Below are 129,708 nucleotides of genomic sequence, written 5' to 3'. Positions count from 1 at the left end.
TGACAGCTTTGCACACTCTTGGCATTCTCTCAACCAGCTTCACCTGGAATGCTTTTCCAACAGTCACATATGCTGAGTACTTGTTGGCTGCTTTTCCTTCACTCTGAGTTCCAACTCATCCTAAACATCTATATTGGGTTGGTGTCGGGTGATTGTGGAGGCCAGGTCATCTGATGCAGCACTCCATCACTCTCCTTCGTCAAATAGCCCTTACACAGCCTGGAGGTGTGTTAGGTCATTATCATGTTGAAAAACAAATGATAGTCCCACAAAGCGCAAACCAGATGGGATGGAGCAAACCAGATGGGATGGACAGTCCATGGAGAATAAGAGCACCTCTTCCCAGCTGCCCACTGCACAGAGGCTAGGAAACACTGTCACCACCGATAAATCCACGAATTTCAATAAGCATTTCTCTACGACTGGCCGTGCTTTCCACCTGGCCACCCCAACCCTGGCCAACAGCTCTGCACCCCCCGCAGCAAACTGGCCCAAGTCTCTCTCCCCCCCCCCCCCCCCCCCCCGCTTCTCCTTCACCCAAATCCAGACAGCTGATGTTCTGATAGAGCTGCAAAATCTGGATCCCTACAAATCAACGGGACTAGACAATCTGGACTCTCTTCCTAAAATGATCCGCCGCCATTGTTGCAACCCCGATTACCAATCTGGTCAACCTCTCTTTCGTATCGTCTGAGATTCCTAAAGATTGGAAAGCAGCCGTGGTCATCCCCCTCTTCAAAGGGGGAGACACTCCAGACCCAAACTGTTACAGACCTATATCTTTCCTGCCCTGTCTTTCTAAAATCTTCGAAAGCCAAGTGAACAAACAGATCACAGACCATTACGAATCCCACCGTACCTTCTCAGCTATGCAATCCGGTTTCCAAGCTGGTCACGGATGCACCTCAGCCACTCTCAAGGTCCTAAACGATATCATAACCGCCATCGATAAAAGACAGTACTGTGCAGCCGTCTTCATCGACCTGGCCAAGGCTTTTGACTCTGTCAATCACCGTATTCTTATCGGCAGACTCAACAGCCTTGGTTTGTCTAATGACTGCCCTCGCCTGGTTCACTAACTACTTCTCAGATAGAGTTCAGTGTGTCAAATCGGAGGGCCTGTTGTCTGGACCTCTGGCAGTCTCTATGGGGGTGCCACAGGGTTCAATTCTCGGGCCAACTCTTTTCTCTGTATATATCAATGATGTCGCTCTTGCTGTGGGTGATTCTTTGATCCACCTCTATGCAGACGACACCATTCTGTATACATCTGGCCCTTCTTTGGACACTGTGTTAACAAACCCCCAAATGAGCTTCAATGCCATACAACAGTCCTTCCATGGCCTCCAACTGCTCTTAAATGCTAGTAAAATGAAATGCATGCTCTTCAACCGATCGCTGCCCGCACCCGCCCCCCCGACTAGCATCACTACTCTGGAAGGCTCTGACTTAGAATATGTGGACAACTATAAATATCTAGGTGTCTGGCTAAACTGAAACTCTCCTTCCAGACTCATATTAAGCATCTCCAATCCAAAATTGTATCTAGAATCGGCTACCTATTTCACAACAAAGCCTTCTTCACTCATGCTGCCAAACATACCCTCGTAAAACTGACTATCCTACCGATCCTTGACTTCGGCGATGTCAGCTACAAAATAGCCTCCAACACTCTACTCAGCAAATTGGATGCAGTCTATCCCAGTGCCATCCGTTTTGTCACCAAAGCCCCATATACTACCCACCACTGCGACCTGTATGCTCTCGTTGGGCTGGTCCTTGCTACATATTCATCGCCAAACCCACTGGCTCCAGGTCATCTATAAGTCTTTGCTAGGTAAAGCTCCACCTTATCCCAGCTCACTGGTCACCATAGCAACACCCACCTGTAGCACACGCTCCAGCAGGTATATTTCACTGGTCATCCCCAAAGCCATTCCTTCCAGTTCTCTGCTCCCAATGACTGGAACGAATTGCAAAAATCACTGAAGTTGGAGACTTATATTTCCCTCACTAACTTTAAGCATCAGCTGTCAGAGGAGCTTACCGATCGCTGAAGCTGTACATAGCCCATCCAAACAACTACCTACCTCATCCCTTATTTGTTTTAGTTTTTCTGCTCTTTTGCACACCAGTATTTCTACTTGCACATCCTCATCTGCACGTCTATCACTCCAGTGTTAATTGCTTAATTGTAATTACTCTTTTCTTCATTTGCACACACTATACAGATTTTTCTATTTTGTTATTGACTGGACGTTTGTTTATCCCATGTGTAACTGTATTGTTTGTGTCACACTGCTTTTGCTTTATCTTGGCCAGGTCTCAGTTGTAAATGAGAACTTGTTCTCAACTGGCCTATCTGGTGAAATAAATTGTTTTTTTTTTAAATGGCGTATGGCTGCAGAATGCTGTGGTAGCCATGCTGGTTAAGTGTGCCTTGAATTCTAAATTAATCACTGACTGTCACCAGCAAAGCACCCCACACCATCACACATCCTCCTCCATGCTTCCAGGTGGGAACCACACATGCAGAGATCATCCGTTCACCTACTCTGCGTCTCACAAAGACACGGCGGTTGGAACCAAAAATCTAAAATTTGGACTGATCAGATCAAATGACAGATTTCCACCAGTCTAATGTCCATTGCTCATGTTTCTTGGTCCAAGCAGGTCTTTTCTTCTTATTGGTGTCCTTTTGTAGTGGTTTCAACCATGAAGGCCTGATTCACGCAGTCTCTTCTAAACAGTTGATGTTGAGATGTGTCTGTTACTTGAACTCTAATGAACTTATCCTCTGCAGCAGAGGTAATTCTGTGTCCTTTCCTGTGGTGGTCCTCATGAGTGCCAGCTTCATCATAGCGCTTGATGGTTTTTGCGACTGCACTTGAAGAAACTTTCAAAGTTTTGACTGACCATGTCTTAAAGTAATGTTGGACTGTCATTTCTCTTTGCTTATTTGAGCTGTTCTTGCCATAATATGGAGTTGGTCTTTTACCAAATAGGGCTATCTTCTGTATACCACCCCTACCTTGTCACAACACAACTAATTGGCTCAAATTAATTAAGAAAGAAATTCCACAAGGCACACCTGTTAATTGAAATGCATTCCAGGTGACTACTTCATGAAGCTGGTTGAGAGATTGCCAAGAGTATGCAAAACTGTCATCAAGGACAAGGGTGACTCCTTTGAAAGATCAGAGAGTTATGAAAGCTGTCATCTGTCGAGACCCTTCAGCCATAAAGCCTTGGTGATAGGCTTTTCCTTGGTCCAGAACTGAAAACCAGCTGTATCCTCCCAGGGTGTCTGTGAGAGTTTGAATGGGTGGTAGAGGATGGCTGTCTGGCACGGTCTTGTGATTGAGTAGCCTGTAGTCGATACACAACCTGAGTGTTCCATCCTTTTTCAGGACACACACTACCGGTGTGGAGCAAGGTGATTTCGACTTCACTATCCATCCCTTAGCGAGCAGGTCTTATACATAGTCTTTAACCTCCTTGTAAAAGGGCTTTGGACTGGGATATCATCCTATAAGTTGAATGCCATCTGGAGGCTGGGGATGCATCCTATATCAGTATTGTCGCGGGAGAGTGCACATGATTCTTAACATGGCATCTGCTTGACAATCCTTTGTTACTCTTCATCAAGATGACTAACATTAAATGAGAATGTGTTCTCAATCAACTTACCTGGTAAAATAAGGGTTAAATAAATACATTTAAAAAGCGGTGGGTGCCAGAATGTTGCTGTCTCATCTCTGTCACCTTTAGGGTTGGATGATGAGCCAAGGCTGTATAACTTCAATGACAGTTTGCTCGAGGTAGCTCAGTTGGTCTGTCTGCACATTTTTTGCTACTGGCTGGATGTTGCCTAGAGCTTTTCTACTACAGTAGGTAGAGTCACGTCATGTTTGGTATGATTCCCTATTGGCACTTCAACGTAAGGTCTTTCTGTCTGGCAGATCTCCATTAGTCCCTCGCCAATGTCAAACTTCTCCAATTACAAGTTCTCTTCAATCGGTTCGCATAACACCACTGGATTGGAGGCGTCAAAGCTATAGCTGGCACCTTACACTTGCTGCAGGCAACTTGACCAGAGCGAATGACAACATCTTGTAGACCTACTTTCACCATGGCATACTCGCAGTGGTGGAAAAAAAAGCCCAAATTGTCATACTTGAGTAAAAGTTAAGATGCCTTAATAGAAAATGACTTAAGTAAAAGTGAAAGTCATCCAGTAAAATATTACTTGAGTAAAATTGTACAAGTATTTGATTTTAAATATACTTAAGTATTATAATTAAATGTAATTTATCAAATATACTTAAGTATCAAAAGTAAAAGTATAAATCATTTCAAAATCCTTATATTAATCAAACCATATCAAACAATTTTCTTGTTTTTATATTTACTAATAGCCAGTTAGCCTACAATTAGTGAATGTGTATTTGTATTTTTGTCACAACTTCCGCTGAAGTCGGTCCCTCTCCTTGTTCGGGCAGCGTTCGGCGGTCGACGTCACCAGTCTTCTAACCATCGCCGATCCACTTTTCATTTTCCATTTGTTTTGTCTTTGTTTTCTACACACCTGGTTTCTATTCCCCAATTACATGTTCATTATTTAGCCCTCTGTTTCCCACATGGTAGTGTGCATGTTTATTGATTGTTCATGTCGGTACTTGTTGGCTGGTTATGTTTGCCGGGTTATGTATTTACGCCCGTTATTTTCGAGTGACCGGTATTTCTCCGCACCTTGAGTATTGTCTCTATACTGGTGCTGTCGTGGAATTAAATACCTTGTACACTCATTTCTGCTCTCCTGCGCCTGATCCACTGCACCAGTTACTCACCACCTGACAATTTTAAGTAGCCTAGTAATAGGGGATTTTTTATATTTTCATAATTAATTGGGCAACACATTACCTTCAGCTATACAGAATATCTTACCACCATGTGTTTCCATCTCCTCGTCTCTACTTTTTCTATGGCATATTGTCAATTGCACTAATTAATGTGCATCCTGCCACCGACAGTGCGGGATGGAAACAGTATTCCAAAAACTTAACGACAAAAAAACTACCAAACCACTAAAAATAAATAAATAACTTTTCTGTAAAATAATAAAACAGCTCTGATCCCTACACATGTTCAACTCGAACCTAGGAGGGCAGGTCTTCCAGCGCCAGTACCGCTTTCAAGTCTTCAGATGTAAAATCCTTAAGTCCCAAAAACTTTTCTGCCGCAGCCACAATAATGTCCAGTTTCTTAGACTTCTTTGAGACTTGTGTCGTACAGTTTGTAACTGGCAATGAGTGTCACAAAATCCACCTTTTTAACACACATTGTATCTTTTGACTGGCAGCAAACATTTACTGTTGGCTGTGGTGCATCCACTACCACGTTAGCTAGTATCACTTGTTTTCTCAATACTTTTAAATTGCCTTCGCATAGGAGATTCGATTGACCGCTCTAATTTTTGCCACCTTAATCTCCTTCACCCTTACAGGGCACTCCAGGAACTCCGGATCATGAACCCCACCACAATTACAACACCATTGTCCTTCCACACACCGTTCTTCAGTATACTCTGTCCATCTGCACACACTTACAATTGGTTTGAGGATGAAAGCTCTTACAGCGTATCTTACATAACCAAGCTTCATATGCGTAGGTATTTGCTCTTTATAAAAAAACAACAGGACCAACAGACTTTCTTCTTCTTTTCCACCCAGTGGATCAAACGCCAGGCACCAACCACACCAGGAATTCTCCTCAGGTATTCATCCTGAACATTCGTAGTCATCCCTGAGATGACTCCTTTGACGGGTGCTCTACTCCGAAATTCAAAACACAAAACTTCTGTTGTCCGGATTCTTTTGAGGCTTACTGCAATCTTCCTCTGTTCTTCAGAAATACAATTAATGAAAATAAGACCAATCCTGGTCACTCTGACAGACTCCACTTTTCCCAGCTCATATTTTCAACACCTCAAACGGGTCTCCCACATATGTATCCTCACGCAACAAACACATCCCAACAAGAAGCGATTCATTATCATTCATACACGTATCCTCCACTTCAATTTTAGACAATTTCATTGCTGTTGCAGTTCTTCGATACTACTGTTGTCCATTCAGAACATTTGCCTTTACCAACTTTGAATGATGCGCTGCTTGATTCAAACTCAGCATCCACTTCCACCATATTTCTTCCATCTCCTCCTTTCTCTCCTTTATTTCCTTCTCGAGTGCGCAGACGGGCTGTCAACAGTTTAGTGAAATATGTTTTGTTGCGAAAACATTTTACTATGGATGTTCCCGGACAGATTTCACTTGGTTTCCCAAATTAAGCACTGGGTAGCTGCAGGAAAAGTTTGGACAGCCCATGGCATACAGAGTTTGGGCGCAATATCACCTGTCGGGCAGCAAGAGCATGCTCCTCAAACAGTGGTTGATGCATGGAGTGAAATAAGTGTTCTTATATTTATTTCTCAGCTGCTCATAATAAGCACATGCTCCACTATAAAACCGAAGTAGCCTACAGAATGGACAGGCGGGAAAGTGCAGAGCCACCATTCCCTATTCGAGTGGTAGTGGGGCACACATCTTTCTTGTGTTATTATATAAAACAAAGGTAGTTGAAGTGTACAGCTACATTTCAGATGCATTTTTGTAGACTTGAACAGCAGTAGGAACAATCTACCTTGTTTTATTAGGGCTCTAAAGAAATACTATTACTGATAAAAAAATATAAAACGCAACATGTAAAGTGGTGTTCCCCTGTTTCATTAGCTGAAATAAAGATCCCAGAAATTTTCCAGACACACAAAAATACTCTTTAACTCTTTAACTCTTTTTTGCACAAATTTGTTTACATTCCTGTTAGTGAGCATTTCTCCTTTGTAAAGAAAATCCATCCACCTGACAGGTGTGGCAAATCAAGAAGCTGATTAAACAGCATGATCATTACACAGGTACTTAGTGATGTGTACACACGAAGAACTTGAAACTTTTGACCTTCTCCACTGCAGCCCCATCGATGTGGATGGGGGCGTGCTCTCTCTGCTGTCTCCTGTAGTCCACGATCAGCACCTCCGTTTTGTTGAAGTTGAGATTATATTACTGCCACCACTCTTACAGTCCTCTCCCCTCCTCCCTGTAGGCAGTCTTGCCGTTGTTAGTAATCAGGCCTACCTTTGTTATGTCGTCAGCAAACTTTTGAGTTGGAGACATGCATGACCATGCAGTCATGGGTGAACCGGGAGTGCAGGAGAGGGCTGAGCACGCACCCCTGTGGGGCCCCCGTGTTAAGGATCAGCGTGGCAGAGGTGATGTTGCCTACCTTCACCACCTGGGTGCCTGTCAGGAAGTCTAGGACCCAGTTGCACAAATCTAGGTCCCAGTTGCACAATCCTGGATCCAATTAAACAGGTGACCCCGCACTCCAGCATCATGCAGCCTCAGCAGCAGTCCCCAGTTCCAGAGCATGTCGTATGCCTTTTTAATGTCCAGTAATAACGCCACCAGTTCCTCCTTGTTGGCCATTGCCTTCTTTATATCACAGTCCAGTGCTAGCACTGAGTCCATGGTTAATCCGCTCTGGTACAGAGAAAAGGGACCTACACTCTCACACATATGTACTAATTTGTCTGTGACCATTCTTTCCATTACTTTACACAGTACAGAGGTCAACTCTATGGGTCGGTATGAGCCCGGGTGGGATGCTTTTATTCCCGGTTTCACGATTGGAACTATGGCATGTTTCCACGCTGCTGGTAACGTCCCCTCCTTCCATACTGTATTCAATATTCCAATACCTCCTCCAGTTCCAAATCATCCAGGTGTTTAAGTTGTTCATAGCATAGCCCATCCTTAACCGGAGCCGTGTTTTCTTCTCTTGCATCGCCCGGCGCAGATCAGTCATTGCTCGGGTCAATATTATCATAGTTAGGCTCAAGCTCATCCTCTCTGTTTGACATCATTACTGTCTGTGTCTTAATTCCCTCCTCCTTTTCATACTTGAGTAAAAGTAAAAGATACCTTAAAAGAAAATGACTCAAGTAAAATTGAAAGTCACCCAGTAAAATACCACTTGAGTAAAAGTCTAAAAAGTATTTGGTTTTAAATGTACTTAAGTATCAAAAGTACAAGTATAAATAATTTAGCATTTCTTATTAAGCAAACCAGACAATACAATGTTCTTGTTTTTTTAATTTACGGATAGCCAGGGGCACAGTTCAACACAATCACAAACTAAGCATTTGTGTTTAGTGAGTCTGCCAGATCAGAGGTAGTAGGGATGACCAGGGATGTTCTCTTGATAACTGCGTGAATTAGACAATTTTCCTGTCCTGCTAAGCATTCAAAATGTAACAAGTACTTTTGGGTGTCAGGGAAAATGTATGGAGTAAAAAGTACATTATTTTCTTTAGGAATGTAGTGGAGTAAAAGTAAAAGTTGTCAAAAATATAAATAGTAAATTCAAGTACAGATACCCCAAAAAACGACTTAAGTAGTACTTAAAAGTATTTTTACTTAAGTACTTTACACTACTGGTGGATAGCCTGCAACGTTTTGACACATACAAGTAAGTCATCTTTATCTTTATAATTTACAGTGATCTCTTCTCCATCCTCCAACACCGGCATACCCAACCGTCTGCAACTTCCCGACATTCGCCAATCACCGCCCACACTTCCCCCACTGGTGTATCTGCCCCCAATTTCCCGCAATATTTCTCCAACACTCCCACTTAGCTCCCTTAGCTTTAATACTCCACCGCTTTAATACTCCACCGCTGAACCTTCCAATGGCGTGAGGAGGAAGGCAATAAATAGGCCATAGTAGCGAAGTAATTACAATTTAGCAGATTAACACTGGGGTGATAAATGAGCAGATGATGATGTGCAAGTAGAGATACTGGTGTGGACAAGGGCAGAAAAGTAAATAAAAACAATATGGGGAAGAGGTAGGTAGATTGGGTGGGCTATTTACAGATGGACTATGTACAGCTGCAGCGATCAGTTAGCAGCTCAGATAGCTGATGTTTCAAGTTAGTGAGGGAAATATAAGTCTCCAGCTTCAGCAATTTTTGCATTTCGTTCCAGTCACTGGCAGCAGAGAACTGGAAGGAAAGGCGGCCAAAGGGGGTGTTGGCTTTGGGGATGACCAGTGAGACATACCTACTGGAGCGCGTGCTACGGGTGGGTGTTGTAATTGTGACCAGTGAGCTGAGATAAGGCAGAGCTTTATCTAGCACAAACTTATAGATGACCTGGAGCCAGTGGGTTTGGCGACGGATATGTAGTGAGGGCCAGCCAACGAGAGCATACAGGTCGCAGTGGTGGGTAGTATATGGGGCTTTGGTGATAAAACGGATGGCACTGGGATAGACTGCATCCAGTTTGCTGAGTAGAGTATTGGAAGCTATTTTGTAGCTGACATCGCCAAAGTCGAGGATCGGTAGGATAGTCAGTTTTACTAGGGTAAGTTTAGCGGCGTGAGTGAAGGAGGCTTTGTTGCAAAATAGGAAGCCGATTCAAGATTCAATTTTGGATTGGAGATGCTTAATATGAGTCTGGAAGGAGAGTTTACAGTCTAGCCAGACACCTAGGTATTTGTAGTTGTCCACATATTCTAAGTCAAAACCATCCAGAGTAGTGATGCTGGACGGGCAGGCAGGTGCGGGCAGTGATCGGTTGAAGAGCATGCATTTAGTTTTACTTGCATTTAAGAGCAGTTGGAGGCTGAGTGTTGGAGTGAGATTTGAAAAAACTATTTGAAAATTGAATTTTATTCAACAGCAAATACGTGCCAAATTGCATTTTGAAACTTGTGTTAGGCTAATGAAGTGTTTGGTGTCATACAAAAACAGTCTGTCTGACTTGTGGCAGGGTGTGTTCGTGTGCGCCTGCTTTATGATCTTTACGGTTGCTATTCCAGACTCATTTTTTTCCTTGGGAGGAAGCAGCGGAAAGTCTGGGAACCCAAGCACATCAGCGTCTACAGTCATGGCTGAGCGCCGCGCATTCGCCCAAAAAATCAGCAGGTAAGGGCGTTACTTCCAATTTTAACACTGATAGAACTGAGTCCCTCGTTCAAGCTACGCTGTTTTCAATATTTAAAAAAACTCTCGTCCTCTGCCCTCCGTTTCAAGGCAAAGCCATCCCCAAATAAGGCCCTGCCAGCTAGCTAGTTATCGTTAGCCATATCAAAGATGCCCCAGTGCCAGTCATAGACCCGCCATATAGTACAGCGCTGCCTGTTTCTCAATGTTATTTTTGTGTATCGTGCCGTTGCATGCATACGGGGTTGACATTTAGCTACGTTTGACATCTATCAAACCCAACCACTATCTGTCTTTACAAGGATTTTGGTACGCATTTAGTTGGCCTGACTAGAAAATCCGTTGTAGACAGTTGCGGTAACTTGTTGGCTACGGCTGGGTAGCACTGACACATCGACGAGAGAAAGCAACACAGTAGCTATGATGCCAGTTGAGCGGCGACTAATGTTGGCGAAATCTACTGTAGGTGCTGATTTCAGTTCCCAAAGAATAGCCCGCAATTACGCAGAACAATGACTTGTGTAATTGCGGGCTATTCTTTGGGTGCTGAAATCAGTAGTTTATGATAAATAATTGTTTGTTTTATGTGATGGAGCTCCAGTTTGCCTAAACTGAGTCGCCGCCCTCAAACCTAAATCGTGGAGTTGAGTTTAATCGGCTATACGGTGATGTTAACTAACATTGTCATGGACAGTGGTAGTTTACCAGCAAAAGACCTAACATTCAAAGTTATGTCAACCACAGTTAAAGGTAATGCATTCAGATCTAATGCGTCTATTGAAACGAACAAAACCAGAAGCGATGTGTCAATTTCAGGTGCTTGCTGTTCATGCCAGTGGAATTAAAGCTGGATGTAAAACAATGCATTGCATTGTTGTGAAGAAATTGCTCATATGTGACTCGCCACCTGGATTCGGTCTTATGTAGCAACAATTGAAATATATATATACATTGGTTAAAAGTAGACTCAGAGCTGCAAAATGGTATATCATTTTTGAGGAACAATGGGAAAGTAATTCTGCTTTGAAAGTTGATGAACTTGTGAACTCACTTTTGAGAAAAGGGCCTTTGAATGTTTTGGTACCTACTTGAGAGCTCTCCTTTGTCTACACCCATTTAGCATAGTTCACACCCTCTTAGGCCAGCCCCTCCCATGTCTTTAAGGATTCACATGTGAGGTCATGCGCTAAACAGTGAGTAGAGTAGTAAAGATTAAGACTAAAAGTGGTAGTAGCCTACAATAAGGAAAAATTCCAGCTAAACAGAAAGTGTCCAGATGTAAAGATACCTTATTAGAAAATTACTGAAGTAAAACTGTCACCCAGTAAAAAAGTATGTGGTTTTAAAAATACTTAAGTATGTAATTAAGTATCAAAAGTAAAAGTATAAATCATTTCAAATTCCTTAACCTCTTACATCTAGACGTTCCGCTAGCGGAACACCTGCTCCATTATCCAATGATGGGCGTGGCGCGAAATACAAACTCCTCTAAAATACAAAAACTTCCATTTTTCAAACATATGACTATTTCACAGCATTTTAAAGGTAAGGCTCTCCTTTAACTAACCACACTGTCCGATTTCAAAAAGGCTTTACAACGAAAGCAAAACATTAGATTATGTCAGCAGAGTACCAAGCCAGAAATAATCAGACACCCATTTTTCAAGCTAGCATATAATGTCACAAAAACCTAGAAGACAGCTAAATGCAACACTAACCTTTGATGATCTTCATCAGATGACAACCCTAGGACATTATGTTATACAATACATGCATGTTTTGTTCAATCAAGTTCATATTTATATCAAAAACCAGCTTTTTACATTAGCATGTGACGTTCAGAACTAGCATACCCCCCGGGAATTCGCTAACATTTTACTAAATTACTCACGATAAACGTTCACAAAAAGCATAATTATTTTAAGAATTATAGATACAGACCTCCTCTATGCACTCGATATGTCCGATTTTAAAATAGCTTTTTGGTGAAAGCACATTTTGCAATATTCTAAGTACATAGCCCAGGCATCACGGGCTAGCTATTTAGACACCCGGCAAGTTTAGCACTCACCAATATCAGCTTTACTATTATAAAAGTTTCATTACCTTTTGTTGTCTTCGTCAGAATGCACTCCCAGGACTGCTACTTCAATAACAAATGTTGGTTTGGTCCAAAATAATCCATCGTTATATCCGAATAGCGGCGTTTTGTTCGTGCGTCCCAGACACTATCTGAAATGGTAAATCAGGGTCGTGCGCATGGCGCAATTCGTGACAAAAAAATCTAAATATTCCATTACCGTACTTCGAAGCATGTCAACCGCTGTTTAAAATCCATTTTTATGCCATTTTTCTCGTAAAAAAGCGATAATATTCCGACCAGGAATCTCCTTTTAGCTAAACTGAGGAAAGTAAACAAAGCTTTCGGTCGACGCGGGCACGAGCCTGAGTCTCACAGTACTGTAACCAGCCACTACCCAAACGCGCTACTTTGTTTCAGCCAGAGCCTGCAAAGCCACGATTCAGCTTTTTACCGCCTTCTGAGACCCTATGGCAGCCGTAGGAAGTGTCACGGGACAGCTAAGATCCTCACTCTTCAATAAACAGAGACAAGAAGAACGACACCTTGTCAGACAGGCCACTTCCTGCCTGAAACCTTGTCAGGTTTTTGCCTGCCAAATGAGTTCTGGTATACTCACAGACACCATTCAAACAGTTTTAGAAACTTTGGAGTGTTTTCTATCCATATGTAATAAGTATATGCATATTCTAGTTACTGGGTAGGAGTGGTAACCAGATTAAATCGGGTATGTTTTTTATCCAGCTGTGAAAATACTGCCCCCTAGCCATAACAGGTTAAACCAGACGGCCCTATTTTTTAAAATTATTGACAGATAGCCAGGGGCACACTCCAACACTCAGACATAATTTACAAACGAAGCATTTGTGTTTAGTGAGTCTGTGTGGTATGTCACAATCATGTTACGACCACACATGTCAATATTAATTTTATATATCAATATTTTACTAAGTCTTGCTAAGTGGATGGGTCTCTACAGAAGGTGTAAACGGTACAGCCAAAGGTTACTTGCATAGTAGCAATATCAGAAATAGATGGTGTCAATATAAATAAAATATACAGTATGTTCACCAACAATATCAATAACGATAGTTATAGACGAGGTAGTTGTATGCATACAATCAGGGGTAAAGTGGCTGAGCAGCAGGAAAAAATATAATAGTAGCAGCAACGTATGGCATGTGTGTGTTAGGTGAGAGTCATTTGAGTAGAGGCACTGCAGATGGTGCTGATGACGGGTCCGTCCGAACCACGCATGAGCAAGGGAATCTACAGTTGAAGTCGGAAGTTTACATACACTTAGGTTGGAGTCATTAAAACTCGTTTTTCAACCACTCAACAAATTTCTTGTTAACAAGCTATAGTTTTGGCAAGTCGGTTAGGACATCTACTTTGTGCATGACACAAGTAATTTTTTCAACAATTGTTTACTGACAAGTTATTTCACTTATAATTCACTGTATCACAATTCCAGTGGGTCAGAAGTTTACGTTCACTGAGTTGACTGTGCCATTAAACAGCTTGGAAAATTCCAGAAAATGATGTCATGACTTTAAATGCTTCTGATAGGCTAATTGACATAATTTGAGTCAATGTAGGTGTACCTGTGGATGAATTTCAAGGCCTACCTTGAAATCAGCCAAGACCTCAGGAAAAAAAATTGTAGACCTCCACAAGTCTGGTTCATCCTTGGGAACAATTTCCAAACGCCTGAAGGTACCACATTCATCTGTACAAACAATAGTACGCAGGTATAAACACCATGGGACCACGCAGCTGTCATGCATCTCAGGAAGGTGATGCGTTCTGTATCCTAGAGATGAACGTACTTTAGTGCGGAAAAGTGCAAATCAAAACCAGAACAGCAAAGGACCTTGTGAAGATGCTGGATGAAACAGGTACAAAAGTATTTGTATCCACAGTAAAACGAGTCCTATATCGACATAACCTGAAAGGCTGCTCAGCAAGGAAGAAGCCACTGCTACAAAACCGCCATAAAAAAGCCAGACTACGGTTTGCAACTACACATGGGGACAAAGATCGTGCTTTTTGGAGAAATGTCCTCTGGTCTGATGAAACAAAAATAGAACTGTTTGGCCATAATGACCATCGTTATGTTTGGAGGAAAAAGGGGGAGGCTTGCAAGCTGAAGAATACCATCCCAACCGTGAAGCACGGGGGTGGCAGCATCATGTTGTGGGGGTGCTTTGCTGCAGGAGGGACTGGTGCACTTCACAAAATAGATGGCATCATGAGAGAGGAAAATTATGTGGATATATTGAAGCAACATCTCAAGACATCAGTCAGGACGTTAAAGCTTGGTTGCAAATGGGTCTTCCAAATGGACAATGATCCCAAGCATACTTCCAGAGTTGTGGCAAAATGGCTTAAGGACAACAAAGTCAAGGTATTGGAGTGGCCATCACAAAGCCCTGACCTCAATCCTATAGAAAATGTGTGGGCAGAACTGATTAAGCGTGTGCGAGCAAGGAGGCCTACAAACCTGACTCCCTTACACCAGCTCTGTCAGGAGGAATGGGCCAAAATTCACCCAACTTATTCTGGGAAGCTTGTGGAAGGCTACCCAAAACGTTTGACCCAAGTTAAACAATTTAAAGGCAATGCTACCAAATACTAATTGAGTGTATGTAAACTTCTGACCCACTGGGAATGTGATGAAATAAATAAAAGCTGAAATAAATCATTCTCTCTACTATTATTCTGACATTTCACAATCTAAAATAAAGTGGTGATCCTAACTGACCTAAGACAGGGAATTTTTACTTGGAATAAATGTCAGGAAATGTGAAACTGAGTTTAAATGTATTTGGCTAAGGTGTATGTGAACTTCCAACTTTAACTGTATATAATGTAGGTAGATGACATAATCACTGAGGCGAAGGTTCACCTTCTAACAGGACAACAACCTTAAGCACACAGCCAAGACATCGCAGGATTGGCTTCGGAACAAGTCTCTGAATGTCCTTGATTTGCCCGGACTTGAACCCGATCGAACATCTCTGGAGAAACTAGAAAATCGCTATGCAGCGACGCTCCCCATCCAACCTGACAGCTTGAGACGATCTGCAGAGAAGAATGGGAGAAAATGCCCAAATGCAGGTGTGCCAAGCTTGTAGCAACATACCCAAGAAGACTCGAGGCTATAATCGCAGCCAAAGGGTCTGAATAATTATGGAAATGTGATATTACTTAACTATATATATTTTTATTTCTTTATTTGCCATTATGGGGTATTGTGTGTAGATTGATAGGGGGAAGCAATTTAATCAATTTCAGAATAAGGCTGTAACGTAACAAAATGTGGAAAAAGTCTGAATACTTTCTGAATGCACTATGTGCATAATGGATTATGGTCATTGTAGTAAAATACCATATTTTATGTGCTAAACTGTAGATTATTGGCCTGTTGGAAACTACAACTCCCTACTACATCACACAGTTCAGGCTGAATCTGATTTATCTCTAGAGAAACTGTAATGTGCGCATTGAGTTCACTGAAAAAACACAAACAAAATGGAATTCAAATAACTGAACCGACAGGTCAATTAGTTGTTTGAAAACCGAAAAATAACCGACATTTCTGTTAATCAGTTAGCGCTAGTATTGACTCGGGTGTGAATAATTATGTAAATGAGATTTCTGTATTTTATTTTCAGTAAATTTGCAAAAATGTGAAACACTTTGTCATTATGGGGTGTTGCGTGTAGATGAGACATTTTTTATATTTAATCCATTTTGAATTTAGGCTGAAACACAACCAAATGAGGAATCAGTCAATGGGTATGAGTACTTTCTGAAGGCACTGTAGGTATTACAGACGGTTAGGTAGAGGTTGAAAATGTCAGTGAAGACACTTGCCAGCTGATCAGCGTATGCTCCGAGATGGCGCTGCAGTAGATAGTGGCCATTCTACGCTGATCTTAATTTCTTTTGTACATAATATTTCCTTTGACCGAAAACGGCTTCTGGACATCAGAACAGCGATCACTAACTTTGATTTGGATGAATATTTCTACTTCAACGATTCGGCAGCTCTAGACGTTCTGCTTACTCCGGACTAGGCCCAGTCTGGCCAGGGACCAGGCCACAGCAGGGACCATAATGGTGTCAGAGGGAACCGTAAGGCCTCCAGCTTGGTCATGGCCAGGAAGAGCGAGTCCTCAGGGACCATAATAGTAATGTTTGGCCCACAACAGAACTGCTTCCCTATTTTATTTTTTTTCTGTTGTGTGATATACAGCAGTGTCAGAGGGAACCGTAAGGCCACCACCAGGGTCAGGGAGAGAGAGCCCTCAGTCCACAGCATTTTCATTATTTTTATTTAACTACAGTGAGGGGAAAAAAGTATTTGATCCCCTGCTGATTTTGTACGTTTGCCCACTGACAAAGAAAGGATCAGTCTATCATTTTAATGGTAGGTTTATTTGAACAGTGAGAGACAGAATAACAACAACAAATTATAAATTGATTTGCATTTTAATGAGGGAAATAAGTATTTGACCCCCTCTCAATCAGAAAGATTTCTGGCTCCCAGGTGTCTTTTATACAGGTAACAAGCTTAGATTAGGAGCACACTCTTAAAGGGAGTGCTCCTAATCTCTGCTTGTTACCTGTATAAAAGACACCTGTCCACAGAAGCATTCAATCAATCAGATTCCAAACTCTCCACCATGGTCAAGAATAAAGAGCTCTCCAAGGATGTCAGGGACAAGATTGTAGACCTACACAAGGCTGGAATGGGCTACAAGACAATCGCCAAGCAGCTTGGTGAGAAGGTGACAACAGTTGGTGCGATTATTCGCAAACGGAAGAAACACAAAAGAACTGTCAATCTTCCTCGGCCTGGGGCTCCATGCAAGATCTCACCTCGTGGAGTTGCAATGATCATGAGAACGGTGAGGAATCAGCCCAGAACTACACGGGAGGATCTTGTCAATGATCTCAAGGCAGCTGGGACCATAGTCACCAAGAAAACAATTGGTAACACACTACGCCGTGAAGGACTGAAATCCTGCAGCGCCCGCAAGGTCCCCCTGCTCAAGAAAGCACATATACATGCCCGTTTGAAGTTTGCCAATGAATATCTGAATGATTCAGAGGACAACTGGTGAAAGTGTTGTGGTCAGATGAGACCAAAATGGAGCTCTTTGGCATCAACTCAACTCGCACTTTGGAGGAGGAGGAATGCTGCCTATGACCCCAAGATCACCATCCCCACCGTCAAACATGGAGGTGGAAACATTATGCTTTGGGGGTGTTGGACAGGGCCATGTACCGTCAAATCTTGGGTGAGAACCTCCTTCCCTCAGCCAGGGCATTGAAAATGGGTCGTGGATGGGTATTCCAGCATGACAATGACCCAAAACACACGGCCAAGGCAACAAAGGAGTTGCTCAAGAAGAAGCAGATTAAGGTCCTAGAGTGGCCTAGACAGTCTCCAGACCTTAATCCCATAGAAAATCTGTGGAGGGAGCTGAAGGTTCGAGTTGCCAAACGTCAGCCTCAACCTTAATGACTTGGAGAAGATCTGCAAAGAGGAGTGGGACAAAATCCCTCCTGAGATGTGTGCAAACCTGGTGGCCAACTACAAGAAACATCTGACCTCTGTGATTGCCAACAAGGGTTTTGCCACCAAGTACTAAGTCATGTTTTGCAGAGGGGTCAAATACTTATTTCCCTCATTAAAATGCAAATCAATTTATAACATTTTTGACATGTGTTTTTCTGGATTTTTTGTTGTTATTCTGTCTCTCACTGTTCAAATAAACATACCATTAAAATTATAGACTGATCATTTCTTTGTCAGTGGGCAAACGTACAAAATCAGCAGGGGATCAAATCATTTTTTCCCTCACTGTAGGAAAGCCAGTTGGAAACACTGGGCGAATTGTGCCCTACCCTATGGGATTCCCAATCATGGCCGGTTGTTATAGCCAGGAAACGAACCAGGGTGTCTTGTGACGCTGCTAGCACTGAGATGCAGTGCCTTAGACCGCTGCGCCACTCGGGAGCCCTTATAGCAAGGACCATAATATATAATAATGTTTTGCCCACTACAGAACACCTACCCTTGACTATACTGTACCTGTCCTTCAGAGTGACCAGACTACTGCTGTAAATGAACTGGCCTTATCTGTTAAGTTATTATGCCTTCCCTGCCATTTTCCACTTTTCCAACGTGTGTGTGTGTGTGTGTGTGTGTGTGTGTGTGTGTGTGTGTGTGTGTGACATCTTTGACTGTAAGCAACTATATAATATTTATTTTGGGAAAGAAGTATGTTCAATAGGAAACCGATTTTAGCAGGTCCGCAACTTCATCATGGCACGCAAAGACACAGATTTCCAAGTGTGTCATCATACAAAAACGTATGTCTTATTAGTTTTTGAAGTTACAAGCGTGAAACCTTGAACATAGACTGCGGACACCCTGTGGAAGCCATATTAATTGCATCCAGGGAGCTATTTTACAATGTGCTTTCTCTTGCATTTTCTAAGAGGATGGTCTCTATCTCCAAAAAAAAAAAAGTTGGTTTTTCTTTGGATTTTCTCCTACCATATCTATTGTGTTATATTCTCCTACATTATTTGAACATTTCTACAAACTTCAAAGTGTTTTCTTTCCAATGGTACCAATTATATGCATATCCTGGCTTCAGGGCCTGAGCTACAGGCAGTTTACTTTGGGCACGTCATTCAGGCGGAAATGGCGAAAAAAGGGGCCTAGCCCTAAGAAGTTGTTTAATGGTTTGATATTCACTGCTAAGCTTCTCTCTCCTCACCTCCCTGCAGGACTGTAGCAGCTGAGGTGAGAAAGCAGATTGCTGGTCAGTATGGGGGCTCCCCACAGCTCCTCAAGAACCTCAACGTGAGTGCCGCCGCAAGCAACACCGTAGGCTTCTAACCACAATGCATCTTGGTGTTTTTGCAGAGGGAGAGGTAGAGGTACATGGACAGAGGGGGAAGGGTTTGAGTGTATCAGCTAACAATTAACAGGTCCATTCTTCACATCCTCTCACCCCTACGGTGTGGTCAGTGATAGCACTGCCTTGCTCCACTCACCAGTAATGAATGAGTAGGTGTGTCTAATCTCTTGACCTATACATGCATACATACAGCTAGCTAGCTGGTTGAGAGAATACCAAGAGTGTGCAAAGCTGTCATCAAGGCAAAGTGTGGTTACTTAAAATATTTATTTTAATACTTTGTTGGTTACTACATGGTTCCATATGTGTTATTTCAAAGTTTTGATGTCTTCACAATTATTCTACAATGTATGACTGCTAAATATATGACTGCTAAATGAATGACTGCTACTCTACACACATGGCGGCACGTGTACAACACGAGGCTCGGCGTCTACCCAGATTTAGCAAATTAGCAGTAATTTACTTAACCTGTTAGGGCTAGGGGGCAGTATTGACACGGCTGGATAAAAAACGTACCCGATTTAATCTGGTTACTACTCCTGCCCAGTAACTAGAATATGCATATAATTATTGGCTTTGGATAGAAAACACTCCAAAGTTTCTAAAACTGTTTGAATGGTGTCTGTGAGTATAACAGAATTCAAATGGCAGGTCAAAACCTGAGAAGATTCTGTACAGGAAGTACCCTGTCTGACCATTTCTTGGCCTTCTTTGCCATCTCTATCCATTACAAAGGATCTCTGCTGTTACGTGACACTTCCTACGGCTCACATGGGCTCTCAGAAGGCAGCAAAAAGCTGAATCGTGGCTTTGCAGGCTCTGGCTGAAAAAAAGTAGCGCGTTTGGTTAGTGGCTGGTTACAGTACTGTGAGACTCAGGCTCGTGCCCGCGTCGACAGAATGCTTTGTTTTCTTTCCTCTGTTTACCTAAAAGGAGATTCCCGGTTGGAATATTATCGCTTTTTTTACGAGAAAAATGGCATAAAAATGGATTTTAAACAGCGGTTGACATGCTTCGAAGTACGGTAATGGAATATTTAGAATTTTTTTGTCACGAATTGCGCCATGCTCGCGACCCTGATTTACCATTTCGGATAGTGTCTGGAACGCACGAACAAAACGCCACTATTCGGATATAACGATGGATTATTTTGGACCAAACCAACATTTGTTATTGAAGTAGCAGTCCTGGGAGTGCATTCTGATGAAGACAACAAAGGGAATCAAACTTTTGTTATAGTAAATTGGAGTTTGGTCAGGGCTAAACTTGGTCGGTGTCTAAATGGCTAGCCGTGATGGCTGGGCTATCTACTGAGAATATTGCTTTCACCGAAAAGCTATTTTAAAATCGGACACCTCGATTGCACAAAGGAGTTCTGTATCTATAATTCTTAAAATAATTATGTTTTTTGTGAACGTTTATCGTGAGTAATTTTGTAAATTCATCGGAGGTTTGCGGGGGTATGCTAGTTCTGAACGTCACATGCTAATGTAAAAAAGCTGTTTTTTGATATAAATATGAACTTGATTGAACAAAACATGCATGTATTGTATAACATAATGTCCTAGGGTTGTCATCTGATGAGGATCATCAAAGGTTAGTGCTGCATTTAGCTGTCTTCTGGGTTTTTGTGACATTATATGCTAGCTTGAAAAATGGGTGTCTGATTATTTCTGGCTGGGTACTCTGCTGACATAATCTAATGTTTTGCTTTCGTTGTAAAGCCTTTTTGAAATCGGACAGTGTGGTTAGATTAACGAGAGTCTTGTCTTTAAAATGCTGTAAAATAGTCATATGTTTGAGAAATTGAAGTAATAGCATTTCTAAGGTATTTGAAAATCGCGCCACTGGATTAGACTGGCTGTTGCGTAGGTGGGACGAATTCGTCCCGCCTAGCCCAGAGAGGTTAATTACATTTACATGATTAGTTGAATCACGTAATAATAATTACAGAGAATTGATTTGATAAAATAAGTCTTCAATTTATTGATGCCAAAGACACGACACCGACAAAGCTATTGGGCTAGAGGGGCGCGACGTCTTCAGGGCTGATCGTACTGCAGAAGACTCTGGTAAGACCAGAGGAGGTGGTCTGTGCATTTATGTAAACAAAGCATGGTGTACAGACAGTAACATAACCGGGAGTCACTGCTCAACCAGTCTAGAGTACCTGATGATTAGGTGTAGACCTTTCTACTTGCCTCGGGAGCTTACATCCATTGTTGTTACTGCAGCCTATATACCTCCGGATGCTAATGTTAAACTAGCAATGAAAGACCTGCAGGTTGCTATTAGCAAACAGAAAACTACACATCCTGATGGTGCTTTTATTGTTGCAGGGGATTTTAACCACTCAAATCTGAACTGTTTTTTTCCCCCAAATTCCACCAAAATGTCTCCTGGCCCACTAGAGACAATACAGTAGACCACATGTATACAAACATTCCGGAGGCTTACAAAGGCATTCCCTTCCCCCACCTGGGACTGTCTGATCACCTTTCACTGTTCCTACTTCCCAAGTATTTACCCCTCATTAAACCTGTGAAACCATCAGTCGGGACAGTCAAAGTGTTGCCAGAGGTGTCAGACCCATTACTACAGCACCAGTTTCAACACACAGACTGGAGATTGTTTGCCACTCAGCCCACCCTTGACTCCCATACAGACAATGAAACATGTGTTTCTTCCATTGTTGATGCGGATGTAATCCAGAATGTCACCACCCATAAACTAAGAAAGACCTTCCCCAACCAGAAGCTTTGGATGAACAGAGAGGTCTGACTACTGCTAAAGGCACGCGACGCTGCTTTCACATCCGGCGAAGTCCTGTCTTAGACAACTTCACCTCCTCAACCCTGAACCTGAACACCGGTGTGCCACAGGGCTGCTTGCTGAGCCCCCTCCTGTACTCTTCACCTACGACTGTGTTCCTGTTCACTGTTCCAACACCATCGTCAAGTTCGCAGATGACACCACAGTGGTAGGCCTGATCAGTGACAATGACGAGTCAGCCTACAGGAAGGAGGTCAAGCACCTGGATGCATGGTGTGCTGACAACAACTTGGTCTTCAATGCAAAGGTAACCAAGGAGCTCATTGTGGATTTACCGGAAGTCTAAAAGCTGCAGCCACGCCCCAGTTCTCAGTGATGGCACTGAGGTGGAGCGTGTGCCCAGCTTCAAATTCTTGGGTGTCTACATCTCCGAGGACCTTTCCTGGACCCTCAACACCTTCAACCCTGGTCAAAAAGGCGCCGCAGCGCCTGTACTTTTTGAGGAGGCTGAAGAATGCCCGCCTGTCTCCCAAGATCCTGGTGAAGTTTTACCGCTGCGCGGTCGAGAGCATTCTGACTAACTGCGCCACAATGTGGTTTGGCGGATGCTCCGTGGCTGACCGGAAGGCCTTGCAATGGGTGGTGAAAACTGCCCAGCACATCACTGGTGCCCAGCTCCCTGCCATTGTAGACCTCCAGCGCAAGCGGTGTCTGCGTAGGGCACCCAGCATCATCAGGGACCCTTCACATCCATGCTACAAGCTGTGTGCCCTCCACCATCAGGCAGGTGGCACAGGTCTCTACGTTCCCGCACTAGCAGGCTTAAGAACAGTTTCGTTCCAGCTACTGTAACCCTGCTGAACTTTGACACGGTACTAGCCATGTCCACCCGCCCACCGCTTAGTACTGCCTCTCAGGGACCTTGTTGCACTACTCTCTTTGCACTCTTCTCTTTATTATCCCCCCCCCCCCCCCCCCCCCCAATTGGAGTAAACTAATGGACAATATCACTTAGGCTTCTACTTCCAGCTTTTACGGACATGGTATATTTTACATAAGTTATCTTTTGTTTGTTTTTAGTCCCATCCTTCAGCTACCCTCAACCCCTCCCATCTATCTACGACGACCATCCAGTTTAATTTCTATTTGCCATATATTTCAACTGTGTTGTTTCACAAAAGTTCTGAACCTATATGCATTTTACAGACACCGTGTATTTATCTTGTTTTTTTTGTTATTTTTAGTCCCACCCTTCAGCTCCCCTCAACCCCTCCCATCTATCGCTGAACACCATCCAGTTGATTTCTATTTGCCATATATTTTTCAATTGTGCTATGATGTTTCACAGAAGGTCTGAAGCTTTCGATTCTCATAGTTTTTACAAATTGTAAATAAAGAAACATTTTTTAAGTATTATTGATCGACTGACTCTGACTTTTCAAATCACCCAGCAGTGCTATATGCACAGTTAACTCCAGGTAAATGTTGCAATTCTTCATCCATTCCTGAACCTATGTCAAAAATCAATCTGCAAAGCTTGGATTGTTGTATCTCCCATATATTTAACATTCTGTTGGTTGAAAGAATTTTGTATAATAATTTTAATTGAAAAACTCAGTTTTGAATCTGGTGTCGTTTTGTGTATCAGTATATAAACCATGTTCAATGGAAACGGTACATCGAAATCTCTTCCCGACTACACCGAACAAAAATATTAATGCAACACGTAAAGTGTTAGTCCCATCTTTCATGAGCTGAAATAAAAATCCCAGAAATTGTCCGTACACACAACTAATTTCTCTCAAATTTTAACCTTCCTGTTAGTGAGCATTTCTCCTTTTCCAAGAAAATCCATCCCCCTGACAGGTGTGGCATATCAATAAGCTGATTAAACCGCATGATCATGGGTGACATCTGCTGATGTAAAAAGGGCATTATTAATACATTTGATTTGATTACACAGGTGCACCTTGTGCTGGGGACAATTTAAAGACCACTTTTAAAATGTGCAGTTTTGTCACACAACACAAGGCCACAGATGTCTCAGGCTTTGAGGCTTGCATGCAATTGGCACACTGACTGCCTGAATGTCCACCAGAGCTGTTGCCAGATAATTGAATGTTAATTTCTCAACCATAAGCTGCCGCCAACGTCACTTTAGAGAATTTGGCAGTACGTCCAACCGACCTTAAAAACGCAGACCACATGTAACCACACCAGCCCAGGACCTCCACATCCGGCCCAAAAATCGACCCCTGTGGTACACCTTTTACACATACTGAACAAAAATATAAACGCAACATGGAACAATTTTAAAAGATTTTATTAAGTTACAGTTCATATTTCAGGAAATCAGTCAATTGAAATACATTCATTAGGCCCTAATCTATGGATTTGACATGACTGGGAATACAGATATGCATCTGTTGGTAACGGATACCTTAAAAAATAAAATAGGGCATTGATCAGAAAACCAGTCGGTATCTTATATGACCACCATTTGCCTCATGAAGCGCGACACATCTCCTTTGCATAGAGTTGATCAGGTTGTTGATTGTGGCCAGTGGAATGTTCTCCCACTCCTCTTCAATGGCTGTGACACAACTGAACATTTTAGTTGCCTTTTATTTTCCACAGTACAAGGTGCACCTGTGTAATGATCATGCTGTTTAATCAGCTTCTTGATATGCGACACCTGTCAGGTGGATGGATTATTTTGGTGAATGAGGAATGCTCAGTTACGGGGATATAAACAAATGTGTTTACAAAATTTGAGAGAAACCTTTTGTGTGTATGGAACATATCTGGTATCTTTTATTTCAGCTCATGAAACATGGGACCAACACTTTACATGTTGCGTTTCTATTTTTGTTCAGTATATTTTGCAATCTGTATGGCACAGCTGTCAATTATTTTTGTCCTTAAATGAAACTGGTAGACTTTTTCATTTATCACAATTTTCTTTAACCAATTTTGGTCTTTAATGCAGCGCTGACAGACAAGTTCCTAACTTTCTCCCCCTTCCACTCCTTTTTTAAGATACTTGGTTATAATTTTGCATAGAGCAGATATGTCCATATATTTCTGTTAGCTGCATGTGGGATAACTCCACCAGTCCTATTTCTGATATAATTTAAGGTTATACAGTTTTCCAAATTTGTTTTTATCAACTAGTATATTTGAGTTGAACCATTATTTGTTGTAATATTTGTTCTGCCTTGTTGTGGATTAAACTGAAATTGCAACAGACTTTCTGTGGCTTGTTTTAAAATAGTGATATTTAGAAAATGTCATTTAAAAAAGAGAGGTTGTAATCGAAATAAAGTTTTTAAAAAAGCCATTCTTGAACAGGTGCTATACATTTATTAAATAAAAAGCTTACCTTGACTTGGAAGAGTTTTTGAATGTTGGATAACCATAGCCAGCTAGCTGACAATAGCATCCCTCTCTGTGTGAGCTGGGTTTGAGTGGACTATACTAGCAAACTAGCTAAGCTAGTTAAGTAAGTAAAAATTGAAAGTTATTAAAAAACAATACTACGAAATAAAGCTAGCTCGCTCTCCTCTCTCGCTTCTCCTTAATTTTTGAAGAAATTTCTTGAATGGTTCAACTTTTTTGGGGATGATTTCTGGCGGCTAACCCAGTTAGGTAGGCCTTCGGGTAGGCCTTTTTCAGATATATTCTCAGATTTTTTTGTATTCACTCTAACAAAGCCTCTCCTCTCTGTTTCCAGGTGCTTCTCACAGAGGCAGTGGAGCCAGTGGATTTTGAGGAGTACCTCCGCACTCACCCACCTATCATCGAGTCGGGCCCCCTGAGGGACCTGATCGAGTTCCCCCCAGACGACATCGAGGTGGTCTGCACCCCCAGAGAGTGTCGCACAGTGGGACAGGCCGTGCCTGAGGAAGGGTAGGTGCTGGACTGGGACAATACTGACTGGCTGGGTTAGAGTTGGTCCTGAGGAACTCAATCAATACAACTTAATTTCAAGCCTTTTTTATATCAAGTTATCAAAAAGGGCTTTACCGTAGACCCCCCCCCCAAAAAAAGCCCCAAACAGTAGGAGCTGAGTCTGTATTATCAGCTGAGACATTATCAGATTCCTCTAGGCCTACATCAGGTCTAACTCAGTTGCAGCAAACAGGATGCATCTCCTCATTTTAACACAATTGCACCAATTGATTTACCAAATGAATAAAGCAAATAACTGTTCTGGTTTTGACGTCCGGTAAATCTATTTTTGGTTGCAAGCACCCTTTTTAATGGGTTACAGAAGAAAATGTAGAGTTAAGAACGTACTCGTCCTTTACCGACCTTAATGGGTATTGCCTCCCCACTTTTTAAAGTGATCGGTTGTTTTCAGACACCAGCTGTTGCCATTCCTGGATTTCGTGAAGGGTCCGATGAGGGCCACCCCTAACATTTAAATTGTTAGGGAGAAGATTTAGGTTATTCTTACTCATATCTGTGTCATACAGTATGCAGATTTTAATATTTGTAAAGATACTGACACACACACACACATTCTATAATATTGAACTTTTCTTTGGTCAAATAAAGCAACCATTACAAAACAACTTATCAGGGCAAAATTTGAGTTGGGACACTTACCGATCATGTGCCATGGTGAAACAACTTTGATGGGCTTCAGCTCCGGCGCCACAGTCTTCGCCCTCTCAAACTTCTGGCATGCTAGACAGGGTACTGAGCTTTTAAGCAAAAAGTGACATTCATTAAAATTATAATAATTTCAGATATAATAGAACGTGATTGATAAACAAAAGGTTATTTCACTTGCCCAGCTGTCCTTCACCTTGACAATTCCCCGTCAGAAGAAGAGAACAGTAGGTTGATTTTGGCAATCATGCGTTTCACTCCGAAATGGCCAGCATACATCTTGGTCAGCACGGCCTCCTTCTGCTCCTTAGTAAAAAAATCCCCCTCCTGTGTGGCTGGCCATCCTTCCCCTTTAGGTACATATGATTGCCTAACAAGTTGGATGAGAAGAGTTGTTGAAATACTCGAGTCTAAGTACATTTGCACTGCTGTCTTTCTCTCTCTGTTTCTCTCTCCATCACTGTCTTCCTCTCTCACTTTCATCCTTTCTCACATTCTTCTGTCTGTCTGGCGAAGACACCTAGTTAAGGGCATTTGGAATTACCATTACTTTTTGACAGGGGGGACACTTTTTGTCATGACAGGGCCTCTAAAATGTTCTCTAAACGGGCCGATCTCGCCACCTGCCACGCCCACCACCTAAGCCCCTTTTTGAACTAGAAACCCCCCAGAAATATCTAATCAGTAATAGCTCTATTAACTACGCTTCCCTCTGCAACATATGAACGTTAAAGCTCACTGAACACATCTGGTGTTGAGGATGAGACTTTGACTGTAACGTGCGGTATCTCTTTGCCTTCCAGGCACAATGACGCCCACGTCAGAGACTGTGTCAGGTCCTACACTGAGGACTGGGCCGTTGTCAACAGAAGGTAAGGCTCCTCTCTTATTATTTAGGGAGTGTGTCCTTTGTATAAAACCTATTCATTACATCTTAACACCCACATTTTAACCCTTATTTTACACATTTTTACAATTACACCTGGCAGCTAGTTATTTATTACACCTCAACACTCGCATTCTGGTCTACTTATTTCAACAGATACCATAAGCTTGGTACTGGGTTTAACCCTAACACCCTGGACAAGCAGAAGGAGAGGCAGAAAGGCCTGCCCAAACAGGTGTTTGAGGCTGATGAGATGCCAGACGTTAGCGCTTATCAGGACGACCAGGTAACCCATAGCAATGGGGCAGTCGACTAGGTAACCCATAGCAACAGGGCGGTCATCTTACGCTTTCAATATTTTTATAGTGTGTGTGTATATAGGCCCTCTCTAACCTGTGTGTTTGTCCTATCCCAGGATGACCTGAAGCGTAGGTCCATATCCATAGACGACACTCCGCGTGGCAGCTGGGCCTGCAGTATCTTTGACCTGAAGAACTCTGTCCCCGACGCCCTCCTGCCCCATTTGCTGGACCGAGCCCCCAACGAGGAGATCGACCGCCACAATGAGGAGCACCGCAAGTCCAACCGCCATCGCGAGCTCTTCGCCCTGCATCCCGCCCTCGAAGAGGTTAGGACAGAGGCGTACACACACTGCTGCATTTCTCCATAGAGACTGGAGTGCCTTTTGACGTGTCTGGCCAGCGTTTGCTTCGCCAGGATCTTGTGCATGTCTGTCTCCTCACATTAATGTGTATCGTCAGCCATGATCAGGGTTGCCATGTCCTGCCGTTTTCCCGCAAATTGGGATAATTTGAAAATGATGTGGCAGGTGAAAATGTATTGGTTGCGTGTTTTTGGGCAACTTTTAAATTCCAGTGTGGCCTCCTTGGCAATTTAAAAAATATATATATTTCACTGTGACCTGCTGCTAACTATCAGGCAGTGAGGCAGCGTGTTGCTGAGTGAGTGAGGTGTGGAAGTAAAGGGCCAGAGCGGTGTCTGTGTGTTGACACTGCGCGCTGCAAGCAGACAGCTGAGTCACGTGAGTGAGAGGAGACAGAGCAGCAGGTGTCCACGTCGTGATAACTTTTTACCAGTTGTGGGTAGGCTATTTAGATTATCATTATGGAGACACACCTATTTCCAACCCTTTTCCCATAAAACATATTAACGCGTTAGAACGGATGCGCGTCAAGAATTAACGGCCATTAGACTTTAGGCGCTGTAGAGCGCATTAGATAAATTCGCTTGAAGGTGGTTTAAACTGCATTATAAACTGGGTGGTTCGAGCCCTGATTGCTGATTGGCTGACAGCCATGGTATATCAGACCGTATACCAAGGGTATGACGTAACATTTATTTTTACTGCTAATTATGTTGGTAACCAGCTTATAATAGCAATAAGGCACCTCGGGGGTTTGTGGTATATGGCCAATATACCACAGCTAAGTGCTGTGTCAAGACACTCCGCGATGCGTCGTGTGTAAGAACAGCTCTTAGCCGTGGTATATTGGCCATATACCACACCCCCTCATGCCTTATTGCTTAATGCGAGTGGGAATTTCAAATGGAAGTTATAGAACTAACTCGCGGTCTTCTGTTATGGACAGAAGATTAGCCATCTATCTTTTGGCCATTAATTAGCCTATTAATTTCTATGCCTATGTAGGCTACTGTAGTCTGCTGTTTTATACAATAAATATCACTGGAGTCATTGCAAATGAATTTGTGTCACTTGTGTAGCCTTCCTGGAGCTGTCAAATGGATTTATTAACTGTTGGAAAAAGTAGGGTACCAATGTCATACTTGAGTAAAAGTGAAAGTCACCCATTAAAAAAGAAAGTGAAAGTCACCCATTAAAATACTACTTGAGTAAAATTATTTGGTTTTAAATATACTTAAGTATCAAAAGTAAAAGTGTATATACAATTTCAAATTCCTTATATTAAGCAAATCGGATGGCACCATTTATTGTATTTATTTATGCATAGCCAGGGTTTATCTCCAACACTCAGACATAATTTACAAATGAAGTGTGTATGTTTAGTGAGTCCACCAGGTCAGAGGCAGTAGGGATGACCAGGGATGTTCTGTTGATAATTGTGTGAATTGGACCATTTTCCTGTCCTGCTAAACATTCCAAATATAACAAGTACTTTTGGGTGTCAGGGAAAATGTATGGAGTAAAAAGCACATTACATTCCTAAAGAAAATAGTAAAGTAAAAATATAATCAGTAAAGTACAGATACCCCCCCAACAACTACTTCAGTATTTTTACTTAAGTACTTTAAACCGCTGGATTTAATAAATAGGCTATATTATAACTGTGTGTTGTAGCCTTGTGTTATAATGCAATTATTAATGGCCATGTTTAGTTAATGAAATTAGAAGTTAGAACTGTGACCATGATCACAAATGATATCGCAATTGCTGATCAGCTGTTTAAAAAAAAATGGATAGTGGATCCATGCATGTGAAGCCCCTAAATAAGATTTGGTGTAACCAATTACCTTCAGAAGTCACATAGTTAGATTGCACACAGGTGGATTTTAAGTGTCACATGATCTGTCACATGATCTCAGTATATATACACCTGTTCTGAAAGGCCCCAGAGTCTGCAACACCACCAAGCAAGCGGCACCATGAAGACCAAGGAGCTCTCCAAACAAGTCAGGGAGAAGTACAGATCAGGGTTGGGTTGTAAAAAAAATATATCTGAAACTTTGAACATCCCACAAAGCACCATTTAAATCCATTATTAAAAAATGTTAAGAATATGGCACCACAACAAACCTGCCAAGAGAGGGTTGCTCACCAAAACTCACGGACCAGGCAAGGAGGGCATTAATCAGAGAGGCAACAAAGAGACCAAAGATAACCCTGAAGGAGCTGCAAAGCTCCACAGCGGAGATTGGAGTATCAGTCCATAGGACCACTTTAAGCCATACACTCCACAGAGCTGAGCTTTACGGAAGAGTGGCCAGAAAAAAGCCATTGCTTAAAGAAAAAATAAGCGAACACGTCTGGTGTTTGCCAAAAGGCACATGGGAGACTCCCCAAATATATGGAAGAAGGTACTCTGGTCAGATGAGACTAAAATGGAGCTTTCTGGCCATCAAGGAAAACGCTATGTCTGGCGCAAACCCAACACCTCTCATCAACCCGAGAACACCATCCCCATGTTTTTCATCAGCAGGGACTGGGTAACTGGTCAGAATTTAAGGAATGATGGATGGCGTGAAATACAGGGAAATTCTTGAAGGAAACCTGTTTGTCTTCCAGAGATTTGAGACTGGGACGGAGGTCCACCTTCCAGCAGGACAATGACCCTAAGCATACTGCCGAAGCAACACTCGAGTGGTTTAATGGGAAACATATAAATGTCTTGGAATGATCTAGTCAAAGCCCAGACATCAATCCAATTGAGAATCTGTGGTAGGACTTAGATTGCTGTACACCTGCGTAACCCATCCAACTTGAAGGAGCTGGAGCAGTTTTGCCTTGAAGAAAATCCCAGTGGCTAGATGTGCCAAGCTTATAGAGACACCCCAAGAAACTTGCAGCTGTAATTGCTGCAAAAGGTGGCTCTGCAAAGTATTGACTTTGGGGGGGGGGGGGGGGGGGTTTAACAATAAAAAAATATATTTTGCATCTTCAAAGTGGTAGGCATGTTGTGTAAATGAAATGATACAAACCCCCCCAAAATCCATTTTAATTCCAGTTTGTAAGACAACAAAATAGGAAAAATGCCGAAGGGTGAATACATTAGCAAGCCACTGTATCAGGGGCTATAGCTTGCATCTAGCTATCCAAACCATGGCAAAGTTTAATTACAATCATGAACTCAGATTTTTGTCAGTAGGCCTAGCCTAATTCTATTGATTGACAAGTAAATCTAATTGGCCATAATAACGGCACAATTGCCAGAAAATAATTTAACAGCAAATTATAATTTCTCTTGCTACATATTAAAATTATTTTATTAGTTCACAATAATTATTTTGATGGAAAACCACATTTTTCTTAGGTCATTAGAAGTTAAGTCGATATTCCTTAATTCGCTCAAAAACGTTAAACTACACTCTCGCCGCTGAAAAAAAATGGGGTAGTTTTCAGGCCTTGTGGGCAGGTTTTGAGTAGTCATTGGCCTAGAAATTTTAGCTAGACCTGGCAACCCTGTCTGCTAACGCTGTCACATCACCTGGCTTTTTAAAGCGACGAAAATTCACGGAGTAGACGCTACTGGTTTCACACAAGTGTGAAACTACGTTTCCTCAGATAGTGTTTATACACCGCATATTCCAATACATAATGTACCATACAAAAACGTATGTTCATGTTTTTCTTCTTCTTATTATTATATATTCTCTGCGTCCTCAGGAGGAACCCATAGAGCGCCACTGTGTGCCTGACGTCCCTAAGGAGCACTTTGGCCAGAGGTTACTCGTCAAGTGCTTGTCCTTGAAGTAAGTGGGGGAACACACCGACAGAACTTTTAAAAAGCATTTTAGCTGCACTCTTTTTAACTGCCTTCTGCTTTCTACTGACCCAATCCTTTTTCCCCTTCAAGGTTTGAGATCGAAATCGAGCCCATATTCGCCAGTTTGGCCTTATACGATGTCAAGGAAAAGAAAAAGGTAAGCTGTTATGTTTTCCTCAATGCCACTCGGCCTTGAGTTGTTGGGTCAGTCTCTGAGAAATCATTAAAAGTGGTTGGAGTCCAACATGAACAAGATGACTGGGCTATAAAAGTTTACATATGAGACCTGTTATCATTGTATGAATGCTCTTTAAGTCATACCATGTATCTGTATGAGTAACACTCAATCGTTGCTCATACGCATCAAACGTTAGAGCTAAGCGGTAACCAATTTAAAATAAAGTACCTCCAAGCCCCTCTTCCATGCTCAGTCAATTTACAGTGAACAAATATTTCAGAGTTTTTAGAAACTTCAATGTTGTCAGATTAAGTATTGGTAATGGATTGAGAAATACGTTGCACTAACCGATATCAATATCAGACTAGTGTCCTGTCTTTTTACACTGTTTATTCCATTCAAAATATCATGTCTCTCTCCCTCATCAGATATCAGAGAACTTCTTATTCGACCTGAACTCGGAGCAGACTAAAGGGATGCTGCGCTCCCACAACCAGACAGCAGCCATCTCCACCCTGGCCCGCTCAGCCATCTTCTCCATCACATACCCCTCCCAGGACGTCTTCCTCGTCATACAGGTCAGCGTCACGCACATTTCTAGAGTTGCAAAATTCCCTAAATGTAAAAAAAAAAAATCAGAAGGGAATAAGATGTAAGTAAATCATCCGACAGGGATTTCTGAAAAACCAGGGAATTTTTGCAATGTAAACTTAATCACTTCCTGTACATTGGATCTGCCGATCTGTATGTGAGTAGTGACTGATAACTTCCTTCATGTGTGTTGGCTGTCACCAGCTGGAGAAGGTGTTGCAGCAGGGAGATATAGGAGAGTGTGCAGAGCCCTACGTGGTCTTCAAAGAGTCCGACACAGCCAAGGTAAGAGCGTTCTTAAAAAAAAAAAAAAAAACATTCAAATAAGCAACAGACTCAAAGTGATGGTAATCTTTTCATAGATTAGGTAAGTTATGATGTTTATGGGTAGATTCAGTGGTGTAGATCACCGAACAGATGGAGGAAATGTATTGATTGTTTCTCCTTCCATATATAGAACAAAGAGAAGTTGGACAAGTTGCGTAGCCAGTCGGAGCAGTTCTGCACACGTCTGGGTCGGTACCGAATGCCCTTCGCCTGGACAGCCATCCACCTGATGAACATTGTGAACAGCGCTGGTAGCCTGGAGAGAGAGACTGAGCTAGAGATGGGACTTCCAGGTCAGAACGCAATAAAGTTGTACAGAGTTGAATTGATTACCACAGAGGATGGCCAGTTCTTCCTGGATGTCAGTGTCAGCTGAGAACAGAACAGGGCCGTGCAGATTGTCTATATGAGTCATCGGGTGGACATTAGTCATACTGGGGGTAAGGTTGCTGATGGAGAGGTTTCATACTGGGGGTGGGGACTCAGGGAACACATCTAGGCCGCTTTTCATCAATTGTTAACTTTATTATCATATGAAATTAAACATATCATTGAATATAGAGAGTAGAGGCTGGTCTATATGAATACCTTTGACCTTGTGATGTAATGATGATTCTGTAACTCTGACTACCCTGGCTGTGGCTTTCTGTTGCCCCCCCCAGAGAGGAAAGGGTCATGGTCAGAGAGGAGGAACTCGAGCATTGCGGGCCGGCGCTCCCTGGAGAGGACCACCAGTGGAGACGAGTCATGTAGCCTGAGCAGCTTCAGACCTGCTACCCTCACCGTCACCAACTTCTTTAAACAGGAGGGGGACAGGTTGAGTGATGAGGACCTGTATAAGTTTTTAGCTGACATGAGGAGGCCGTCTTCTGTACTGAGGAGACTGAGACCCATCACAGGTACAGTAACACCACCACCATCAGCACTACTCACTGCGTCAATAAACACAATCTTTTGAATTAAATCACCATATTAATCCATTAACTAGAAAAGGACCTTTACTGAAGTAAATGTGGTGTGCTTGCTAGTCTAGAGGTATTTATGGTTGTGAAATAGTATTACTCGTGGTAGTGACAGCAGTAGTAATGGTAGTATTGATGTCACTTGTTAAATAGACTTCAATCAGTGTAGATGAAGAGGAGGAAGGTTTTTTTTAAGCCTTGAGACAATTGAGACATGGATTGTGTGCCATTGAGGGTGAATGTGCAAGACAAAAGATGAAGTGCCTTTGAACGTGGGTATGGTAGTAAGTGCCAGGCGCACCGGTTTGAGTGTGTCAAGAACTGAAATGCAGCTGGGTTTTTCACGCTCAACAGTATCCAGTGTGTATCAAGAATGTTCCACCACCCAAAGGACATCCAGCCAACTTGACACAACTGTGGGAAGCATTGGAGTCAACATGGGCCAGCATCCCCTCGAACACACTACCCTGGCGTTACAAGCGTCATGCTCTACCAACTGAGCTACAACCAGTTTAAAAGCTGTGGCAAATCCAAATACTTCCCCTTCAAGCGTTGGAGAATTTATTTACATTTACAAATGGCACAGTTCTAAGCAATGTTGTATCTTTCCCATTTCATGCCAACCCGTGTCTATTTTATATAGAGGGTTATCTACTGATCATAGCATGTTTGTGTTGGAAACCGATCTGAAAACCCACAGCTGTGGCCTTGGACTGTTTCATGTAAATGTTGAAAATGGATCTTCTTGTAATTCTGGCTTCTCAAACCAACACAGACATTTTAGATAATAATTGAGACTTAGTTTTTAAAAATTGTGCCAGACTCTGATGTCTGAATGGATCCAATGTTTACAGAGCTGGAAGAGGTCGGGGTGTAGCGATATTCATAAAGAACATCTTGAAATTTGCTGTGTGTATTACCACCTCTGTCCCCAAACGATTTGAATGTCTTGTCCTAAATGTGGGCCTTTAATAATTCCCAACTAACGTTAGTGAGAGTTTATCGCCCTCCCAATTGCTCTTAGACAGCAAGACAGATAATTTGCTAACTGCTAATCTGAATTATTAATATTGGGTGATCTTAACCTGGATTGGTTGATGCCGGTATCAGATGGACTGAAAGATATTTGTACTGTGCTAAACTTAACTGATAACTAAACCAACCCGCCCCAACTTAAAACACCTTGAAAAATCAACTATTTTAGATATCATTCTGACCAACACCCTTTGTAAGTATACAGCCAATGGAATTTTTGCTAACAAGCTCAGTGACCGTTGTCCCATTGCCTACATGTGACATATCAAGCTACTTAAATAACGTTCACGCATTATTACAAAGATACATTTTAGAACTTTCACTTATCAACATTTCCTGTATGTCCTGGACGTTGTATGATTGGGTGGGTGGGTCCTCTCTCTGATTCAGATCAGGCCCTTAAATGTTTTCTCTCTCTGTTTAACTCTGTTGCAGATAAGCATGCCCCATATACACTGCTCAAAAAAATAAAGGGAACACTTAAACAACACAATGTAACTCCAAGTCAATCACACTTCTGTGAAATCAAACTGTCCACTTAGGAAGCAACACTGATTGACAATAAATTTCACATGCTGTTGTGCAAATGGGATAGACAACAGATGGAAATTATAGGCAATTAGCAAGACACCCCCAATAAAGGAATGGTTCTGCTTCCTATGCTTCCTGGCTGATGTTTTGGTCACTTTTGAATGCTGGTGGTGCTTTCACTCTAGTGGTAGCATGAGACGGAGTCTACCACCCACACAAGTGGCTCAGGTAGTGCAGCTCATCCAGGATGGCACATCAATGCGAGCTGTGGCAAGAAGGTTTGCTGTGTCTGTCAGCGTAGTGTCCAGAGCATGGAGGCGCTACCAGGAGACAGGCCAGTACATCAGGAGACGTGGAGGAGGCCGTAGGAGGGCAACAACCCAGCAGCAGGACCGCTACCTCCGCCTTTGTGCAAGGAGGAGCACTGCCAGAGCCCTGCAAAATGACCTCCAGCAGGCCACAAATGTGCATGTGTCTGCTCAAACGGTCAGAAACAGACTCCATGAGGGTGGTATGAGGGCCCGACGTCCACAGGTGGGGGTTGTGCTTACAGCCCAACACCGTGCAGGACGTTTGGCATTTGCCAGAGAACACCAAGATTGGCAAATTCGCCACTGGCGCCCTGTGCTCTTCACAGATGAAAGCAGGTTCACACTGAGCACGTGACAGACGTGACAGAGTCTGGAGACGCCGTGGAGAACGTTCTGCTGCCTGCAACATCCTCCAGCATGACCGGTTTGGTGGTGGGTCAGTCATGGTGTGGGGTGGCATTTCTTTGGGGGACCGCACAGCCCTCCATGTGCTCGCCAGAGGTAGCCTGACTGCCATTAGGTACCGAGATGAGATCCTCAGACCCCTTGTGAGACCATATCCTGGTGGGGTTGGCCCTGGGTTCCTGCAAGAGGAAGGCATTGATGCTATGGACTGGCCCGCCCGTTCCCCAGACCTGAATCCAATTGAGCACATCTGGGACATGATGTCTCGTTCCATCCACCAACGCCACGTTGCACCACAGACTGTCCAGGAGTTGGCGGATGCTTTAGGCCAGGTCTGGGAGGAGATCCATCAGGAGACCATCCGCCACCTCATCAGGAGCATGCCCAGGCGTTGTAGGGAGGTCATACAGGCACGTGGAGGCCACACACACTGCTGAGCCTCATTTTGACTTGTTTTAAGGACATTACATCAAAGTTGGATCAGCCTGTAGTGTGGTTTTCCACTTTAATTTTGAGTGTGACTCCAAATCCAGCCCTCCATGGGTTGATAAATTGGATTTCCATTGATTTATTTTTGTGATTTTGTTGTCAGCACATTCAACTATGTAAAGAAAATAGTATTTAATAAGATTATTTCATTCATTCAGATCTAGGATGTGTTATTTTAGTGTTCCCTTTATTTTTTTGAGCAGTGTACATGATTAAGGGTAAAGTAAAGATCTAACCCATGGTTCATGTATGAATTGTCCCCAAAAAATTGGATTGGGTGGTCTCCAGATTTTCATAGTTTCTTTACCGTAGCGGGTTATATGGCATGACCGGAAGTGCACACAAGGTGTCGCAATTTTAACAACAAAGAAATAGAAACAATAATATTTATTTTATTACATTTTTACGTACAAAGTAATTTATGCAACAGGGATCTTGATGCAGGAGGTGATTGAATGTCTCTGCTGTAACCAAGAAGCTTGATCTTGACATCTAACCACTTAGCTAGCAAGTTAGCAAACCAAATGCATAGCTAGAGCTGAATTTAATTTGACACATCTTAGATTTCTTATTGTTATACTTAGTTAGTTATAAGCAGTAGTGTCGCATGCACCCCCCAAAACAATATTCATTATTTGTAGTGGTGAGAATCCAACAAAATGTCACGTAGGGCCCCCAAAAGTCTAGTGCCGGCTTTATATGGATGTGGGTACGCTGACCCGCGTGCCACTGTGGCCCATCATGATGAGTTCAGGTTTTGTGTGGCCCCCACCCCCATCAAGGGGCGGCAGGGTAGCCTAGTGGTTAGAGCGTTGGGCCAGTAACCAAAAGGTTGCTAGATCGAATCCTCGAGCTGACAAGGTAAAAATCTGTCGTTCTGCCCCTGAACAAGGCAGTTAACCCACTGTTCCTAGTCCGTCATTGTAAATAAGAATTTGTTCTTAATTTACTTGCCTAGTTAAATAAAGGTAAAAAAATAAATAATAATAATTCTAAGTTACACATCCCTGCTCTAGAGGGAGTCCTTTATTCACCTCTAAACAGATAGCAAATCCACAATAGATGATTCACTTGATAATTTTTTACTGTAGCTTTCTGCCTCCCTCATTGTAGAACCATTTTTTAAAATTTAAATACATTTTACAACCAAGGCATGAGGTCGATTCAATTATACTTAGAGCTCCGAGACAGGATTGTGTCGAGTCACAGATCTGGGGAAGGGTACCAAAAAATGTCTGCAGCATTGAAGGTCCCCAATAACACACATACCTTTGACTATTGGATGTTCTAATAGGTACTTTAGTATTGCCAGCCTAATCTCGGGAGTTGATAGGCTTGAAGTCCTAAACAGCGCAATGCTTGAAGCATTGCGAAGAGCTGCTGGCAAACGCAGTAAAGTGCTGTTTGAATGAATGCTTACGAGCCTGCTGCTGCCTCCCGCCGCTCAGTCAGACTGCTCTATCAAATATCAAATCATAGACTTAATTATAATATAATAAACACACAGAAATACGAGCCTTAGGTCATCAATATGGTCAAATCCGGACACTATCATTTCGAAAACAAAATGTTTATTCATTCAGTGAAATACGGAACCGTTCCGTAATTTATCTAACGGGTGGCATCCCTAAGTCTAAATATTGCTGTTACATTGCACAACCTTCAATGTTATGTCATAATTACGTAAAATTCTAGCAAATTAGTTCGCAACGAGCCAGGCGGCCCGAACTCCTGCATATACCCTGACTCTGTTCCACAGAACGCAAGAGAAGTGACACAATTTTCCTAGTTAAAAGAAATTCATGTTAGCAGGAAATATTAACTAAATATGCCTAATTTTTCAGAATAAAAGCCTGAAACAATGTCTAAAGACTTCACATCTAGTGGAAGCCATAGGGAACGCAATCTGGGTCATGTCCCTTTATATGGTGGATAGGCTTTCAATGGAAAAACACCCATTTCAAAATAATGGCACTTCCTGGATGGATTTTCCTCAGGTTTTCGCCTGCCATATCAGTTCTGTTATACTCACAGACATTATTTTAACAGTTTGGAAACTTTAGAGTGTTTTCTATCCATATCTACCATATATGCATATCCTAGCTTCTGGGCCTGAGTAAAAGGCAGTTTACTTTGGGCACGATTTTCATCCGGATGTCAAAATACTGCCCCCTAGCCCAAAGAGGTTAAAATAAATTCATGTTAGCAGGCAATATTGACTAAATATGCAGGTTTAAAAGTATATAGTTGTGTATTGATTTTAAGAAAGGCGTTGATGTTTATGGTTAGGTACACATTGGTGCAACGACAGTGGTTTCTTTCGCGAATGTGCTTGTTAAATCACCCGTTTGGCGAGGTAGGCTGTGATTCAATGATAAATTAACAGGCACCGCATCGATTATATGCAACGCAGGACAAGCTAGATAAACTAGTAATATCATCAACCATGTGTAGTTAACTAGTGATTATGATAGATTGATTGTTTTTTATAAGATACGTTTAATGCTAGCTAGCACCTAACCTTGGCTCCTTGCTGCACTCGCATAACAGGTAGTCGGCCTGCCACGCAGTCTCCTCGTGGAGTGCAATGTAATCGGCCATGATCGGTATCCAAAAATGCCGATTTACCGATTGTTATGAAAACTTGAAATCGTCCCTAATTAATCGGCCATTCCAATTAATCGGTTGACCTCTCGTTTTAACGCCCCACCCACGTTTGGAATCATTTACAATCCTCATTACGTCTTGAATCACTGGTGCCAATAGGGCCGTTTGGAACGCTGATAAGGAATGAATTCACTGAGTGTTCTGGTTGATTGTAATCATTTATTTGTGTTGTAATGTATCTAGGAGTATTTTGTGTTGTTGCTGTTTTATTGCATTATAATGTTGAATTGTTTGTTCTCATTGCACCATTTGAGAATGAGACACTGGTCTCAATTGGGTTCCCCTGAATAAATAGAAGTTAAATAAAAAAATACAAGTTATAATTTAAATGGTATCAAAAAGCTGTATGCAACCTATTCCAGACTGCGCTTGAAATTTTGAATGGTGTTTCTATCTTAAACGGTGGAAGACTGGTTACGACCGGAATGTTTCCTGTCGAAGTCTATGGCCATTGAAATGCATTGGGATTTATGAAAATATGGTTGTAGTGTGAAAAGTGTAAGTAGTATCAAAAAGCATTCTGACCAGTGCCAATCTGCAATTTTTTTTGTTATTTTGGTGTTGGTAGCTTTTACAGTTTTTACAGTTTTAGTGCTAGAGTTTCCAGCGCAATAATGATGATAATATTAACCGTTTTTAAAGTTGTTCTTTGCTTTCAGCAAGCACATCTAATTACTTACATCAGGCTTTTTCAGAGTCTGATACAGTGGGCCTCCCGTCAGAGAAAATCAGGAAAAATATATTCTATTAATTTCTCAAATACAGTAGTTTCAATACAACTTTTGGAGAACAACTTTTTATTTATGGACACTGTCCTGATTGAAGGCATTAATCCTGAGACCCCAGAAAAAAGTAGCTTTTTATTTATCTGACTTTCCAGTCTTTATATTTAGCCTCACAATTAAGTGTTTTACCATTTTATTTTCAGGACAGCCAGGTCTACAAGCGGAACACAAAACAATTTGACATAAAAAGTTACATGAGTTTTATTGACAAATGTCAAATGATATGTTTTTCCAAAGCAAAAACCTGATAATGAATTTATGTGTACAGAAATGTTTACTTACAGATATTGTTTGCTCAGTGGAAATTAATATCCAACTAGTCAGTGACAACTGTTTGGTGTTTGACAGCAACTATGTGAGCTTATTACAGTATTATAGACCCCGCCCCTGGCCCCTTTGTGATTTGCCCTTGTCTCACAAACACTGCTCTAGCTCAGCCCCCATTAATCACAGACTAATGGTTGTATCAATGGATGCAGAACAAATAGACAAATCCAATGGCACAACACAGAAGTCTGTGTTTTTAAAGGGGTTAGAAGTCCAGAACACGCTGGCGTCACAGTGGGCTTGTTGGAGTTAAACCATGCTCTGCACAACTTCATGAACATGCAACTGACCTATTAAAAACGAAATCAATAAAAGTGCTTTCAGGATATCCAAGTAATTTATTATTTAATCTGAAAATAATATTTTGGTTTCTGTTACAAAGTATGTCTGGCATTTTTAAAATGCCGCTGCCCCTTTAAGAGTTTGATTGTGCCTAAACCATGCTACAAACTGGTTGTATATGCGTTTTTTTTATGATGCCATGTGCACAATTCTAGGAGTTGAGAAGTAAATGTGGTATCACTGGAAAGCTTGACACCCTCTTTTAAAAAAAAATGTATGCATCAAATCTGCTTTAAAAGGTGTGTTTTCCCTGCGATGTTATTCGAGAAGAGAATACAGTTTGACTTTCCTTTCACACCTCCACTAAAACTCTCTGGCGCCCCACACTTTGAAAACCTCTGACTTACATATAACTTCCAGTGAGAGAGCACCACTGCCATATCAGTCCATTAGGCTTAGATATTCGTTGAGGTCTAGAGCTCTGTGTGTGATGTTGTTTACCCTGTCTTGTTCCCTCCAGCCCAGCTGAAGATTGACATCTCGCCGGCCCCAGAGAACCCCCACTACTGCTTGACCCCTGACCTCCAGCAGGTCAAGCCCTACCCAGACAGCAGGGTCCGCCCCACCAGGGAGATACTGGAGTTCCCACCCAAGGACGTCTACGTACCAAACACCACCTACAGGTAATGAAACAATACCACTTACTGTACATTACTTAGCTAGCATTACCCAACACCACCTACAGGTAATGAAACAATACCACTTACAGTGCATTCGGAAAGTATTTATTTTCTACTTTTTTCCCACATTTTGTTACGTTATAGCCTTATTCTAAAATGGATTAACAAAATGTTTTTGCTCGTTAATCTCCACACAATACCCCGTAATGACAAAGCAAAAACGTGTATTTAAAATGAAAAACAAACTTTATTTACATAATGAATACTTATGTAAATGTTATTTCATTTTTAGTTTTTTTTATACATTTTGAAAAAGTTCTTTACCTGTTTTTGCTTTGACATTATGGTGTAGTGTGTCTGTGTAGATGAGTAAAAAAACAACAACAATTTAATCAATTTTAGAATACGGCTGTAACGTAACATATGTGGAAAAAGTGAAGGGGTCTGAATACTCTTCGAATGCACTGTACATTACTTAGCCTTACGTGTAATGATACACTCTACCAACCAGCAGGCAACATAACAAGATGACATGCATGGATATTTATTTAACCTTTATTTTAGCAGGGAAATCCCATTGAGACCAAGGCCTCTCTTTCAAGAGAGCCCTGCATACAAATACAGCATTTTACAAATGCAATGCAATAAAAACATACAGTACTTGCAAGCAATTAATGAAAAGCAATCACATTCCTCAACAGTTCAACGGGACTTATAGAGTTTGCCATCCCTGTGATCGGGTCTGGTAAGTCTGTAGTTTAAAAATGAAGTAAGGTACGGCGGAAGTTTGTGCTAGATGGCTTGAATTTGTAATACAATACCATCCTGAAACTTACAATCTAATACCACCAACAGGGCATTCCTGACACGTTGATGTCATTCCTAGTCGTCAAGGGGAATGTGACACACATGAAGTCCTTCCTGTTTTTGAGACTGTGTTTTTCCATCTAACTGTTCTGATCAAACACACTGGAGCCTGGAGGACACAGACGAACCAAACGGTCTTTCTCCCTTCCACTCTGTGTCTCGCTTTCATCTGAGCCATGGGGGTAACACTACTGTAACAGAGCAGCACAACACACAACCTACAGGCCTTCCTGTTGATATTAAGCTTTCCTCCTAGGCGTGGCGCATCGGGTTCAACATGTAACAATCTGTAACGGCACCCCATGTCCCGTGTGACTGCCAGATCGACTGACTAACTGCACACAGCCTTGTGTTGAGTGACCTTCTGAGCCCTGCTGCTATTTTAGTCAAGGTCAGAGAGTGAGGGAGAGGGGACTTTTATCAGACGCTGTGTTGACATGGCGAGAGAGAAAGAGGGAGATGAAGGGAGGGAGAGAGGGCTCTTATCAGACACTGTGGTGGCATGGAGGGAATGAGAGAGGGATAGAGCGAAAGAAGGAAAGAAAGAAAGAGCGAGAGGACCCTTATCACAGGTTGTGTTGACATGGTCACTTCAACTGCCCTGAGGCCTTGTTTGGCTCCTGATAGCAGTCAGGGCCTTCCTAGATTGAGCTCCTGCCAGCTTTAGTATCTCTGCTTTAGTTGCTCTGCATACTTCCTGGTTAAGGAGATTGATGTGGTAGAAACTATTACATTACTAGGAGGGATATATCATAAACCCAGAATGGTTTGGTAATGGCAGCCATTTTGGTCAGGGAGAAATCCAAACCATTCTAATTGGAATAAATGGCAGTAGAGGCATACTGTAGGTGATGCATTTCCTGCTTTTACGTATGCAGGAAAATAGAAGTAAAATGGGAGATATCAGAAATCCTGTCATTAGGGATGCACGATATTTTTATTTTATTTTACCTTTATTTAACCTCCTGAAACAGATTATATTGTTTTGCTATGTTTTTGGGGAAGAACATTGTTTGCATCCATAAGCTAGCTGCTTTTTTATGACCTGCACTGTAGGAGTGCGAGACAATGTTACCAGCATCATAGTATACGTATCGATGAATCGTTGTGACATGAAATACGAGTGATAGTGTAATCAATGTGTAATAACTACATAAAAAATGTATGAATGCGTTAAATTATGTGACGTGCAGTCATATTCGGGTCCTGATTGGTCAACAAGCTTATTTGACACGTCAAATAGTATATTTTTTGACACGCAAAGACCCAAACAACATTCCATAGAATCCTGGTTGAGAATGAAACGACTGAACGAAACAGCACAGCAAGTAAGTGAAATAAATAGGTCTTGATTATATTTTACTGGTGATGGGGACATGCCTAAATGCCAACAAAATAACTTTTGTGTGTGTAACCTTTATTTAAATAGGCAAGTCAGTTAAGAACAAATTCTTATTTACAATGACGGCCTACAATGCTGGGCCAATTGTCTGCCACCCTATGGGACTCCCAATCACGGCCAGATGTGATACAGCCTGGATTCGAACCAGGGACTGTAGGGACGCCTCTTGCACTGAGATGCAGTGCCTTAGACCGCTGTGTCCGTGTGTGTGTGCGAACTATTTAACTGTACTAGAATGCTTAAAAGGCTGCCAAAATGTTAAATATCGGTTATCGGTATCAGGGTTTTTTTTTACAAGGAAGATATCGGTATCGGCCAAAAACGTCATTTCGGTACATCACTACATGTAATAGTTATTGTCAACCTAAAATATTGTCATGTGATTCGTTCCACAAAAAGTCCCTTTTCCGTCCCATTGATATTTTAGTTGAAGTTGTGCACCTATATAGATTTTTTTATTTTGTTAAATGAAGTGCCCTTTAATGTAGACCACATGGAGAATTCAATAAGTTTGTTTTTTAATATGAAAAAGGTTTGCCAAAGTGCAAAATATTATCTTCTAGGAAGCTTTCAACCCACTTACTCCAAAGGTTGGTTTTACCGTCACTGTAAAGCCCTAGTTATGTTGTTGCTTTGACAGTAATTTCTGAAGATTATGATTTATTTCATATGATTAGTGATTCATTTAGGTTCTACCCTTTTTGGCAATTTTCTGGGGTTTTGTGGTTGAAAACCGAGCCGGTCGAACATAACACGTCGTCCCTCTTACCCAAAGATATATGGGTTAGAAATGTTTTAGCAATTACTTTTTGTGATGCTTGCATTCAATTGCCACTCCCTGTTGCACACAACAAGCTTCCATTCCCCCTGTCACACAGGGATTTATGACTGATATAAGATTAAATCGTCAACCCTGTTACTTTAAATGGGCACCTACTATAGTTACCTCCTGAGATGGGGAAATATGTCAACGGACCATGTCTCCATTTTTGTTTTCTTGGAAAGCTATGAGTGATATTACAATATCAGTACTTGCATTTCCAACTTGTCTAAGTCCTATCATCAACTTATTTCAGCCACTCTGTGGCTGTGGATTGACTGCATTGTTTGTATGGAATGTTGTCGTATTGGCAGTTTAATTTGAAGAACTACTGCAATCATTCCACTAAACCTGTCTGTTTAGCTAGCTAACAAACGCACAGTGCAGATAATCTTCAAATTAATCGTCTTACACGATCTTATCACAGCAACTCACCATTGCTTACCATTTATACTGTCATAAGAAGGTTCATGTCCATTCTAGTATTCTAATTCTATGGTAGAAAACGCTGTGAGCTCTGAAGTTTATTTACCTATGTACATTTACATGTTGATTGGATAAGCGGTACAGTACATCTGGGCACGGTAGCAAATGCCATTTACTCACTGTTGTTTGCGTGTACTGTATATTGGCCTCTCACTTGCATAAGATAGTTAATGCAAATAATGTTTCAGGATTGTTGTCAGCATTGCGGGCTGATCGGACTCAACTGTTGAGTTTATAGGCCAGGGGTGTGATGACCTGTGGTTGGTAAAGCATTGGCTAAACCTGCTTAGATGGCATTAGATCATTAGCCCAGTTTGTTGGTTTTTCCTTGGCAAAGAATACAAAGGACAGCGGTATATTTGTTTTGAGTATGATGGTTTTATTTGTCATTTATAAATATACAGTAGTTTACCAGAGTCTCTCTGATAAGGTGGAAGTAATAGTGCTGAGCGATTAGTGTTTTTGTGGGGGATTTTTATTTTGGTAAAAAAAACTTTTTTTACATGAAATGATTACCTTAAAATGATTTTAGAGCTTTTTAAGAAATATTCCAAAGCCAAATATTGAGAACCTCCAATTGCCAAAACATTGAAAACATTCTAACAGTCTTATTACTTTTTATTCTATTTAATTTGTTAGTCATCTCATCTCTGCTCAGACAGTAGCAGCCAGCCAGACAACCATCTGACGTTCTCTCCAACTAGTTATCCTATTTAGCTAAGCTAGTAGCTAGCTGCCTATGCTGTATGAAAAAATCACTTTCAAGACTGCTAATTACCAAATACTACAACTGTCAATCGGGTAGAGCTACCTCTCAAACTGTCTCTATCCCTTTTGTCGGTTTTGTGTACATAACTCTCTCATGCATATGGCCGAGAGTAACATATGGAAGGCAGTACAGGCGCAATGGATTATGGACATTGTAGTTAATTACCACTTATGCGCTGAACTAGGTTAAATATTATTCTATTGAAAAACTTTCTTTAGCATTTCAGTTCATTCTTGATCTGTTTTCTCTCTTGCTTGTTTTTATTTCTCTAGAGGAACGGCGCATTGAACTGACAAAAATGAAATGGAATTCAAGTAATTGAACCAACGTCGGTCAATTAGTTTAATAATGGGGGGAAAAAAAATACATTTAATTTAATCGCTCAGCAATAATTAGTAAGAAACATAAAATATGTACAGTATGTAGCAGCCGTTTTAAATGCAGCAGAAAGATAAGAGTTGGCAGGAGACGAGTCAATATGACCAATGTAAATGACCTGACGTTAACTAACCTGGCAGCACATTTAATAGAACATTATCAAAATAGTTTTAAATACAGTATAAAGTTTTTAAAAAGATGGTGAAAACACTAAGCTCATATACATTTGAAGATCTATGCATCATGTTGATATTTTGTCTACTTACGTGTGAATATTTGGTACATTCAGCAACAGCCACCAAATGTGCAGAAATACAATATAGAGTGATAAATCAGTGGATAAGGATTATGCCTTTGTCACATGCAGTTCATTCATTTAACACATAATGAGTAGTAACTTATCTAAAACAGAGTGTTCTGTCGGTTACATAATTACTTAATAGATTTTTTTTTTCTCCCACCCTTTGAAGGTAGCCTAGCTTCTCAGTGCTGGGATGTGTTGCAGACCAGGACAGACAGTGTTGAATCATCTGACATTCCATCCAAAGCAAAACTTGGCTCTTATAAAACCGATTACCCCTCCCAGTTGTTACCCAACTCTCTGTGTTTCTGGAACAATTTGTGAGGTCATTGACCGGCTGACTGCTATTGCCTCATTCTGACGAATCAGCTTATTTTCTGTCATACAAATTTGTTGGCTGGCTGTTATTGGCGGCTGACTTTTTTTTTTCTACTGTCAGCAACTGCTCAATCTTTTGCTACCATGCCAACAATGTGTAATGTGAGGGTGGGTAAGTGGAAGGTTACGGCGAGAGGGGGTGTATTTGTTGTTGCCATACCAACGAGGTGTAATGTAGTTGGGGACGAGGTTAAGGGGGGCTTGAGGTGAGGGGGGCGGGTGAGACGGGTCGTATGGAGATCTTGGTGGTCTTGAGGGAGTAGGAGGTCCCCATAGGTTTCCACTGGATTCCTTTCCTCCTCATGGAACGACCCTTTGACCTCAGCCACACGTACCTGCCGTTCAGGTTGGTGTCACCACAGGCATTGAACCACCAGCCACCTGCCAGAAATGGGTTAAATTATATAACAAGTCTAGAACCCATAGTCAATCTCTGTGCTGCCTGCTTGGAAATGTCTTTAACAGGTGTATGGTACCAGACAGTGCTGTGAACCTGTACCAAGTGTGTAGTCCGTACCTGTAGTTGCATCAGGTGTGTGGTCTATACATACCTGTGTAGTTTTTGGCACAGTTGGAGTCCTGGTGGTTGTCGTTGTCTCTGTCCTTGGTTGAGAACATCATGCCACTGTGGTTGCCCATGGCGTCGGGAAGATCACCAGACAGGTGGGTGAGGTGGAGGGTGTAGTGGGCCTGGGGTCCCTCCAGGGTGAACTGGTACTCTACAGACCTCCTCTCCTCCTTCCAGTCCTCCAGCTCAATACGCAGGATAGATTCACCCTGACTAGCAAGGCTGTGGATCTTCCTCAGGCCCAGCCAGAACTCTCCTACAATAACACAGATAACACACACAAATGTAATTGAATGGCCATAGAGCTACAACACACAGATAAAACACGCATTCTGTCAGAACTGTCCTATGATAACACAGAGAACAAACACATTCTGTTAACACTTCTATAGTAACACAGATCACACACATGTCAGAACTCTACTTTAACAGATCACAAACACATACAATGCCATCAAATGGCCATAAAGCTAGTTCAGATTCTATACTGTAGGCCTAGCTACTTTGTTTTGTTCTGTATGCCATGCCCATGACTCGTGTTAAATAGTGTGGGGCAAGTTCTGACACTCAATACTATTTTCCCTAGCCGCTGGCTGCATACTGTAGTCATGGGTGTGATGACATAATTACGCTCGTAGCAGCGAAGGAAACTGACACTGAACAATTCATAGCTTAAAGGACCTGTGGCATTGTTGGAATGCAGTAGGACTATATGCCTATGAGCTGGGGTCCAAGCCTGGCTGAAGTTAAGTGCAGCTATTGCTTTGTCTAGTCAGACAATGGAGGAAGTCAATCTGTCAAAGGGTGCCTGATAAGCTAATTTACAATAGCTGTTTCCTGTCCGCTGTTCCTTCAGGAAGTATTTAAGAGTGGTGGAGTGTGGCTTTATTGGCTGTTTCCTGCTTTATGAATGCCTACAGGCATTTTGTAGACTGGAATCAGGATATAAAGGCATAATCAGGTATGGGTGCTTGCAGCTGAGTTGAGTTGAGCCATAAAGATATACTTTGTTTGTTTCGTTCTTTATAGATAGAGATGTATTGACTGTCTACTAGATCCCGACCGAGATATTGGTTCAACGATATTATCGGCCGATATTGGCCTTTTATCGCTAGTCCAACGATAACCAACACACAATAAATAGGATGAAAAAAAGGAATCTAATGCTTATCTGAACCCTTGCGGCCATTCTCATGTCATTATTGTCACAATGTATTTAATCAACATTTGAAGCGTAGAGATTGGACAATTGCTCATTTGGATGGCAATTTATGAGAATTCAGTGGGGAAAATGACAATTTTTAATTTCCCCCGCAGTAAAACAGTATATTGGCAGATATATTGGTATCTGTACCTTTTCTTCCCCCAAAAATCGGAATCTGTATCGAACCCCAAAAAACATATCGGTCGTGCTCTACTGTCCAAACCACTGACAAAATGTACTGATAGAAAGAAATAAGCCAAACTAACTTTCCAGATCCCCAAATCCGTTCTCGTACTTCTCCCATGCCTGGTCAAAATCCACAGACCCGTCCTCCCTGCTCTGGATGACTGTTGATCCTCCTTCTGTAGATGTGGGAGATGGGACATGTAGTCAATACATGGACAGAGAAACACAACAACAACGAAGTCCAGTTCCTTTCTCTAGACTGAATCGTCTGTACATTGAGTCTGGAGCAGGATACTTGTTATTTGGTTGTACTGCAAGGACTTCTAATTGGTCAGCCACAGGCTAGTGTGGGGGGGTTATAAATTACATCCTGTTGCTTTGTTCTGTGGAGAGAATCACTGAGGATGGGGGAGCATGAACATCTATCTACCTCCCCGCATGAGTTGTTCTCTTTGGTGAATAAACCTATTTTCCTCCCCCTGATTTGCTTTGGGGGTTGTGTTTTTGAAGAGTAACATCAACTGCTAACGCTTGTATGTAGTGCAAAGAAATGGTTTGACACATTACTGTCACATAGTTGGTTGATAATTTGAGACGGGATTGTGTCTTACCTGAGGTCAGTTCACAGTACACGTTGAAAGGCTCAGATAGGTTTGGCTTGACAGAGTACACCCCGCTGTTTCGCTCTCCTCTGTTGAACAGATCACTGCAGTCCATGGATAGGTCTGTGTCCGGACCAGTGGAGTTGCCTGTCAGGTATTCAAACATGTCTGGCGTCTCCGAGTTGGAATCCGCTGCTTTGTCAGTCGTGTCCTGGAAATTGTCAATGCTGATCTGGAATAGCAGGCAAAATTTAAAACGGTATGGTGTCTCCTTAACTGTTTTTAGTGGCCTTTTACATACACTGATTGAACTGGGATGAAAGAAATGGCCATTACCTTTGGTCTACTGTATACAATTCGATTATCTCTTTAAGCAACAGAGATGAGTACCTTTTCCTCCAGAGTCTTGATCTTAGTTTTTTGGTGGTTGAGCTGATCGTGCTGCTCCCTCACAGCTTTCAGCAGGTCCGTGATGGTCCTCTCCTGAACCTCAATCACATCCTGAAACAGACCAGTTAACACTGTCTCGTTAATGCTCACATTAAAATACATTTCCTAATGGCATAACTTGAAATTGAAATCATTAATAAATTAAACTTCTCAATGAATTCAGCAAAATAAAATTTGATGTAATATTCAGTAGGAATTGTATGTTGAATATGTGTGCCAGAAACACAATCTTATTCTAGAACAAAGACATTTCACATTGAAACAGAATAAGTCATAAATCTCAGTACTGATTTAATGAGTGAAGGTCAGCAGTGTACCTTGAGTGACTTGATCTCGTTGAGCTGCTCTGCGGGTATCATGCTCTCCGACAGTCCCTTCAGTTTCTCCTCCAGCCCTCCTACTTTACTCTGCAGCTGGCTCCTCTCTTGCAGGATACTGTTGATCTTGGAGTTGATCTCCAGAGACAGGTTCCGGATCTCCTCGTTGTTGGCCTTGAGGAATGTGGTGGTCTTCTTCAGCTCCTCCTCTTCCTCCTTTATCTCAGAGGTGACCACAGAGAGCTGGTAGAAAGAGCGGTCAAAGATGTTGAGTTTTTGAAAGATGTCGTTGATCTGGGCCTTGGTCTTGTGGACAAACTCCCTGAGGCTCTGACCCAGTTGGAGCAAGCCGTTGGCAAGGAGACGGACATCGTCCAGCATGGCAAAGCGGGACTTGGCCTCGGCTGGAGGCTCCGTCTGGGGCTTGAGTTGCGAGGGTACGGTGGGGTAGACCCTGGAGGTGTCCTGATGAGCTGCCTGAACTGTAGACACACCCAGCAGAAACAAGAGGCAGAAGAGCTTCATGGTCAAATCTCTCTCAGCAATCGTGGAATAGCAAGAAGTAGTCTCTCTCTCTGTTCTTCCTTCAGCTGCCCTACTTTCACTCTGTCTGTCTGTACACCTCTTACTCTCCCTCTTTCCCTCTACCTCTCTCTCTGTCAGTCTGCTAGAAAGATGTGAGAGCAGCAGGCAGGCCTGTGTTATATACCCCAGTCCAGCAAGGGAAGGGTAGATTAGTTGATCATTAAGCCCTGTTATGCTTGAGCTACTGGGCCCCCTGAAATCCCCTCGGGGGCCCCCTCAACCCCCTCCTTTCATAAACAAACAAATCACTGCAGTGAGCGAATAGCAAATACACCCCTTTAGCACGACAGCTCCCCCCCCCCCCCCCCCCCCCCGCTTAACCTTCCAAATCACCCACCACACCCCACCCAGCTTCCATCTGCAGTACCCTGCTTTAGCTGATCAGCAGAAAGCCAACAGTGGAAGGCCATCAGATGATGGCTCATTTGTCCCTATCAATCTCACCTTATAGCAGCCACACCTCACCATGATTCATAATATGTCACACAATTGTTGTCTATGGGTTTGATTTAACGTCCTGCTGAATCAGCCCAGCATCACTCTCTCAGGTCCCTCTCGCTGGGTCTAGATGAGGTGTGCTGTATGTACTGAGAGAGGCAGGTGGATGTCATCAATGCTATGGTATTTGCTGTAGTTTGCATTGGGTGAGAATAATGTCCTAAATGTAGACGACTGAACTCATTTTGGTTTTGTTTGATCGTACTATTCTGATTTAATGTAGTCTAGTCTTTCTGATCAATCTAAAGATCTATTTTAATGAATCACTTTTAATAGGAATTCCTAGTCAGTGGTTTGTTCTTGGCTTGTCGTTTCATATCCACTATATCGTTACTGTACAAATCCAAGCTTCCACTAATGATGAATACGAAGCCTAAATTGTTGTTACGTTCTGTTGCCATATTTGACTATTCTAGTTCTGCAATCTGACCGTGCTCTCTTTGTGAGCATCTTTTGTTGCTCCTACTTAGCCAATATTATTTTAATGCTCCCAATAATCTGACTACTTTGAGATGTTGGTCAAACTATCTCGACAGCATGTTTCAATGTGGTTCAGTGACTCTAAATCATATTAGTCCTACTCTACTATATGTTTTATTGGGTGTAGAGGTGGGTGGGTTGGGGCAGAGAGTTGGGGGGGGGGGGCCTCTAGGACTTTTTAGCAACTTTTGGCCTTTTTAGGTTGTTTATCCAACTGAAAAGCGGTGGCTCTACTTTATTTTTGGGGTCCCCAAAAGTTTCAAATAAAACACCAGTACATAATGAGGAAAGAGTGATGGACAGCAACTTCCCTTCAACAGAGGCACATTGTGGGGAGGTAGTTAGCGTCTCCTTTGTCAGAAGTTGCTTTAGCATTTGTTTCTTGTAAATGCATGACAAAACTCGCCATGCCGTTACAGACGCGGGTAACTCTAGTGCAGGGATGGGCAACTGGTGGCCCCCCTCGGATCAACCCCCCCCCCCTCCCCCACTCCCCCATTTTGAAATTTGTTTGTGCATCAGCAGTTTTTCTCTTATGTCAGTCACTGATAGTCAGTCAATTAGTCCATGCTAGCTAATTTATTTTAGATTACTAAGTTAGTTTAGCGGCCAGCTATCTAACTTGTTATCATGGCCGAATTACAGGCCCCATTGATTTTGTTAGTCAGTCAAATATCTTACTAAAAACTAACATTTCTCTCCGTCCCATGCCAAAATGTGTAGTACTTGGACCCGTGAGCAACTGTGGCAGCCCATGATGAGTTCAGATTTTTTTCTGCGGCCCCCACCCCCATCAAAGTTACCCATCCCTACTCTAGTGCATAGCAAAGTTCATAGCAAATGCAGATACGCTGGCTATTTGTTCATACAGTACAGAGACTCTGGCTGCAATATGTCCTTAGTAAATATGGGTTTCTGAACAAACACCATTCCTACATGATTCTGAGCTGTGCTTGCTTAGCTAAAAGCTGTCTACAAGATTCCTTACTCCCTATATGTTCTCCTTCCTAAATCTGTGGGGAGCCCAGACAGGGTACAATATTCACATTGAGACATGTTGTAGGCCTACAGTGGGAGACGAGTGCTGACTGTGTGACTCCCAAACAGTACTTAGGCTTGGTTTGGTTATGCAGCTCCTCTGAGTCAAGTAATTGATTAATCTGAGATTAATCTGTTGAGGCTGAAGGAGAGAATTGGCCTCGTGCTGAAAAGGGAGCTGTATCTGGTCCGTATGTGTAAGAATGGCTTTTTATTGCAATGCAATTACATAATTCTAAAATCACCATGGGTGCCTCAAAGAACAATCAAGGAGATCAAAAAAATCATCCAGCTCTTCGCCTTCACGGAGACACACGTGACCAGCTACTAGACAGGGGAGGGAGGAACGAAGGGAGAGGAAATTAAATAGATAGAGCGTGAGTGAGGGAGATGAACCGAGAGAGAAAGGATGAGGGATTCCCACGGTTTCAGCCATTTGTCATCACAGCTGTGGTCCTAGGGGGACCTCCCCTGCGGCGGAATCTACGTCAATGTGGTCAGGCCACTGCGCTGCGGCTGCCTCGGACGTTCTGGGGTCGTAACCCTGGGAACCCTAAAGCGTGTGTCCAGCTTGTTAGCACTAGAAAAGCCTGGCCCTTCGTGGCAATGACACGTCTTTTCAAAATTCTAATAGTCTAATAAATAGATTAAATATATGCTATTGTAAAAAAAAAAAACGTTTGGTTGTGTTTATGAAGGTCTTAGGTAACATTACAATACGAAACATTGGTACCACCTTATTTGGATTGGATTGTAATGCATCTACAGATGGACTATCAGTTACATTTCAACTAACTATCTACTAACCTTTGTCCTAACCCCAACACTTATCCCAACTGTAAATGAACCCTTAACCTAACCTTAACCCTTACCCTTATTCTAAATCTAACCGAAACTTAGCAAGCAGTTGGTTATATATTGATAGTATAACCATCTGTATAGTATATACAGATGGACTATCCAAATAAAGTGAGACTGCAAAAAAATACTATTTGATATAACGTAACATGTTCATTTGTTTGTTACTGTCGGCTATATGTAAAAACTAAAAACACACTTTCAAGTGTAAAATAAAAGTTATTCGTGGAGTGCCTTTGTTACAACTCTGAAACAAAAATCATGTATGTTAGAACAGAGTAAAAGCTTTATTTTTATAACAGCAAAACAAATATAAATACCCAAACCACCAAGACCTCCGGTCAAATCAAGAAAATATCAGTAGCCTATACAGCCGTATAAGTGCCAAGTGTGCTTGTGAATAGTGAAAATCAGCACAAATGCAATACTGCCATTATACTTTATACCACGACTTAAAAAATGGCAGAGTAATACATTTTTTTTTTATTGTTTTGCGTCATTATGACACTCTCTGCCTTTCTAGTGTTAACTGAAGCCCCGCTGCTTACTGCCTGTGGAGAAGAGAGGAGGACTTTTTTAAAACATCAACTTTTGGACCTATAGACACATTTAAAAAAAAAAAAAGTCAAATAACTGTCCAATTTACATATCTTTCATCGATGATGAACATTATACCTCTTTGACGGTATCGAACATGCACAGTTGGCCATGGCATTATTGCACCTTCCCCCAGCAGTGGTGCAGTAAGGTAAATGTTGCCCCCGTGCCCCCCCCCCCCCCCCCCCCAATCCAGCCCAGCAGAGGATTTAGTTGCCGTGGATCCAGAGTGATTGACAGGACCAGCCTCCCTTTTCCACCAGTCAGTGGCCACAGAGGTCTACCCTGATGGCCTTGGTCACTCCAGTCACTGACCTATTGATAGTACTATACAGGTGTTATATTCAGTACATTATATGTAGGGGGTATGTAATGTCCTAAGGAAAATGGAGAGGGGACAATGTTGTGAAATTCACTCAGAGCTGTTGATACATACAGTATCAACAGTGCTGCTATGTCAGTTGAGTTCATGTGTTCCTGTTTTGATGGAAGGTGGTTTGGTTTCACGATGGGAATGCGTGTCTATATGTGTGTGTTCTAGGAACCTGCTGTATGTGAACCCACACAGCCTGAACTTTGCCAACCGTCAAGGCTCAGCCCGGAACATCACAGTGAAAGTGCAGTTCATGAACGGGGAGGACCCCAACAACGCAATGCCGGTAACAATGACACACACACACACACACACACACACACACGAGAATGCTTCTTAGCCCACCCACCCACAATAATTCCTCTTAGCTCACCCTCCCACGAGAATGTCTCATAGAGTTATTAGTGTATTTTGGTGCTTTACCAGGTACCGCTGCACAATCCTAGACTGAATGGTGTTCAAGTATATTTGAGCTCTGTTACTAAAGACATCATTTTAACACATGCAGACAAACATAAGTCTAATGTCCACTGTATGTTGCCTCTCTTCCTCTGTAATTCAACCCCTGTATGCTGTTCTTCATCTAAGTTTATTTCTTGTCTCTCTCTTCCCCAGGTGATTTTTGGCAAGTCTAGCTGTGCCGACTACGCCAAAGAAGCATACACTGCTGTAGTGTATCATAACAGGTGAGGGACTCCGATCCAGCTTTGACAATTCACTGATGTTTCCATTTTGTATGAAGTGTGCTTAGGCCCTTTCTTAACCTCTATGGGCTAGGTGGGACGCTAGCGTGCCACCCGTGGTGCACTCCATCAACAGCAGGTGCATTTCAAGAGCGGCAAATTTGAATCCAAATAAATGTCAAAATTCAAATTTTTCAAACATACAACTATTTTACACCCTTTGAAAGATAAACATCTCCTTAATCTAACCACGTTTTACGATTTCAAAAAGGTTTTACGGCGAAAGCATAAATTTAGAGTATGTTAGGACAGTACATTTACAAGAGTTGTGTGTAATGTTTTGTCAAGTCAAAGACAGGGTCACCAAAACCATAAAACCAGCTAAAATGATGCACTAACCTTTTACAATCTCCATCAGATGACACTCCTAGGACATTATGTTAGACAATGCATGCATTTTTTGTTCTATCAAGTTCATATTTATATCCAAAAACAGCGTTTTACTATGGCATTGATGTTGAGGAAATCGTTTCCCTCCAATAACCGGCAGTCAAGTCAGCGTCACAAATTAAATAATTAAAATTAGAAAACATTGGTAAAATATTATATTGTCATTTAAAGAATTATAGATTTACATCTCTTGAACGCAATCAACTTGCCAGATTTAAAAATAACCTTACTGGGAAATCACACTTTGCAATAATCTGAGCACTGCGCCCAGAAAAATACGCGTTGCGATGTTGGGGAGATCTAAAATCGAAAATACTATGTAAATAATCCATTACCTTTGATTCTCTTCATCAGATGTCACTTCCAGGTATCACAGGTCCATAACGAATGTAGTTTTGTTCAAAAAAGCTCATCATTTATGTCCAAAAATCTCCGTCTTGTTAGCACATGATCTAAGCCAGCCGGACTTCTCGTCATGAACGAGGGGAAAAAATATATTTACCTTCGTTCAAACATGTCAAACGTTGTATAGCATAAATCATTAGGGCCTTTTTTAACCAGAACATGAATAATATTCAAGGTGGACGAATGCATACTCTTTTATAACGTATTGGAACGAGGGTACCCAACATGAACTCGCGCGCCAGGTGTCTAATGGGACATCATCGTTCCATGGCTCTTGTTCGGTCAGATCTCCCTCCAGAAGACTCAAAACACTTTGTAAAGGCTGGTGACATCTAGTGGAAGCAATAGGAAGTGCCAAAATATTCCTCAGCCCCTGTGTTTTTCAATGGGATAGGTTTAAAGGTAATACAACACATCAGGTATCCACTTCCTGTCAGAAAATGTCTCAGGGTTTTGCCTGCCAAATGAGTTCTGTTATACTCACAGACACCATTCAAACAGTTTTAGAAACTTTAGAGTGTTTTCTATCCATATATAATAAGTATATGCATATTCTAGTTACTGGGTAGGATTAGTAACCAGATTAAATCGGGTCCATTTTTTTATCCAGACGTGCAAATGCTGCCCCCTAGCCCTAACAGGTTAAAAGAAGTATGCACAGTACCAGTCAAAAGTTTGGACACCTACTCATTCAAGGGTTTTTCTTTATTTTTCCTATTTTCTACATTGTAGAATAATAGTGAAGATGTCAAAACTATGAATAACACATATGGAATCATGTAGTAACCAAAAAAGTGTTAAACAAATCAAAATATATTTTATATTTGAGATTCTTCAGATAGCCACCCTTTGCCTTGATGACAGCTTTGCACACTCTTGGAATTCTCTCAACCAGCTTCATGAGGTAGTCACCTGGAATGCATTTCAATTAACCTCTCTGGGCTAGGCGGGACGAATTCATCCCACCTACGCAACAGCCAGTTGAATCCCGTGGCGCGATTTTCAAATACCTTAGAAAAACTATTACTTCAATTTCTCAAACATATGACTATTTTACAGCATTTTAAAGACAAGACTCTCGTTAATCTAACCACACTGTCCGATTTCAAAAAGGCTTTACAACGAAAGCAAAACATTAGATTATGTCAGCAGAGTACCCAGCCAGAAATAATCAGACACCCATTTTTCAAGCTAGCATATAATGTCACAAAAACCCAAACCACAGCTAAATGCAGCACTAACCTTTGATCTTCATCAGATGACAACCCTAGGACATTGTTATACAATACATGCATGTTTTGTTCAATCAAGTTCATATTTATATCAAAAACCAGTTTTTCACATTAGCATGTGACGTTCAGAACTAGCATACCCCCCGCAAACTTCCGGCGAATTTACTAACAATTTACTAAATTACTCACGATAAACGTTCACAAAAAGCATAACAATTATTTTAAGAATTATAGATACAGAACTCCTCTATGCACTCGATATGTCCGATTTTAAAATAGCTTTTTGGTGAAAGCACATTTTGCAATATTCTAAGTACATAGCCCAGCCATCACGGGCTAGCTATTTAGACACCCAGCAAGTTTAGCCTTCACCAAAATCAGATTTACTATTACAAAAGTTTGATTCCCTTTGTTGTCTTCGTCAGAATGCACTCCCAGGACTGCTACTTCAATAACAAATGTTTGTTTGGTCCAAAATAATCCATCGTTATATCCAAATAGCGGCGTTTTGTTCGTGCGTTCCAGACACTATCCGAAATGGTAAATCAGGGTCGCGAGCATGGCGCAATTCGTGACCAAAAAAATCTAAATATTCCATTACCGTACTTCGAAGCATGTCAACCGCTGTTTAAAATCCATTTTTATGCCATTTTTCTCGTAAAAAAGCGATAATATTCCGACCGGGAATCTCCGTTTAGGTAAACAGAGGAAAGAAAACAAAGCATTCGGTCGACGCGGGCACGAGCCTGAGTCTCACAGTACTGTAACCAGCCACTACCCAAACGCGCTACTTTGTTTCAGCCAGAGCCTGCAAAGCCACGATTCAGCTTTTTGCTGCCTTCTGAGAGCCCATGTGAGCCGTAGGAAGTGTCACGTAACAGCAGAGATCCTTTGTAATGGATAGAGATAATCAAGAAGGGGAAGAAATGGTCAGACAGGGTACTATCTGTACAGAATCTTCTCAGGTTTTGACCTGCCATTTGATTTCTGTTATACTCACAGACACCATTCAAACAGTTTTAGAAACTTTGGAGTGTTTTCTATCCAAAGCCAATAATTATATGCATATTCTAGTTACTGGGCAGGAGTAGTAACCAGATTAAATCGGGTATGTTTTTTATCCAGCCGTGTCAATACTGCCCCATAGCCCTAACAGGTTAACAGGTGTGCCTTGTTAAAAGTTAATTTGTGGAATTTTTTTCCTTAATGCGTTTGAGACAATCAGTTTGAGTTTATTTTATTTTTACAGGGACAGTGCACATTAATCAACGTTTCAGTAAAAGTGCCGGTTTTAGCCAGCCGGCTAATTTTCAACCGCAGTCCCTGGGCAGGTTACTAAAAACAATTACAATGTAGACAATCATTTAGCAGTGAGCACACGCAGAGCATCATAGGACAAGCAAGACGTAGCATACAGACAGAGCAACATAGAACAAAAAGCAACAAGACAAGATCCATAAATGCAACAAAGTGTTTCCACACCTCACAAGCTACAGACAACAGACAACATGGAAAGCGGCAATACATAGCTAGGGATTATGTTCACAAATCTGATTGACCTTTAGCCATGTCTTCATGCTTTTTGTGAAAGTGTTATGTCTGTTATGTCTGTTATGTCAGTTGTGTGTGTCTGATGGCAGTGTATTCCAGACATGGGAAGCTCTCACAGAGAAAGCGGATTTACTAAAGGTGCTTTTCCTTAAGGGAACTATACAGTCACCTCTCATGGCAGACCTTGTGGATCTGCTGCCATATGTTTGGGTTTTCTGTTTAACAAAAATACTGAGTGGAGGGGGAGCCAGGCCATTTAGGATCTTGACTACAAGACATGCGTCGGTGTATTGCACAAGATTTTCCCAACTCAGGAGCTCATGATTTCTGAGGATGTAACAGTGATGATGGCTATTGGGCTTCCTATCAAGCACTTTGAGAGCCTGTTTGTAGACAGACTGAATAGGTGTTAATGTTGTACAGCAAGCTTGGGCCTAACTAGTCAAGCAGTATGTTAAGTGGGGGAGTATCATAGATTTGAAGTACAGTTTTGCTACCTCTGTAGTCAAACAATTTCGTATAAATCGGAAATTAGCTAGGTTGAATTTGGTTATTTGAATTACTTAGTTGTGTTGTGAATTACTTAGTTGTGTTGTGACAAGATAAGGGTGGTATACAGAACATAGCCCTATTTGGTAAAAGACTGAGTCCAGGAACAGCTCAAATAAGCAAAGAGAAAGGACAGTCCATCATTACTTTAAGACAGGGGTTCTTAAACTTTTTCAGCCTGGGACCAAAATGAGAAATTCTGTGTTTTCCTGGGACCCAAGCTTAGGAAAATAAGCAACTATACATAAATATCGGTACATTTCATTGCCCTTATGCCTAAAACAAATGAAATATAGACAAAAATAAATAACAATTAAATGAAATATCCATATAAATATAAAACCCATTTAAAAACACTCACATATCTGTCTAGGTTGTAACTGTTGCTGTTAAATACAATAAATCATTTTCATTCTAAACTGATTGATCACACAGATGAATAACAGAACACACACACAGGCTTTTTGATAGTGCAACCCTAAGTAACAGTACAGATGAAAAATGATCAGGCCTACTGTACATCTTACTGTATAAATTATTGTTGAAAGAAAGTCTGGGTTGGAACTGTCGCTGTTAAAATACAATACATATTTTTATTCTGAACTGGAAGAAGCTGATTCTGGGCTCCATTATTGACAGTACAACACTGAGGTCATGCTCAGCCTTGAAACTGTTTCTGTACTTGTTTTTTAAGTATGTCAGAGTTGAGAACACTGAGGTATGTGGTGCCAAACTGGATCAGAACATCTACTGCTTTCTCAGTCAGGCAGGAGACCCCTTCCTGCTGTAGATGAGCAACCCAGAACTGTGTGAGTGTTTGCCTCAAAAGCATCTTGCTTCAATCAGTTCATTCCAGTTCAGAGTAAAAAGTATTACTTGTATTTTAACAGCAACAGTTCCAACCTAGACTAGTTTTCAACAGTAAGATGTACAGTAGGCCTGATCATTTTTCATCTTCATCTGTACTGTTACTAAGGGATGTTAGCTTGCTTTGGCTAATGTTAGCGATTATTTGTGTACAAGGCCAGGGGATTGTTAGAAAGATAAACTCACATCTACTACTATGAGTTAGTAAGTACTCCCTTATTTCTGCTTATCACCACCTGTTTTAAAATGACAACAATGCCTTGCTAGCTGACTGACTTTTCCATTGTCGAAGCACTACTAAGCACTTCCCTGCACAAAACGCATTGTGGGCACTCCTCGTTATAAGTTTGTATGAAAGAGCGAGAAACTCAGCGCTGTATATGCGTTTCATGACAATTTGAGCTCAGTCAGAACTTGTGGCTAGCATGAGTCCATTTGACGACAGAGGTTAGTGATGGCGAGTGGGAATGACAAGTCAGTGGCTCACAGCGAATCATCTGTTGCTGAATGACAGTGCTGCATTGTGTGTCGCGGAGTGATCTTCAAGAAAACTGCAGAAAAAAGATCCTGTAAACCACGAAGCACACAGGCCTCGCTCTCCCTCAGCTGCTAAACTGAGCAGAGCCCGCAGATGCACTTGGCCAAATAAATTCCAGTAATTCATTAAATAATTATAAATTTACTCTGACACGTCGCGACCCACCATTAACAGGCCCGGGTCGCGACCCATACTTTAAGAAAGGCTGCTATAAGACATGGTCAGTCAATCTGGAAAATTGTTTAAAGGTTTCTTCAAGTGCAGTCGCAAAAACCATCAACCAACCAGTGCTATGATGAAACTGGCTCATGAGGACGGCCACAGGAAAGGAAGACCCAGAGTTCCCTCTGCTGCAGAGGATAAGTTCATTATAATTACCAACCTCAGAAATTGCAGTCCAAATAAAAGCTTCACAGAGTTCAAGTAACAGACAGTATCTCAACTGTCCAGAGGAGACTGTGTGAATCAGGCCGTCATGGTCGAATTGCTGCAAAGAAACCACTACTAAAGGACACCAATAAGAAGAGAATAATATTGAATTCGCTAGCAAGCTTATATGAGACTCGTTTCAGGAAACCACTTTAATAAATGGAACACTAGTCACTTTAATGCCACTTTAAGAATGTGTACATATCTCGCATTACTCATCTCATATGTATATACTGTACACTATTTTTTACACTATATCCATTTGTACACTATATCCATCCTACCCTGCCTTTCTAAGGTCTTCGAAAGCCAAGTCAACAAACAGATTACCGACCATTTCGAATCCCACCGCACCCTCTCCGCTATGCAATCTGGTTTCAGAGCTGGTCATGGGTGCACCTCAGCCACGCTCAAGGTCCTAAACGACATCGTAACCGCCATCGATAAGAAACAATACTGTGCTGCCGTATTCATTGACCTGGCCAAAGCTTTTGACTCTGTTAATCACCACATCCTCATCGGCAGACTCAGTAGCCTTGGTTTCTCAAACGATTGCGTCGCCTGGTTCACCAACTACTTCTCTGACAGAGTTCAGTGTGTCAAATCGGAGGGCCTACTGTCTGGACCTCTGGCAGTCTCTATGGGGGTACCACAGGGTTCAATTCTTGGGCCAACTCTTTTCTCTGTATACATAAATGATGTCGCTCTTGCTGCTGGTGAATCTCTGATCCACCTCTACGCAGACGACACCATTCTGTACACTTCTGGCCCTTCTTTGGACACTGTGTTAACAACCCTCCAGACGAGCTTCAATGCCATTCAACTCTCCTTCCGTGGTCTCCAACTGCTCCTAAACACAAGTAAAACTAAATGCATGCTCTTCAACCGATCGCTGCCTGCACCTGCCCGCCTGTCCAGCATCACTTCTCTGGACGGTTCTAACTTAGAATTTGTGGACAACTACAAATACCTAGGTGTCTGGTTAGACTGTAAACTCTCCTTCCAGACTCACATCAATCATCTCCAATCCAAAGTGAAATCTCGAATTGGCTTCCTATTTCGCAACAAAGCATCCTTCACTCATGCTGCCAAACATACCCTCGTAAAACTGACCATCCTACCAATCCTCGACTTCGGCGATGTCATTTACAAAATAGCTTCCAATACCCTACTCAACAAGCTGGATGCAGTCTATCACAGTGCCATCCGTTTTGTCACCAAAGCCCCATATACTACCCACCACTGCGACCTGTACGCTCTCGTTGGCTGGCCTTCGCTTCATAATCGTCGCCAAACACATTGGCTCCAGGTCATCTACAAGACTCTGCTAGGTAAAGTTCCCCCTTATCTCCGCTCACTGGTCACCATAGCAGCACCCACCTGTAGCACGCGCTCCAGCAGGTATATCTCTCTGGTCACCCCTAAAGCCAACTCCTCCTTTGGTCGTCTCTCCTTCCAGTTCTCTGCTGCCAATGACTGGAACGAACTACAAAAATCTCTGAAACTGGAAACACTCATCTCCCTCACTAGCTTTAAGCACCAGCTGTTAGAGCAGCTCACAGATCACTGCACCTGTACATAGCCCATCTATAATTTAGCCCAAACTACTACCTCTTCCCCTACTGTATTTATTTATTTTATTTATTTTGCTCCTTTGCACCATATTATTTATATTTTATCTTTGAACTTTCTTCAAAGTACAAATCTACCATTCCAGTGTTTTTCTTGCTATACTTTATTTACTTTGCCACCATGGCATTTTTTTGCCTTTACCTCCCTTATCTCACATCATTTGCTCACATTGTATATAGTCTTATTTTTTTTTCTTCTACTGCATCATTGATTGTATGTTGTTTTACTCCATGTGTAACTCTGTTGTTGTATGTTGTCGAACTGCTTTGCTTTATCTTGGCCAGGTCGCAATTGTAAATGAGAACTTGTTCTCAACTTGCCTACCTGGTTAAATAAAGGTGAAATAAAAAAAATAAATAAAAAATAAAAACACTGTATCCTTCACTATCTATTGCATCTTAGCCACTCTGTCACTGCTCATCCATTTATTTAAGGTTAAATATTCTCATCCCATTCCTTCACTAGTTTGTGTGTATTAGGTTTTGTTGTGGAATTGTTAGATATTACCTGTTAGATACTGCTGCACTGTCGGATCTAGAAGCATAAGCATTTCGCTACACTCGCAATAACATCTGCTAACCATGTGTATGTGACCAATAAAATTTGATGTTGATTTTCCTCGTTGGTTTAGCCACCGAAAAAGACAGGGACCTTCCCGCTAGCCATGATTGGCTGAGATAATGGTTGGTCTGGACATGTCGAGAGATGATTTTGGATTGGTCTGCCATGTAACACGCTTCTGTCTATAACATGAGCTGGTCAGTATATGTAGGTAATCCTTTCTAACGCAGTATTTTTGAACGATATCTCGTAGTAGAACTGCAAAAAGCAAAGGTGTTGCTCTCCGGTGGGATTAGAGTATGATAGCTAGGGAGATGGAGAAAATTATAGCGTTTGATTGCAAATATTGAGGGATTTGAAAATTGAACACATCGAAGGCTGTTGTATAAAACACCTGTCTCCGGATTACATCTTCAAACTAAGGGCAACCATGGCATCCGTGACAGAAGGAGAAGCGTCCATCCATGGACAGTCTATTCAGACCCCTTGACTTTTTCCACATTTTGTGACATTCCTGCCTTATTTTAAAATTGATGAGGAAAAAATGTATTTAATCAATCTACACACAATACCCCATAATGACAAAGCATAAACAGGTTTTTAGAATTATTAGCAAATTTATATTAGCAAGCTAACATTGAACCAGTTTCATGCAGGGTAGTAACGTTATGAGTTGGGATTATGTTTCATTGTTTAGCTAGCTACATGTTTAAACAAAAGTCTCCACTATGCAAGTAACCATTTCAGTGGAATGTTCATGATGTCACTGCGACAACCGTCGATAGACGTTGCTGGTAAATTTGCTCTGGCTATCTACTCTGATTTCAGAGCACTCTCGTGTGTGTGCCAGAGCACAGAATAACTGACAAATTTAAGAACGCTCAACACCTTTTGAATATGGCCGGTGTCAGTAAACGTTGGCAAATAAACGTAATAACATTTTTGCCAGCAGCACAGTTACGGTCACCAACGCTCTGGATAATATGAAAACAGCCTAACCAGCTCTGCAAGGACGAGTAAAATGGTCAGAGTGAGCTGTTCTATCAGGTTTGTGTCTGGAAGTAGCAAGCCAACGTTAGCCAGATAGTTTGGGTGCTTGACTGCTGCTGTTAGGTCAGAACGCTCGGATCAACCCTACTCCTCGGCCTACTCCTCGAAGTTTTCGAACGGACAATCTGAGAAAGTTATGAGTTTACGAATGCCCAGAGCGCACTCTGGCACTCCAGATTGAATTTACGAACACATCCGTAGTATAAACCAGCCTTTAGTATTGACATCTTTGATTGTTTAGTACATGGCGTCACATGTGAATCCTTAAAGAGATGGGTGGGGTTAGGGCTTAAGAGGGTGTGAACGATGCTGAATATGAGTAGACAAAGAAGAGCTCTGCAGTAGGTGTACCAAAACATTGAAGGGCCATTTTCGCAAAAGTGAGGTTACAGGTTTATCAACTTTCAAATAATTACTTTCCCATTGTTCCTCAACTGCAGTGTATAAAATAAAATGTTCTAGCTCTAAGTCTGTAGTTTTATCCAATGTAAAAAAAAAAAAAAAGAAAGAATTTCAAATTTTGCTACATAAGCTCGAGCCGGTCGGTCACACATTGTCTTGAATGTGATTTTCTGAAGAGGCTGAAATTGAGCCTCCCAAAAAGTGTATAGGTTATAATGGGTTAGCTGAAGGCTCAATCTGTAACCCCATTGAGGGTTACTCTGTCAGATGTACTCAGGTCTTCCCCCTCTGTATGATCTGACGGTCTTATTTTATCCTGATTTTACATTATTTAATGTAGAGATTTATCTGGGACATGGTCATGCTTAGTAGTGATTGGGGGGATTATACAGTTACACATCGCAGGTAAAATATTTTTTTTACAGAACAAGCTCTATTTTCGTGGCCTCTGGTACATTCTAATGCCTTGATTCCACCCAAAATACGCAGCAAAATGATTGAATATTTTATCAAGGCTACTGCCCAGATTGGTAAAATGAGTTGTGGTATTGTGTAGAAAGACATGACTTTACAATTTTAAAATGTTAATTTACTGAAAATTCATTGTATTGTTTGTTCTTTCGATATCGTCGAGGCCTAGGTTTATATGATCAGGACTATTTTCTAAGTGGAGAACATTAAACCTTGAAGTCTCATTTTCAGTTTTACTGCAAGATATATGAATTGCCACAATGTTTGTTCTTCAAATTATGTATTTTATTTCATCAGAAAAATGTACTAAAAAGGGCATATTATCTTGAAAAATAAACAAAGTGATGTTTTAAAAATAAAAGGGTTATATCAGTCTTAAGTATTATATCATTCTGATTTTACTGAAATTAAGTATCATTCTCATATTTAGACCAGAATGAGGCTCTCTCGCCACTACCTATTGTTGCACTTCATTGAACGTTTTCATAATGTATCTGCAAATAATCGCCAAAAAGCCTACCAGTGTGCAAGTTAAGGAGCCAAATGAACCGCACTCAACAATGCGATTTGGTAGGCTACACTGACGAGTCATTCACTGCCAAGTCCCGCCATTTTTATATTCTAGGAATATACAAACAAGATCTTTGGTTTACTTGTCCCAGTACGATAACATGGACATATACAGTGGCAACAAAAAGTATGTGAATCCTTTGGAATTACCTGGATTTCTGCATGAATTGGTCATAACATTTTCTGATATTCATCTAAGTCACAACAATAGACAAACAGTCTGCTTAAACTAATAACACAAACAATTATACGTTTTCATGTCTTTATTGAACGCACCGTGTAAACATTCACAGTGCAGGGTGGACCCTTGGATTTAATAACTGGTTGACCCTCCTTTGGCAGCAGTAACCTCAACCAAACATTTTCTGTAGTTGCAGATCAGACCTGCAAAACGGTCAGGAGGAATTTTGCCTCTTTACAAAACTGTTTTAGTTCAGCAATATTCTTGGGATGTCTGGTGTGAACTGCTCTCTTGAGGTCATGCCACAGCATCTCAATCGGGTTGAGGTCAGGACTCTGACTGGGCCACTCCAGAAGGCTTATTTTCTTCTGTTGAAGCCATTCTGTCGATTTACTTCTGTGTTTTGGATCATTGTCCTGTTGCATCACCCAACTTCTGTTGAGCTTCAATTGGTGGACAGATAGCCTAACATTCTCCTGCAAAATGTCTTGATAAACTTGGGAATTCATTTTTCTGTCGACGATAGTACGCTACCCAGGCCCTGACGCAGCAAAGCAGCCCCAAACCATGATGTTCCCTCCACCATACTTTACAGTTGGGATGAGTTTTGATGTTGGTGTGCTGTGCCTTTTTTTTTCTCCACACATAGTGTTGTGTGTTCCTTCCAAATAACTCAACTGTAGTTTCATCTGTCCACAGAATATTTTGCCAGTAGTGCTGTGGAACATCCAGGTGCACTTTTGAAAACTTCAGATGTGCAGCAATGTTTTTTTTGGACAGCAGTGTCTTCTTCCGTGGTGTCCTCCCATGAACACCATTCTTGTTTAGTGTTTTACGTATCGTAGACTCGTCAAGAGATGTTAGAGAAGTCTCTGGAACATGCTAAGTCTTTAGCTGAAACTCTAGGATTCTTCTGCGCTGTGCTCTTGCAGTCATCTTTGCAGGATGGCCACTGCTGAACTTTCTCAATTTATAGACAATTTGTCTTACTGTGTACTGATTAACATCAAGGCTTTTAGAGATACTTTTGTAACCCTTTCCAGCTTTATGCAAATCAACAATTCTTAATTTTAGGTCTTCTGAGATCTCTTTTATTCAAGGCATGGTTCACGTCAGACAATGCTTCTTGTGAATAGCAAACTCCAATTTTGTGAGTTTTTTATAGGGCAAGGCAGCTCTAACCAACATCTCCGATCTCGTCTTAATGATTGGACTCCAGGTTAGCTGACTCCTGACTCCAATTAGCTTTTGGGGAAGTCATTAGCCAACCTCAAGTGGTCACCAACCTTTTCTGAGTCAAGATCACTTTCTGAGTCAAAATGCATGCCGCGAGATCTACAGCTCTGATTTGTTTATTAACATGACTTAAAAAATGTAAGCCTATGCAACATTAACCAGTTAAAAACAGTACTGTAGCAATGAGGTTTGTGCAGTAAGCTATAGGCCCAATACATTATCACCACATACTGGCTTTGCGTGAATTTACCTGCCAATGAATGCATTGTTGTTCAGGACATTTTCTTTAATTATATTTAAACATTTGAGGTAGGCTATATGATCACACCGGTAATAGATCCATTGTTGAATTACTTGTGAGGAAGAGCTGAGTGAGCACACATTTAAATAATTAGCTTTTTATTTTTACTGGGCTGATGGTGCATGCATCTGATGGTCAGTCTCAGTGGAGGGAGAGAGCAGCAGACTGAGGGTCCGTCTCTCAACATCCCTCGGCTCTCCCTTTCCTCCACTGACACTGACCAAAGAGACACCGTCTTCCAGCTGATGGCGAAACTCGAGTCGCACCGCATTATTTCTGCCTCATGCACAAATTTATGTTGTTACTCCTATGAACAGAGAAAGTGAAATATTCCTTGATGTTAAAAAAGACCCAAACTGCTAATAATAACAGCGCAAGCCTATATATACACTTTCCTACTCAGTCATTACTGCTGCACTGCTTGTTGTAGCGCTGAGTGGAAATCTGAACACTCATTTTATGACTTATAAAAGTGTTGACAGTGCTGAGTAAGAACTTAAACATGAACTCCCTCATAAAAACAGCAGCTCTTTGGTGTATTCGTTGACGGTCTCTCTCCAGTCATGGTTTTGAACGTTTTGAAATCTCACAGCATCAATTTTGCCGTAGCTTTCTTTCATGCCTGCTATGTTACTGCAGACTCGGTTATCTGAGCAATCTGATTGGTCAGCGGTAGGCTTATAGTGTACTTGATTTCCTTTCTGGGCCCACCGGGAAGGCCCAGTTTGTACCTTCAGACACATGAAACTGCAACAGTTTGCCTACCCAGCGCGTAGGGCAGTTGAATTTGCTGCACCTACCATCAACAGCCAGACACTTTTTTTTTTTTTTGGAAAACAAAGCTTTATCGTTGGGTTTTTTACAGAAATGTTTGGCGAATGACTAGAAAATCCTTGGAGATTGACAAGTCGCCGTTTGGTGACCACTGGCCTAGGGGTTCACATACTTTTTCCAACCTACACTGTGAATGTTTAAATGATGTATTCAATATAGACAAGACAAATACAATAATTTGTATGCTATTAGTTTAAGCACACTACGTTTCTCTATTGCTGTGACTTAGATGAAGATCAGATCAATTTTGATGTCCAGTTTATGCAGAAATCCAGGTAATTCCAAAGGGTTCACAAACTTTTTCTTGCCACTCTAACTACGTTGTGTGATTTATGAATGGCAAAGGGATATAGGAGATTGACTTCATTCACTCAGCTCAACACCTTTGATAAACTAGTCAACACTTGCTGTTCGGTCATCAATGAAAGGGGAGGGGGAATGACATGTCCTCTTAACTGCTTATAACACATTCTGTTTGTGATATTAAGATGTTGACAATGTGTATTAGATTTATTTAGGAAAAGTCAAGGACATGGGGGACATGAATTTAAAAATGGCAGAGTAATAAAACATGTACATTTGTTTTGCGTCCATATGACGCCTTCGGCTTTTCTAGTGTTAAGGATTAACATAGTTTAAAAAAAAGTTACCACAGATTTTGAAAGGTTTCACCTTTTGCACTTTGGATGTTTGGGGTTTAATTCTCTCGGCCTGTCCAATAATGTTATATTTTCCCTTAGGGGAATAGGTTGCTCAGGCTCCTTCACTCCAAAGGATGTTTTTACCCTTTTATCCACAATCTATTTTATCTTCTCCATGAGAAAAAGGCTTGCTCTGTACTAATTTAGATGTTTATTCTATAGCTATTAACCCCTTGCTTCTTTCTTTTCAGTCTTTAGTGTGTTGTTTATTCCTATAAACCTCTGCCCTAACCAACCGTAACATTTAGATGCTTATTCCTTTTACAGCCCTTATTCCTTTTACAACCCTAACTGACCATGACTCTGTAATGGTTGTTGTGCTTCTCAGATTCCCTGACTTCTCTATACTCCTTTTTAGATGGCTATTCCTATACGACCCCAGTCTTTCCCAGACGTTTATTTGTTATAAAGCCCTAACCAACCATTTTAATTCAACTCTGTGTGTAACGGTTGTTGTGTTACCCCCAGGTCCCCAGACTTCCATGATGAGGTGAAGATCAAGCTGCCGGCTTCTCTGACTGACCACCACCACATCCTGTTCACCTTCTACCACGTTAGCTGCCAGCAGAAACAGAACACCCCTCTGGAGACCCCCGTGGGATACACGGTAACTACTGCACATATATGCACGGGCATGTCACACACACAGGTACACAAGCACACACACATGCCTTTTGTTATCAGGCCCTAATCATCTGTTTTTCACTCCTTAGTGGATTCCTATGCTGCAGAACGGTCGTCTGCGTACAGGAAACTTCTGTCTGCCTGTGTCTCTGGAGAAACCTCCTCAGTCCTACTCTGTTCTCTCCCCCGATGTTCCTCTACCTGGGATGAAATGGGTGGATAACCACAGAGGTGTTTTTAACGTTGAAGTGACATCCGTTTCCACTGTCCACACACAGGTATAGCCTACCACAACCAACATTTTCTGTTGCAAAACGTTTTGTTACAGTGTGCCTCAACTGAACACGACCCAGGTATTTCATACAAAGGACCCCCTACACTTTCCATTCACTACCTGGTATACATGTATAGCATATATCTGTGTCAGACTCTGAGACTGATAGATAGATAAAATACCACAACATGGGTAGTGGAAGGAGGAGGAGAGGTGAGCGTAATGTGTCCCTTCCTCAGTTCTTTACTGGTTGAACTTCACTGGTGTTATTTAGTGCAGCCCACTCCATCGCTCTGTTCTGTTGGCTGTAGTGTGGAGAGGTAGCTCTGCTCACTGCATTACCCTACTGTAGTCTGTAGTAGAGGTCGACCGATTTAATCGTCATGGACGATTTTCAAGATTTCATAACAATCGGTAATCAGCATTTTTTGGGACACCGATTATGGCCAATTACATTGCAATCCACGAGGAGACTGCGTGGCAGGCTGACTACCTGTTACACGAGTGCAGCAAGGAGCCAAGGTAAGTTGCTAACTAGCATTAAACTTGTCTTATGAAAAACAATCAATCAACATAGTCACTAGTTAACTACACATGGTTGATGATATTACTATAACTGTTCATTTATCATTGAATCACAGCCTACTTCGCCAAACGGGTGATGGTATAACAAAAGCGCATTCGCGAAAAAAGCACAATCGTTGCACCAATGTACCTAACCATCAATGCCTTTCTTAAAATCAATACACAAGTATTTTTTTAAACCTGCATATTTAGTTAAAAGAAATTCACGTTAGCAGGCAATATTAACAAGGGAAATTGTGTCACTTCTCTTGTGTTCAGTGCAAGCAGAGTCAGGGTATATGCAGCAGTTTGGGCCGCCTGGCTCGTTGCGAACTGTGTGAAGACCATTTCTTCCTAACAAAGACCGTAATTCATTTGCCAGAATTTTACGTAATTATGACATAACATTGAAGGTTGTGCAATGTAACAGCAATATTTAGACTTAGGGTTGCCACCTGTTCGATAAAATACAGAACGGTTCTGTATTTCACTGAAAGAATAAATGTTTTGTTTTCTAAATGATAGTTTCTGGATTTGACCATATTAATGACCTAAGGCTCATATTTATGTGTGTTTATTATATTATAATTAAGTGCAGCAGGCTCGTAAGCATTCATTCAAACAGCACTTTCCTGCATTTGCCAGCAGCTCTTCGCAATGCTTGAAGCACAGAGCTGTTTATGACTTCAAGCCTATCAACTCCCAAGATTAGGCTGGCAATACTATAGTGCCTATAAGAACATCCAATAGTCAAAAGGTATATGAAATACAAATGGTATAGAGAGAAATAGTCCTATAATTCCTATAATAACTACAACCTAAAACTTCTTACCTGGGATTATTGAAGACTCATGTTAAAAGGAACCACCAGCTTTCATATGTTCTGAGCAAGAAACTTCAACGTTGGCTTTTTTACATGGCACACACTTTTAGATTCTTCTCCAACACTGTGTTGCATTATTTAAACCAAATTGAAAATGTTCCATTTATTTATTTGAGACTAAATTGAGTTTATTTATGTATTTTAAGTTAAAATAAGTGTTCATTCAGTATTGTTGTAAATGTCATTATTACAAATATATATAAAAATCGGCCGATTTTTAATCGGTATCCGCTTTTTTTGTTCCTCCAATAATCGGTATCGGCGTTGAAAAATCATAATCGGTCGACCTCTAGTCTGTTGCTCTTACCACAGAGCACACAGTTCGAGCACTTCTATTGTGCGGTGGAGTCTCGCATATTTATTTTATCAAAGCCAGGTTTTCTTTGTTACTGACTTCTCCCATCCCCCCCATCTCTCTCTCTTTCTTTCTTTCCCTCCCTCCTTCCATCCCTCCCGCCATCAGGACCAGTACCTGGATAAGTTTTTTGCATTGGTCCATGCCCTGGACCACATGTTCCCTGTGCGGATAGGAGACATGCGCATCATGGAGAACAACCTGGAGGAGGAGTTAAAGTCCAGCATCGCCGCGCTAAACTCCTCCCAGCTGGAGCCCATCGTCCGCTTCCTCCACCTCCTATTGGACAAGCTGGTGCTGCTCGTGGTGCGGCCGCCCGTCATATCAGGACAGATGGGTACCGCATCCAGGCTCATAGGAACTGTAGCCTTTCAATGACTTCATTTAAATAATTATATTCCGTCGGTCATCTAACCTTCCAAATGATTAACAATAATAGGAAGATCATAAATGACACAAATATTCAAAGTGCACATATTTTAAGAACAAACCTGAAACATGTGCCTTTGAACTTATTTATTTGTGCTGCCACTGAACTGGCATTGAATAAAACCACTGTACTTTCTGGTCCTAAATGTGTTTTCCATGTCTGTATGTGTAGTGAACCTGGGCCAGGCGTCGTTCGAGGTGATGGCGTCCATAGTGAACCGGCTCCATAAGTACTTGGACACTAGTCAGGACATGCACGGCAGAAACAGTCTGCTCTCCTCTTACATATACTACGTCTTCCGCCTGCCCAACATGGACCCCAACTCCCCCTCACCAGGTACCTCAGCTTTATTTTTTTTGTTTTACCTCTGTTTTACTTCTATTAAATGATATTAAAATCAATTAAATTGTAAGAGCCATTACATTTATTGTGGAGCGATAACTACTCTTTTCTTCTCTTCCATGTGTGCGTTTGTCTTAGGTCCAGGTCTGGGTGGTTCAGTCCACTATGCCACCATGGCCAGGTCCGCCCAGCGACCTGCCAGCCTAAACCTCAACCGCTCCCGTAGCCTTAGCAACAGTAACCCTGATATCTCTGGCACACCTACCTCCCCTGACGATGAGGTCCGATCCATCATCGGTAGTAAGGTAGGAGACACGCCACAGACAACACATGGCTTGCGTTATGTTTCTCAGTACTTTTGGGGTGTAGTCAGTCCACTATGCATCAATGGTGCAGTGTTTTCCATTAGCGCCAGCCGTCGGCTAATCAGACGGTTACAGACTCATTTTGAGCCGGCTACTTTTTCCACTTTATATTAACTAACTCAAAGTTTCAAATCGCTAGTCCCGTCGCACCCTTTCCCGCTAGAATGAACGATATGCATCTTCTAGCGATCTATTGGGGTGCCGCCGCCATGCTGAGGTTTGCATGTCTGTGAGTGACTATCATCTCGTTAGTCAGTGTAGCCTGCCGACTCGTATCGGTGAGAGAGACGTTCATTTGCATAGGCTACTGGTAGGCTTTTTGGAAATTATCTGCGAATAAATTATGAAAACATTAGATGAAGATGGTGAATCATCACTGCAGGAACAATGGGTAGTGGAGAGCCTCATTCGGGTCCAAATACGATAATTAGGGCCCTTGCGCAATCCAAGCATTGAAACGGAATTCAACAATATAAAAAAAAAAACACATTGACCGTAGTAGGGAATCAACTAAATGTATAGGAAATGTATACATGTTTATTGTAAGTCATGAACAGAATGCATCATTGGTTCATGTTACCTGCTACTTTCTGAAGAGGCAATGAGAATGCCTCTGTCTCTGTATGTACGGCACAGTCGTCTACCGCTTTGTGTAGCTGTTAGTGATGATGCTAATGCAAATAGTCTTCTGGAAGTTGGAAAGGCTTTCCCAAAAACTTTCTCAATTAAATTTTTACTGCAAAGTAGCCTATCCTTACCTGGCAGCATTATATCATGATTTGTTTTTCATTCATTTAATTTAATTTAATCCAGTGGGTATTTGTTTAGCGAACTCTACCGCTACAAAAACACTGCTAAACAACAGCCTCTAGCTATGTGCGCACTTGAATTAATGGTAACTACACTCAAAAATATATATTTCTCAGATTTTTCCCAGACATCAAAAGTGGTCTCCTTATGTGGTTTAAGCATGGTTGTGGACTTAAAAGATAACATTTGTTGTTTTTCTATAAAGAAGTGATTTTTGAGAGCGAAAACCTGGAAAAATAAACCCGGACTCAGGCATATTTTAATGGATTTTATAGGGCCCTACCCAAGATGGCGCCGACAGACATGGCATCTCTTTTTTTATATATATTTTTTTTATTTAACCTTTTATTTAACTAGGCAAGACAGTTAATAACTAATTCTTATTTACAATGATGGCGTACCAAAAGGCGAAAGGCCTCCTACGGGGATGTGGGCTGGGGTTAAAAATAAAATATAGGACCAAACACGGATCACGACAAGAGACACTACTACATAAAGAGAGACCTAAGACAACAACATAGCATGGCAGCAACACATGACATGGTCTATAGCAACACCACATGACAACAACATGGTAGCAACACAAGATGGCAGCAGCACAAAACATGGTACAAACATTATTAGGCACAGACAACAACACAAAGGCAAGAAGGTAGAGTCAACAATATATCACGCTAAGCAGCCACAACTGTCAGTAAGAGTGTCCATGATTGAGTCTTTGAATGAAGAGATGGAGATAAATCTCTCCAGTTTGAGTGTTTTGTTGCAGCTCGTTCCAGTCGCTAGCTGCAGCAAACTGAAAAAAGGAGCAACCCAGGAATGTGTGTGCTTTGGGGACCTTTAACTGAACGGATGTTGCATGTGAAGGATGAGGGCTGCAGTGGGTTTCTGAGATATGGGCGAGCTCTGCTTCTAGCTCCTAAGCAACTTTGCAGTGTATTGTTATTTCTTACGGAAATAACTTTTGGATATCAGTGCGGCGGTAACTTACCTGCATTACGACCACCAAATTGGATCCTTTGTTCGTACCCCCCAAGGCAATTGAACTTATCCCAGAGCCTGCTCCAAGATACCACCGGGGGAGAAGAGGTATTCGGAGTGGACTTCTAGTCCGACTCAGGAGGCATGCACACCTTCCACCGCTTCTGTGTATATTACTCGCTAATGTTCAGTCTCTGGACAATAAAGAAGACGAGCTCAGGGCGAGGATCTCCTTCCAGAGAGATATCAGGGACTGTAACATACTCTGTTTCATGGAGTCATGGCTCCCTCGGGATATACTGTCCCCGTCCATACAGCCAGCTGGGTTCACAGTACATCATGCAGAGAGGAATAAAGAACTCTCCGGGAAGAAGAAAGGCGGTAGTGTATGTTTCATGATTAACTACTCATGGTGTGATTGTGATAACATACAGAAACTCAAGTCCTTTTGTTCACCCGACCTAGAATACCTCACAATCAAATGTCGACCGTAATTGTATTAAGGTTTTATATATATATATATATATATATATAACCTTAATACAATTACGGTCGACATTATATATATTTATTATTATTATTATTATTTATAAAAAATAAAAATACATTTATATAACTAGGCAAGTCAGTTAAGAAAAAAATATTATTTTCAATGACGGCCTAGGAACAGTGGGTTAACGGCCTTGTTCAGGGGCAGAATCTTTGGTTATAGTCACAGCCGTGTATACTTCTCCCTCAAGCCGATACCATGACGTCCCTCAAATAACTACACTGGACTTCATGCAAACTGGAATCCACATCCTCAGGTCGCATTTATTGTAGCTGGGGATTTTAATAAAGCAAATTTCAGGAAAACGGTACCAAAGTTCTGTCAACACATTGACTATAGTACTCGCTCTGGAAAAACACTGGACCACTGCTACTCCCCCTTTCGAGATGCCAAATCAGATCACAACTCCATTTTGCTCCTCCCTTCCTATAGGCAGAAACAGCAAGTAGTCGTGCTAAGGTCTATTCAACGCTGGTCTGACATATCGGAATCCACGCTTCAAGATTGTTTTGATCACATGGACTGGGATATGTTCCAGGTTTCCTCTGAGAATAACATTGACGTATACACAGACACGGTGAATGAGTTCATCAGAAAGTTTATAGGGGATGTTGTTCCCACTGTGACTATTAAAACTTACCCAAACCAGAAACCATGGATAGATTGCAGCATTTGCGCAAAACCGAAACCACGAACAACTGCATTTATCCATGCGAAGGTGACTGGAAATATGAGAGGAGTGGCTTCCATTTGGCCACTCTACCATAAAGCCCTAATTGGTGAAGTGCTGCAGAGATGGTTGTCCTTCTGGAAGGTTCTCCCATCTCCACAGAGGAGCTCTAGAGCTCTGTCTGAGTGACCATTGGGTTCTTGGTCACCTATCTGACCAAGGCCCTTCTCCCCCGATTGCTCAGTTTGGCCGGGCAGCCAGCTCTAGGAAGAGTATTGGTGGTTCCAAACGTCTTTCATTTAAGAATGATGGAGGCCACTGTGTTCTTGGGGACATCCAATGCTGCAGGAATGTTTTGGTACCTTTCCCCAGATCTGTGCCTCAACGCAAACCTGTCTCGGAGCTCTCCGGACAATTCCTTCAACCTCATGGCTTGGTTTTTGCTCTGACATGTACTGCCAACTGTGGGACCTTATATAGACAGGTGTGTGCCTTTCCAAATCATGTCAATTTAATTCACCACGGGTGGACTCCATTCAAATTGTAGAAACATCTCAAGGATGATCAATGGAAACAGGATGCACCTGAGCTGTATTTCGAGTCTCATGGCAAAGGGTCTGAATACCTATGTAAATAAGTTATTGCTGTTTTTAATACATTTCCAAAAATCTGTTTTCGCTTTGTCATTATGGGGTATTGTGTGAAGATTGCTGAGGAAATTGTTTTATTTAATCCATTTTAGAAAAAGGCTGTAACATAACAAAATGTGAAACTCAATGGGTCTGAATACTTTCCGAAGGCACTATTTCTTAATTCCATTCTTTTACTTTTAGATTTGTGTGTATTGTTGTGAATTCTTTAGATACGAATGCCCTGTTGGAGTTAGGAACACAAGCATCTCGCTTCACCCGCAATAACACCTGCTAAATATGGATATCTTACCAATAGAAATTGATTTCATAAATTTACATTGATTTAGGCTTTGTAAAATACTTAAGACTGATAACCCTTTTCTTTTTTCAATTTAAAGGGACACTGGGTATTTGTCAATGAAGCCTTTTATCTACTTCACCAGAGAGATGAATTCTGATTGTCTTTGTATCAAGTATGAAGGAAGTTGGAGGTAGTTTCGGGAGCCAATACTAACTAGCATTAGCCCAATGACTGGAAGTCGATGATATCTACTAGCATGCTAGCTGTTACCATAGACTTCCAGTCATTGCGCTAATGTTAGTTAGCAATTGCGGCAATGCTAGATAGCAACTTCCTTCAAATTGGTAACTTACTTTTATGCTAAGGCATAAAAATGGTATACACAATTTAATCTTACTCTGGGGAAGTAGATAAAGGGATACTTCAGGATTTTGGCAATGAAGCCCTTAAATTATAGTTAATGTTTTCAAGATAGTATGTGTTATTTACTTAATTTTTCTGTTTGAATAAAATACATAATTTGAAGAACAAACATTGTGGCAATTCATATCTTGCAGTAAAACTGTAAATAAAACTTTAATCTCGAAGACCGTTTAAAGATTTTAATGGTCTCGTACTTAGAAAATAGTCCTGATCATATAGGCTTAGTAATTTAAATTGTGAAGTCATTTCTTTCTACAAAATAACAACACATCTTTCCAATCTGGGAGATAACTCAATTAAAACAAATCTGTGTTTTTCACATGCGCCAAATACAACAAGTGTAGACTTACAAGCCCTTTCCTAACAATGCAGTTATAAAGTAAGAAAATTAACAAATAGATACAAATAAAATGGTAACAAAATGAAATAGTAACACAATAACAATGAGGCTATACAGTGCATTTGGAAAGTATTCAGACCCCTTGATGTTTTCCACATCTTGTTAAGTTACAGCCTTATTCTAAAATGGATTATAAAAATAATAATAATCCTCATCAATCTACGCACAATACCCCATAATGACTAAGTAAACACAGGTATTTAGAAGTTTTTTAAAATGTATTACAAATAAGAAAACGGAAATATCAGACCCTTTACTCACTTTGTTGAAGCACCTTTGGCAGCGATTACAGCCTTGAGCCTTCTTGGGTATAACGTTACAAGCTTGGCACACCTGTATTTGGGGAGTTTCTCCCATTCTTCTCTGCAGATTCTCTCAAGCGGCCAGCTCTAGGAAGAGTCTCGGTGGTTCCAAACTTCTTCCATTTAAGAATGATTGAGTTCTTGGGGACCTTCAATGCTGAAAAAATGTTTTGGTACTCTTCCCCAGATCGGTGCCTTGATGCAATCCTGTTTTGGAGCTCTATGGACAATTCCTTCGACCTCATGGCTTGGTTTTTCATCTGACATGCGCTGTCAACTGTGGGACCTTATATAGACAGGTGTGTGCCTTTCCAAATCATGTCCAATCAATTGAATTTACCACAGGTGGACTTCAATCAAGTTGTAGAAATATCTCAATGATGATCAATGGAAACAGGATGCACCTGAGCTCATTTTTGAGTCTCATAGCAAAAGGTCTGAATACTTATGTAAATAAGGTATCTGTTTTTTATTCGTACCATTTGCTTTGTTATTATGGGGTATTGTGTGTAGATTGAGGACATGTTTTTATTTGATCCATTTCAGAATAACGCTTGAACGTAACAAAATGTTGAAAAGGTCAAGGGGTCTGAATACTTTCCGAATGCACTGTATGCAGGCTATATTCAAGGAGTAACGCTACCAAGTCAGTTTACTGAGGTACGAGGTAGTTGGGGTGATTGGTTGAGGTATGTACATTTAGGTTTGGTAAGGTGATTGATTGAAGTACTACGTAAACTCAGCACAAAAGAAACTGACCTTTTTCAGGACCATGTCTTTCAAAGATAATTCGTAAAAATCCAAATAACTTCACAGATCTTCATTGTAAAGGGTTTAAACACTGTTTCCCATGCTTGTTCAATGAACCATAAACAATTAATGAACATGCACCTGTGGAACGGTCGTTAAGACACTAACAGCTTACAGACGGTAGGCAATTTAGGTCACAGTTATGAAAACTTAGGACACTAAAGAGGCCTTTCTACTGACTCTGAAAAACACCAAAAGAAAGATGCCCAGGGTCCCTGCTCATCTGCGTGAACGTGCCTTAGGCATGCTGCAAGGAGGCATGAGGACGGAGATGTGGCCAGGGAAATAAATTGCAATGTCCGTACTGTGAGACGCCTAAGACAGCGCTATAGGGAGACAGGACGGACAGCTGATCGTCCTCGCAGTGGCAGACCACGCGTAACAACACATGCACAGGATCGGTACATCCAAACATCACACCTGCGGGACAGGTACAGGATGGCAACAACAACTGCCCGACTTACACCAGTAATGCACAATCCCTCCATCATTGCTCAGACTGTCCACAATAGGCTGAGAGAGGCTGGACTAAGGGCTTGTAGCCCTGTTGTAAGGCAGTTCCTCACCAGACATCACAGGCTACAACGTCGCCTATGGGCACAAGCCCACCGTCGCTGGACCAGACAGAACTGGCAAAAAGTGCTCTTCATTGACGAGTCGCGGTTTTGTCTCACCAGGGGTGATGGTCGGAGTCACGATTATCGTCGAAGGAATGAGCGTTACGCCGAGGCCTGTACTCAGGAGCGGGATTGATTTGGAGTTGGAGGGTCCGTCATGGTCTGGGGTGGTGTGTCACAGCATCATCGGACTGAGCTTGTCGTCATTGCAGGCAATCTCAACGCTGTGCGTTACAGGGAAGACATTCTCTTCCCTCATGTGGTACCCTTCTTGCAGGCTCATCCTGACATGACCCTCCAGCATGACAATGCCACCAGCCATACTGCTCGTTCTGTGCGTGATTTCCTGCAAGACAGGAATGTCAGTGTTCTGCCATGGCCAGCGAAGAGCCCGGATCTCAATCCCATTGATCACGTCTGGGACCTGTTGGATCGGAGGGTGAGGGCTAGGGCCATTCCCCCCAGAAATGTCCGGGAACTTGCAGGTGCCTTGGTGGAAGAGTGGAGTAACATCTCACAGCATGAACTGGCAAATCTGGTACAGTCTAGGAGGAGATGCACTGCAGTACTCAATGCAGCTGGTGGCCACACCAGATACTGACTGTTACTTTTGATTTTGACCCCCCCCTCCCCTTTGTTCAGGGACACAGTATTCCATTTCTGTTAGTCACATGTCTGTGGAACCTGTTCAGTTTGTCTCAGTTGTTGAATCTTGATATGTTCATACAAATATTTACACATGTTAAGTTTGCGGAAAATGATCGCAGTTGACAGTGAGAGGACGTTTCTTTTTTTGCTGAGTTTACATGTAGCTAGGGGGTGATAAGCAGAACGTTTGAGTAGACGTTTAATTAACTGTTCAGCAGTCTTATGACTTTAGGATAGAAGCTGTTAAGGTGCCTATTTGGTCCTAGACTTGTTGCTCCGGTACTGCTTGCCGTGCGGTTGCAGAGAAAATAGACTGTGACTTGGGTCGCTGGAGTCTTTGACAATTTTTAGGGCCTCCCTCTGACACCGCCTGGTATAGATGTCCTGGATGGTAGGGAGAACCATCGGCCCCAGTGATGTACTGAGCTGTACGCACTACCCTCTGTAGCGCATGTGGGTGAGTATTTTCTTGTTCGCTTATGGTTTTAGTGCCAGCATCGGTTTGTGGTGGTAAATAGATGGCTACGAAAAATGTAGATGAAAACTCTCTTGGTAAATAGTGTGGTCTACAGCTTATCATGAGGTATTCTAAGCAGAACCTTGAGACTTCCTCAATATTAGATATCGCACACCAACTGTTTTGACGAAGAGACACCCCCCTCCCCACAGCTTACCTTAGGCAGCTGTTCTGTTCTGCCGATGTATAGAAAAACCAACTAGATTTATATTTTCCATGTACTTGTTCAGCCACGAAGCGGTGAAACGTAGGATATTCGTTTTTCAGATCACATGGATAGGATAGTCTCTAATGGAGCTCATCCAGTTTATATTCTAATAATTTCAAGTTCGCCAATAGAATTGAGGGTAATGGCGACTTATCCACTCAGTCCTGTTAGAGGTTGGCGTGCAGGATATCTATGTCGCCGCCGCCTCCGAGTGATGGGGATTGGGTTTGGTCTGGGATGAGCATTATGTCCTTTGGCTCCGATTCGTTGAAATAGAAGTACTCATCCAAATCGAGGTTAGTAATCGCTGTTATATACAAAACATTGTAGGATCAGCAATATACAAAAATAGCGCAATTGGTCAGGAGCCCGTAAACGGCAGCCTTCCCCTCTGGCGCCATTATTAGATTCAATCATTTCGCTGTATATTTTGGATGGAGTCAGTTCACCGGAGGCCACCAAAATAGAACTCCTTCAGCAAAAAATTAATATTAAAACACTGGTGTTTTACTTTTCAGTAAGAAACTAAACTATAGTTCAGTTGTAGTCTGAATTATGTTATATGGGACATATTTTGCATTATAAACTGGGTGGTTCGAGCCCTGAATGCTGATTTGGCTGACAGCCGTGATATACAGTGCCTTCGATATTCAGACCCTTTGACTTTTTTCCACATTTTGGTATGTTACAGCCTTATTCTAAAATGTATTAAATAAAAAAATCTACACACAATACCCCATAATGAGAAGGCAAAAACAGGTTTTTATAACTTTTTGCAAATGTTACATTTTTTAAAGCCAATGCTTATTTACCTAAGTATTCAGACTCTTTGCTATGAGACTCGAAATTGAGCTCCGGTGCATTCCGTTTCCTTTGATCATCCTTAAGATGTTTCTACAACTTGATTATATTCCACCTGTGGTAAATTCAATTGATTGGACATGATTTGGAAAGGCACACACTTGTCTATATAAGGTCCCAGAGTAGACGGTGCATGTCAGAGCAAAAACCAAGCTATGAGGTCGAAGGAATTGTCCATAGAGCTCTGAGACAGGATTGTGTCGATGGTCTCACTGACAGAGCTCTAGAGTTCCTCTGTGGAAATGGGAGAACCTTCCAGAAGGACAACCATCTCTGCAGCACTTCACCAATCAGGTATTTATGGTAGAGTGGCCAGACGGAAGCCACTCCCACAGTAAAAGGCAAATGACAGCCCGCTTGGAGTTGCCAAAAGGCACCTAAAGGACTCTCAGACCATGAGAAACAAGATTCTCTGGTCTGATGAAACCAAGATTGAACTCTTTGGTCTGAATGCCAAGCGTCACTTCTGATGAAGCATGGTGGTGGCAGCATCGTGCTGTCGGCGATATTTTTCAGAGGCAGGGACTGGGCGACTAATCAGGATCGAGGGAAAGATTAATGGAGGAAAGTACAGAGATCCTTTTTTTGCAAACATTTCAAAAATCAGTTTTTGCTTTGTCATGGGGTATTGTGTGTAGATTGAGGGGAGCAAACTATTTAATCTATTTTAGAATAAGGCTGTAATGTAACAGTGGAAAAAGTCTAGGATTCTGAATACTTTCCGAATGCACTGCTCTAATTATATTGGTAACCAGCTTATAATAGCAATAAGGTATCTCGGGGGTTTGTGGTATATGACCACTATACCACAGCTAAGGTCTGTATCCAGGATTTCCGCTTTGCGTCGTCCAAAAGAACAGCCCTTAGCTGTGATATATTGGCCATAAACCACACCCACTCTGGCCTTATTGCTTAATTATATAACAAGCGTACACTGAAGCACTTTTTCCCCCCTCATTTACATGGATTCACTGACTTCAAAGAGGATTGGATTGAAAAGCCCCACTGTTTCTGCCTCCACATAAGCGTTCACTGTATCACTTACTGTACACTATGAACCTGAGAGCAGCATTTCTCAACTGTGTGACTTGTCAAACCCTATAGCTGATGGACAAACATCAGCAGGAACACCTTATCTCTGTAACCCCTGTATTGGCAACCTGACACACAGAAGAGAGAGGGCAACCTCAGCGACGAAGGCATAGCAAAGCATACAGTAGCACACTTTTAGTAACGTTAAACAATCTTCATGGCTCTGTTAGTTGGGTCATTTCCAGGGGTATCCAAGTGTATTGCAGAGACACTTTGTAAATGAGTTAATAACATGGACTTGTTACTCTAATGCAGTCATATAAATCGTACAATGATTTGGTACTTTGATCAAATTACTTAATTTGACCCCAAAAGTGCTTGACAGATGAGTGAGTGATGAACACTCCCTTCTCGGTCTTTCTGAATAGTCTGGTCTAGCGTGATGGATGCTACCCCCATAGAAATAGAATAGCCACCCATGATGGCACATCGACTTGAATGGAGATTCCTGTTCAAGGTATCCTAGTAATTCTAGTTCTATGGCTTCCTCTGTGTGACAAATGATACCTACAGTATAATGCTACTAAACTAACCTGTATTCTTGTTTCTGAACCAAGGGTGCAGATTATCATGATGGGATATGCGATCTAATCTGTTCATGCTTTGCTGTTTTCATGAATCATGGGTTTCTAATTAAATTATTTCAGATCTTTAACTAGCTAACTTTATTATTCCGCCCTGCTGCTTACGATTCAATCATCTTAACCTTTAACCTCTATGCTATTCCTTCTTCCCCTGTGCTGCTCCGTCCGCTTGTTGCTCCCTTAATCTTGCCTACCCTTTGACCTGGGACCCTTGACGTCTCAGGGCCTAGACCGCTCCAACTCCTGGGTGCACACCATGGGGTGTAAGAGCACCCCCTGGAGATCCAGCACCGGTTCTGACACTGACACCATGCAGGTGCTTCAACAATAACTCCCTTCCTCTCCCACCAAAAAACACATCACCGTCACTCCCTACCCTTCTTAACCCGCACCTCAACCACTCCTCACCTACACGCTCCAGACTTAGGAAGTCAAAGCTGAACCTTAGACCGCCATCTTCAGTTCTTTCTTCTTTAGTTATTTCCCTTCTTGTCATCCTTTCAGTTTTTACACAACACCTTTCTCTCTCCAGTTGGCTGTAGAAGAAACATCTATGCCCATTCTGAAGCCGGGGGGTTGTCACTGTCTTGAAACAAGTGCAGAAGAATTTCTCACTGCACATTCATTTTAATTGGCTTTCTTCACCCTGTCATTCCCAGTCCTGTTTAATTTTCACCATGATCATTTAAACCCATGCATGACCTACTACTAATCTCATTCAGCGTGTGGGACGGGCATGATGTGGAGTGTGCTAGGTGGGTTTGGGAGTGACTGCGAGTGTGTACGTGCTTCTCTTTGTCTTTTTTCTGTCTGTGTTGTGACTATGGTTGTCGTCATTGGTTGACATTTTTAATTTTTTTATTTTGCCTTTATTTATTTAGGCAAGTCAGTAAGAACATATTCTTATTTTCAATGACGGCCTAGGAACAGTGGGTTAACTGCCTTGTTCAGGGGCAGAACGACAGATTTTTACCTTGTCAGCTCGGAGATTTGATCTAGCCAACGCTCTAACCACTAGGCTACCTGCCGCCCCAAATGAAGGATGTTTTGTGGATCTAGTCATGTCCAAAGATTCAGTAAAAAATCCTATATGCATGTTTATTTAACTGAGTTAAGTTGTACGCACAAGTTAACCCACATTTGGGGTGTTTGTTGTCATTTTTCCCCCACAGTTTAAACTGTGCACGAACTGCATGTCTAGCGACAGTTTTTCCACTTGTGTAAAATGTATCTAATGAGGTGTGTAAGAAATGTAAATATGAGGGAACTCACACACTCTACTTCTACATTGGTACTGTATGTTTTGTATACTGTAGGTTAGATTATGTTGTTTTGTGTGATTTGTTTGTGCTCATGTTTGTTAATTGTGTGTGTGTGTGTGTGAGAGAGGGATTCTGCTGCAGACACATCTCCTTGGGTTGAGAAGGTGCTACAGCTAGACCTCACTAACCTGTTGTTGTTGTCACCGTCCCATCCATCCCACCCATAGGCCATGGAGCGCTGTGGCAACCGCATGTCTTCGCACACTGAGAGCTCCAGTTTCTTGCAAACTTTAACAGGACGGTTACCCACCAAAAAGGTACCTGCCACTGTCTACACTGGGGGAGGAACCATACAGAGAGCCCCCTCACCTTATTCACCTGTCTGTGTTTGGATGTGTGCCTCTTGATTGGATGGTGTATTTGGGGGATTGTGGTCTTTTTGGATGTAGAGCAGGGATGGGCAACTTTGATGAGGTTGGGGACCACAAAACATCTGAACTCCTAATGAGGGGCCACAGTGGCATGCAAGTCTGCATACCTACATCCATACACACACATTTGTGGACCCCGGGAGAGTAGCTGCTGCTTCTGCAAAAGATAATGGGGATCCAAATAAGCATGCGGCCCTAAATTACATTTTGTTTGGAGGGTCCCCACACCTTGCGAGCAAAACATTTTAGCAGCCCCCCTCTTGACAGGTGAGACAAAAATGTTACGTTTTATTAGTTCATTTTCTGCAATTCTACACATTTTGCCATGTGGCAGTTTTAAAGCAAGTTTGCTGTAATTCTACACATTGTCATGGGGTGGAGAGAACATTTAGCAATTTCCTGCAATTCTGCTCATTTTTCATGGAGCGGAGAGAATTGTTTGCAGTTTTTAATATGATATCTGATTGAGTGACTGAGTGACTAACAAAATCCATGGGGGACCCCAGGTTGGTAATTCAACTGTGATTACTACAGGTTTAGATAGCTGGCGAGACTAACTTGCCGATCTAAAAATAAAAAATAAAAAAATGTAGCTGACATGGCCTAATTGAGTGACTCGGTGACTGACATAACAGGAGAAAAACTGCCGATACACAACCACATTTAGAAATTGCACCTTGTTTATTCTAACTCTAACCAGTAAGTCGAGACCTCGACTGACAAAAGGGGGGTCGCTGGCCTCCAGTTGCCCTTCCCTGATGTAGAGTGTAGAAGTCCCACCTCTTGGCTGTGATTGAAGTGTGTGTGTGTGTGTCTGTGTGTAATGTACCACTAACTATAGCACTTTTACTCTTGTTCAGGGAAACAGCACACACTTTTATATTTATTTATATAAATATATAAATAAAACATATTTATATTTTAATGAAGCCTCCCTTTTCAGTGTTACCACCAGACACAGGTGCACCAAGTGGATTATTTAGTCTTTCTGAGCAAATATTACATGTTTAAGATAGACACACACATCAATTTAGTTTGAGCTTAACTGTTTGGTCTGTGTGTCTCCATCTCTCTGTGTCTCAGTTGTTCCATGAGGAGCTGGCCCTACAGTGGGTGGTGAGCAGTGGCATCGTCAGGGAGGGAGCTCTACAACAGGCCTGGTTCTTCTTTGAGCTCATGGTAAGACAAGACTACACACAGCTGCATCTCTGGCGCCCTTTTCACACTACTAAGCTGTGCCGACCTGTACTGCTCTGGCCTGGTTGCATGTCCACCAGAATTGCTTGGTTAGTTTGAAAAACTGATTTTAAGAAGATAAATTGTAGAACTACATGGGGCTTCCAACTTTCCAACTTGGCCAGATGTTGACGACTCATGACTACCACTATGTGTTGGGCCCATAGACTTAGACATCACTGTGTCTTCAGGAAGTCCCGTGTGGCTCAGTTGGTAGAGCATGGTGTTTGCAACGCCAGGGTTGTGGGTTCGATTCCCACGGGGGACCAGTACGAAAAAGAAAAAAAAATGTATGAAATGTATTCACAACTGTAAGTCGCTCTGGATAAGAGCGTCTGCTAAATGACTAAAATGTAAAAAAATGTGTCTGTCCCATTATGGAGTAGTGTGTTGTTTGAACAGGTATTATGCCAAGGTTGGCGATGTATTGCCACCTGCAGTTATGGAATGTTTACTCACAAGCACAATTCATTGGCTGATTCCTCCTGATGACCTGGATGGAATTATGTGATCCATCCTTAACCCATATGAAGTCCCACCCAGTTACTACTTCAAAATGGTGAAAGTCCTCAATGGCGCTGCCCATGCTAAAACAAGCTTTTGGGCCCTAGAGTCCTCTATCATCTATGGTTGGGCCCTGTCTCACCTTGATGACCTCACTCCTCAGGTGAAGAGCATCATCCACCACCTGTACTTCACCGACCGGCTAGAGTCGCCCAGAAAGAACCGTTTCCCCGAGCGCTTCATGGATGACATTACAGCCCTGGTCAGCACCATCGCTGGGGACATTGTCTCACGCTTTCAGAAGGTAGGAGTGAAAATTTGAATAAACTTTGTCACCAGCATAGGACACACGGGACAGTACAGATCAGGCTTACATCAACACAGCAGTTTCTAATGCCACTAACCACACAGATACTTCAAATAAATTGACCTTTTCTGGTTCTGAGTCAATCAGATCGAGCAGTGTTCTCGAGACTTTAACCTGACCTCTGACCTTGTGTTTCTGTCCAATCAGGACCTGGAGTTGGTGGAGCGTCTGAACACCAGCCTGGCCTTCTTCCTGAATGACCTGCTGTCTGTCATGGACCGAGGCTTTGTCTTCTCCCTCATCAAGACATACTGGAAACAGGTACTGGGAGAGGGAACCAACCCACTTAGCACCCAACAGCACCTCAATGACAACATCCTTGCAGAATCTGCTTTCATTTAAAAGGCTTGGTGATGAAACCACTATGATAGATTAGAGTGACCTTGTGCACAGGATTTCGGAAGTAACGCTACAGTAGCTATTCTGCCAATTATCAATCCTGCTATCCTGCCTAAATGATTACCGCCCTGTAGCACTCACGTCGGTAGCCATGAAGTGCTTTGAAAGGCTGGACATGGCTCACATCAACACCATCATCCCGGAAACCCTAGACCCACTCCAATTCGCATACCTGTTCCAACAGATCCACAGATGACACAATCTCAATCACACTCCACACTGCCCTTTCCCACCTGGACAAAAGGAACACCTATGTGAGAATGCTGTTCATTGACTACAGTTCAGCGTTCAACACCATAGTGCCCGCAAAGCTCATCACTAAGCTAAGGCCAATGTTACTAAACACCTCCCTCTGCAACTGGATCCTGGACTTCCTGACGGGCCGCCCCCAGGTGTTAAGGTTAGGTAACAACACATCTGCCACGCTGATCCTCAACACTGGGGTCCCTAAGGGGTGCGTGCTTAGTCCCCCCGTGTACTCCCTGTTCACCCACGACTGCGTGGCCAAACACGACTCCAACACCATCATTAAGTTTGCTGACGACACAACAGTGGTATGCCTGATCACCGACAACAACGAGACAGCCTATAGGGAGGAGGTCAGAGACCTGGCAGTGTGGTGCCAGGACAACAGCCTCTCCCTTAATGTGAGCAAGACGAAGGAGCTGATCGTAGACTACAGGAAATGGCGGGCCGAACAGGCCCCCATCAATATCGACAGGGCTGTAATGGACCGGGTCGAGAGTTTCAAGTTCCTTGGTGTCCACATCAGAAATGAACTATCATGGTCCAAACACACCAAGACAGTCGTGAAGAGTGCATGACAAAACATTTTCCCCCTCAGGAGAAATAATTTGGCATGGGTCCCCAGATCCTCAAAAAGTTCTACAGCGGAACCATCGAGAGCATCCTGACCGGTTGCATCACCGCCTGGTATGGCAATTGCTCGGCATCTGACCGTAAAGGCGCTACAGATGTAAGTGCGTACGGCCCAGTACATCCTGCCATCCAGGACCTATATGCTAGGCGGTGTCATAGGAAGGCCCAACAAGTTGTTAAAGACTCCAGTCACCAAAGTCATAGACTGTTCACTCTGCTACCGCTCAGCAAGCGGTACCGGAATGCCAAGTCTATGTCCCAAAGGCTCCTTAACAGCTTCTACCCCCAAGCCATATGACTGCTGAACAATTAATCAAATTGCCACCCGGACTATTTACATTGAAACCCCTTTGTTTTGTACATTGACACCACCCTCCCCCCACATTTGTTTTGTACATTGCTGCTACTCGCTGTTTATTAACTATGCATAGTCACTTTACCCCTACCTACATGTACAAAATAACTTGACTAACCTGTACCCCCACACATTGACTCGGTACCGGTACCCCCTGTATATGGCCTCGTTATTGTTATTTTATTGTGTTACTTTTTAACTCTTTCTTGAACTGCATTGTTAGTTAAGGGCTTGTAAGTAAGCATTTTACGGTAAGGTCTACACCTGTTGTATTCGGAGCACGTAACAAATAAGATTTGATTTGAATTACACTACTGGATGTCACTTCACTGACTTGGAGTAAAGGGCCTCAACAGTGCTTCTCCATCAAACCCTGTTTTTTGGGCAGTTTTCTAGACCTCATTCCATGTCTTTCCCCAGGTGTCCACTAAGCTGTACATGCTGCAGAACCCGACTCTGGAGTCCCTGAGACTCGACTTCCTGAGGATCGTCTGTAGCCACGAGCACTACGTCACACTTAACCTGCCCTGCAGCCTCCTCACGCCCCCCGCCTCGCCTTCACCCAGCATGTCATCCGCAACCTCACAGGTCAGCTATACACAATACACACACACTGGACACACACATAGATATACACATGCACACACATCCTGGAGGAGTAAGTGGTGTGTGGACAATGTCTCTAAATCATCCCCTGCTTCTGTTTCTCACTCTCTCCATACCTCTCTCCATCTCCACAGAGTTCTGGCTTCTCTACCCATGCCCAGGACCAGAAGATAGCCAACATGTTTGAGTTGTCTGTCCCCTTCAGAGAGCAGCACTACCTGGCTGGTCTGGTGCTGACTGAACTGGCTGTCATCCTGGACCCAGAGGCCGAAGCGTCAGTAATCATAAACTGTGTTACTGTCTGTGTGTTTGTGTTTGTGTGTGATAGGGAGACCGAGAGGTTATGTCATTTGGCTCCTTTGTCGCTCTCTGTCATTCTCGAGGCAGGCTCCTAGGTGGTTAGTACATTTTGTTACTGTGTGTGAGGGTTACTGTGGTCACGTGGACCTCATGTTTCTCTCGGTCATTCTGTACTTTCTGAAGGTCTAGGGGGGTACTGTGCGTGGCGTGCTATTGAGAAGGTTTCTCTCCTTTGACCTATACTGTGTGTCTTTGTCATTTTTGACCCTCTCAAGGCTAAGGGGCAGTACATTGTGTGAGTGAGTGACTGTTAATAAGCAGGGTTATCGTTCATCTGACGTATACAATGAGTATTCAAAATATTAAGGACACTTTCCTAATATTGAGCTGCAGCGCCCCATTTTGCCCTCAGAACAGCCTCAATTGGTCGGGGCATGGACTCTAAAGGGTGTTGAAAGCATTCCATAGGGATGCTGGCACATGTTGACTCCAATGCTTCCCACAGTTGTCAAGTTGGCTGGATGTCCTTTGGGTGGTGGACCATTCTTGATACACACGGGAAACTGTTGAGCGTGGAAAAACCCAGCAGCGTTGCAGTTCTTGACACAAACCTACAAAAATGATGATGTGAACATCTGCCCCATATAGTGACAGTTTAAAAGCCCAGCTGGTGATGGTATTGGACTTTGTCCATATAGCCTATGAATGGTCCATGTTATCAGGTATGCTGTTAGCAGTAAGCGTTATCACCTGTAGCCCAGCTGATGCAGCATAGAGGCTACCCCATGCTTCAGCCTATTTATTTATAGCTAATCTGCATTTACCCTATTGGGCTAATCATTAGCTAGATCCCAAATGTGATCTTTTAACAAGTTAGCATCCTATTGGTGAATTTTATGTCCCAGAAAACTTGCATAAACACATTGAATGTAATGTAGGCCTACCTGTTAGGGTAACTTGGGGTAACTTGCGCCGAATACAACAAGTGTAGACCTTATCGTGAAATGTTTACTTACAAGCAGTTCAAGAAGAGTTAAGAAAATATTCACCAAATAAACTAAAGTAAAAAAGAATTAAAAGTAACACAAAATAACGAGGCTATATACAGGGGGTACCGAGTCAGTGTGCTGGGGTACAGTTTAGTTGAGGTAATTTGTACATGTAATTAGGGGTGAAATGACTATGCATAGATAATAAACAGCGAGTAGCAGTAATGTACAAAACAAATGTGGGGGGAGGGTGGTGTCAATGTAAATAGTCCGGTGGCCATTTCATTAATTGTTCAGCAGTCTTATGGCTTGGGGGTAGAAGCTGTTAAGGAGCCTTTTGGTCCTAGACTTGGCGCTCTGGGACCACTTGCCGTGCTGTAGCAGAGAAAACAGTCCTTGACTTGGGGGACTGGAGTCTCTGACAATTTTATGGGCTTTCCTCTGACACTGCCTATTATAGAGGTCCTGGATGGCAGGAAACTTGGCTCCACTGATGTACTGGGCTGTACGCACTACCCTCTGTAGCGCCTTACGGTCTGATGCCGAGCAGTTGCCATACCAGGCGATGACACAACCGGTCAGGATGCTCTCAATGGTGCAGCTGTAGAACTTTTTGAGCACCTAGGGACCCTTGCCAAATCTTTTCAGTCTCCTGAGGGGGGAAAATGTTTTGTTGTGCCCTCTTCACGACTGTCTTGGTGTGTTTGTTTACTTAACCTTTATTTAACTGATGTGGACACCAAGGAACTTGAAACTTTCGACCCGGTCCATTACAGCCCCGTCGATGTTAATGGGGGCCCTTTTCCTGTAGTCCACGATCAGCTCCTTTGTCTTGCTCACATTGAGTGAGAGGTTGTTGTCCTGGCACCACACTGCCAGTTCTCTGGCCTCCTCTCTATAGGCTGTCTCATCGTTGTCGGTGATCAGGCCTACCACTGTTGTGTCGTCAGCAAACTTAATGGTGGTGTTGGAGTCGTGTTTGGCCACGCAGTAGTGGGTGAACAATGAATGTTCATCCTAAAAGTGCATTGACGACGTCGTCCCCACAGTGGAGTACAGGAGTGGACTAAGTACAAACCCCTGAGGGTCCCCAGTGTTGAGGATCAGCGTGGCAGACGTGTTGTTGCCTACCCTTACCACATGGGGAGGCCCGTTTTAGGAAGTCCAGGCTCACGTTGCAGAGGAAGGTGTTTAGTCCCATGGTCCTTAGCTAGTGATGAGCTTCGTGGTCACTATGGTGTTGAACACTGAGCTGTAGTCAATGAATAGCATTTTCACATGTGTTCCTTTTGTCCATGTGGGAAAGGTGAGTGTGGACTGCAATTTGAGATTGCGTCATCTGTGGATCTGTTGGGGCGGTATGCATATTGGAATGGGTCTATTGTATCTGGGATGATGCTGTTGTGAGCCATGACCAGCCTTTCAAAGCACTTCATGGCTACCGATGTGAGTGCCACGGGGTGGTTATCATTTAGGCAGGTTACCTTTGCTTCCTTGGGCACAGGGACTATGGTGGTCTGCTTGAAACATGTAGGTATTACAGACTCGGTCAGGGAGAGGTTGAAAATGTCAGTGGAGACACTTGCCAGTTGTAATGTGCATGTTTTAAGTACACATCCTGGTATTCCATCTGGCCCCGCGGCTTTGTGAATGTTGACCTGTTTAAAGGTCTCACTCACATTGGCTACCGAGAGTGTTATGATACAGTTTTGGAGAGACAGAATGAAGCACCCATGGATAGAGAGAAGGACAGCAAGTACTAAAAGCAACCTTTTCAGCTTTCAAACTCTCAAGAACAACTCTCAAACTCACCAGAACAGCTGGTGCTCTCGTGCATGCTTCAGTGTTGCTTGTCTCGAAGCGAGCATAAAAGGCATTTAGCTCATCTGGTAGGCTCGTGTCACTGGGCAGCTTGCGTCTGGGTTTCCCTTTGTAGTCTGTAATAGTTTTCAAGCCCTGCCACATCCGACGAGCGTCAGTGCTGGTCTAGTAGGATTCGATCTTAATCCGCTTTGCTTGTTTGATAGTTCTTATGAGGGTATAGCAGGATTTCTTACAAGCTTCCAGATTAATGTCCCGCTCCTTGAAAGCGGCAGCTCTAGCTTTTAGCTCAATACGGATGTTGCCTGTAATCCATGGCTTCTGGTTGGGATATGTACGTAAGGTCACTGTGGGGACGACGTCGTCGATGCACTTATTGATGAAGCCGATGACTGAGGTGGTATACTCCTCGCTGCCATTGGATGAATTGGGACATGCTTAACACCCTGGCCGTCCTACAATCTAAGCTTGATGCCCTCAATCTCACACAAATTATCAAGGAACCTACCAGGTACAACCCTAAATTCGTAACCATGGGCACTGTCTTAGATATCATCCTGACCAACTTGCCCTCTAAATGCACCTCTGCTGTCTTCAACCAGGATCTCAGCGATCACTGCCTCATTGCCTGCATGCGTAATGGGTCCGCGGTCAAACAACCATCCCTCATCACTGTCAAAAGCTCCCTAAAATACTTCAGCGAGCAGGACTTTCTAACCGACCTGGCCCGGGTATCCTGGAAGGATATTGACCTCATCCTGTCAGTAGAGGATGCCTGGTTGCTATTCAAAAGTGCTTTCCTCTCCATCTTAAACAAGCATGCCCCGTTCAAAAAATGTAGAACTAAGAACAGATATAGCCTGTTTCACCCCAGACTTGACTGCCCTTGACCAGCACAAAAACATCCTGTGTCGTTCTGCATTAGATCGAATAGCCCCAACAATATGCAACTCTTCAGGGAAGTCAGGAACCAATATACTCAGTCAGTTAGGAAGGAGGAGGTGAGGGCCCTCGGAGTGTGGAGTCAGGAAAATAACCTCTCAGTCAACGTCAACAAAACAAAGGAGATGATCGTGGACTTCAAGAAACAGCAGACGGAGCACCCCCCCATCCACATCGACGGGACAGTAGTGGAGAAGGTGGAAAGTTTGAAGTTCCTCGGTGTATACATCACAGACAAACTGAAATGGTCCAACCACACAGACAGCGTGGTGAAGAAGGCGCAACAGCGCCTCTTTAACCTCAGGAGGCTGAAGAAATTTGGCTTGTCACCTAAAACACCCAAACTTTTACAGATGCACAATTGAGAGCATCCTGTTGGGCTGTATCACAGCGTGGTACGTCAACTGCACCGCCCTCAACCGCAAGGCTCTCCAGAGGGTGGTGCGGTCTGCACAACGCATCACTGGGTGCAAACTACATGCCTTCCATGACACCTACAGCACCCGATGTCACAGGAAGGCAAAAAAAAAAATCAACCATCCGAGCCACTGCCTGTTCACCCAGCTATCATCCAGAAGGCGAGGTCAGTACAGGTGCATCAAAGCTGGGACCGAGAGACTGAAAAACAGCTTCTATCTCAAGGCCATCAGACTGTTAAACAGCCATCACTAACAAAGAGAGGCTGCTGCCAACATACAGACACAAATCTCTGGCCACTTAAATAAATGGACTTAATAAAGGTATCACTAGTCACTTTAAATAATGCCACTTTAGTAATGTTTATATATCCTACATTACTCATCTCATATATATATATTCTGTATTCTATACCATCTACTACATCTTGCCTATGCCGCACGGCCATCTCTCATCCATATATTTATATGTACATATTCTTATTCATCCCTTTACATTTGTATGTATAAGGTTGTTTTTGTGAATTTGTTAGATTACTTGTTAGATATTACTGCATTGTCGGAACTAGAAGCCAAGCATTTCGCTACACTTGCATTAACATCTGCTAACCATGTGTATGTGACCAATACATTTGATTTGATACCTCACACGCTGTCTTTTGTTTCCGCAAAAGTTTTTGGGTCAAGAATGACAAAACAATTGTATAGAATTAGCGTAAGCTAGAAACGCCATAATGCAATGCATCAGGAAATTGTTTGGTCAATGTGTTTGAACTTGTCCCTGTCCAAATAAACAATAACCTCTGTCTTTCTCCCTACCTAACCTATAGGATGTTTGGCTTACATAAGAAGGTGGTCAGTGTGGTCCATAACCTGCTGTCCAGCCATGACTCCGACCCCCGCTACGCTGACCCTGAGGTCAAGGCCCGTGTCGCCATGCTCTACCTGCCACTCATCGGCATCGTCATGGAAACGCTGCCCCAGCTGCACGACTTCACAGGTGGGTCTAAATTCTACATTTAGCCTTTCCCTGTCCTAAACTTTCAGGAGTATTCTGAGTCTGTAGATATGTGGAGTTTATCCATACTTGAATGGCTGTGTGATTAGATAGATGGACTATCAGGTGGCTTTAGAAATCTTTGGGCATCCCACTGGTTCTGGTGCTGCTCAGGAAAAGCCCATTAAACAATGTCTGCAACTCTAATGTGCTACTCCCGACTAATTTTGTTTTGTGCTTGTTGATCCTGATTGGTTTCTCTCCTCTCCCCCCCTCATTTATGTAGAGTCCCATATCCAGTGGGGCCGCCCTGGGGGAGCTCAGGGGTCCGCAGATGGGGCCGGGGGGGATGAGTCTGTAGAGGACGGCAACAGCATGATCAGTCAGACTGTTGCCATGGCGATAGCGGGGACCTCAACTCCAATGTCCCGTCCCAGCAGCTTCCTGCTCAACCCACAGGCACCTACAATTCCTGTTCTCTTTCTCCATCCCTTCCTTGCTTATTCCCTCTCTTTTCTTCCGGTTACTTTCTCTCCTTCTGTTAAGTTCCCCCTTTCTACCTCTCTGTTTTGCTCACCTTTTTCCCCCTTGGTCTTTCCCATCTCTCTCTCTCTCCAGGCCAGTCGTCCGCACGCCACCTTCTCAGCAGAGTCCAGTCGCAGTCTGTTGATCTGTCTGCTGTGGGTTCTGAAGAATGCAGATGAGTGTGTACTACAGAAGTGGTTCACTGACCTATCTGTCTCCCAGCTCAACCGTCTGCTGGACATGCTCTTCCTCTGTGTCTCCTGCTTCGAGTACAAGGTAACGTGACACCTGGAGCACAGAAAAGGCACGCGCGTGTTGTAGATCTATTGTAGTAATTGTTAACTCGAAATGACACAACGACAAGGTTCCAATTTAACAAAGTTTACTATACTGTATGAACACACTACAAGGTAGCCATTACACTCACGGCTAGGTCCATCCACGAACTAACTTCCTGCGCAGCCGCACTCTTGACTGAGTGATAGCCCCGTAATAACAGAAATATAGGGATACTTAAAACATGAACTTAACAATCTCCCCCTTTTCTTTAAAGGCAAATTAAACATCAACAACATAATTCAATGTCCAAGTATTATTTAAGTTCCCCATTACAAATGGGTTTTGTGACAGTTTTTATTTGTATTACTCAAGCTGCCACTTTCCATTACTGAGAGCCTGTAGGAGCACAAGACCGGATGCTCCCTTTTTAGTCAGACAGTCAGCAAGCTGTTCCTTTGTGGTCGACCACAGAATCCGCTGGATTCTCTGTGCTTGAATAAGTTCCTTGATGCTGCTAATCTGAAGACGAAGTCTTTTCTCTGTGACAGACTTGGTTGACTTCAAAGCATCAACTAATGAGTAGTTGTCAGTGACACAAACTACAGGTAGAATGTGCCGTTTTGTCTCACCAGTGGTAAGCTCTGAGAACAGAGTTGCAAGAAAGATCGCATTGTCAATTCCATCCGCAAGAGCAAGTGTTTCTCCAGCAAGTGTGCTTCGGACAACCCTTCTGATCTTTTTTGACTGCTCTGTTCCCTGCAAAAATGCAGATTTGATGTCTATGGAATTAAGTTTCCATTTTTTCTGGCAGATCACGGACATCAGCAATCTGAGTGACTCTGAGGCGCATGTCGGTGAGTCTTTTGGGAGTTGTTTAGCAGCCAGCTCCTCAAAACCTCTAGCCACTAGACGTGCTTTAGGCACTATTCCAGTTAAGGACTCTTTAAGGGTACACACCCACCTTGTTGAGACACATTTTTGGCCAATGTCTGTAACTTCCTCAAACACTCCATTTTTCCTCCAATTACTGAGCTCATCTAGCTTAGCTGAGTCAAATGACACGTCCTTTGTTTCAAGTACATCATCATTTTGAATGTCATTCTCGATTTTCCATTGGTTCAATTCTGAGATTATCTACAAGTGACAGGTCAGCTGACCCTGTTGTACCAGAAAGTGTAACTGGTTCAGAGTACTGCAAGTTGTACCAGTTCTGGTGTTTTCCTTTGGCTTTTCCTGCTCGTCCAATGATGGTTGCTGTATGTGGAATACCACTTTCTCTGTCCATGTATTTAACAGTTTGTCCAGTTTTCAGATTGGAACATCCATGTTGTCTTAACACATGTGGCTGTTGTTGAATGTTTTCCTCATTTGAACGCTCAACAGTATTATCTGTGGCATGTTTGAAGGTCTCTGCTCCATTTCCTGTGTCAGTTTCAGTGTCCATATCATTGGATGTGACATCTGGTAGGTTTGTGTCTGTTACTGTCTCCTTTTCATTAGGATGATTCTCAGCAACAGCCCCTCTATCTTGTTGATAATTTACTTTCTGCAATCTTGAGTGATGCACCCTGACAATGATGCCTCCGTGCCTCACAAATATCACCACACCATCTTGGCCAATGACTACTCCCGGTCCCTTCCACTCTTGACAGTCAACTCGTTTGTAGTACACTTTGTCTCCAGTTTCGTACTTCTCATCGGTGGGTCGTAGCTGTTTACGCAGAGCCCTGCGAATTCTTTCTGAGCACTCTGCTTCAGTGAACGCTTTTCTCGCTGCATGTAGTGCTGACAGGTGCTGTCCCACCCATGCACTCACACTGGCCCCTTCTAGTGCTGGTGGCTTGTCAACCAGTACAGAGGGAAGATTAGGGTTCTGCCCGAACACTAGTTGGTATGGGCTGTAACCATGAACATTGTGCATAGAGTTTTTTGCCATCAAAGCCCAATCTAGGGCTGTGTTCCAGTCACATCCATTGTCTTGCTTCACTTTCAGCATGATCTCTGTGAGTGTTTGATTATGTCTCTCCAGAAGTCCATTGCTCCATGGACTGTATGCAGCAGTTGTCTTTACTTCCATGTTGAATTTCTCTGCCATTTCTCTTATTTCATTATTATTGAATTCTCCTCCATTGTTACTGTACAATTTCTGGGGAGGGCCATGCACACTTACCCAGGAATGCATGAAGTGCCTGACGACGTCACTGGGTTTCTTTGTATTCACAATGCTTCCAGTGCTGAAGCGTGTGAAGTGGTCGATTATGTGAAGGTACCACACACTTGGTGCTAACTCATGTAGATCTACAGCCACTGTTTCATTGTACTTGGAAGCTAGTGGCAAACCAACAGCTGGTTTGGGCTTAGGTTTACTGTATTTTTGACATGTCTCACAATTGTTAACTATCTGCTGTAGAATGGAAATACTCTCATCATTATTCCCTGAACTGCTGAGTAACTTCTGAAGTCTGTCAACTGTAGCATGTCCAAACTGTTTGTAAAGCTTTAAAAAATACTTTGTTTTTCTTTTGTGTTCATGTTCTCTGTGACTGTCAGAATCTCCATGTGCTCTGTGTCCGTCCGAATCTCATTTTTGCATGGACTCTGTGTGATGTCTTTGTCTAAAATGTTTACACAATAGTGGCCTGAGGTAGTAAGTTCAAGAGTCACTGGTTGTTTAAACATCACTGCCTTGTCATGTTTTATGTCTAGTACAGCCCCTGCCTTCTTGAGGGAAGCTTTGCTTAATAGTAAGGGGACATCTGTAGGGACCACCTCTGTTTCAATGTGACACTTAGACTGACCAATTTTTGCTGGTATCTTAACTCTCTTGGTAGAATGGACAATTCTCCCATCTCCAAATTTGAAAGCTCTGTTGCTTGGTGTGTCAATCATATTTTGTACTTCTTTCATATTTAGTTCACTAACATAGCTATCAAGCCATTTTGCACCACACACTGTCCGTGTACATGCAGTATCAATAACAGCAGATCCTAAGGATTCAACTATAAAAAATCTCAGTATCAGAAGCAGATTCATTTGAAAACAGTGTAATGTTACACTGCTCTATATCTGTGTTTACATTTTCCTCTGTTAGTTTAACTTGTTCATTTTTATGAGGACAGTCTTTAACCCAATGGTAAGTGCTTTGACAAACAGCACATTTTGATCTCCTTCCATATTTGTCCAGTGGATTTGTTCCGGGAAATGGCGCCCTCTTCAGGTTGTCTTGAACGTGACTTTTTGGCGCCTTTTCTCTGCTGCTCAGTGTAATATGCTCCGTCACTCGCTTGCATTCCATCTGTTAACGGCGCGACAGACGTCTTTTCACCAAAAATTCTTTTTAGTGCCGACTTCATTGATGCAAAAGTCAGTACAGTACAAGCAGTCAAAGCCAACTGTTTCTCCCTACCATCTAGACAGGCAGTATCTAGCAACTTGAAAGCTAACACTGCATCCGGGAGAACCATGTCGTACTTGCGCATCCTATTGTACCTTTGTTCGAAATCAATGATGTAGTCCGTCATTGCAACCGAAATATCTCTCGAAACACTGTCAAAGTTTGAATATGCCTCGTAGGCACGGTCTTTCTCTTCTTTAAGAAATACAGAATCCAGTGCTCTGATCAAAGTTCCCATACCATCATCATTGTTCAAATCCTCAACGGATATTTCCAGTGCTGTATCTCTCGCTCTTCCGTCGAGCGATAATACCACCGCAAGTGCTTGCTTTTTCGCGTCCAGATTAGTAACCCGTGTCCAGATTCCAAGTTCATTTTTCCAACTTTCGTACGACCTCTTCTCGTCGAAGCGAGGTGGCACATTGTAGTTATTAGCCATCCTCTGCTACCAATGTTAACTCGAAATGACACAACGACAAGGTTCCAGTTGAACAAAGTTTACTATACTGTATGAACACACTACAAGGTAGCCATTACACTCACGGCTAGGTCCATCCACGAACTAACTTCCTGCGCAGCCGCACTCTTGACTGAGTGATAGCCCCGTAATAACAGAAAAATAGGGATACTTAAAACATGAACTTAACAGTAATGCCTCAATTCTGTATAAGCACGTCAAGTGTATTGCCTCACTTGACAGTCCATTATTTCGTGCCTGGATAAGACTGGGTGGAAAGAAACTTATTTCAAAAGGTTCTATGAATTTGTACTTCCCATATGTACAGTTGAAGTCGGAAGTTTACATACACGATAGCCAAATATATTTAAACTCAGTTTTTCACAATTCCTGACATTTAATCCTAGTAAAAATTCCCTGTCTTAGATCAGTTAGGAACACCACTTTATTTTAAGAATGTGAAATGTCAGAATAACAGTAGCATGATTTATTTCAGCTTTTATTTCTTTCATCACATTCCCAGTGGGTCAGAAGTTTACATACACTCAATTAGTATTTGGTAGACTTGCCTTTAAATTGTTTAACTTGGGTCAAACGTGGGTCAATTTTGGCCCATTCCTCCTGACAGAGCTGGTGTAACTGAGTCAGGTTTGTAGGCCTCCTTGCTCTCACACGCTTTTTCAGTTCTGCCCACAAATGTTCTATAGGATTGAGTTCAGGGCTTTGTGATGGCTACTCCAATAACTTGACTTTGTTGTCCTTAAGCCATTTTGCCACAACTTTTGAAGTAGCTTGGGGTCATTGTCCACTTGGAAGACCCATTTGCGACCAAGCTTTAACTTCCTGACTGATGTCTTGAGATGTTGCTTCAATATTTCCACGTAATTTTCCTTCCTCATAATGCCATCTATTTTGTGAAGTGCACCAGTCCCTCCTGCAGCAAAGCACCTCCACAACATGATGCTGCCACCCTCTTGCTTCACGGTTGGGATGGTGTTCTTCAGCTTGCAAGCCTCCCCCTTTTTTCCTCCTAACATAACGATGGTCATTATGGCCAAACAGTTCTATATTTGTTTCATCAGATCAGAGGACATTCCTCCAAAAAGTACAATCTTTGTCCCCATGTGCAGTTGCAAACTGAAGTCTGGCTTTTTTATCGTGGTTTTGGAGCAGTGGCTTCTTCCTTGTTGAGCGGCCTTTCAGATTATGTCGATATAGGACTCGTTTTACTGTGGATATAGATACTTTTGTACCTGTTTCCTCCAGCATCTTCACAAGGTCCTTTGCTGTTGTTCTGGGATTGATGTGCACTTTTCGCACCACAGTATGTTTATCTCTAGGAGACAGAACGCGTCTCCTTCCTGAGCGGTATGACGGCTGCGTGGTCCCATGGTGTTTATACTTGCGTACTATTGTTTGTACAGATGAACGTGGTACCTTCAGGCATTTGGAAATTGCTCCCAAGGATGAACCGGACTTGTGGAGGTCTACAATTTATTTTCTGAGGTCTTGGCTGATTTCTTTTGATTTTCCCATGAGGTCAAGCAGAGGCACTGAGTTTGAAGGTAGGTCTTGAAATACATCCACAGGTACACCTCCAATTGACTCAAATGATGTCAATTAGCCTGTCAGAAGCTTCTAGCCATGACATTTTCTGGAATTTTCCAAGCTGTTTAAAGGCACAGTCAACTTAGGTTATGTAAACTTCTGACCCACTGGAATTTCTGATACAGTGAAATCTGTCTGTAAACAATTGTTTGTGCATGACTTGTCATGCACAAAGTAGATGTCCTAACCGACTTGCCAAAACAATAGTTTGTTAACAAGAAATGTGTGGAGTGGTTGAAAAACAAGTTTTAATGACTCCAACCTAAGTGTATGTAAACTTCCGACTTCAACTGTGTGTGTGTGTGTGTGTGTGTTTGTTTTTCGGAGAGGTTGGGTTACAAGTGGAACTGAAGTATCAGTTGGACCTTGTGTGCAGTTGACTAATAAAGTAATCTTAATCGGAGAGCTTTCCTTACTCTTTTCGGCTTTCCTACTCTTTTCGGCTCACCTTACTCTTATATAATCCATCTCTCTTCCATTTTACCTCTCTTGGTGTGGCGCAGTAACCCTGTGTAACTTCTCTCCATCCTCATCATGGAAAAAGGCCCACATTGTTTTCACCATGCAGGGGAAGAAGGCCTTTGAGCGCATGAACAGCCTGACCTTCAAGAAGTCCAAGGACATGAAGGCCAAGCTGGAGGAGGCCATACTGGGGAGCATCGGGGCACGGCAGGAGATGGTCCGCCGCAGTAGGGGACAGCTAGGTACACACGGAACACACACACGCATTGGGAAAAGTGATCTGAAAATGACCATTCCATCTCTCTCGCCTTCAACTTCTCTTTCCCTTTCGCTCCACATCTCCTTGCCTTCTTTTTCCCCTCTAACTTCTCTCCTCCTCTTATGTCGTCGTCTCTTCCCCCACCCGGTAGAGAGGAGTCCGTCAGGCAGTGCCTTCGGCAGCCAGGAAAATCTGCGCTGGAGGAAAGACATGACACACTGGCGCCAGCACAGCGAGAGGATGGACAAGTATGCTTAAGCTTTTTACACACACACACACACACACACACACACACACACACACACACACACACACACACAGAGAGATGCACGCACACATCGCCATCTTACAATCCACTCAGGCCCTATAGTGGGGCTTCTTAAAAGAAACAAGAATCTAGTTTGAACAGAACAAGCCCACACCGAGCGATATGGGTCGGATTCCTGATGCTACAACAGAAGAATACACGCTGATTGACCCTATCCTATTGTTTTCAGATGCTCAGTGTTTAAAACGCCTGTAAGGCACATGCGTCTTTTCCTCCATCCCATTTCATCTGTGAACTCATTCCTCCGAATGTTCTCGTGTCTCACTGTGCCTCTGTGTAGGAGCCACAGATCACTCAGGTATTGTATTGAATGGTCCCCCTGGAGTCAGTGTGCTGCAGTGCTCTGAGTTCCTCCTGCTGCTTTGGTGACCTGACTCATTACCTCCGAACCCTGAACTCTGACCCCTAACCTCTCCTGTAACGGTGCTTGTGGTTTATGTCTGTCTGGCACCTGCAGTGGGACTGCTGGTCCTTTAACCAGTGTGCAGTGCTCATTTGGGTTCTGACCGACGTGTGCCTCTATTCGCTATTCTGGGTTTAGATGGGTGAAATCAATGTGATTCTGTCTTAACTGGTAGGTTCTCAATTGGTTGATTTTAGCATGTGTGACAATTTGCACAGTAGAACATGTAGATGATTGTACAGCATGTGTACTTGCCAATTAGACCCGTTTGTAATACTGAATGTCCATTTAATCAACAACAAAAAAATGGATAAGCACTTTCATCGATATCACATCTTCTATTGGTGTGGCCTCTCTACCTCTACCGCTCTCCATCCAACCAGTGCCTCCCTAACCTTCCTCCTGTCTTACCTCTGCTGCCTAACATGCTGACCACACCACTCGCGTCACGTGTGCGAGCATTGCGAAATAAATTTACACATGCATGTTATTCAATCATTGCACCCACACTGCTCGCGAGCGTCTGCGTGGCCAGGCGCTAAAATAGAAATTGGTTCTACTTGTGACGCTCAACGCGCTGCAAGTCCGACCTCTCCCATCTCCTCATTGGTTTTTAGGAGCACATACCCACGTGGGTGATTGCGGTCCGCACTCCAGTCAGTTGTAGTAATGCACTGTAAAGTTGGTTGCCAACCTTCATATAAAAGAATAAAAAGAAGCCTGAAGGAAGGAGGGGAGATGATGAGAACCTAATTTGGTTTATCGTTTTATCTGTGGATGAATTGTCGGAGAAGTGGACCTTGTTCATTTCAGGTAAAATAACAATCCAATGTTTATATCCCAGGACAAATTAGCTAGCAACAGCAAGCTAGCTAGCTAGCTAAATTGCCATAAATGTTTAATGCTTTTTGACCTGTCCCCAAATTAATGTAGTTGGTTCAGAGTTTGTTTTGATATTTCAACCTGCGTGTCCTGATCGCGTCTGGTGTGGGTGAACAAAATCAACGTGTGCGCGTCCGGTTTGGTCAGCATGTAACTTCCCCCCCCCCCAAGGGTTGGAGGTGCGTTTGGGTCCCTGGTCCCCTGCTCTCCTCTCCGTGTGCTAGCCATGCCATGCAGCGCGTAGCTACCGTGTGCTCTGGACTCTGTGGTGTACTGTGTGAGTAATGTGTCGTGCAGGTTTAGAGACGGCATCCTACTACACAACCCAGGAGCCTTTAGTAGTTAGGTGTGTAACTCATCAACTGTAACAAAACATGTCATAACGCCCCACCACCATCATCCTACTCTTCAACCCCTCCATACACCAAACCCCTTACAGTACGTTGCACATGGAAGAACTCCTATCTGTGTGCGATGGCTCGAATGTGACTGTCAGGCATGAGTGCTGTGGCATTCAAGGGGACCCCATGAGTATGGAGCTGGCCGGCGGCCATTTTGGAGAGTGTCTGACCGTCTGTCACGTCCTGTTTCCCGTGACAGGACCCGAGCGGAGCTGGAGCACGAAGCACTTATTGACGGTAACCTGGCAACGGAGGCCAACCTGATCATTCTGGACACTCTGGAGATCATCGTCCAGGTACAGAGGAATGACATTTCCACGAGCAGCCCTGCAGATCTTGCGATGATCGAGATGCAAGACTTTGCTCTCACACAGTCACTAGCAATATCTGCGCATGTGTACGTGCACAAGTTCGCTTCACGCTCTTGCAGCGTGGCAGCCAGGGCACCAAAATAGCTGATAAGTACAGCCTCGCGCTTCAACACTCTTAGTTGTTGTGGAAATGTGCCCACTATGCTGTTTACTCTGTGCACCTATGTCATATCGCTGAGTCTACCTTTAAGAGGCACCAGACTCCCCACACACGCACGCACACAGTCAGGTTGAAAGATGGACACATTTGCAAACCAAATTTCCCTCTGGGGATAATACAAATTTATTGATGGATTGTGATATGTATTTTTAAATGTTGTTTTATTTAACCTTTATTTAACTAGGCAAGTCAATTTCGAGCAAATTCTTATTTGCAATGACGGTATTTGTGTATCCTAGACGGTGTCTGTGGCAGAGTCGAAGGAGAGTATCCTGGGCGGAATGTTGAAGGTGCTGCTCCATAGCATGGCCTGTAACCAGAGTGCCCTCTACCTCCAGCACTGCTTTGCTACACAGAGGGCTCTCGTCTCCAAGGTCAGAATTGACTTCCTGTCTACAATCGTGTCGATATTTTCCATCGAGGAGTTGCACTTTTTTAAAGAGATTTTGTGAAGTCAATTTGTAAAACGTCTGCGTATTGTCTGTTTATCTCTGTGTATCTGTTCTGTTTCCTACTACTGTTTATGTGTGTGTGTGTGTGTGTGTGTGTGTGTGTGTGTGTGTGTGTGTGTGTGTGTGTGTGTGTGTGTGTGTGTGTGTGTAGTTCCCAGAGTTGCTGTTCGAGGAGGAGACAGAGCAGTGTGCTGACCTGTGTCTGCGTCTACTGAGGAACTGTAGCAGCAGTATTAGCACCATCAGATCCCATGCCTCCGCTTCGCTCTACCTGCTCATGAGGCAGAACTTTGAGATTGGCAACGTAAGTACAACGTCAGGACAACGCACAGCAAACACGGACGCATACGAGTACTGTCTACCTGCCAGCTACTTAACCAATTTTCAATACAACTATTGATCCCTTTAGAGGTCATTATTGATGAAACGCAGGAGAAGGATTGCACGTCTTGTACATATTCCACATGTAACGTATGTTCCTCCTTTTCAGGACAGGTTCCATGTCCATGTAGGTGTTCTATGTTCTCGCCGTTTCTCTGACTGGCCCTGCTCCTTTTGTAGAATTTTGCTCGGGTGAAGATGCAGGCGACCATGTCCCTGTCCTCCCTGGTGGGAACGTCTCAGAACTTCAACGAGGAATTCCTCCGACGTTCCCTGAAGACCATCTTGACCTACGGCGAGGAAGACCTGGAACTCCGGGACACCACCTTCCCTGACCAGGTAACCGCAGCAGACATGCTGGATGTCAATAGATTAGTACGGACTTACTGACATTTAACCCTTTTTAGTTATTGTAGTACAAAGCAGTGGAATTACTTGTTCAATATATAAAAGTGCTTCAATATACAACACAAAAAAAACCTATGAAAATGTCATCAGAAAATGGCTGACCGGAAAGGGAATACCTTGTCCAATCACGTGAGATGGTGATGTCACCTTATTACCCACGCTTCATGTTTCGATCTTTTGTGTGTACTGTAGGTCCAGGATCTGGTGTTCAACCTGCACATGATCCTGTCTGATACAGTCAAGATGAAGGAGCATCAGGAGGACCCAGAGATGCTCATAGACCTCATGTACAGGTATGGAACACATACACACACACACACACACACACACACACAGTCATTGAGCTTTGCTTCAAGGCGTTGCTGCGTCTGTGTCCAGGATTGCTAAGGGTTACCAGACGTCTCCAGACCTGCGTCTGACGTGGATGCAGAACATGGCGGGTAAACACTCTGAGAGGACCAATCACGCGGAGGCAGCACAGTGTCTGGTGCACAGCGCGGCCCTGGTGGCAGAATACCTCAGCATGCTGGAGGACCGCAAGTACCTGCCTGTCGGCTGTGTCACGTTCCAGGTGACGACAAGGGAAAATACTATTTTAGGACTGTGTAGATTTGACTACTTTGTTTTGCCCAGGAAATCATCTTGGAGAGACATGATACTGCAGGTTTAGTCCTAGCTCAGTGCCATCACAACTGACTCAATTTAATCAACTGCATATACAGAGTAACATGTAAAGAAAATGTAATACCATGATTAACCCATTAGAGTATTATGTCTGTCTAAATAATGAGTGACCATGTGTGACTTGTCTTTCTCCGTTTCAGAACGTCTCTTCCAACGTGCTGGAGGAGTCTGCAGTGTCTGACGACGTGGTGTCTCCCGATGAGGAGGGTATCTGCTCGGGGAAATACTTCACTGAGGCTGGCCTAGTGGGGCTGCTGGATCAGGCTGCTTCCTCCTTCTCCCTGGTGAGACTCGGAGAAAGAACTACTGCACTTAAGATAAACCAGCTGTGGACTGCCTCTGGTCTATCTATGACACATGGAGCATTGTCAAGGCTTAATCTAACCACTCATAGGAATAAATACTTCACATAACCAGACCTGGGTCAAATACTTAAGATGCACTTGATCATTTTTGCCCGGTATAGTCAAACCAATGGAATAGTCCCGAAAGTGCAAGCCCCAAGCTAAATCAAGCGCACCAATACTTTCAATACCTTTTCCCAGGCTGGTATGTACGAGGCGGTGAACGAGGTGTACAAGGTCCTGATCCCCATCCACGAGGCCAACCGGGACGCCAAGAAGTTGGCCACCATACATGGTAAACTACAGGAAGCCTTTGGCAAAATCGTGCACCAGGTAAATCCACATGCTTTTATCTAGCTCTTGCCCTATACATACTGTAGGTATAGAAAACAGACAGACAGGACTGTTATGTGCCCAACAGACACTGTTACGTGCCCCACCTCTGCGTGGAGGTCGTTTAGGACTGCCTGTCTGTGGATGTTACGCGTGCATGTCTGATTCTGGGACAGAGAAACACGTACTGTGACTGTACTGTGCCGTGTGTGTGTTAGGAGCATGGACCCACCAGTGCAATGCCCTGTTGTCTGTTGGAGGCATTGCAGGAAAGCGCATGCCAAATATGTACACTCTCAGACCGACAGTCACTGCAGTGTACCAACGTGACTGTAAACGTGTTTATATTCTATTTCCTTTGTCACCACAGAGCACTGGCTGGGAGGTAGGTCCTAATGGTTCCTGCTTGGCCTGCTCATTTACTTTTTGTCTCTACTTCATATTTATTATTTGCTAGTTGTGTTGCTCTCTGCTGCTGTGTTACATTATACTGTACCATCCATTAACATCTACCTAGACTGGGTGCTGTCCGTTTGTCCCTCTGTCCAACCAACTGTGGGACTGCTGATGCCATGTTACGGGCAGCAACCCTCCTCCTCTTCCTCCTCATTCTCCTTTCCTCTTCTGCTCTGTCTGCGGAAGGTTGTTTTAACGTGACCGTTTTGGCAGGCCGTGCATGGGAGCCCCAGTGTGATACTAATGGCAAGTCTTGGTGAATGAGTGCATCACCTACCTGCACCCCTTGCCTTGTCAGACCATCTCTCATCAACAACAAACTGTCTGGTCTGGTCGGGCGTCAACATCTGGTCTGTTGCTCGCTCGCCTGTTGTCACAACTCATCTCATCTACGGCCACAGGGTTCGATTTTAGTCAGATATTCATGCTGAGGATACACTCCCCCAGGTTGTTCTCTCAACACACACTCCCACAAACCAGAGCCCTTTCGTAATAGAATGTTCTGACAAACAAATTAACCACAAACTATTGCAAACTTGCGTTTACCATATGCAGTTCCAACTGAATCCACATTTGGTTAAGAAATGTTGAATTTCAAGAGGGTGCAAGTCCAAGGATTTTGGACTGGATTGTTAGATTTGTCCCACTTAAGTCAAATGTTCTCCCTTTTTATTTGAACAAAATCGACCCCTGAGTTCCTTCATTCATACTGCTGCTGTTGTGTTAACTGGTATTAACCTGGTGTGTTGCATGACAAGGACAGAACACTCCTCCTTTTTCTCCTGAGGGAACTTAAGGACTGGGAGTACAGCTCCCTGAATGTTTCCAGGGACTGTGGCACTCCATCACCACCATGACTGCGTTCTCTTTTTTGCTCTCTTTTCTCTCCCTCTCTCCTTTCACCTCCCTTTACTTCACTCTCTCTTTCTCCGCATGTGTCGTGTCGTGTGTTCTTAAAGTCAAAAAGAATTGTTTTGGTATTGGTGGTTGCTGTCTATTCTATTTACCTTGGTTTGTGTTGTTCTTGTTTAGTTTCTCTAGTGAATTACCTGGAATCCTGATTAAAATGTGTTCTTGTTTTCTCCTTTTGATTTCCCTGGTTGCCATGCCGACCCTTCCTTCCCACTTTACTTATTGTGTTGTGGTAAGTTTCTAGTTTGAGGGTTACTTTATTTCTGTTACTTTTTGAAGGGGAATGTAATGCAATGAACCACTGACAAACAACCACTGAGCCAAATGGCAGAGCAACTGATCACAGGAAAATATGCTATGTATTTCACTCTGTACTATATACCTATATATAATACCAAAGCTATGTAAATTAAAATAATTGTTCAACGCAACCAATAGGAGCAGTACTGGGAGCTTGCAGCCTTGAATTTACATTTACATTTTAGTCATTTAGCAGACGCTCTTATCCAGAGCGACTTACAGTAGTGAATGCATACATTTCATACATTTTTTTTTCTCCGTACTGGTCCCCCGTGGGAATCGAACCCACAACCCTGGCGTTGCAAACACCATGCTCTACCAACTGAGCCACTGAGTTGATCTGGTTTGGCTCAGTCCTGACCTGGTTCTGTACAGCCACACATATATCCTCCTCCCCCTCTTCACACACACATACCACACCGACACACCCCCATTTCCTTAGCTGCTCCACTCCTTCCTGAAAAACTACAGAGCTCTCTGCTTGACCAGCGCCTGTTCATTTAATTTCCCTCTGTCCCTCCTCATTCATCTGCCAGTTTAAAGGCTTTGGTACCGGGCCATCGGGACCTTAGACCGTGACAGACTTCTCACACATGTACTCAAATCAAATCAGATGTTCTTAGTCACACACACATATTTAGCAGATGTTATTGCGGGTGTAGCGAAATGCTTGTGTTCCTAGCTCCAGCAGTGCAGTAGTATCTAACCATTCACACGTCAACACAACACACAGAAATACATACTGTTTCTAGGTCATTGCACATATTCCAATCTGATCAGCAATAACACATCATTGGTCAGCCTCTGAAAGTTTATTCAAACGTTTACATTAGCCTAATAACGGTGTCTATTATGCTGAAGGTCGTTGATCTGTGTTCATATTTGGTGTTGCAATTGAAGTGTTTGCTGACGAGAACTTGAACTTGGTTTCACTGAGTTGGATGGATTTCAGCTAATGTATCAATAGTCTGGCTCAGACATAATCAGACTGTCACCATCCACGGGGTTACTACCGTACTTTGTCCTTACACTTCTGATGACATTCTGTGTAAAAGCAGCATGTTTTTGTTCAAGTAGCATGTGCGTTCTTATATTTTACATTTGCACACGTGAAACATGTTTTCTGTCTCACAGGATGGGAAGAGAATGTTTGGTACTTACTTCAGAGTCGGATTTTACGGCTCTAAATTTGGGGACTTGGACGAGCAGGAGTTTGTGTACAAAGAGCCTGCCATCACCAAGCTAGCAGAGATCTCACACCGACTCGAGGTAAATGGCAGTTTGGAGGAGTGTCTCTCAAACTATCTTTTGATCTTTTTTCCATTAGTCTACTGTTGATAACAGTCCTGAAAATGTTTCACGTGTCAGCAGTCACGTTTTCAAGATGTTGGACTTTCAAGATGCAAAGTGTCTCTTGCTACAGTACGTTATGGGACCGTATCAACAGTGGACTAATGAAAGCAATACCAAAAGATTGTTTTTCAGTGGAATTTTCCTTTAAATAATGGTCTCTTCTCAGTTTGTGAAATGGTCTCGGTCTACTCTGTGAGAGAGCTGGAGCACCGAGTGTGTCCTGTGTGTTTGGTCTCTTAGGGGTTTTATGGCGAGCGCTATGGAGAAGACCAGGTGGAAGTCATTAAGGACTCCAATCCAGTGGACAAGTGCAAACTGGACCCAAATAAGGTGTGTGGGGGAGAGGGTTTTGTGGATAAAGATGTTATTCCAAATAATCACTAATTTGAATATGAATTGGTTATTTATGTGTATTGCGGTTCATGTTGGTAAAACATCATGTTAACCAGGTGTCACTGTGCATCTTTACTGTGTCCAGGCTTATGTCCAGATCACGTACGTGGAGCCGTACTTTGACACCTATGAGATGAAGGACCGCATCACGTACTTCGACAAGAACTACAACCTGCGGCGCTTTGTCTACTGCACGCCGTTCACGCTGGACGGGCGTGCGCACGGGGATCTGCACGATCAGTTCAAGCGCAAAACCATCCTGACCACCTCCCACGCTTTCCCCTACATCAAGACCCGCATCAACATCGTCCACAAAGAAGAGGTGAGGCACTGGCACGTCGTCTGATGCCGTGCACCACATGCTACTGTTACATGAAATCCGCGACACATCTCATAGGGACCACTACAGCGATGTTCTTACCGACACGCATTCGTATGAAAAATAGACATATACCTCTGTCTGTTTATTTGAAATATTGAAGCAATTGTCTCTCGTCTGCTTTCTCCATCTGATCGTCTTTCCCTGTCTCTCTGGCCCTGTGTTAGATCAGCTCCATGCCCATCGAGGTGGCCATAGAGGATATGCAGAAGAAGACCCAGGAGCTGGCCTTCGCCACTAACCAGGACCCCTCCGATGCCAAGATGCTGCAAATGGTCCTGCAGGGGTCTGTGGGGACCACCGTCAACCAGGGACCTCTGGAAGTGGCCCAGGTGTTCCTTTCAGAGATCCCCAGTGACCCTAAACTCTACAGACACCACAACAAACTACGCCTCTGCTTCAAAGACTTCACGAAGCGGTAAATCAAGATTATAGACTCCAATTCCCTGTGCTGTATGCAACAGGTCATATTGAAGTCCAGTGCTCTGCTCACACCTGTCCTATTCTCCTCCATACAGGTGTGAAGATGCCCTCCGTAAGAACAAGAGTCTGATTGGTCCGGACCAGAAGGAGTACCAGAGGGAGTTGGAGAGGAACTACCATCGTCTGAAGGAGGCGCTACAGCCACTCATCTGCAGAAAGATACCCCAGCTTTATAAACCTGTGCTGCAGGTCAACTCTCACAGGTGTGTGTGTGTGTGTGTTGACTAGCAGGAACATACTGGGGCATACTTGTGAACATTAGAAACAGTTTAACTTTAAACTAGGGGTGTGCCGATCTCATCGGAATCGTATCCGTTTTATCACACTTGATACTCATAATCAGATTTACTCTTGATCAGGAAACCCGGACGTGCGCTTTAAATGCTGGTAAAGCCTAAACCTCAAGTGCACATTACTGTGCTATCCCTCAAGTGCATCTTTATGTTCCTTGTTGTGGAATTATTCTAATCAGAATGAGAGACTTGTACATTTCTTCAAAACAAGTAAACGTTCTTATTTAATTACTGCAGTAATGGAGCTTGTCAACGAGCCCCCCCCCCCCCCCCCCCCCCCCCCGGTAGGGGATTCGTTGAGAGCCCAACCAGCAGGACTAAGCCACAGCATTTTATAGCGAAGTCCATCCTCCTGGATGTTCATGACAAACACCAGATGTATGGAATGGGTGACAAGGTTAAAATTCATATGAAAGCCTTTGCTGTGAATTATTAGCATCCATCAGCTGTCAAGACTGTTCTCGTTGTGTAGAAACCAGAGTCTGGCCCCACCAACTCAATACTGGAGCCATCTCCCCATGGTAACCCAGTACAGGAACGGTAACTCATGCTATGGAATGCGATCTTGTTAGGTGCATCACCCAAAGACATGGTAAATCTTCTGACAGCATTAAAGCTCCCAGAGGCCCATCCTCAGTAGAACACACACAGATGAACATTTTCTAACAACCCCCTATTCTGTTTCATAAAACAACCATTTGATGCAATAAGAGTATTATAACATAATCTTGCAATTTTCTCCACCATGTCCTTCATTCATTCACCCACATTGTTAAACGACCCCGACAGATGAAAATGCACATGATTTACTTACTTAGTCCTATTCGATTATCAACGAAATAGGCTAATAAATAGTGCCTGAATTTATTCCAAACACAGATTTAAATGAAGATAGGCTAATTCGCCCCATATATTGTTTCACCTTCGACAGGATCAAAACTTATCTCTCCTGACACTTATGCCACAACATGTATATAATCAAAATAAACAATCTAGATTTGTAATTTTATTTTCTAATGATCTGTCGCTCGGTAAACATGCCTGGGCGAGAATAAATAATAATAGCAAGCAAGCATGGGTTTGGATCACGAAATAACGACAGACATCGTCAGCAATGGAATAATTATACCTTCAGACAAAGTAGGCTTACTAAACAACGCCAAGTAGACAGACAAAACAACCAAATAGCATCAGCAAAGTGGACAGGAAATAACTAGAACATTGACTAGCTACGGATTCTGATTCATACTCAGTGTTTGGAGAAGGAGAGACTTGAGAGCGGCTTGTTCTAATCCAAATCGTTGCAGCTGGCTCAACCGATACCCCGCCTGTTTCTTTACAGACAGAAGAACTAGCCAATAGTTGTTTGGAGCACACAGCCCTTCACATTGAGTGAAAGAGAATTGTGCTGGCAGCTGAAATGTACTTTTTTCCGTATAATTACAGAAAAGACTTGTCATAATCGTATTCGGAAAATTCTCCATATTCGTTACGATACTCGTTTTGTCCAAGTACTTGGCTCACCCCTAATTAAACTGTTTCTCGGTCTCAAAATGTGCATCAGCCAATTAAAATGGCTGATTTACTTGAACGTGATCGAGCACTACATTGTACTTGGTCCCGTCAGCCCTATGCTAACCTCACCAGATGACTGATTATGTCCTATAATAAATTCCGCATCAGCCTATCAATGGCATTTCTTAAAATAGGTCAACTCTGGCCACCAGAAGGATATTTTAAACCTACAAATTCAAGGTTTACTTTTGTTCCATCGGTCTGTATCAAAATGTTGTGTGCCAATATTGCATTGATGAATCCTTGATTAGGCAACTAGCTACTAGTACTAACTTTACACGCAATTGTTTTCACATATGACAAAAACCCAAGTTTTTGCGGAGAAAAGGTCAATTAGGTCCTTACAAACATGTACGTTTATCGTACATCGAATAAATAGACTAAGAGCCTTATGGACTTGTTGATTAGCGGTCATGTAGCGTTATTACCATCGCTTCGAAGTGGCACACAATGCTAAAGCGGTTGACTAAATCCATAGGGCACTTTTGACGTAAGGGGGAATTGAACCCACACTTTTTTGTTGAGCAAAACTTTTCACTGACTCGTTGATGCTCGATTCAAAATGTAACAAAGTGGATGATTTCTAATAATGCATATAAAATGTAAGTGTAGCCTACATATGAAATGATGTTTCTGGTCTAACAGTTACATGAAACGATGCTATTATATATTCGGTATTTTGGGCTTATGTAGAATACTGATGAATCATTAAGTGATCTTGCGAAACATTGATTCACCTTAAGTTAGAACACTTTATTAAACAAGCACCATTCTGAGAAGTGACGAATCATCGCTCCGGTCGATCTACACCCCTGTATAATAGAAGCCTATGTGTCGGTCTACGAGAGGAACTCCTCATTGGATACATTTGTAATCTTCATTTACAAGGTTTTGGCTGCACCCTTCGCAACACACTATCAAAATAAATGTAGGTCTACATTTCAAAGGAAAAAAATTCTCTCACCTGGGATTAGAAGCCTGACTGAGCTATCTGTCCAACTTAAGTTTTGTGCATGTTTTACTAACTTTGATTAGCAGATGGTGCTGTGTGACTTCTGTTAAGGACGCTCATGAAAAAAAGGGGTTGGTCACGTCAACATTTTTAATTGGCTGATACAGAATTTGTCACAGGAAAAATCAGGTCCAGCTGGTGGTGTTAACCTGGCATACTTATCCCTATGCTATCTGATGGGGAAAAGCTAACAAGTAGTGTTATATCATGTGCAACTATGGCAACAAATGTTTTTTGAGACATCGAAACTGTTTAAATGTAAACTGTTTCTAATGTTCGCGGCGACTCTTTCTTTGGAGTGTTTATGATGTGCATTTGGACGTATGAAATACTCATATTGCTTATGTTTTGTTATGCATTCCCCTCCACATAAATATGATTTCGTGCTTTTGCTTCTGTTAAATGCAGCAAACGGACAGCTTCACCAGATAGTTTGGTATTCTGTGATTTGAATCACCTCTGTAAAACTGTCTGCACTTGGTCTCTACTGGGTGTAAGGTTATATGCATGGCCAATCTGGTCTGACTTTGCATTCTGTGTTCTTTTTTCCCCACAGGGATTCCTTCAGCAGAATGAGTCTCCGCAAGCTTGAACTTTGAAGATGAAGAAAACTTGAAATTAAGAATCATTACCTTAATTTGTTCATGTGTAAAGACAGAGTCAGCGTTCCCGATAGCGAGCAGAAGGAAAGCTAAAGAAGTGTTACCACGAACTTGGTACGTCATTCAAGTGTCTTATTTGTTTACAGGCAGGCAGCCTGTTATGCAATCAGTGGGTTTAACAAAGTGGATCTTACTAAGTATAATGTCAAATCTGTATTCATATTTCATGTGTGCACTTTTTTTTATTTACTGTGTATCAATGCATTTTACGACTCGAACATTTTAATATTTAATCAAAAATTGGAAGGAAAGAAAACTTTGAAAATATATATTGACACTATTTATCATAATTTTTAGTTAAGCTACATTTTGATTTTAATTAGGGAAATGTTTTAAACATTGACATTGAATAGTTTTTTTGTTTACTTTAAATATTTTACTAAATAAATATTTGAATGTCCAAATGGGTGAGTACTGTTCTTTGAAGACGGAAAAAGACAATCTTGAAAAACTCTTGGGCAAACACAAAGAAAAACTTTGCATATGCTGGTGTTTTATTACATGTACAAGAGAATCTACAAATTATAGCAGGAGCGATAAGTAGAAAATATGTGGGAATTATTCACATGCAAAGGAAACTATTCTGGACTTTTCTGGTTTCAAAACCAAACCATTTCTTTAAATTTTTTAGAAAATAATATTTTTGACAGCAGGGAAAAGATTCATAGAAATTATGTTTTACATAAGTTACAACTTTATTGCTTATAGTAAGTTATCATTCTAGATATGATCTTTCATAGGGCCAGAACTTGTTTAACTGGAATGAGGTACTGCTGTTGGACAGAACTTACCAAGAAAACATCCGATGTAGGCTATATACATTAATCCACGATGCCAAAACATGGAGTCGTCTTCAATGCGATGTTGTACTAGCATTTTGTAAAGTGATTGGCTAGGTATTTATTGACTGCTTGAATTTATTTATACAATTTTGTACAAAATAATAAATCGACCAAGAAATGTTATTTTCTACACGTGCAAAAGTTATTCCACCAAGAACTAGACCGAGATGGCCTCCTTTATCTATATCTAACTGAACTTAAAACATTATGGACCAAAACTGAGCAGCTTATTTCTGACGGTCCAACAGTATTTGAAGGCATGGAGCCAGTGTTTTCCCTAAGTAAAGCCAGCTATGGACTTCCCAGACCATGGGGGCTTAAATAAGGTTGCCAAATGAGCTTTATTTTGGTGGCCTCTGATATGTTATAATGACTTGATTCCATATAAAATACACAGCAAAATGATTGGCTACTTCATCAAGTTTTCCTCCAAGATTGATAAAATGAGTTGTGGTACTGTGTAGAAAGACTTGACTTTACAATTTAAATTACTTACTAAATGTATACAAATTCAGTGTATTATAAGATATTTTGGATGTTGTCTAGGCCTATATGAAAAGACAGGTTTAAAGTCTTACATACAGTTTTACTGCACGACATGAATTACTGTGTCCGTAGGAACCAGGGTTATCGCTCAATGGAAGCCATTTCGATCTACGGTGTCTACAAATCGATTTATAAGCGGAAATGTCGGGTCGGATCCGGTACCAGTAACCATGCAGGTCCCCAAAATGGGACCTGACATCTAAGAGGTTTTTAAAATAGAAAATTGTGTTAAATAGGGCACATCTTGAAAAAAAGGTTACAATTAAAAAAATAAAATGTTTAATTAAGTATTTTTTTTTTAATCATTGTCATATTTGGAACAGAATAAGTCTCTCCACTACCTATTGTTCCTGCAGTGAGGAGTCACCATCTTCATTGAATGCTTTCATAATTTATCTACAGATTAACAGCCAAAAAGTTTACCAGTATGCAAATTAGGGAGCCAAATGAACGGCTCACTCCAATGTGATTCGGTGGGCTACACTGAGTATGGTTACATGCACACAATAATGCGATTATTGTGGGTAGTCAGATTAATACATTTGATAAAAATGTTTACATACTGTTGCAGACCCCCCCCCTTGGGTCACTGGAGGACTTCCTCTTGGGTTGGGTGAGAGGTTTCCTGTTTTCGGCTGCCGATACTGCTGCCTTGGCCTGCCTCTGAGCCTTTACTAGTCCTGTATTAGCGGACCGATTTAGCCGCCTGTAGCATGGGCAAAAAAGATCAGCACCGACACCACCAAACTACTTACATGGACACATCTGAAATCAGGCTACCTAATGGCACTCTGATAAATGCTGAAAATGGCCAATCAAAATAAGCGTTCTACCACAGCGACCATGTTATTTTTGGGAAGCATATTTGATTCGGAGTTTGCACATGAAAACTACTTCTACTAAGCATTCATTTAGTGGTTCCGAACTCACTTCACTAGCTCTAAAGAGGGGGGCTTGCTCGGCTGGTGTAAACAGATCAAATACACTACTGGAACGCCGATTTAAGTTGTTTACATGTCCTAACACTTTGAAAGATTGCTCAGAAAAACAGGTTTTAATATGCATATTCTTACTTCAATTTTGACCTTACGCCGATTTAAGATAAACTGAGTAAGGTGTTTACATGACTTTTGCATAATCTGCCTACTGCCATATGTTTCATTTCAAATTATTAGTGTGCATGTAAACATACTCAATCACTGACAAATTTCTCAGTTTAGCGTCACTGTCTGCCATGTCCCGATATGGGCTTCATATCCTAGGAAAATACAAACAAGACATTTGGTTTACTTGTCCCAGTGGGATACCATGGACATACAACTACGTTGTATGATTTATGAATGGTAAAGGGTTATATAGTAGATTGACTTCATTCACAGTAGCAGTGCGTGGGTAAAATCACCAGGGGAAGCCAATCCAGGAAAAAAATGCCATATTACAATCTATGTTGTGATAATTGCGTTGTTTGCTCTATAACCTGTTAGTTCATATGCCTTGCAACCGTGATATAGGCCTAAGGCCGATGCAATAAGAAGACAGTAACAGAATAAATTCAACCACACCTTTGTTTCACCACAAAACCGGAGCAACCTCTGTCCACAAAGCATATCGCATTTAATAAACATTTTCATGACCTACAGCATGGTCAAGCAAGGTAATGTTTCTGACATTTTCAGACCATTAAACAACTAATTTAGAACTACGGAGAGTTACTGCAAGTCGCAAAGAAAACAGGAGCTGCCTCCACTATTCCAGCACCATTTCTGGTGTGACCTGTGCCTCAACACAATCCTGTCTCAGAGCTCTACGGACAATTCCTTCGACCTCATTGCTTGGTTTTTGCATTCTCACTTAAACCCTCATATCCGTCGCCCCATTTGGCGTAGAGACTTGAAACTTTGTATGTAGGAGTCTTTACTCATGCTAAACAAATTTGTATCAAGGACCCATTAGGTCCATCAGGATAGATTTTCCTCCATCTTGGAAATTTTGGAAAACCTTTGAAAACCCTACACCCGTGAACCATAATTCCAAATAACACCAAATTCGTTTGGTTAAGAGATTTTTAAGAGATGGTTTAGTTATTGGTAAATTAGGAAATTTGATTTTACATGTCAATTTAAATCCTTTGTAAATCCACTCCAAATGAAAACTTGTACATTTTTAGGGTCCTCAAAGACATACTCACAGTGAACCATATTAGGTTTGGCATTGCTATCTTAAAAAATAAGGAAACTATTAACAATTCACTTTTGACAATGTAATGCTTTAAATAATCATAGAAAATCTTCTTCTCACTCCAAATGTGGTCTTTAAACTCATCAAAATAGTCCCTAAAGAGTTTGAGAAAATAATATTGATGCATTCAAAGATGGTCACACTATACCAATAGATGCTGGTATGCTAATGTTCTAAAATATGCAAAAGATAATTTAAAAATGTTTTTCTCATGAACCATTGCACCAAATTTGTAATGTAGGACCATGGCATGTCTTAACTTAGTTTGATAAGCTAAGGGATTAGTAAAAAGAAGATGGCCGAGTTATTGACAATTAAAAAATGTGATTGTACATGTCCATTTAAACCACTGTAAATCCAGACCACAGTGTCCTATCAACTTGAAACTTGTCATTGCTATTATGGACCTCCCTAAGATGAACTACAGTGAGTTGGCATATATATAAAAAAGTAACTATTAATAACTAATTTGCATATGTAATGGTAATGCTCAAAATCACCTGCAATCGTCTTCTCCTCATGAACCATACATCATATTCACTCCAGATTTGGTATATAGACTCATTACGTTAGTCTTTAATAGTTTGCAGAAAAATTGTTGCTACGTTCAAATATGGCAACACTGTAACTATAGATGCATGTTAGCACATATGCTAATGATAAAATAAATGTTTTATCTTCTTCTCATGAACCATAAGTTAGATTGACTCCAAATTTGATATATATACTCAATGAATTAGACTCTAATAAATTTGAGAATGATTAGTTGCTGCATTCAAAGTCAGACATGCTACACCACTAGATGGCACCATATCATACAGGGGCTATAATACCTGAACCAATGGACATTTATTTATTTAACTAGGCAAGTCATTTAAGAGCAAATTCTTATTTGCAATGACGGCATACCCTGGACACACAGACGATGCTGGGCCAGTTGTGCGCCGCCCTGTGGGATTCTCAATCGCCGCCAGTTGTGATGCAGCCTGGAATCGGGCCGGGGTCTGTGGTGGCGCCTCTTGCGCTGAGATGCGGTGCCTTGGACCACTGGGACACTTGGGCCATGAATTGTTATAAGTAACCTCATGCATACACTGAGTGTACAAAACATTAGGAACACCTTCCTAATATTGAGTTGCACACCCTTTTGCCCTCAGAACAACCTCAATTCATTGGGGCATGGACTACAAGGTGTTCAAAGTGTTCCACGGTGATGCTGGCCCATGTTGACGCCAATGCTTCTCACAGTTGTGTCTTTTTGGCTGGATGTCCTTTGGGTGGTGGACCATTCTTGATACACACTGGAAACTGTTTTGTACACTCAGTGTATGTCCTTGGAAGTTGTGTGGCTCAGTTGGTAGAGCATGGTGTTTGCAACACCAGGGTTGTGGGTTTGATTCCCACGGGGGGGGGGGGCAGTACGGAGAAAAAAAAAACAATTTTTTAAAAGAAAATGTATGAAATGTATGCATTCACTACTGTAAGTCGCTCTGGATAAGAGCGTCTGCTAAATGATAAAAATGTAATGTAAATGTAAATTTCAACACCATCTAATCACCTATGCATTTACATTTAAGTCATTTAGCAGACGCTCTTATCCAGAGCGACTTACAAATTGGTGCATTCACCTTATGATATCCAGTGGAACAACCACTTTACAATAGTGCATCTAAATCTTTTAGGGGGGGGGGGGGGGTTAGAAGGATTACTTTATCCTATCCTAGGTATTCCTTAAAGAGGTGGGGTTTCAGGTGTATGTGTCAACTAAAACTAATAGTGTCAACTAATAGTGTCAACTAAAAGATACCAACAACTATTTAGTCCAATCAAAGTAAGCTGTGGGCGCGTGCCAAATAGAAAAAAACATGTTGACTCACCCTACCTGTAGAGAAAAGCCAATTCCATCATCCTCTTTCATGTTGCCAAAACGGTCTATGACTGTCATACAGCACACGCTTTTAGCTTTTGTTATCCTAGGCTACCTGGTTAAAATAAATACTTGCCTAACTTCCTTTAATAATGGGCAATGATGCGCCAGGCAAGCTAGTTAACTTTAGCATACTACATCTACACTGAACGAAAATATAAACACAACATGTAAAGTGTTTTTGTTTATTTCAGCTCATGAAACCATCATACATTTTCCATACGCGCAAAAAACTTATTTCTCAAAATCCATGTTAGTGAGCGTTTCTCCTTAGACAGGTGTGGTATATCAAGACGCTGATTAAACAGCATGATCATTACACAGGTGCACCAGTTTTGAGGGAGCATGCAAGTGGAATGTTAAGGAATGTTTAAAGGGATCATAGGCTGGTTATAGACATCAGTGACAGGAGTACCAGCATGTCAACCAGGCTGCATTTCAAGACGAGTCCTCTTGTCTCAAAACACCGGAAGACCTTTTACAAAGCTCTCCTCACTTCCCTCTGATATTTGAGAAAGAGGTGAGGAAAGAAGACTTGAGGAATCGAGGAAAATACTTAGTTTGATCACTCACACCAGTTGCGGATTTAGGTATAGGCCGCATGGGGCGCCCGCACAAATGTTTGGGGAATGGTGACATTTGCACGATCGGTTTTCTATCGCTCATTTGCACGTCACGTCAATGATATGTCACCGTGTGGGACTGTGGGTCAATTAGCCTTGTCGGAGTGGGCGCCCTGATTCTAGTTTGTGAGCTAGGCAGGCTACTGCCTGGGAAGGTCTCCCACTCAGAAGTACGAGATGGGGAGGGGGCGGGGGTAGGTTGACCTCAGGTCTCCCCACTGGAAGCCCGGGGTAGGGGGAGCGGGGAAATCTATCAAATAGCGCACCTCTAACTTTGTACAGTACTAATGCAATTAGTAAAATCAGTCACACCACGAAATGCTACCAAATAAACCACAATTCATTCTGGTTATTATGGTGCTAGCAGAGTTGGCATTAGCAGAACCATTTTGTCCTTCACCACTGAGACTGTAAGACACTTCCCCGTCATCATAATCCAACACCTCTTCCTTGGGTTGCGGACGATGCAATTTCCCACCACACTCCTCTTCCTCTCCGCTCTGCTTCTCATCCCCCTCGGGCAGGCGGACTTTGGTTTCCTTGAGGTCCATCATCCTGAAGTACTCCTCCAGAGAGCGCTTGAAAGGGGTCTGTAGGGGGGGTATTCACCTTTGAGAGGCCGGCGTACGGGTCCATCCTGAACAACACAGAGAGAGAGAGAGTCCGTTTACACATGCTGAGTAGCTTGAGACACAGAGGTTACAAAGATGGTTGTAAAACAAACACTGAACTAATCTAAACCTTCCTTTTTTCATCAGATCGGCTTACCAAGTACTGTTGTACAATATGGTGTTGCGTTTCTGTGTTATATTATATCTGATTGTGTGTTGAAGTTGTATGTAAGTGACAAAGCATCCATCTACTGTAACTAGAGTAAGAGCAAAACCAAGCAGACTTGAGACAGAGGGCATTATAAAGGACAGAGAAGCACTTGAGGTGGATGGTGACGACCTCTGGGGGTTCAAACAAACGGCAGACTCCTCTCAGCCTCAGTGTAGTGGTGGCAGGTCTCACAGAGGTACTCTCCTGCGATCCTCTCCACTGAGGCAAACTGGGAGATGGCCCACTTCAGAGTTCTCAGCTCCAGCTTGGGGTCAGGGGGGACTGGAGGGGTGGAGAGCAGAGCAGAGCAGAGCAGAGGAGAGGGGGTTAGGGTGAGAAGGTAGACATTGCGGAGACTGTTGTTTGGGCTGATCTTTGAAACAGCTTGTTTAAGTGGTGACTTCATGTATGTGTGACCGTGTGCTAACTTGTGTGCGTGTATAGCACAGTCTCTAGGCTGCAGGATTGCCGTATTAAACAAGAACCCTGTGTGAGTGTGTGTACACATAACACCCCTCACATTCCGAGCTATTGTCTGGGGTGCGGTGTTCGTCCGCCTGCACTGGGACACTGATGTCCTGGAAGTCTTCTCTCAGTGTGACACTCACATTACAGACAGCGTGTCCTCAACACCAGAAGGCCCTGGAACAAACGCTCCATCAGGTCCACACCCAGGCACTCTGGACAGGGGAGAGGAAAAGATAGTCCGGATTCAACATAGTAATAGACAAAACATAATAGCCAAAGCAAGGGTACAAAAAAATGTGACAGACATGACACGGTCGATGAAGTAGATTTCCAACGACATGTACTCAACTATAACCTCACTTTCACTTTTAGCTTTCTCCTCCGCTTCCTCTGTTACCTCTGTTACAGGGTTTTTCCTGTGTTCCCCACCATTCTCCTGAGGTTGGCTACTCTGCGTGTCCTCCTGGTCAGGTTCGGCTGTCTGTCTTCCCTCCTGTGTGGCAGCTAATCCAGCCCATGCTCATGAATTTAGAGAAGATACTGGGCTGCTTCCCTGAGGACAGCCAGCTCAGCTTGGGCCACTTCTTCACCTCTGCCTCTTTAGGGACCGCCTCTCCTTTCCCCTCCACGTCGCTTTCCTTCTCTTCTTCCTGCTTCTTCTCCCCCTCTTCTTCGCCTTCGAATTTTGGAGCTACAGTGTTGTCACTGGAGGACTTCGTCTTGGGTTGGGTGAGAGGTTTCCTGTTTTCGGCTGCCGATACTGCCGCCTTGGCCTGCCTCTGGGTAACTCTTCCTCTTACCGCTTGTTTGACCATCATCGTTAAGTGTGATTTCTGATGTTTTGGCCTGTTCCTCTGTTGCAGTTTGTTTTGGTGCCCACAGTGGTGGCAGTGTCTGGCTTGACCTCTGACATCATCATCATCCTGGTCACCCTCCTGTTCCTTCCTGATGGTCTATGAGGCCTCCTGCATGTATCCCAGGATGCATTGGAGCACCTCCTGGGTGTAGTGCTGTCGGTAGCCCTCGTATTTGGGATTCAGCTGAATGTAAAACACTATTCAGAGTCAGTCAAATATTGAATTTAATATTTATTTATACAGGTTATTCTCATTGAGAATCTATTTTCTTTAGACTTCTAAAAGAGACATATCAGGTACCTACCCCTCTTTCAGCAGTCAGGGGGTCCAGAAGAGGTGGTGCCGATGCACATGGAGTTGCTGGATAGTTTCCACAGTTTGATCACCTTAATGGAACAGCTCCAGTCCAGCTACCTACTCCACCCTAACAAGTTCACTGACGGGGAGCTGGCCAAACCTCCACACAAACTACTCAACACACTCAGTTCAGACCCCAGCCCTACAGCAAGGCCCCGCAATACTGGGTCACATTCATTAGGCAAAATGTTTCAGAATGTTCTGATATAATGGTTGTGTAATATGGAGAATGTACTTAGGTTTTTCTTCATTTATAGAGGCACAGAGCAGTTTCACTTTTTTTTATAAAAATGGTTTATTACTGACAAAAAAGCAAAGTACAAATACTGTATCGATAGGTCTGTATAGCAGCAGATCAGGTTTACATTATTTGGGTGGTATAGCTATCTAATCAGGTCTAAAAAACAGGGATATAGGCCAAATCTGAAAACTAAGTGAATATATTGATAAAAGTCACCTTGTCCTAAAGAGATGTACATGGTTATCAAAACATCATGCCAGGGTAAGCCTACACAAAGCACAACCCTTATTTTAAGTGTTTCTAAATTACCCTATGGGAAAAATGAATGGTGGAAAAACAATTGGAAACATTTTCCTGTTTGACCTGTAGGTTTTAGGGGTATTATGACTCAGACTGTGGTACTCTATGGGGCAGGTGGACGGGGGCATTGCCATGAGTGTGGCCAATGGTGCGGTCCTGTTGGCTACAGTGACCAAATGTAGCCGTTTTAAATTTCCTGCAATTCTACTCATTTTGCCATCAGGCTGAGAGAAAAATGTGCAATTTTAAAGCAAATTTCCTGGAATTCTACACATTTTCCCATGGCTTATGCTATCCGAGTGACTCAAACATCATAAAATCTATGGGGTCCCCATGCCATGACAAAAATACTCCTAAATGCATATTATTTTTTACATTTTTGATTCTCCCTGACTGTCTAGCTTTTATGTTGGTGATTGTTAGTTCTCAAAGATTATATTATAAAAAAGATATAGGTCCATTATCTTTTCTACATACTTTATCTGGTTTAAGTTTACACTGAAAACGTTTTTCCACCCCCCAAAATTATATATTATTTTTTACTGTTTGGTCATAGGCAGCCCAAAAAAAACACTTAGACAGCCCGCCCAATACTTTTCTATGCAGAAGAAAACCCTGCCCTCCTCTCCTTGACACCTCACTGCAGACCTGGTCAAGAGGGAAGGGTTTGAATGTCTCTCTGATGTTAGCCTGAATATAAATGCAACATGCAATAATTTCAAAGATTTTACTGAGTTACAGTTAATATAAGGATATTGAAAGAAATTCCCATTCCCATGACTGGGAATACAGATATGCATCTTTTGGTAACAACGACAAAAAGTAAGTAGGGGCATGGATCAGAAAATCAGACCATATCTGGTGACCACAATTTGCCTCATGCAGCACGACACATCTCCTTTGCATAGACATCAGGCTGTTGATTGTGGCCTGTGGAATGTTGTTTCACTCGTCTTCAATGGCTGTGCGAAGTTGCTGGATATTGGCGGGAACTCGAACACTCTGTCGTAGGTACACGTTGATCCAGAGCATCCTAAACATGGTTAATGGGTGACATCACAGGAGGTTGGTGGCACCTTAAAACCTGTTGGGGCTAGGGGGCAGTATTGACAATTTCGGAAAAAATATGTGCCCATATTAAACTGCCTCCTACTCAAACTCAGAACGTAGGATATGCATATTATTAGTAGATTTGGATAGAAAACACTCTGAAGTTTCTAAAACCGTTTGAATGGTGTCTGTGAGTTTAACAGAACTCATATGGCAGTTAAAACCCTGAGAGAAATCCTAACAGGAAGTGGAAATCTGATGTGTGGAATCACTTTCAAGCCTTTGCCTATGAAACACACTGTAAATTAGTGTTCCTTCCTACGGCTTCCACTAGATGTCAACAGTCTTTACAAAGTGGTTTGAGTCTTCTCCTGTAAAAACTGACCGAACGAGAGGCCTGGAAAGTTTGTCATAGGGGGAAGTCCATTTCTACTATGATGCGCGTGCCCGTGGGTACTCTCTCGTTCCGAAATGTTTTGTAAGACAATGCAATCGTCCGCCTTGAATATTATTGAAGTTCTGATTGAAAAAAGCCCTAAAGATTTATGCTATACAACGTTTGACATGTTTGAACGAACGTAAATAAAAAAAAAATTGCACTTTCGTGACGACAAGTCCCGCATTTTGAGTAGCCTTCGGAACGCGCTAAGAAGAAGGAGCTATATGGACATAAATTATGAACTTTTTCAAACAAAACTACATTTGTTGTGGACCTGGGATTCCTGGAAGTGCCTTCTGATGAAGATAATCAAATGTAAGTGAATATTTACAATAGTATATTTGATTTTATATGGTTCCAAGATGGCGCTAACCTGTATCGCCTAGCCTATTTTTCTGAGTATGGTACCTCATTTATTGCAAAGTGTGATTTCCCAGTAAAGTTATTTTGAAATCTGGCAATGCGGTTGCATTCACGAGATGTTAATCTATAATTCTTTGAATGACAATATTATATTTTACCAATGTTTTCGAATAGTAATTTTGTAAATTGTAGCGCAGGTTCACCGCCAGTTTTGGAAACTAAATATTTTCTGAACATCACCGCCATTGTAAAATGCTGTTTTTGGATATAAATATGAACTTAATAGAACAAAAAATGCATATATTGTCTAACATAATGTCCTAGGAGTGTCATCGAATGAAGATTGTCAAAGGTTAGTGCATAATTTTAGCTGGTTTTCTGCTTTTGGTGACGCCTGTCTTTGCATTGAAAATAGCTGTGTGTAATGTTTTGTCAATGTACTGTCCTAACATAATCTAACTTTATGCTTTTGCCATAAAGCCTCTTTGAAATCGGACAACGTGGTTGGATTAAGGAGATGTTTATCTTTCAAATGGTGTAAAATAGTTGATTGTTTGAGAAATTGAAATTATTAGATTTTTGCTATCTTGTCAAGCAATCCCGTTACCGGGATAGGAAGGGAATGGGCTTGTGGTATGGAGAATGGGAGAATGGGCTTGTGGTAATAACTGGAGCGGAATCAGTGGAACGGCATCAAATACTTTCAGGGCCATTATTATAAGCCGTTCTCCCCTCGGGAGCCTCCACTGGGCAGAGGTGTAAAGTACTTAAGTAAAAATACTTTAAAGTACTACTTAAGTAGTTTTGGGGGAGTTTCTTTACTTTCAATATTTTTGGCAACTTTTACTTCACTACATTCCTAAAGACAATTATGTACTTTTTACTCCATACATTTTCCCTGACACCCGAAAGTACTCGTTACATTTTGAATGCTCAGCAGGACAGGAAAATTGTGTAATTCACACACTTATCGAGAGAATATCCCAGGTCATCCCTACTGCTTCTTATCTGGCGGACTCACTAAACATATGCTTCAGTTTGTAAATTATGTCTGGGTGTTAAAGCATGCCCCTGGCTATCCGTAAATAAAATAAAAAACTAGAAAATGTGACCGTCTTCTGAAATGATTTATACTTTTACTTTTGATACTTAAGTACATTTGAGCAATTACATTTACTTTTGATGCTTAAGTATATTTAAAACCAAATACTTTGACTTTTACTCAAGTAGGTTTTTTACAGGGTGAGTTTCACTTGAGTCATTTTCTATTAAGGTATGTTTACTTTTACTCAAGTATGACAATTGGGTGCTTTTTTTCACCCCTGCCACTGGGTGACATGTCTGGTGAGTATGCAGGCTTTGGAAGAACTGGGACATTTTCAGTTTACAGGAATTTTGTACAGATCCTTAAAACATGGGGCTGTGCATTATCATGCTGAAATATGAGGTGATGGCGGTGGATGAATGGCATGACAATGGGCCTCAGGATCTCATCACGGTATTTCTGGGTAATCTAATTCCTCTCTATAAAATGCAATTGTGTATGGAACGCCGTTTGGGTCTTTGCGTGTCAAAAAGATACACGTTAAATAACAATATGTAAACTATGTGGAAATGTTGGCCAATCACTATATGAAAAACTTCTCATTCATCATCACCAACTAACGACTAAGTCATGTCGAACCTTGAAAACATGAGACCGCTTTTAAGTTTTGCCAGCCAAGTGCAACCACCTTAATAACCTACCTAATTCTGGTAGGTTAGGTAATACTTGGCAAAAGTCAACATTAACCGGGCACAACTACCTAGGAACGTTAGCTTGCTAATGATTGCAACATCTACCGTGGGGTGCGCGAGTATGGGCGGTGTCGATTATGCTGTGTCTTTATTGTAACTTTTATAACGTTTTCACATGTCAGGTTTCAATCGTTCAGGAGACGGAATAATGCTGGAGTCCAAAGGCGGCAAACCGGGAGAAGCAGGTTGATAACTATGAGGGTTTGCCTGATCGCTGACCCTACCATCCGGCAGCTGAACAGGATAGGTACATTTTCCCTATATCCATGTAGTACATGAGGACACAGTGCGATGCACAGTGCATGCTTTGTAAGTAAGCTAGGTGTGAATCCATCTTGTGATTAAACATAGACTTATTGTAGGTTATTTTACTGATTTAAAGATCATGGACTGTTTCCCTGTTTTATATTAGGATACGTTTTATTAGATTAAAATAATGTTTCCATATCTCAGTATCTTTAGAGTATCCTGTGAGGCAGATCATAGTACCCTATGGTCAGGAGGAGAGCAGCTTCTTGAAGGTTTTGGGGGAAACATTCCCCCAGATGAATCCAAATGTAGAGGCCTTTAAGACAGACAGGAGGAGTCTAGTTCCCCTACAAAAAAAAAGGGATTGTTGTCAAGACAATGGAGGACAGAGATGGTGTGGTTGAATTGGTGGCTCAACAATTTGTCCAAGGGAGCATGCAGGTGGCCTTGGAGCAGTAAGTCAACTCTGTCATAAATCTGTGAAGTACTTGTCATTACCTCCTCTAACATAAGTATTTTTAATCAGTCCAACCCCCTAAATCAATACACATCACTATATTGTCCTTAACACTTATTTTAAATATACATACTGTCTCTAAACCATAACCGGTTCAAATATCGTCTCAACTCTCTTGGGTTGCTCGAAGCATTGGGGAACCACACGGACAGCTTCCAAGCACTTTTTGTGGACTCCATAAAGCCTCCCACTGCCAGGGACCTGTTTAAAGTAACCTATTCCATACCTGGTGGCAACCGGCGGTGTTTGGAGAACGACACCATCTGCCACTGGTTCAACTGGCTGGCTGAGGTGCAAGGTAAAATAGTCAATTGTTCAAGTTTATCGGTAACTGCATATTATTCCATTTTGTGATTTAAATATGTATTTTAAATGTTTTACTGTGTACTCCTCAGATGGAGAATGTCCTCCTTTAACGGTGGCGATGGTGTTGGAGTTTGCTACTGGGGCAACGGTGGTGCCACCCCTTGGGTTTGAGGACACCCCGACCATCAAATTCCTCCACACAGCACGAGGGTGTCTCGCTGGGCAGCAGAAGAAAAAGTACCCAGAGGTAAACACGTGTGCTGTGACACTAAGGCTCCCTCTTCATAGCACCTACAATGCCTTTAGGGAATTCATGACCTCCAGTATTGTGAATTCCCCACATTTCGGTGTTGCATAAAAACATTTTTACAATACATAATTGTATCTAGTAGCACTAAATTACAGTAGCAATTGAGTGTTTGAAAATGTAACTGCACATCAACATTTAAGCATTTATCTACTTACATCTGTATTGTTTGTACAGTGCATTCAGAACATATTCAGACCCCTTGAATTTTTCCACATTTTATTACGTTACAGCCTTCTTCGAAAATGGATACAATCATTTTTTCCCCTCAATCTACACACAATACCCCAGAATGACAAAGCAAAAACAGGTTGACATTTTTGCAAATGTATAAAAAAAAAAGGAAATATTACATTTTTTACCCTTTACTCAGTACTTTGCTGAAGCACCTTTGGCAACAATTACACCATAGAGTCTTCTTGGGTATGACGCTACATTTTTATTTATTTAATACGTTTTAGAATAAGGCTCTAATGTGGAAAAAGTCAAGGGGTCTGAATACTTTCCAAATACACTGGATTTCCATATTGGCCGTTATTGTTCAC

At 42.3% G+C, this 129,708-nt stretch overlaps 2 protein-coding genes across 12 annotated transcripts; one reads left to right on the top strand and one right to left on the bottom strand.

Moving 5' to 3' along the window:
* The first annotated feature begins 9,952 nt into the window (after positions 1 to 9,952).
* Positions 9,953 to 115,879, top strand: LOC106584026 (dedicator of cytokinesis protein 7). 11 transcript variants are annotated; one of them, XM_014168803.3, is made up of 48 exons: positions 9,953 to 10,047; positions 18,956 to 19,031; positions 25,598 to 25,773; positions 27,285 to 27,353; positions 27,524 to 27,653; positions 27,783 to 27,995; positions 31,749 to 31,834; positions 31,939 to 32,005; positions 32,455 to 32,604; positions 32,822 to 32,902; positions 33,075 to 33,237; positions 33,607 to 33,843; positions 41,259 to 41,421; positions 54,744 to 54,861; positions 55,191 to 55,261; positions 69,687 to 69,825; positions 69,932 to 70,120; positions 72,027 to 72,255; positions 72,520 to 72,684; positions 72,829 to 72,995; positions 83,685 to 83,777; positions 84,951 to 85,040; positions 86,238 to 86,333; positions 87,058 to 87,198; positions 87,409 to 87,522; positions 89,315 to 89,482; positions 89,635 to 89,774; positions 94,799 to 94,968; positions 95,252 to 95,424; positions 95,584 to 95,766; positions 101,797 to 101,932; positions 102,101 to 102,197; positions 102,558 to 102,575; positions 104,163 to 104,259; positions 104,734 to 104,868; positions 105,098 to 105,250; positions 105,508 to 105,666; positions 105,928 to 106,028; positions 106,114 to 106,306; positions 106,560 to 106,703; positions 106,965 to 107,096; positions 107,467 to 107,481; positions 109,908 to 110,033; positions 110,358 to 110,447; positions 110,596 to 110,832; positions 111,057 to 111,307; positions 111,408 to 111,575; positions 114,809 to 115,879. In XM_014168803.3, exons 1-48 carry the CDS (start codon positions 10,010 to 10,012, stop codon positions 114,849 to 114,851), a joined length of 6,390 nt encoding a protein of 2,129 aa, XP_014024278.3. In that variant the 5' UTR covers positions 9,953 to 10,009; the 3' UTR covers positions 114,852 to 115,879. The 11 variants fall into 11 exon arrangements, with proteins under 11 accessions (XP_014024278.3, XP_014024283.3, XP_014024280.3 ...); XM_014168808.3 differs by lacking the exon at positions 83,685 to 83,777; XM_014168805.3 differs by lacking the exon at positions 102,558 to 102,575.
* LOC106584028 (angiopoietin-related protein 3) lies at positions 41,958 to 50,833 on the bottom strand. Its single transcript, XM_014168815.3, has 6 exons — positions 50,147 to 50,833; positions 49,770 to 49,880; positions 49,389 to 49,611; positions 48,858 to 48,953; positions 47,371 to 47,643; positions 41,958 to 47,200 (listed from the first exon to the last, which is right to left on the bottom strand). Exons 1-6 carry the CDS (start codon positions 50,669 to 50,671, stop codon positions 47,010 to 47,012), a joined length of 1,419 nt encoding a protein of 472 aa, XP_014024290.3. The 5' UTR covers positions 50,672 to 50,833; the 3' UTR covers positions 41,958 to 47,009.
* Positions 115,880 to 129,708: the final 13,829 nt, after the last annotated feature.

The sequence above is a fragment of the Salmo salar genome, chromosome 23 (assembly GCF_965601325.2).
Source record: "Salmo salar chromosome 23, fSalSal1, whole genome shotgun sequence".
Taxonomy (NCBI): Eukaryota; Metazoa; Chordata; class Actinopteri; order Salmoniformes; family Salmonidae; genus Salmo; species Salmo salar.
This window is presented reverse-complemented; position numbering and strand designations above follow the sequence as displayed.

Coding starts and splice junctions, on each gene's coding strand:
- LOC106584026 (XM_014168803.3), top strand. CDS start 10,010: ATGGCTGAGCGCCGCGCATTCGCCCAAAAAATCAGCAG. Junction 70,121..72,026: donor TTTCCACTGTCCACACACAG/GTATAGCCTACC, acceptor TCCCGCCATCAG/GACCAGTACCTGGATAAGTT. Junction 104,869..105,097: donor AGAGGGCTCTCGTCTCCAAG/GTCAGAATTGAC, acceptor GTGTGTGTGTAG/TTCCCAGAGTTGCTGTTCGA.
- LOC106584028 (XM_014168815.3), bottom strand. CDS start 50,671: ATGAAGCTCTTCTGCCTCTTGTTTCTGCTGGGTGTGTCTACAGTTCAG. Junction 49,612..49,769: donor TCAAGACTCTGGAGGAAAAG/GTACTCATCTCT, acceptor CTGCTATTCCAG/ATCAGCATTGACAATTTCCA. Junction 47,201..47,370: donor CTGTGCCAAAAACTACACAG/GTATGTATAGAC, acceptor CATTTCTGGCAG/GTGGCTGGTGGTTCAATGCC.